Raw genomic sequence first — 110,432 nt, 5'->3', positions numbered from 1 at the left:
GCTGGTCAAAATTAAAGTTTAAAAAGATGAAACTGTTTAAAATTTAGTATATGAATGGCAAATTATGAGAAAAAATTAAAGATGAAACATTTAATCTACTATTATATTGCATCGACTTGACCCTTTATGAAGCAGCCCTTAGTATCTTAATTACTAATACCTTGAAAATTTTAAAATTAGTTTAATAGTTCATTTTCCAAAAGTTATGAAGCAGTCACTAACAATAATAAAAACATTGATAAAAACATCAAATATATTGGAGAAATGTAATTATACTACCTTTTTATGAATTGATCTGAAGATTAAAAAAAATGTATGTAAAGCCTATAAAGTAAGTAATTTATAACATGTAGAATGAAGTTATTTGTCCTCCAATGGGGGGGGGGGGGTAGTGCCCTGCTGCAGCTCATACAGACGGGACAGGTTTAGGGCGTTAGGTTTAAGAGGAGCACTGCTTAATCCCAAGTTTATTATTTAGGAAAGTAGGCTAAATGATGGGAAAAACGTGTATTAGCTGGTATTAGCTACAAGTTGCTAGGGTTAGCAATGTCAGATGCTAAGAAGCGCTACTCTCAGTGTGGGGGTGGAGGTCAGCAGTGAATAGTCTCTACTACTGGCCGACTGACACTGGGACACGCCCGAACACCGTTGCCAGGTAACCAGTGCTTCAGCCCTCGCGGGCTCGGTGTGACAGAGAAGCTGCAGAGAGTCAGACTGCAGCCGTCAGAGGAAGACGACCGTCAGCTAGTTTTCCGGTGACTACTGAACAAACTGAGCGGGCTCCATGGGTCACAACGACAGCTTCTTAGGGCTGAACCGAGCCGTTTTTAGAGTGTCGAAGAAGGCCAGGAGAATTCTTCCTAACAGCACGTTTGGGACATGTCAGAAAGGTAAGACGAAACCAGACGCCATATTGTTGTGTCACAGCGCGCTGCCAGTTAATTAAATTAACAGCATTAGTTAACTTTTTATACCCTCAGTCTGAAGCTGGCTTAAGTTAGCTGAGCTTTGACGAAATAACAGCCCTAAATGGTTATGTTATAGTCTACCTGACATTACAGCTACAACTTTTCAACACTAATTATATTTAAATAGGCCTGTTTTTAGGCATGTAAAACGGGCCAGATGTTGATAAACGGGCCTTTGAATCAGCTGTAGACTAGCTTAGGATTTTTGTAAATGGTCACAAGCCTTTTGGGTATGAAAAAGTTAAAAACTGTGGAAAATTAAGATCGTTTTTGAGGTATGAGAACTATAGAGTATGAACATGGGCCAGTAATAGTAAAACAGCCACGTGATTTTTGTAACTTTCCTAAAATTGTATCTCTAAAATTAAAACCCTAATGTGTCTCTGCTCTTCACTGTTCTCTTGGTACTCAATCATATAACCCCTCTGTCTGTGCTGTTGTGTTATTTTAATCTTCTTTCCTCTCTCTTTCTTGTTTTTCTCTCTTCCCATTCTCTCTCTGTCCACATGTTAAAACATACTCAATAAAAACAAATAAGGTGTTTAATTTGATCATAGTTAGAGACATAAACTTGTTTTTATGGGAGCAGAAAGTTATCAAAACTTGAATTACAAGTCTAATTTGAAAATTAAAACACAGTACCAGAAATGATTTTTGAATTTTTAAATAATGAATGCAGTTGTGACTCATGAAAAAAAAAGATATTCAGCCATTCAGTATTCATTTTAATTTCAGTCTTTAAATATGCAAATTTCTTGACAAACTTAACTGTCAAAGAAAGGGATTTTATTTTAAATTTTTAGAAATTGCTCTGCTTAATAGCTCCCATAACTTAAATGGTTTGGGTATTTTGAAAACTCAAATACATTGCTAGAAATGCTTTTTCTTTTTCAGAACGTGTTAGCATTTTTTAAATAAAAAATAATAACTAGTATAATTAGTTAATTATTCATCATCTTTAAATGGATTTTTGACATTTTTAAAATGAAAAAGAATGATATTAAATTTTGAATGTTCAGAAAATCCTCCATTAAAAAAGTTGTAGTTTTTAAAAAAAAAAACGGCTTTTTTTTTAAATTAATAGGCTAGGACATAATTGCTTTTTAATTATTGAAATGTGTGTGCATTTTTGGATTTTTGAACTCATAGATTACTTCTACACTTAGTGGTCACTTTATTAGGTACACCTGTTTAATTGCTTGTTAGCACAAACAGCTAATCAGCCAATCACATGGCAGCAGCTCAAAGCATTTAGGCAAGTAGAAGTGGTCATGACAACTTACTGAAGTTAAAACCGAGCATCAGAATGGGGAAGAAAGGGGATTCAGGTGACTTTGAACGTGGCATGGTATAGTTGGTGCCAGATGGGCTCGTGTGAGTTCTTCAAAAACTGCAGATCTACTGGGATATTCACCCACCTCTGGGGTTTACAGAGAACGGGAGAATATCCAGTGAGCAGCAGTTGTGAGGATGAAAATGCCTTGTTGATGTCAGAGGTCAGGGGAGAATGGGCAGACTGGTTTGAGATGAGGACCAGTCACTCAGCTGACCATGTCCATCCCTTTATGACCACAGTGCATCGTCTTCTGTTGGTTACTTCCAGCAGGATGGTGCACCACGCCACGAAGCTGAAATCATCTCAAACTGATTTCCTGAACAGGACGATGAGTTCACTGTGCTCTAATGACCTCCGCTGTTGCCAGATCTCAATCCAGTAGAGCGTCTTTGGGATGTGGTGGAACGGGAGATTTTCATGCTGCTGTCATGTCAACATGGATCAAAATCTCTGAGGAATGTTTCCAACATCTTGTTGAAAGTACGCTGTGAAGAATTAGGCAATAGGGGGTCCAACTCGGTACTAGCAAGGTATACCTGATAAAGTGGCTGGTGAGTTATATTCAGTTAGTCAGATAGCATTTTGAATTTCATCTTCACTTTGCACAATGTTTGACATTATTGAAATGAAAAAGAAAGAGACTTTTTTTTTTAATTTTCAGATAATGCTCTGTCGAATAACCTGCATTGTTTAAATGGAACAGCTATTTCTAAAATGCAAACACATTCTGAAAATTAGAAGGAAAAAAAAAAACATTTCTGTTACTGCATCTTAGTTTTCAAAATAGCCAAACCATTTTCGTTATGAAAGTTAGAGCATTTTCTGAAAATGACAAACAAAATGTCCTTTTCTTTGTCATTAGAATTCAAGGAGTATGCATATTTAAAGATGAAAGTTGAATAACTGAATAATTATTTTATTGAAGAGTAAAAAAAAATGAATCCATAATTTTGGAAATTAAAGATGAAAAAACCAGAAATTAAAATTAGACTGCTCGTGAGTTTTGATCCATGCACACTTTTGTAGGTTTTCACCTTAAATTTCTGTTTTAATCCTGCCTGAGTATTTCTGTGGCCTATTTAACCTAACTGGTTAAGCTGAAATGGGTCTGTGTTAAAAAAGGGCTGCTTCGATAAATACCAGACTTTTTTTAAGGTTGTAACTTATTTATGTAAAATAGCAAATCAGTTAATTTATCAGAAGTATTTTTGCTTTGTTGATCTAAAATTTTCTCTTTCCCTCTTGCTGTGTCTTCATACTGTCTCCATCCTGCCTACCTCAGGAACCTCAGACCTATAAAAACTGTTGTTAGCTGTCCCAAGGGGGTAAAGCAATAATAGAAGATCAGTCTTTGTGAGGTAAAAATTTAAAGAGCTATAACGCTCCTGCTGGCCCATTTCAGCCCACTTCTAAGGGGTATCAGTTGTATTGGCACCAGCATCCAGTTGTTCCCCCGCAAACAGCGACTATTATAAACTAACAGCACCTGCTCAGGTGTCTGCTGTTGCCGTAGTTACACAGTCAGGTCCAGTTCAAAGTAAGCCACACCACTCGGCCAGTGGTCAGGGTTTCAGCGCTCAGCAGGGCTTACATTACAAAACAGACAGCTTCTCTTCAGGCTCGGGGACAAAAGACGTGATGATGGTTTTTCTTCTCTTCTTCCTCCATTTATACCCGCAAGGCATTATGGGAGAACACACTAAACAACTGGGAGAAATATTCTCTCTTAGCGTATATATTTATTGATTCATTCTTGATTTTTCAGTCTAATTTATCACCTACAGTTTGGCCTTTTAGAAAAATATAAAGACAATAGCTGCATCCAGACTGCACACTTATTCCCTTCATAGGGAGCTGCTTAGAGGATGATATAATCAACTCACTGGGACAAATTAAGAAATATCTGACGCTCTGACCACTGACAAAGAGGTTTTGCCCTCACATGATTGAAACATGCTGCTATAATAATTGCCAGTTGTAATTAATGGTAGAATTCCTATGATAACTTATTATATGCTGATTTTTTAAAGCAAAAAATAAAGTTAATGCAAAAAAAAAACCAAATTCTTATTTTTGGGGGATTGTGGACAGGACAGGGGCACATGTTTTTGTTAAAAAAAAAAGCCTGAAAAAATGTATTGTGCATAATATGTGACCTTTAACCTCTTCTGTCCCTCCTCAGTTCTTCAGGTGTGAACACTCTCAGTGGCAGTTTTCCCAAATCCCACTCCTCCCAGTGCTCCGAGCTCAGAGTTACACGCACACCTCTGTCTGTGGACCAGAGTCCTGATTCTGGATTAGTATCTACACCTGTAAGTAGACCTCTCCAACACTCAACAAGACAATAAACAGAAATTGTTCAGTTGTTCTGTTCCAATGGTGGCTTTGTTTCAGTGGTGTCATACCTGGGGAGAACTCAGAACATTTTCCTATAAGGCATGGTTGCTTTGAACTAGTGGTGTGTGATGGGATGATCTTTGATCCGGTCCCAGGAGACGACATCCTAAACCAGTGATACTGAACCCCCAGCTCTCAAGCCACATGTGGCTCTTTAGTGACCAGTTGCGGCTCTTTTAAGGCTTACTTGGAAAAAAGAAAATCCTTAACTAAAAACATTTATGAAGGTAAACATTGTCATCAGTAAAGATTCATGGAAGGTCACATCAATACATCCGTTACCAACACAAAGAAGACAGGCTTTAACTTCCAAATTTAACCTAAACGTTTATCATTTTAAATCCGTACATTATTACCATTGGATGTGCTTGATGGAGAAGCGTGTGTGAAAGAAGAGCGCTGAGGAAATCCACTGGTGATGCGTCTTTTCAGTAAGCTCATTCATTGAGGTGTGCTGTCTTGTACTCATATTGAAGCTTCCCATTTCCTCGTTTTAACTTTTTCTCCAGCCACTTCCTGCCGATGCTCTCACAGCCATATCTTTTAACAATTATGCCAATGCGCATCATCAACGAGCATAACACACACGGATCACATGTGGAGATAACGTAATATCTAGCGAAAACACCCAAACGTGGGTGTTTTATTTGATCTCTAATGTACTAATGATCATAAATACTGTCAAAAAAAGCAGAAATATAAAACTAAAGCTCCAAAATGAGGCAGGGTGTTATGATGTGTCTGGGAGAGCTGCAGGTGTGAGGCAGGGCTGATTTTAGTCATTTGGAGGCCCAGGGCAAAGACCAATATGAGGCCCCTCCCCCTTTAACTAAAGGATTAATAGTCAATCGAAAAACATTAGAAAGCATCTCTGTTATGTTAATAAAGCCACAGAGCTCCAGTAGATGCCCCAATGAGAGATATAAATACCCAAATAGCCAACCATCATTCATCATTTTCTTTGAAAAGCATCTCAGAGCTCAAACTCAGCACATTCTGTCTTAAAAAAATCTTTAGGCCAGGTGGACTTTTATAACACTGGTGTTGGGCCAAAGACTGACATCTCCAAAATAATCACTTTTCAGGGAATGAAAAGTTTATAATTTATAAAAATGATATAAATATGATTTATGAAAACAAATTAAAATCACGAAAAATTGAGATACAAGGTTTTAGCCTGATTTCAGTGATAAATGAATATATGCTCATTATCAATGACATATTGGTTCTTCTGACTCTATACAGACATTTGTATCTCATTAACCTCATAATTATCCACAAGTCCACAGTTTTGTTTCATTTCAACTATAGATTAACTGATCTATTATCTACCTTACATTCCTGGTTTGCGTTGTGGCTCTCACTAAAGTATTTTTTAGACAATGTGGCTCTTTGGTAGAATAAGGTTGAGTACCACTGGTCTAACTGTTACAGTTACAGGGTGCAACTGTGAAATAGCCCTTTAAAGGGGCATTATGTAGTTTTGGGGAAGACATTTTTAATCAAACAAGAAAAATCTTAATTGGATGATTTTCACATATCGGCAGAATTTCTTCAGTTTCATGATAAATAAACCAAATGAAAACAGAAGAAAAGCACCATTTTATACTTGGTGCACCCCGCCACCTCTCTAGTGTCAGTGTTTTGCTGACCTCATTTTCCTCTGAGAATAGTTGGTTTCATCAGTTATGAAAAAAAATATTTCGAGTTTGTATTATTACCTTATTAGTATTGTAAATATGAAATTCCTGAGTTTGAATTTCTTCGGAAAACAACCTGGTGCAGCTTTCACATTACACTGATCTGTACAAAGTTAAATATAATTTTCAGTGGGCTAACACATAGCTAATAAATACAGTTTTCTTTAGAAAGAAGTGTTGTGTATTGCTCTCCACAGTCGACAGGCAATGGATTTTAGTTCTAAGTATGTTGTGAGCAAAACATATGCACTTGACAGCCAGGAAAAGTACCTCCTAGACAGGGCAAGTAGGAATTTAGATGGGGCAAGTAGATTTGGAAAGCACTTGCCCTGAAGGGCAAGTAGGCAAAAACCTTAACGTCGGACCCTGAAAGGTAGTCCTGAATGTAGCCTAGAATGGCTTTATAAATGAAGATGTACCAATGTCTAAGACGACGTGTGCTTAAAGAAGTCCAGTAAAGCTCAGTCCATCTGTGACAGATTAGCTTTCTATTTGAGAAGAATGTAAAAGCAGTCACTGCTTACAAGTTATGTTGAAACATTTGCCCCAGTGGGGCATAAGATAACTAATCAACTCAACTCTCGACATAGCAGTGAAAAAGAAGAAAGGTAAATTGTAAGGCTAAATTGTTAGGGTGTTATTTTTCAATAGCATTAGCATGTTGCCTGCTTAGGTTAGATATATGAATTTTGAGCTGCAGTAAGTACCTGACTTTTTTTCTTTTAAAGGAAGTTGGCAAAAGCCTGGTGTGTCAAGTAACTTCAAGTATGCTAATTAGTAAGACATTTGTGGGTATACTTCTGGGCCTGTCAGTTAGCTGTTTGTGGCTAATTAGTGACTTAAGATGGATGCTGGTATAGGCTACATGAAAACAAAACACTCAGGCAGGGATCAGGATCAGCACCTTTAATTTTCTGCAATGTAGCAAGAAAGGGCACATAAGTCACACACACACAAGCGTTGGCGCTGTCTCTCCCCAGCGCAGAAGCTGTCCCTCTGTTTTCCTGTGTGTACTTTATGCATTAACATTTTATACAGTAAAGTAAAACACGTTGAATAACATACACAGTGTTGTAACAAATACAGAATTATGACAATATTAAGTATAAGCTATTTCAAATTAGACTGAGGGTTCACTTTGTTTCACATTCTGAATCCACAACAAATATTTCTCATAAACAAAATTTGCTGGGAAAAAAGGTACATTTTATACTTTTAATGTCCTATTTAATGCAGTCCATTTTCATTTACAGTACAACAAAGTACACAAACATGTCATAATGCTCCTGCAATGTAGCAAGAGAGGGCACATAAGTCACACACAACTGGCATTGGCGTGGTCTCTCCCCTGCAGTGACTGAAACAATATGCAAATGAGGCAAAATCTCTGACGATTTTAACATAGTTTAGCATCTTTTTTAATAAACAAAACCAACTGTAAAAGTCATATACTCATGCATCTCAAAAATTAGAATAGCATGAAAAAGTTCAATACTTTTGTCTCTCTTTTCTGAAAGTGAAACCCATATATTATATAGACTTGTTACACATAGAGTGAAGTATTTCAGCCTTTATTTCTTGAAATGTTGATGATTATGGCTTACAGATAAGAAAACCCAAAATTCAGTGTCTCATAAAGTTAGAATATTACATAAGATCAATAAAAAAAAAAAAGATATTTCCAACAGAAATGTCAGGGTTCTGAAAATTATGTTCATTTCTATGCCCTCAATACTTGGTTGGGCCTCCTTTTGCATGAATTACTGCATCAGTGCGGCGTGGCATGGAGGCGATCAGCCTGTGGCACTGCTCAGGTGTAACAGAAGCCCAGGTTGCTCTGATAGAGGCCTTCAGGTCATCTGCATTGTTGGGTCTGGTGTCTCTCATCTTCCTCTTGACAATCCCCCGTAGATTCTCTACGGGGTTCAGGTCAGGCCAGTTTGCTGGCCAATCAAGCACAGTAACACCATGGTCTTTGAACCAACTTTTGGTACCTTTGGCAGTGTGGGAAGGTGCCAAGTCCTGCTGGAAAATGAAATCAGCATCTCCATAAAGCTTGTCAGCAGAAGGAAGCATGAAGGTCTCTAAAATGTCCTGGTAGATGGCTGCGTTGACTGTGGACTTCAGAAAACACAGTGGACCAACACCAGCAGATGCTATGGCAGCCCAAATCATCACTGACTGTGGAAACTTCACACTGGACTTCAAGCAATGTGGATTCTGTGCCTCTTCACTCTTCCTCCTGACTCTGGGACCTTGATTTCCAAATGACATGCAAAATGTACTTTCATTGTCTCTGGTTCAGGAGCGTCTTGACACGAGGAATGCCACATTTGTAGCCCATGTCTATTGGTCTGTGCCTCAGTCCAGCCGCAGTCCACTCTTTTCAAATTCTGGAATGGATTTTTCTTGACAGTCCTCTCAAGGCTGCAGTTCTCCCTCATGCTGGTGCACCTTTTCCTACCACACTTTTTCCTTCCACTCAACTTTCTATGAATATGCTTGGATACAGTACTCTGTGAACAACCAGCTTCTTTAACAGTGACCTTTTGTGGCTTACCCTCCTTGTGTCAACGAGTGTCTTCTGGATATCTGTCAAGTCTGCAGTCTTCCCCATGATTGTGTAGCTGCTAACCCAGACTGAGAGACCATTTAAAGGCTCAGGAAACCTTTGCCGGTGTTTGGAGTTCATTAGCTGATTAGGGTGTGACACCATGACTTTCCAATATTGAACTTTTTCACAATATTCTAATTTTCTGACACTGAATTTTGGGTTTTCTTATCTGTATGTTTAAAATTTCAAGAAATAAAGTCTTGAAATTTTTCACTCTATGTGTAACAAGTCTACATAATATATGGGTTTCACTTTCAGAAGAGACAAAAAATATTGAACTTTTTCATGATATTCTAATTTTTTGAGATGCACTAGTACATGTTTACAATAAATTCACGCTGCTTTTTAATTCACTTTAAAACAGGTTTAGCAACTTTTACACTCGCTAGCTTAAAACAGTGGTAGAAAGCATCACAACATGTCTTGCCAGCATAGAAGCTATCCCTCGAGTGAAATGCTCATAACATGTTAGGTTTAGGGATGCACAATAATTATCGATACCGATAAATTATCGGCCGATATTGCATATATTTTACTTTTTTTTTAAATTCCGATAATAAAATATTAACCAACAAAATCAACTGATAATAAAGGCATTTGTTTTCTTTCTCATGAGACTACACATTCCGAAACAGCAGGTGACGTCGTAGTACACGACCCACTGGTTAAGCACCAGAGAAGAAGAGGAAACAGCCCCTGTGCTAAAATGCTAACAACACGGTGGCGTTGTTCAGTATTTATGGGGAGGATAACACGACCGTGTGTGTAGAATTTGACCTGCAAAGGTCCCAAAGAGTAGAAAGAAGTCGTCGACAGATCTTATAAGTCACTTAAGAGTCATCATCCTAATGAGGTTAAAACGAAGCGGCAGCAGCCACTAGCCTCAGCCGCGGGCATTAGGACCAAGTCAACAGCTAATACTAGGCAGAGCGCTGATTGTAAGCAGGCATTGAAAACTGCAGAACGTTTGCCAGAGCCAAAAGGCGCAACGTTATAATAAAATCAGTCTGACAGTCTCCTGATCCATTGCTACTTTCATAGACGTGTACCTGCCTGCTCTGTTTGACGTGGTTTCATTCAGTCTGATCGACGTTAGGAACAGAAGTTTAGCCACAGACCACGGTGGACGTTACATTCTTAACCTATCTCTGATATGACTTATGTCAGTGCGTATTTTTAATCTTTATGTAAAACATCAGCAGCTTGCTTTAATTCTGGCTTAAGCAGCAAAAAAAAAACAAAAAACAGACCCCCAAGTATCTTCATTTGTTAAGCATAACAGCCTGTTATCATTTGGTTTTATGTCAGTTGTTTGTGTCTGCCGTACTTGGTACACAAATGTTTAACTAAAGAAGTTAACTATAATAACAGTTCTAAAGTCAGAATAGTTCTTTGGTTTTTGAAAAACATGAGTGATATTAGGTAAAATTAGTTATAAATATCTTTGCTCACTACACATTAACCCCTTCCTACCCCTAGATGTGCGTAAACACATCAAATGCACTTATTTTGTTAAATCAACAATTGAAAAAAATATACCGGTTATTATCGGTTATCGGCCATCAGGAGTAGGAAATTATTAGTTATTGGTATCGGTTTAAAAAAATACTTAGGTACTAGGTAGGTTGTTAGCGGATGCTAACGTTAGCTAGCGCTCTAGCTTGCTAACAGTACCATAGCTGCTATGTCAACATTTGGCGTTCACTGAGGGTGTGAAGTGTCCATTGGTCCACTCTCAATTCTTGAGCATTTTTAAGGATGCCAGTAGTAGCATTTGAGTATACTCATAAGTGTGAATGCACTATGTGCACTTATGAACTCAAACTGTTAAGTACTGGGTACAGAGGTATGCGATTTAGGACACTTAGGCTTGTTAGCTAGCTGTTTTTAACGCTAATTAGCAGGCTGTTTGTACATGTAGGACGACAACTACAAAATGTTTACTTAAATAGCAGAAAAGAAGAGCATGTAAATCACACTTTTAGTCAGTAAATTTCCTGCTCTATGTTAGGTCAGTAGATTTCCAGACCCCATGAAGCTAATGAATCAGCTGTTAGTGTACAAGTTTGGTTTGAGGGAGGTGTCACCATCATCTTACAACGCTTCAACACCAAGATTATAACAGTTTTGGATTCTTCATTTTTTATTTTGTTTGCACTTTCTGTTTTCAATTTCAGTTCAGTTTTAATTAGTTTTTACTTCTGGTTTGTTAGTTTAGTTTTTATTTTGCAAAATTGCTTTGTTTTAGTTCAGTTTTTATTAGTTTTAGTGTTTTTGTTTTTTTCTGTATATATGCCAGGGCTGAGTGAACATCATACATTTTTAAACCTATTCAAACAGGCTACTCTTCACTTATCATTTAATGTATTTAAAGGTGATGTTTGAATACAACTCCAGACATAAAACTACCACTGTGTGAAGTCTTAACCAATCAGTTCTAGTCATTTTACACTCCCCAGACTAGGGTGTAGTTCCCAGTCAGTATGGTTAAACTAAGGATATTTTGTCTATATTTTTAATGTCATTCAAGTTAGTTTCGTAAGCACACTATACAGTTAAAGTTAGTTTTTGTTTTTTGGTAAAGCATAGTTTTTATTTAGTCTCAGTTAACTAAAATGATTTTGAATTTTATTACTAGTTATTTAGTTAGTTTTAGCTAACTTTAATGATCTTCTTCAACACATCTATACATGCCCCCTAAGCGAGAATCGTATCTTCCAAGCACAAGCAAAAGGAAATCTCCCTCTATATAGTCCCAGGTTCCTGTTGGACAACTATGTCCATTGACTGGCTGTCAGATGAAGTGCACCTGTAGGTAGCATCCTCAGAGCTGCCTCTGTTAGCTATGTGTGAGGCTTTCACCAATGCATCGAAGGAGTGCTGGAGGTAGACGTAATAGAAAAAAAGGAGAAACCCCAGGAAGCAGCTAACACATAACAAGGCCCCAATCAGGATGGTGCTGACTGGTAAGTGCCCTGGCTCCCATGGGATGCGTGTATTGGTGGAGACTAAGGCCACTGTTGAAGCATTGAAACCATATGAAGAATTCCTTGTAGATAACTGTGGCATTAAGGAGGCCAAGGGGGTGACTTCTGCCATGGCGGAAAGGATAGGTCATCAGTAGCTTTGCTTTAAAAGAAAATATAGAAAGTTAAACACACGCACAGATATAAAAAATAACCTTCATGATATAGCCACAGAAGTGATTAAAACAAAGAAGGAGTTAAAGTCTATCTAGATAGCTGTTTCAGGCTACAAGAAACAAGGACATAAAGGTAATATCTTATATAGATTTTACATAATTATCACTATACATCTATTTACACTGATAACCATCTATTTCACATTTATCCCTTTCATTAATTTTAGGCCAACATTTCCATTACCTTCCTCGCAGAAATACAGATGCACCCTTTATTCTTGCCAGAGGTGTGTGGTTGCAGTGGTGTGGTCCAGCCTTTCTCAGCACGCTCTGTTTTGATGGTCACAGCTTTGGGGAAATGAAAGAAATGGAGGACAAGAGAAGGAAAGCTGAACTACAGCAGTGAGGTGGATGATGGACCACACATAACAGGCAGTGTTGCCGTGGCAACCCTTGCTGAAGGGCCACTAGCAGGGAGGAGCTCATATTGTGTCATGTTAAAGGAACCCTGCTGATATTTGTGTCTCTCAAATGTATATTGATTGCATTTTGAGTGAATTTGAGCATATAAACTCACCAGCTGTTGCTGCCATAACAGCTTTCATACCAGACACAAGTTTGCTGCGTGTTGTTTTTGTCAAAGCTCTGTAATTCCTTCTGCATTTCACCTCAATGAATTTCCTACAAGTGACTGGATTCAGTTTTTAGAGCTTTTCAAAATAAAAGCATAATATACAAATGAAGGGAGTTTCTCCAACAAAATGCTACAGTGGACTTTGAAAAGCGTAAACCAGAAGTGCTTTCGTACTGTGTTTACCTTTATCTGAACCGTGTGAAAACAGAAAGCTTCATAAAGACTAGACGTTTGGGGAACAACTTTATTAAACTGATGCATTTTAGCTCATGGCCTTCATCTGGTTCATCAAGAAACAGATTTCAAACATATTCTGCAGATGTGGACTTAAATATTTGCTACAAGAAGGTAAATATGGCTCTGTATTCATCGTTTTCCTGTCTAGATGGACAGATAGCTGCTCATGGTGCAAATAAAAAAATAGAAGAGACCTCAAATTTTAAAATTCTCCATGCGGGAGACATGCAGCATTTTTGAGATGCAGCCCTAACACTGGCTGCCAGTCTGAAACAGCAGTTACTGCAGAGGAACAATGAAAAACTCAAATGTACTCAAAATGCAAATATCTAGTGAGTTTTTTAATTCAATATACATACTACAGATACAAATATCTACCCTACAAGATGAACTTCCTTTCAAGATTTAAAAATGCAGAAGCTGAGCTGATATGGGAAAATACAAAATATAGAAATTATTGGAATCATTTGAAGGACTACAAAATCCAAAAATCCTTCTTAACAATCATTTTTTAAACAACCACAATGCAATGATTTGCAAATATTATAAACCCATATTTGGTACACCAGCCATCCCCAGATGGTTAAAAAGCTAAGCTAACTCAGTGCTAAACACAATACTTCCGTCAAGCTCTTCAAATTAAAGTCCACAGATGGTGTTTTTCTGAAACGCTTTTATTGTGAACGCCTTCACCAGGAAAAGTGTTCAAGTCATTAGCAGCTTAACACACCTCATCAGTTTAGAGATGAAATGCGAAACATGGAGTGCAGTTAGAAGTAAACCTAGAGAGACTTAAAAAAAATAAAACATGTTTTCTGTGTTCCTATACTTAGACATAAACTGAATATGCTATAAAAGGTTTGTTTTAAGGGGAGAAGGAGTTAATAACACTTGAATTCGGATTAAAAAGCATTATCTCTTCATCATTTGCCAAACTGAACTGAAATCATAAGCAGGATTTCATTTATCATGTTAAAGCATCTTCAAACACCGGCAGTGGTGCTACTGGTAGAGAGAGACGTGTTTTCAAGGCGTTTATTACAAACACAACATCTTCTGAATGACGGTAATTGATGCAGTACCGTGGCAATTTTTAATACCCCGGTATTGGGTATTACTGTACTACCGCCCATCCCTATTCACCGCTCCACACAAGTAATATTTGTCAGGATAACAGAATAACAGATGAAACATTCTGAAGCAGAGTCTTTCTTCTGAGGAAGGTGGTAATGTTCTTGACACTGTTACCCTGAATTTAATGCTGCAAGCACGAAAGCTGCTCCAAGCCTGCAGCTCTATCCCTCTCCTCCTGTTCTCAGAGCAGCAGACAGATGGGAGCATAACGTCACAACTTCATGTTCATAAATAAACATTTATCTTGACCCCCCTATGAATAAAAATCAAGATCACTTTAAGATTAAATAACGTCACTTCAAAAAAATCAATATATGTGATTTTAGACTGTTTTACAACTGTATAAAATTTTTATTAAACTTAAATGGCATAAATCAGTTTTCCTGTCTCCTGTGGGAGTAATAAAAACAGCAGTGGTACCTCCATCCTGAAGACAGTCATGTCTTTCTTCTAAACAAGATCAGAATCTAAAGACAACCTCACCATGTCTTGTACAATAAATATTTTGTGTATGTTAGTACTCAGTAGATGCTGTATGTGTTTATTTTACATCATTAGAATATTAATATGCATATACTTTAACTGTAGATAATTTGTTGATTTTCACCATAATATTGAAAAAAAATCGAAGAGTGACAATAGTGAAACTGTTGGGATGTCCACTCATAACCTTCTAGAGCTTACATTTTGAATTTCCAAGTATTTTTTAGTAAGTGCCCTATAAAAGAATAGCAACATCTGAGTTTTCAAACCTCGAGTGCAACGCCACAGCTTCCACCGTAGGAATATCGTCCATTCTGCTCTCTCTAAGGCGGTTTTTATACCCCTCCTTCAGGTCTGTGGCTTTTCCTCTTACACATTCTTACCTCATCTCCATCCTCCCCCTTTTCCCTCACCCTTTCAACCCCCAATCCCACCACCTCAGCCTTCCTCCCTCTCTGCTCCCTCACATTCAGAGGTTTACAGTAATCCCATTCTCATTTTTACCCTCAGGCCTCTGGCCTCTCGCCTGCTGCTGTGCTGAATGATTTTTTTACCCGCTTGAAAATTTGAATTAAGAATGAGGATAAATGCTCTACAACCGTATTCTCCATATGCTACATGCAGAGTCTGCGGTGAAATACATTACACATTCATGACTCTGCAGGATGCATTAAACCCTAAAGCAGTACGGCATTTGTAAAGACCTTTATTGTGAGATAGAAAATGCCTGCTGCTTTGCTGTCAGTGTTTGTGTCAGGGTTGCAAATTAACTTTCTAAATTAAATTAAGTAAAAAAAAACAAAAAACTGACAGCCTCTCACATTTTCTTAAAATTAATTTACCAGCGTTTGACTTTTTTACCAGCCACTGTATTTTTAAGGCTTGCATAATCTAATGAGGTAAAGTATAAGAGTCGAGGCATATAGCATTCAAGCTGTTGAATGAATAGAGATGTTTCATCTATATTAGCTGTCTGGTTCATAAACTCAAAAAACAAACTTTTTGTCACGTTGAAGCTGGTAAAGTGTTTTCATTGCAGTCAGATCCTCAAATACAAATTCAACTGCAACAAAACCCCGACTGAGAGGCAATATAACAAATTTATTGCCTTATATTTTGTCCTTCTTGCACATTCACTCAGTTTGTGAGGGCAGCCTGATCCCAGCAGATTTTCACATGTGCCATATTCCTTTTAGTTCTTGATGATAGGGATGGGTATCGAGAACTGGTTCCTGTTGAGAACCTGTTCCAATTGGTTCAAGCCATCAACATTATTTGCGTTTAATCTTCACATTTCCCTTATCAGTGCCGTACTTCCAAATGCCTTGAAGAACGTGGCCTTGTGAAGGGCAGCCAGTGAAGCGAGCGAGAATAGAGAAGTCGAGGAAGTAAACATGGCAGTCACAAAAAAGCGGTCAAAAGAATGGCTTCAATTGTCAGACAATGACATAAATTGTGCAAAGTGCAATGTCTGTCAGTGATTTCATGCAAGGCATGCATCTTTTTGCACAAAAACTGTTAATTTTGCAAGATTTCAGTTTATATTTATACATCCAGAGATCTAGGAGTTTTATATTTATTTTTATATTTTAAAGGGAATGAGCAGTTCTCCTCCCCAACACTCGATGTTTAACATTTGTAATTATCTAAACAGTTTATTATGGCCAGTAATTGAAGTGTGCTTGTCACTGGCTCTTAATCAAAGTGTCTTATATCTTGTTCAGTGTTCTCAGAGAAAGAGACTCAATACATTTGAGCTGTTAAGCGTCTACATTTTACTAGAAGAAAATTCACAGGAAGGAATTGATAAGGGAATCGATGGATAATTGAATCGACAAGACAAATTGATAATGGCATTGATATCAATAAAATCTCGTCGATCGATTTAACAGATCTCCAGGGGTTGTTCAGCACCTTGGAGTGTTCTTTATGGTGTAATGGCACCACCGTTTTTTACAAAAGCTTTATTCAAATTCAACAAAATGACGACATAATCTCCGTTAAGGAGAAAAGTGTGTAGCTGCTGATAAAAGTCCATCGTTGCCGTCATCTTCCCCGCATTTCCTTTCAAATGTCGCTATGTTCTTCTTCTTCTTTTAATTTGTTCGACCGCTGGCAACAACAAAAAAAAATGGTGACGTATATTTGCACATGCGTAGTACGGATCGGACAGCACCAACACTGCCCGATCAGTAACTGCCGTAAAATGCTTCAATAGGCTGCCGGGCGGATGTAGACGCATGTTTGCACATGCGCAGTACAAATCGGGACGGATCAGGTACCAACAACATCCATTAAGCCACATCCATTTCCTGAGAGGGGCGGAGTCAGACAGCTCAATAACATTTAAAGCCACAGACACAGAATTAGCTGGTTCTGAGCAGGGCTGAATCAGAGGGTTTTTTTTTTAACATGCAAAAATCCAATACTGGAGTTTTTTCAGCAACAGACATCACAGGCGTGTTTTGGGGACCTCTGAGACCAATATAAATTTGTCTTAAAAGGGTAAAATATGCGACCTTTAACCCCAGAGCAGTGTAGTATTTTAGACAACCTGAACTGTGAAATAAAAAACGCCCGCTGCCAGGGTCCATAACTAACACTCGCCAATTACAGGTAGATTTTGTCTCTGGCTGGTAAATTTTTATGACCACTTGCCACTCTGGCGAGTTATTTTTTTACCGGCGAAAAATTCATTTTTTGTTACTCAAGAACGATGCTGGTATCGGCTAGTCTCCTGGCAGAGTAGTGTGTATTTCAGGCCAAGACGATCTTTAGTCACGTAAGTGCGTCAGTCATGACGTCATTCACAGCGCACCGAGGTGGATACTGGTTGTTGCTGTACCCATGCTTCCTTGCAGTGTTGCCAACTTAGTGACTTTTTTGCTATATTTAGCGAGTTTTCAGATCCCTCTTGCGACTCTTTTCAAAAAAGTGACTAGTGACAAATGTAGTGACTTTTTCTGGTGTTACTGGAGATTTTTTAAGACTATGACATGAAAGCAAGTATCGTTGTAGCACCTCTTGAGCAGTGGATGCTGCCATGAGCCCCTCCCCGTCCCAAAGCACTGATAGACAGCCCACTCCTTGCGCAGCAGTCCCTCTCAGCTGTGGTCAGAGCAGGAGATGCTCACCCCTCCATGTCCAGACTACAGATTAACCATGCTGTGAAGGCGCCTTGATAGTTTTTTCTATTGTCTCTTTTTGGTCCATTTAAATTGTTAATGAAGACTGTATACTAAAAAAAAAAAAAAAAAAGATTTGTTGTAGGCTCTTAAGTGGATCATAAGGTTTAAAACTAAACCAAAAGTAAAAAAAACTAAACTTCTAACAAAAACAGAATAATAAATAAATGATAAACCAAAAATAAAATTTAAAGTAACTCTGCCAGAGTATCTCTATCTGGGTCATTTTGCCTAGCCCAGATAAAGGAGGGTTGGAATTGTGAAGTTATAAAAACGTGAATCGACAGAAGCAAGTTCATTTGTTGTTCTAATAAGGGTCTTTTTACTCATTTTTTGTCTCTTTTAGCATACATTACTGCTAGTATTAGTGCATACTATTAAGATATTGACTGAGAATCGCATACGAGACCCAACTGACATGTTAAATAATACTGATAGCAAATTACAACACTTAAAAGCAATTTTTATTTGGTTGGCTGGTAAAATATCTGCCTGGCTGGTAAAAAATTTCACTTACCAGCCAGGCTGGCTGGTAAGTGAAAAAGTTAGTTTTGGACCCTGTTGCTGCTCCATTGTTGCTGCTTCTGTATACTCTCTTGCATCTTTAAATGGTCCACGCATCGACCAGGATGTGTTGTATGAGTGTCCAGTCAATGAGGAACAGTGGTCGAGTTGAGCGGGGTCACTCTGACAGCTTGTCTAGAGTAACACACAGAGGTATAGAGTTACAAAGTAAGGCTGAATGAGATGAGGGTAAGAGAGTTGAAAAGGTCAAGTAGGGAGAAACTTTTAGTCTGGTACAATGCCCAGCTGAATGAAGAGAGACAGCGAACAGACAGTTGTTATGTTTCATTGTGTGTTACAGCAGCAGTTTAATGAATAAGCTATGAAGTCTCTAAAATCTCCATCTGGTTTGGGGAATCACTGGAACAAAAGAGGCGCACTCACACAAATGAAAATATAAAATGTTTGAATGTTTAACAAGACGAGCTCAGAGTATGATCACTTACTTTGTTTGCTATTTGAAAGGCAGATGGATTTCTTACAAATAGGGCAGATGGTTTAGATGGTAAGCAAAATATATCAGACCAGTGTAAAGGAGATGAAGAAAGTGGCTGGAATTAAAATTAGGAAGTTGTTAAACATTGGAGCTTCCTGTAGAAAAAGGTTTGAGTAATAACTGACTGCTTTCACCTTGTTAACACATGTAGCTGTATCGGTTAATGGGCCCAAAAATGGCCCATTGGCTTCGGCCACATACTAACTTCACAGTGAGGGAACAGAGTTTATATTGCGCTAATGGGAAGTTATGGTAGATTAAGTTGTAGTGTGTCTCCTTTTCTCCCTGACCATTTCCATTAGATCTTTTTTTCTTCTCCATTATAAAGTTTAATTTGTCTGTGGTGAATTTCATGAATCACTGAATTTGACTTTCAACAAGGGAAGTTTGATTAAAGTCACGCAAGATGAAATGATGTCTGCCTGGGCCTAATAACCTGAGTCACACTGTTGAGCTGTGAAAAACAGTATTAAGAGTCTGCAGAAACATCCTTATCTTGTCTAAAACTATCTTTTTTTCTTATTAGAATAACACAAGAAGATGAAACAAATCAACATCATCAACTATAGTTGAGGTGTTGCTTTCTGTTTCAAGTGGGAGTGTTGTATTTTGTATAGACTATTGTATGCAGTCTGTTTTATTATGTTCCAGACCACAGGAAGATTTGCTGTGGCCATGTGCCAAAGCTAAAAGGGGTGATAATATGCAAAAAAACTCAAACAAAAAATATCAGACTCAGCTTTACTGGCCTAATATGATTACACATAAAATAATGCAAATAGCAACAAAATGCAAGTAGCCACTGCATGAATGCAAACAGCCACAATATGTATTCCAACAGCTACAACACCAATGCAAGTAGTCACTGCAAAAATGCAAGAAATGGGACATGAATCAGAACAGTTGCACCATATAATTACAAAGCCACGACACAAATCCAGTGCAAACAGCAATGACACCAATGCAGTAGCCACAACATAGATTTCATCAGCCACAATACAAATGCACATAGCTACAATACAGATGACTTAAGTTCCAACATGAAGACATACACCAGCAATATAAATGTCAGCTTTAACACCAGTGCTATAGCCATTACACAAATGCAAGTACTGCAAAATTAATAAAACCAGTTGCCACATATAGATATGTACCACAAATCCAATACAAACAACTGCAACACAAATGCAAGTAGCCAAAACACAGAAGATATCAGCTGCAATATAAATGCGTGAATCCACAACACAGATGACGACAGCTGCAACATGAATGTAAGTAGCCAGATTGCCACAATACTGATGGCATTAGCTGCAAAACAAAGGCAAGTAGCCACAACACAAATGACAGTAGCCACATATAAATTGCAAGTAGCCACAATAAGAATGCCATCATCAGCAACATGGGTGTAAATAACTGCAACATTAACGCAAGTAAGGGCACATGAACTCAAACAGCTGCAATATTAATTGAAACAGCAGCTAAATAAATGCATGTAGCCACAACACAGATGACATCAGCTTCAACACCAGTGCAAGAAGCCACTTTGCAAATGCAAGTACTGAAATATTAATAAAACCAGTTTCACCACAATTACATACCGCAAATCCAGTACAAACAGCTGCAACACCATTGTACACAACCACAAATGGACTGCAAGTAGCCACACCATTACTGCAAACAGCCGCAACATGATTTTTAATGGCTGCACCACTAATACAAACACCAACACAAGCAGCCACTCTACAAATACCAGTCCTGAATCAGGAATAAAACCAGTTGCACCACATAATTAGGTAGCCACACCACAAATCCAATGCAAGTAGCCTGACCATAAATGCATGTAGCCATAAAGTGCAACGTGAATGTACATTGCCACAAATTGACTGGAAGTAGTCCAAAAACCATTGCAGGTAGCCACACCATGTCTGCTAACAGCTGCACCACTTATGCAAAGAGCCACAGCACAAATGCATGTTGCCACCAAATAGATGCTATTGGCCACGATATAAATGTACAGAGCCACAACATAGATGGCATTAGCTGCAACATGAATGCAAGTCGCCATAACATGAAGGCCATCAGCATGAATACAAATAGCCAAAAATCCACTGAAACTTGTCACAGGAAAAACGCAGTTTGCTACGACACAAACGCCATCAGTAGCAGCATGGGTGCAAATAGCCACATCATGACTGCAAGTAGCCGCAACAAAGCTGCATACAGCTGCAACAAAATGCCAGTAGTCACAACTTAAATGCAAGTCAGCACAATGCAAAGCAAAAAGCTGGAAACAAATGCAAACAGCCTCAACAGGAATGCAAGCATGGCAACACAAATGAAACTGGCTGCACCACAAAGAAACAGCTACAGCAATGCAGAGAGTCACAACATGTCTGCAAGCATCTGTGACGTTATTTCAAACTGCTGTAGCACCAATACACACAGGTTTAACATCAGCTGCAACACAAAGGAAGGTAGCCACAACAAGAATACAAGTAGTTGCAACATGGATGCAAATTTCATCATTTCTTCTGCTTAGGGCTGAACGATTTGCAAAAATAATCCAATTGAGATTTTTTTCCCAAATATTGTGATTGTGATTTAATATGCGATTATTCTTAGGTTCATCTTATGTATTTTTCAACAAATTTAAGCAATAAATAATTCCATGAATAAGTTCATGTGTATTGAAAACAATGGAATTATTTCCGAGGCATTTAATCCATTGTAGCATGAATCTGAATATGAGGGTGCAACAGGCTTTAAGCTATTAAGGAGGAGGCTGGGGTGGAGGAGGTGAGGCTGGCTACCAGCTGATCACAGCTGGGTTATGACTTTTGTGAAGTAACGCTAGGTTTCATCAGTTTTAGATAGAATGAGCTCACTATTTTTTACTCATATTGCAAATGTGATGTCATTTGCTTTAAGGGCATTATCATTTTTATGTTTGATTAAGAAAAACATACATAAAACACAAAAAGGAGGATTTTTGTAAAACATAACAAAAACTGACACTTGAAAGTTTGCGCAATGTGCATAAAATCTCTGTTGCTGCAAAAAGTTGATTTATTAAACTAGACAGTGTAACTGTCCTTGTCAAATTCAACTTCTGCCACTGTTAAACTGGTTTGACACATTTCAAGTTAAAAAAATATTGCAACCTCTGCAATTTGAAAATTGCAGCAGGCCAAATTGTGATTTCATCTAATTTACGATTAATTGCCCAGCCCTGCCTTTGCTAATGCAAAGCATTATGGACATGTATTTGTCTGATACCTCCAGGCCACGTGTTGTACGATGTTTGGCTTCAGTTATCCCTGTATTTTTGCAGAAGCATGCTTAGGTCATGAAAAAGCTATCCAGTAAGTGTAACTGTCCTCGTCAAATTCAACCTCTGCCACTGTTATCTAGGTTCATAGGCAGTTGGAGTGGAGTATCAACCATCATGATGCCTCTCACTGGTAGTTTTTATTATAAGCGTATAGTGTACTCATATTCTAATATTTTTCATCTCTCTTTTATTTTTATTTCCTGTCAGCTTCCATCCAGTCGTTTTCGGTTTGTGTCGTGGCATCGTCTGGAGCAGTGTGATGTCACAGGTGACCAGCTGACCTGCCCCAGGGTCAGAGAAGGTCTGGATTACTTTGGAAGAAAAATATAGTAACATTTGAATTTTATCAAATACCATTGCAGCCATAGAAGTGGAGAATGTTCTGTCAGGAAATTGTTTTTTGTATTTTCTGTTGGAGCACAGTCCTGTGTACTAGGCTGAATTTAGAATGAACCATTTAACAGACACAAATGTGATTTAAGGTCCTTAATTTTGCTTTAATTTCATGTCAGTTTTGTTAAACTCCATTTTAACTTCAAATATCATGAAAGGGCCAACGGCGGAGGAGCTGTTTGAGAGAGAGGGAGATGACATCTGTGTGGAGCGAGGGAGGAAGAGAAGAGAGGATGAAGGACAGAGGTGGGAGGAGAGGCTTCAGGAGAACTGGGAAAACTGTCTGGTAAGTCTGCAGGAATTTTGTTTGTATGATTAGCATGTAGACCACGAGAAAAGAGGCTCTTAACTGAGGAGGTATCAGCAGATTAAAGGTAATAAAATGATGGAGAACTTGACAGTTTGACTACCTGTACCACCCCAGGAGTTGAATCTGTCCTACCAGAACCTGGGAGACCCCTTCCAGCAGGAGAACTTCCTCAGAATCCTCCGTCGGTTGATCCGTGTGGAGAAATTACAACTGGTGGACAACTCACTCACCAACCTGAGTTCTGTACGCCTGCCAAGGTGAGAACCACACTTCCCACATCTTCCAGAAAGTTCTACTTTTGTCTGGTCAGTCCTCAGAATATTTCTCCAAAAGTCTTGGGGATCATCAAGATGTTTCTCAGGAAATGTGAGACGAGTCTTTGTGTTCTTTTTTGTCAGCAGTGGTTTTGGCCTTGGAACTCTCCCATGATGCCATTGTTGCCCAGTGTCTTTCTGATGGTTGAGTCATGAACTCTGACCTTAACTGAGGCCAGTGAGGCCTGCAGGTCTTTGGATGTTGTTCTGGGTTCTTTTTGACCTCCTGGATGAGTCGTCGTTGCTCTCTTGGAGTCATTTTGTTGGCCGACCACTCCTGAAAAGGTTCACCACTGTTCCCAGTTTTCTCCCTTCGTGGATAATGGCTCTAACCGTGGTTTGCTGGAGTCCCAAAGCTTTTAAATGGCTTAGTAACCTTTTCCAGACTGATAGATTTCAATCACTTTGTTTTTCATTTGTTCCTGAATTTCTTTGGATTGTGGCATGATGCGTTTCTTTCTGAGATCTTGTAGCCTACTTCACCTTGTCTGACAGCTTCTATTTAAGGAATTTCTTGATTCAACAAATCTGACAGTAATAAGGCCTGGGTGTGGCCAGTGACATTTAACTCAGCTTTCCAAGAACTGTGGTTATTCACGGTTAACTCATGATTTAACAAGGGGGGCAATTACTTTTTCACACAGGGCCAGATAGGTTTGGATGTTTTTACCCCCTTAAAAATTAAATAATCATTTTGAAACAGCATTTTATATTTACTTGGGTTGTCTTTGTGAAATAAAGAAATTGGTTTGATGATCTGAAACAATTAAGTCCGATAAATATGCAAAAACTTCAGGAATCACAAAGGGGGCAAATACTTTTTCACTGCACTGTATTTGTGAACTCAGTCTAGTCAACCCGGCCAGACTGTGAGACTACACACCTCTTGTTTGTAGTAATGATTTCACACACAAGTTCTCACAGAAACTTCTGTTAACCAAATTTGACTTAAGAGGAGTGAACAAGGACAGTCAATTTCCTCAGCTGACTGCCCTGGCATGCTGTCTACTTTGCAGTAAAACAAACCCAGAAAGACTAGAAGTGAGGTCTTGGCTGAGAAGACAGTACAGTTGTGTTTATGTTCACTGCAATTTTTGTGAGCTGTAAAAGTTCACAAAAATATTCGCACAAATGGTTGGCTCAGAGGTTAAACTCAGCATGAAATTGTTTCCAACCTAAGCCAGATGTATGCTTCCTCTGGACAGGTGCAGAATGCTAAACCTGCAGCGTAACCGCCTGGTTTGTCTGCGTCAGCTGCCAAAGCTCCCAGCCGTGGAGCACCTTTGTCTGTCTGAGAATGCCATCAGCTCCCTGGGGGGACTAGGAACTCTGGGAAACAGCCCACTCCGCTCACTCAACCTCACCCGCAACCCGGTGACCTTCACTCAGGACTACAGAGCACGGTGAGCTCACCGAGACGGTGAAGCAGCAGAGTGCATCAAAGCATGAAGAGAAATGTCAAACCGAGATCCTCTCTCATTCTGCTCTCCTTTCCTCACAGAGTTTTCCTCTGTTTGCCAAAGCTCGAGCTCCTGGATGGAATACCAAAACTGCCAGAAGATTCTCTGCCTGCCAGACTACATTTCCCAGAAACCACCAGGATGTGCAACATTTTATGACTGTCCTCCAGGGATAAATGGAGTTCTCTCTCCAGAACCTGTCCAAACATTAAAGGTGATGAGAGAACCTTCCTTCAAAGCTCTTCAGAGGAAATACAAAAACTTTACAGGCCACAGTGACACTGCAGTCACAGGAAGTGTGTTTGAAGGCAATGCAAATTGATTTTTATATGTTCTACCAAATGGATTATTATTTTTTTATTTCTCTATGCTTCTGATTTTTCACTCATATTTTTATAATAAATAGAAAATGGTAAAACCCTTTGAGATGTATTTCACTTTAGCTTATTTTTATGCTGATTGGTTCAAAGCTTTGAAATGAAACCTACAGTTTGAAAATTTAAGGTGCCATAACTTCCCTGCCTCCCATATCAATTTAAGTCTTCTACAACAATGATGCCAAACAAGTAGAGAGACTGTAAAATGTAAATAAAAACAGAATATAACATAAAAATCTAATGTTGAAACTGAGACATTTTACCATGTTATGACAAATATTACTTCTTTTTGAATTTGATGGCAGCAACACATCTTTAAAAAGTAGGGACGGTAGGTAAAAGGTCTCAGTTCAACATACAGTTGCAAGAAAAAGTATGTGAACCCTTTGGGATTTCTTGGATTCCTGCATAAATTGGTCATCAAATGTGTTCTGATCTTCATCTAAGTCACAACAATAGACAAACACAGTCTGTTTAAACTAATAACGCACAAAAAATGATATGTTTTCATGTTTTTATTGAACAAAACATGTCAACATTCACAGTGCAGGGTGGAAAAAGGATGTGAACCTTTGGATTTAATAACTGGTTGACCCTCCTATGGCAGCAATGACCTCAACCAAACGTTTCCTGTAGTTGCAGTTGCAGATCAGAATCAGGAGGAGTTTTGGACCATTCCTCTTTACAAAACTGTTTCAGTTCAGCAATATTATTGGGATGTCTGGTGTGAATCGCTCTCTTGAGGTCATGCCACAGCATCTCAATCGAGTTGAGGTCAGGACTCTGACTGGTCCACTCCAGAAGGCGTATTTTCTTCTGTTGAAGCCGTTCTGTTGTTGATTTACTTCTATGCTTTGGGTCGTTGTCCTGTTGCATCACCCATCCTCTGTTGAGCTTCAGTTGGTGGACAGATGGTCTTAAGTTTTCCTGCAGAATATCTTGATAAACTTGGGAATTCATTTTTCCGTCAATGACAGCAACCCGTCCAGGCCCTGAGGCAGCAAAGCAGCCCCAAACCATGATGGCCCCTCCACCATATTTCACAGTTGGGATGAGGTTTTGATGTTGGTGTGCTGTGCCTTTTTTTCTCCACACATAGCGTTGTGTGTTCCTTCCAAACAACTCAATTTTGGTTTCATCTATGGACAGAATATTTTGCCAGTAGTGCTGTGGAACATCCAGGTGCTCTTTTGCAAACTTCAAACCTGCAGCAATGTGTTTTTTGGACAGCAGTGGCTTCCTCTGTGGTGTCCTCCCATGAACTCCATTCTTGTTTAATGTTTTACTTATTGTAGATTTGTCAACACAAATGTTGGCATGTGCCAGAGATTTCTGTAAGTCTTTAGCTGACACTCTAGGATTCTTCTTCACCTCATTGAGCATTCTGCACTGTGCTCTTGCAGTCATCTTTACAGGATGACCACGCCTAGGGAGAGTAGCAACAGTGCTGAACTTTCTCCATTTGTAGACAGTCTGTCTTACTGTGGACACATGAACATCAAGACTTTTAGAGATACTTTTGTAACCCTTTCCAGCTTCAGGCAAGTCAACAATTCTTGATCGTAGGTCTTCTGAGAGCTCTTTTGTGCCAGGCATGGTTCACATCAGGCAATGCTTCTTGAGAACAGCAAATTCAACACTGGTGTGTGTTTTTTATAGGGCAGGGCAGCTTTAACCAACACATCCAATCTCATCACATTGATTGGACTCCAGGTTGGCTGACTCCTGGCTCCAATTAGCTCTTGGAGAAGTCATTAGCCTAGGGGTTCACATACTTTTTCCACCCTGCACTGTGAATGTTTACATGTTTTGTTCAATAAAAACATGAAAACATATCATTTTTTTGTGCAGTATTAGTTTAAGCAGACTGTGTTTGTCTATTGTTGTTAATTAGATGAAGATCAGAACACATTTATGACCAATTTATGCAGAAATCCAAGAAATCCCAAAGAGTTCACGTACTTTTTCTTGCAACTGTATATGTTGTTTATATTCTATTGTGAGTGTTTATGGGTTTATGAGATTTGAAAATGATTCCTCTTTGTTCTTATTTACATTTTACACAGCATCCCCAACTTTTTTTGTGATTGGGTTTGCAAATCTGTTATATCAGAGAAGAGAAACAGGCCTTCTGTAGTCCAGGCTTATCAAACATTTAGAGTCCTGACTCCCTGGGATAATTGCTCCTTCAGTCCTGTGACTGACTGGCTAATGACCCGTGCGTCTCATACAGCAGGTCACATATTCATAAACAGACTCACAGGCACACAAAGAGGAATCCTTGAGAAGCTGTCACACTTACAGGGTTTAAATAGCAACTAAAACCTGGACCACATTCCTACCTTGCATTTGCATTAGTTTTGTGTAGATGGATAACCATGTGGGAATCTTTGATGCTTTCTGAGAACGCGCCTCGATGCACACGGACAGCTTGTGGTCTGATAGCTCAGAGTGCAAACAAAGGGGGTCTGGGATGCCTTCATCTGGAAAGGTTTAGTGTACTGACAGCATAAAGACAGCCTCACCAGCTGATGTAATCTGTGGTAGTAACAAGCATGGTTTATTTACATCTGTCCAGCCTCACTTAAAGTGATGGGAATTCCAGGTCATTTTAAAGATATTGATCATTCAGCTCTGAATAGTAATGGGTGCAGATCTCCATTTGGTGCCATTTTGGCAACAACAAAAATGGAGAAAAAAAACCTCGAAACTGAATTTAAATGGGAGTCAGCGTCTGTTGTTGGTGTTACCTCTTACGCCCATTTCAGCCCTGTCATTATTCACTAGTTTTACCTCAATAAATCCACCTACAATTGACTTGATTCAGTATTTAGTGGAAGCGAATCTATGTGTCATTCATTCAGTTAATATTTGATATTTGATGAACGAATAAATGAAAAATGGCTCATTTTTCATTTATCTGTTTTACAAACAAAATCAATAATGAATAAATGGTTATTTGTCTTGTTCTCATTACTAAAACGAAATCAAACAAAGAAGAAATGATTCTTCTTTTTGACTTTTCCTGTTTATGTTGGGATCAAACAATGGAATGTGAATAAACAGCCATAAGCAGTCCATTTGGTTTCAATATTCATTTGTGTAAAGTGGTGCAGGTGTTGTGCTTGGAAAAGCATCCTGAGAATCACGTGCCCATCGCTGAGGAGCTCACGCTTCCTGTAATGATTTACAGAACACAGACGCCAGCACCGAGCTACACTGCTCCTTAGTGATGGGCACGTGATTCTCGGGAAGCTTTTCTGAGCACAACACCAACAGAGTTACACGAATGAATAATGTAATCAAAGTGACTGCTAGCTGCTGTTTTGTTGCATTCCATTCTTTGATCCCAACCTAAATAAAATCCAAAAAGCAAATTGAAAAAGAACAATCCATCCATCTATTTTCTATACCCCTTCTCCCATTGGGGGTTGTAGTGGGGCTGTCATTGGGTGAGAGGCAGGGTACACCCTGGACTGGTCGCCAGTCAATCACAGGAAAAACAATCATTTTTTCATTATTTGATTTGGTTTTGAAAACAGATAAAATAAAAAAAATTAGCCATTTTTGTTATTCAATTATCAGTCAAATATTAGCTGAACGAATGATACAGTGATTGAAGCGTGTCGGGAACCCTTCAAAATAAAGGAATTCTATACAAAATATTTCAAAGAAATGCTAAACAGGGCTTTTACTTTGAAAAGCACAAACCAGAAGTGCACTCATGCTGTGTTTATCTTTCCTATGACATGTTGTATCGGTTGGCCTTCATCAGGGCTGTCCAAAGACAGATTACAAATATATTCTACCAATGTGAACATACATAATTACTCCAACTTTCAAACTCTAAATTCTCTGGCATGAGATGCAGCACATGCAGGCAGTCTGAAAGCCCTGACTTGTTAGAATCCAAACAAACTGAAAATCAAGGCGTGTCGTGGTTGAAACTTGTGTCACGCCTCCAGTCCAAGGGCTTTAGAACAAAACATGCATCACAACCCACTGGCCACTCATTGTCTTGTGTTGTGCTGTCATTTCTTTTTAATCCATGCTAAATAGTGTAAGACCTTTTCCTTTAAAAGCATGTATATTACAACACGAGTGAAAAAATCTGTTAAGCCTTTACCTACTGAGTCTAAAAATGGAGATTTGGACATATTTGTTATTATGGCTGTAAAATAGTCAGGAAATGCCCTAAGTCTGAGAGCTTTGGTCCCTTTTCCCAGGAGTACTTGAACTTGACTTTTCAACATCTGGTTAATGATTATTACACATTACATGGAATTGTCAGCAGTTTAAAAGAAGAAAAACACTAAAAAAAACAGATTTGTTTTTGATGGCTTTTATGAAAAGAAATTTTGTTATTGCTCATGAAGTTTTGATTTGACATTTGAAAAGTGAACCTATACATGTTTAGAACAATCACCAGTCATTTTTGGAGTCTAGGACTCTGGCTGTGCAAAACACAGTGCAAAAGATAACTATATACATAGGCAATAAAGGTAGAAAAATGCATTCTTAACATTCTCAAGTAACATATTGTTATTGCACATGACAGACACGCACAAATGCCACTATCTAACGCTATTTTTTGAAAACAAAACACCACTCTCGCTCGCTCTCCTTTTACTCTCTTCCTTCACTCTCCTTTTCTCACTCGTCTTCTGCCAAAGCTGCCGTTTTCGCAGTGCTGTTCGACATTACCATACTATATACCACACATCATATATTGCAGAAAAGTGCAGATTCTCAGCTCTCTGTCAGCATTTTTAGATTGAGCAAACTTTCGAGGAGTTGCAGTGTTGAGAATCCGTGTAGTGGTCTCGCGATACTTCTGGTGTTTTGCTATGGTGTTTTGCTATGAATGCCCACATCATATGGTTGCGAGTACCGTAATGAACCATATATGTGCGCACGCCCACAATTCTTAGTTTTCCAACACGGTTGGAATTTTTCTGATCAGACAAACTTTGACAGAGTTAGGGTAATAATACTCCGGACATATAAAACACAGCGCTGGCGCCGGGTCAGTAGGTAAAGGGTTAAAGATGCACTGGCTAATATAACCCCATTAATCTGTGTAGGTTGTATGCAGTCATGTGATCTTGATGTCAGATGGGGGACATGAAGTGAGGAACTGTTGAGAATGAAGAGGACTGGAGGAAAGTAAGTACATCAACGCTCTAGGTCAGAAGTCATCAACTACTACTACTTCTCTGGGGGCCATACTTTCAAATAAACTCAACAGTTTTTTAAAATGGTTTAACATATTTTTGTTTGAATATTTTAGTTTCTTTTGAATGTACATAATTTTTAGGCAGTAACAGAGAGATCGGTCCCTATATCACAGCCAGCCACAAGGGGGCGACTGAGATATCTAGCTGAATATGTCTGTGGCTGTCATGTCCATCCCTGGTTTGACACTAATAGTGATATGTAAAAAAATCACAGTAGGGGCCATAGATCCCTTTCTGGGAATCACTGTCTTAAACAATGGCCAGCTTGTGACCAGCTTGGCTGATAGATTTAAATGAATCATGCATGATGAGCCTGTGAAACGTTGGAACAAAGCATGGGCTGCTATTTGCATGAAAATATGGGCAAATCATTGCATCTGGTTGCTGCAGGTAAGGATGCATGAGCTAATGTGTTGCCAATTTGGTATCCAAAAGCTCAAAATAGATGTTAAAACAAGCTACAAACAAGGTCTTTATGAGCCTTTCCTCCTATTTTTATAACTGGGGAAAAATCAGAACACCAAAAATGAGCTGCTGGTTACTGACAGCATCCCAAAAGCATCACTTTCTCCTCTTTTTGACGTGGATCCGCTTTGCATCTCACAAAGACTCCAGCGAGCTCATTATACCGTCTCGTTGCAGCATCTCTCATTGACCGGCTGCATGTCTGTCTCCAACACACATGCACAATGCACAAACAATCCAGCACACTCAAACAAACCCTAATGAGGCATGTAACTGGTAGTTCATGCCTGGCTGTGTGCTTGTTAGAGAAATATCATCTGCCTAAATATGTTTCTCTCTTACTGTGAGTAAAGAGAAGGAGAGCTCTGCTGTTGTGTGCCCCAGATCTGGCTTCAGACGGTGTTCAGTATTCATACTTGTGCTCTGCAGTATCAGATAACAAAGTGTGTTTATGTTCCAGGTGTAAGACTGAAAATGAAACCACTATTAAAGAATATGCTGCAGCAAGAATTATATGAAGACCCTGTTTAGGGGGACGTGAGGATGTTGTCAGTAATCTGCAGCTCATTTCTGGTGCTCTCATTTCTTCTTAGTTATAAAAATAGGAAATTTTTAGATGAATTTCCCAGAAAATGTGGGTGGAAATTTCACAGTTATATACTTTCCATAGCTTGGAGCTCCTGCTTTCAAGTAAATCTTGCACTGGGGTTAAAAGGAAGATTTGGTGGCAGTGGTGTGGGCATGCAACTTAAGATAAACGTCAGCTCCAGGCATCACATGCTGAAATTCTTCATGCCTGATAATTCACCAGTGAAATGATGACGGAGAGAGTGCAGGGATACGGGGAACAAGGAGTTTTCAACCCCGTGTGCGTGTCCCTGTAGCCTGCTATTAGCACGATAATGAGACACGTGTTGCTCTTGTACTCCTCCAGCATTCCTCCAGAGAGATCAACAATCTCACAGCAGCAGAGATGGATGATGACAGGAGGAAGGAGTGAGGAGGGGTGAAGAGGAAACAGGCACAGCGGGAGCCAGAGAGGGAGAGGAAGTGATGACAGAAAGTGAGAGGGAGAGAAGATACAGAGAGTGAGAGGAGGAGGGATGATTTGATTGAGACTGTGAGCTGGGGACAAATGTTGTTCATTAGAGGTAATTGCCTTTCTCTGTCAACCTCCTCTCGTTTGATTTTCATTTCAGTCTGATTTGTGGAGTCATTCCCATGTGAGCGTGTTCACACGCAATCTTCTCACCTCTTTGGTCTCATGAAAAAAGGGGGAAGGAACAGAGCCAGCAGGATTTTTACTCAGAGCAGCCCTGGCTTTAGAAGTGACGTGATTTAATAAGAATCAACATCAGTGACTTTTCGCCTTCGCGTCATCACTTACTTTGAACATTCTGAAGCTTAGATAGCGTGTTATTTTTCAGGAATATGGTGCTGTGAGAAAGTCATTGCCCCCTAATCTTAATAACTGGTTGATGAAATGTTGTAAGTTTTACTCCAGATGTAACAGGATGTCTGGTCAGTCCACAGAATATTTTTCCCAAAGTCTTGAGGATCATCAGGAGCAGTGGTTTTGGCCTTGGAACTCTCCCATGACGCCATTTTTGCCCAGTGTCTTTCTTATTGTTGAATCATGAACTCTGACCTTAACTGAGTCAGACCTGCAGGTTTTTAGATGTCGTTCTGGGTTCTTCTGGGACCTCCTGGATGAGTCATCATTGTGGTTGGCCAACCACTCCTGGGAAGGTTCACCACTGATCCAAGTTTTCTCCATTTGTGGCTAATGGCTCTCGCCGTGGTTTGCTGGAGTCCCAAAGCCTTCGAAATGGCTGTGCAGCTCTTTCCAGAGGGATAGACGTCAGTGACCTTGTTTCACATCTGTTTTTGAATTTCTGTTGATGGCGCTATGATGTAACCTGACACGCCAGATGGATTTGTTTCTCACATCCATTTGGTAAACCTGTCATAGACGGTGTTTGGAAAAGGGTAGAGCCTTTAAGAACAACTAAAGAGGGCTATTGGAAGAACGTTCTGTGTGTCACATCTTTATGCGCCAATCAGAGCAACAAAACACATAGCCGCTACCATAGAGTAAATCCATAGAGAACTGTATAACGCGAAACATGGCGACTGTAGACTGTCAGTACACGGCTTTTGTTGTTTTTGAGAAGAAAACAACTCACTGCTGTTCTTTGATCTTCTTTTAAAGAAGAAATAAAATCAAATTCTGATAAAACTGGCACTTTAGCAGCATCCACGCTAATGTCTTGCTGCTCACTTACGTAACAACTCCGCCAAGCCCTAAAGTACTGCCCCTCGTCACTGATTGGTCCTGTCACTTTCTAACCAGGCCCAAACGGTTCAAATGGGAGCTTTGCAAAATGGATTCACCAGTGAGAAACACAGAAACGGGCGTATCCATCTGCTTTGCAAGGTTAGCTATGATGTGGTCATCAAGATAAAAACAATGAATTCTCATAATATATTTCTTTGTATGAGATAAATCTAGAATATATAAATGATATTCAAATTTTTTTGAGCTGCATCTTTAAGTTAGGTAACATTACAGAACAGTATCATCGGTATTACATTAGGCTAGTGTTACTAACAGTAAAATGTTTGTAAGTTTCCTAATATTAAAGCTTTTATCATGATCAGAACTTCCCATAATGTCAGAGCATATTTAAGTATTCTTTGTGATTGTCTGTGGGTTGATTTGCCAATGTAATTGTCCAATGAGTCGAATCCAGAGGGGACATTTATTATAAGCAGCCTTCAGTTTGGAAAAGGGGGTCAAAAACTCCGGGATTACAGCATGGCTAGAGCTGGTAGACACCCAAACACACCTTTTAACCGTGTTGAAAAAATAAAATTGTTGAACACACCACTGGACTTCTGCTCTAATGGCGGGCCCTTTGATTGGTGAGTCAGTAAACCAATCAGAGAGCCAACAAAGTCAATCAGGGAACCAAAATCCTTCAACCTCTTTATTTGACATAAACACATACCTTTCAGGTGACAGACAGGGTTGGTTACCATCAAATCCCACTTTTGTATCAAATATAGTCACTGAAAAATGTACAAACTGCCATTGTTTATAAACTACACATTGTCCAACAGTATACCAAAGATTTTGCAGAAAGTTGCATAAGGTTTATGAACTTCAGCAGCTGAAGTGCCACAGCCCTCGGTAGCAGGCTGAGCTAGCTGCATGAGGTTCCTCACGTACTGGCACGCTCTTATCGCTCCTGTCCCACTGATATGCTTTTCTGAGTGACTAAGAGGTTTCTGAGAATGTAAAGGCACATGTCAGTGTAACAATTTTAGTACAGAAAGACTTTTCCAGAGATTTCTCTTCGACTGAAAGTGAAAGAACTTCTCTGTGTCGCTAAAAAAAAAATCAATCATGTAACAAACCAGCTCATTCAGGGAAGAAATCCGGCACCTTCTTACGATTGTCAGAGATGTTACAATCAACAATAAATAACATAACAACTTGATCAACTGGAATGACACAGTATCATTAAAATCTGAACACTAAAAGAATACATCTGTCTGCATTAGACAAACATTAAAACACGAAGAAAACAGAATAACATAACTTATTGTCTTTCTTTATACACATCCAAAGGCAGCACATGATAAAAATACATTCTCTGCCGACTCTGCCACTTAAAACAGAACCAAGCAGACATGCGAGAAGACAGAAGAGCAAATGCATTTAAAAAATACAGTAACACCTCATTTCCACACAGTATTTTCTGTCTGTTTCCACAGTGTAAGCCGCTCAGTTCCATCTCTACAGTTTTTGGAACAGCATCCCATCTCCAAGGCATGAGATCACTTCTTTTTTCCTATTTTGGCTTCTGAATAGATGGCTGGTTTAATTCCTTTGGGAACAAGTGGGGAAAAAAAGACCTGATATTCTCTACGGGCAGCCTCAGAGGCACCGCTGTTGGTCAAAGTCTGCCTTACATCTCCGCCCTTCGATTGGTTCTCTTGTCCTGAACAGCCACATCCTCCTCTGCTTCCTCCTCCTCCTCGTAATTCTCTTCCTCATTATTCTCTGCCTGTTTTCCATGAACGGCATCCTTTCTTGGGCCCTCCTCGTGTTTTACTTCATCCTAAAAGAAAAGCAAAACACAATGTTTTAATTTCAGACATTTTTCAGAGCTTTTAGTCATGTGACAGGTGGAGAGGCCTGGAGGACAAAATGACCTCAGGACAATAGCAGCTACTATTTGTGGCTGCAGTACCGGGTGTTTCAATTCACTACTGGCTCAAAATAATGCACCAAAAAAACCCACAGAAGAATTGAGGTACTATTTAACAGTACAGGGACTCTATTTAAACCACTAAAACCAGAAGAATTCCACCCAAAACTCTGCTCTGGTGATGTTAGAGGAGCACTTTCTCTACTTAAATCAGTAGATACGATGGTAGACCAGCCGTATGTTGTTTTCTACATTAACAGATGCAGTGACACCGGTGTAAAGGTTCAACTGAAACACCAACTATGGATGAATGAAGCTGAATGAAGTGAAAGCTCCACTGAGCTCAAATTACTGAGAAACATTAGAACGCTGACTCACCAGGTTACCGGCAGACTAAGAAGCAGAACGAGACGGGAATAAGGACCAAAAATATCAGGAACAGGAATGATTTTCTGAAATCCAAAATAGTCGTTAATTTCAGCCAGTATTCTAAATTTTTAAATCTTAATCCTTGGATTAACATGACTTAGCTTTAGCCTATGCGAGTCATTTTAAGCCTTCACAGTTTTGGTGTCTGGAAGATCCATTGGTTAATCATGATCCTGGCTACCATTACAGCATGAAGACAAAAGAACACTCCAAGCAACTCAGAGAAAAGATTAATGACAAGTCTAAGTAAGGGGGTGGGTACATAAGATTTCTAAGGCTCTGAAAATCCCCCAGAGTTCAGTTAAATCCATCAGGCCGTCCTCACAAACTGAGTAACTGTGCAAGAAGAAGAGAGTCCACCATGACACCTATGACTGCTCTGAAGGAGTTCCAAGCTTCAGCAGCTGAGATGGGAGAGACTCTGCAGTATGCTGAACGATTTGCAAAAATAATCTAATTGAGATTTTTTTTCCCAAATATTGCATTTGGGATTTAATATGTGATTGTTCTTAGGCCGTTTTATGTATTTTTTGACAAATTTATGCAATAAATAATTCCAAAAATAAGACCATGTGCACTCAAAACAATAAAAATATTTCTGAAGCAATTAATCCACAGTAGCATGAATCTGAGTATGGGTGCAACAAGCTTTAAGCTATAAAGGAGGCAGCTGGGGTGGGGGAGGTGAAGCTGGCCACCAGCTGGGGTATGACTTTCTTAAAGTAACCCTCGGCTTCATCAGTTTTATTAAGAATGAGCTAACTATTTTTGCTCATATTGCAAATGTGATGTCATTTTGATTAAGAAAAACATACATAAAACACAAAAAAGGAGGATTTTTGTCAACTATTATATAAAAAAGGACACTTTCATAATGTACATAAAAGCTCTGCAACAAAATAATTTATTAAACTGCTATTTTGACACATTTTAGGTTAAAGAAATATTGCAACTTCAGCAATTTGTTAATTGCAGCAGACCATATTGCGATTTAATCTAATTTGCGATTGATTACCCAGTTGTACTCTGTAGACAACAACTGTTGGCCAGGTTCTTCAGCAGTCAAAGCTTTATGGGAGAGTGGCACAGTGTTAATTTCATCGACTAAAACTATGACTAAAAATGTTCTTCGACAGCCTTTGTTTTCATGAGGAAAACTAGACTAAGACTAGCCAAAGATAGATCTGTGATGACTAAAACTGACAAAAAGTAAGTTGAGTTTTCATCAAGTAAACTAAAACTAGACTAAAATGTAATTTAGTTTTCAGTGGACATTAAAAATCCATTTTGTTTCTCCACTGTGGGTAAATCTGTCAAAGAACAATGCATCTGAATCTATTCTGCCTCTGAGCAGTAGAAAGCAGGGACCCTAGGTTTGGCAGGGTGCAGAGATCACACTAACATGACTTGGTACCAGAAAATAAATGCTTGGACTAAAAGTAAAGACTAAAATATGAGGATTTTTTATGGACTAAAACTAGACTAAAATGTTTTGGGAGTTTCTGTTGACTAAAACCAGACTAAAGCTAGAAAGGGTAGAAATGACTAAAATGTAACTAAAACTAAAAGACGTGTGATTAAAAGACTAAGGCTTAGACTAAAATTGAAAATAGCTGTCACTGGAGTGGTCAAGAGAAAGTCACTGCTAAAGAAATCTGATTAAATCTGGACTAGAGTTCACCAAAAGGCATGTAGGAGACTCCATGGTCAAGTGAGAGAAAGTTCTTTGGGCTGATGAGACCAAAATGGAGCTTTCTGACCATCAGACAAGATGCCAAACACTAACATCACCAAAAACACACCATCCCCACTGTGGTGGCAGCATCATGCTGAGGGGATGCTTCTCAGCAGCTCTGGAAGGCTTGTAAAGGTAGTGAAAGGTAGGTAGTGTGCATATTAAGAGAGTAGGGCTGCGTGGATGTACATTTGGACAGTAGTGTTTAAATAAATAAGTCAAATTAAGTCATTTTTGAACATAAGCAGGAATTACCTGAAAGAAAAGCAGTTACTGACCTGTGTGTCAAAACTTGGTTACAGTCTCCTATGAAGCTTCTATTTTAGATTTTGATCAGAAAAAGGAGCAGCAAGAGCCACCTAGAGGGTAAAAAACATTTCATTTGCACCCTAAATTTCATAGATGCCTATTCGCACAGGATTAGTATTACCTTTGGACTTCTGTGTGCGCGCTGGAATATTGTCGGTAATTTGCTCTGGCATTTTTACTTCACAAATGACAGACGTGGTCGAATCACATAGGATTAAAAAAACAGACGATCTTTGCTCAGAAAATTACTACATATAAACAGAGGTCCCTAGGTAATACAAATCCCATGCGAATAGGCAGTCTCATCTTTTTTTCTTTTTTTTTTTTTTGCGGAAATTAGGCAGTCAACCAACATTTTTAGACAAAGTTTTAGCTGAGCACAGTAACACTGTCTTCTTTTGCAACTGTGTGCAAATTCATAGGCCGTAAAGGAGGCGGGTTAATCATAGCTACAGCAGACGTGCTATGTATGATGATGTCGAAAAAAGAAAACAACGAAGAAGAAACGACTGTGGATTCGCCTATGTTAACAGAAGAGGACATTATAGAACTACATGGAGTAGGAACTTGACACCAGTCTTTTGAATCAAGCTTGTGGGGGAATTATTTCAGAGTAAAAGAGTGTTTTTCACTTCCACTGTTTATTTTTAATCCTGACATTTGACAACGGACTGCCATGAATCAGTCTAAATCTGGTTAAATCTGTGTAATCTGACCCAGACGTCTGTGTTTTTAAACTAATGAAGGTGAAAGAGGAGCCATCTCTTCTTAAAGAGCAAGAAACCTTTTGTGCTTAATTCAAACTGAATTATAAAATTACCAGGCACCTTTAAAACAAGAAGTGTTTGGAAAGACCACATTAAATTACTAGGTTTCTTGTTTCTTATTTAAATTTCACCCAAATCCAGACCATATTTTTTATATCTACAGTAGTGGGCTATAAGACTTCATAATTTAAAAATAGAATTTTACAAACACCAAAGGGGCTGATCATGACCAAATAGAAATGGGGGGTTATAAATAAATAAATATCACCCTCCATGAGGTCAGGAGTCAGGGTCAGTTACTCAACAGAGAGTAGTACGGAGTCAAATGTCTGAAAGGACACTGAAGCCACCCACGCTCCTGGTTATCATTACTCAACTTTAGAGATCATATCACTTCCTAAAACTAATCCTTTACACATCGAGTCCATCCCAGCAGGCTTTCCCCCTAATGTAACATCTAAATAAATGTAATAAATATACAAGATTAGCTTTGACAATCAGAGAACGGCAGAAGCTTCTTCATTTAACCAGATTTCCTCTCAGGACAGATGAAATAACGCCAGCCTCTGTGGTAAGCAGACACCCAACAGAGCAAACGTGATCCTCTTCATTTATCGGAACACGCTGAGGAACGGTTCAAATTACAGACACGGACACACGCGTGGCGACACCACTTCATGCCTGTGTGCATCAAATACAGCTGATACCTTTGTGGTGGAAGTATCACTTTCAGGATATGAAGACAGACCATTCAACACATAGGCTAAACATGCAGGGGAGATTTATCAGCAGTCATTCTCCGTCGTCTCAGACACTTTGACAGTTTATATTCACGTTTGTTTTGGGCATTCAGATACTAAGTTTACTGCACTAAAGTACGTAGATCCTCACCTACAATACATTGTCAGTGACGACCTGCAGTCATAACTTGCTTGACTCTTATGCAAACATCTGCCTATACGTCCTGATGTACCGTAAGTATCCCAGCCTGCTGTCTGCAGTGAAGCAGCTGGCATACAAGTGAATTTATACTGTGGTTAGAGGAACCTAGAACTCACCTGTTCTATGTTCTCCTCGTTATATGGATCCTCTCCTTCCTCCTCCACCTCCTCCTCTCTCTTCTGCCCACCAGCGATGTCCTCCTGGGCCTTCAGGACACCAAAAAAAAAAAAAAAAAAAAAGAGTAAATTTATCAAATAAATGATTAATTCATTTGGTTTGGGTCCTGTTGTGTATAGACGCCCATTTCTGGCACTTTAAAAAACACGACACTTAGGTGTCCAAAAAAAATCTTAGGTTGAAATAATGAGAAGGCGAATCATAATTATGAAATAAAAAGACACCGTTATGACATAGAAAGTTAAAAACATGAGACAATTCAAAACTAACCTTGTATCACATAGCTAATAATTTTGACTTACTAGATCATAATTGCTACCTTTAATCATATTTTTCAACTTTCTCTTTCATAATTTTGACTTTATCTCATAGTGGTGACTTTTAATTTTATACTTTTGACCTTAATCTCAAAATGTAGACATTTGATCTCATAATATGAAGCTTACTTTCAATTTTTAATCTCAACATTATAAGTTCTTTTTATAATTATGATAATTTTTCCATTTTCATAATTTTAGCTTTATCTCATAATTTCATTTAAAATTTCTAATTTCAATTCTCATTATCTAGACTTTGTAGCTCATAACTCTAATAATAATAATAATAATAATAAATTTATTTATAAAGCGCTTTCAGTCAAAGTGCTGTACATAGAGATAAAATCAACTTGACAATAAAAACATCAGAGAATCCACATATACAAACATACTGAGACAATACAAACGGACATCAGTAAAACAAACGATTTAAGACTCATATGTAACAGTAAACAAGTGGGTCTTCAGCTTTGCTTTAAATACATCGATAGAAGATGCCTGCCTGATTTCAACAGGTAGACTGTTCCATAATGTCGGTGCACGGAAAGAAAAAGCCCGTTCCCCAACCGTCTTTTTACGGACCTTTGGGACGCTAAGAAGCCCAGTACCCTGAGAACGCAAGGCATGAGTAGGGACATATGGGTTTACCAAATTTGATAGGATAATTTTCCGACCATCTATCTCAAAATTTAGACTTAAATCTAATAATTTCAAATTTTTAATTCGTTATTTCAGGTTTTAATCTCATAATTACACCATTCTAATAATTTTGAATTTTTAATCTCATAATAAGAGTTCTTTCTTGTAATTCTGACTTTTGTTCTCATAATTGTGCAACTCTCATAATTGTAATGTATAATTTCAGCTCTAATAATTTAGACTTTGTATCACATAATTATTTTCTCATTATTTCAGTTTTTAATACCATATTAATGCCATTCTAATAATTTGATTTTTAATCTCATTATTCTGCAACTCCACAATTGATTTTCTTTTATAATTTTGACTTTTTCATCTCAAAATTTCAACTTTATATCTAGAAATTTAGACCTTATCTCATAAATAAAAATATATAATATATATTTTTCATCTCATGATCATGACTTTTTATCTCATTATTATTAGTTATTTCAGATAATTTTGGACTTTTTATCTTATACTTTCAATTTTAATCTCATTATTCTTTATTTAATCTCATAATTATGCAAATCTCATAATTTTGGCTTTATTTATAATTTCTTCTTCTTTATCTCATAATTTAAATTTTATATGTCAAAATTTAGATTGTTTTAAGTCATAGCTTTATCTTGTACTTTGGACTTTTTAGTCTCATAATCACGCCTTTTTTATGACTTTCTCCTCTCATTATTTTGACATTTTATCCCATCATTTTGAATTTAAATTATATTTTTTCTAATTACCTCTTTCATATTCTGACTTTTTAAAGATGCAGACATGAGACTGTAATGACATGAGAAAGACTGTCATTTTTGAAGTGCCTGTTTGAGTTTAACACACCTCATCCTCCTCCTGGTACTGGTCGTCCAGTGTGTCTTCCTGTTGGTCTGGGTTTCCAGCCATCTAAAAGCACACAAAGAGCACCAAAACATTAACATCGCTCCAGTATCTAAACTTCCACACGAAGCTGAGGTCAGACTACTCTATCTTTTTGTCTGTTATGATGGTCAGAGAAGGATGAATTCATGCTGTGACTGTACTGACAGGACAGAATACACACTGCGCCCTGACCAGTCATCATATACTGTTATTTGTCGTCTATCCAAACACTACAATAAATGACCTACTAGCTTGATTCTGATGCATCTTTTGCTTACATTAGGTTTATTAACATCTGTGATTTAAATTCACGCAGCGCTCTCATCAGACAACATCATCATAGGAGGCAGAAAGAGAAATAAAACATGCTACAGTTTCTGTTTAGAGATTGTGAGGTGGCCTTGAATGGCCTTGAAAATCAGTGCCTCCAAACCCTACGACTGTCAGATCAGCATATAATTGCTTAAAAAGCGTAGTCTGACCTCATCTTTAGTCAGTAAACTGTTCTCTTTTCTCTGTGACTTCTTGTTTAATCAAAGCTCAGTGATCCGTCCTCTCTGTTACTCACCACCAGTTCCTCCTCTACAGCAGGTTGTTCAGCTCCTTTATGCGTGTTGATGTGCTGGGCGGGTGCTGCAGGCTCCTCTTCCTCATCTCCTACCTCCTCTTCCTCCACTGCCACCCTGTGCTGAGGCTGCTCATCCTCAGCCTCCTCAAACTCGTCCTCTCCCTGGTTGTTGGGGTCATCCTCAGGGTCTAGTTCTCCCTCTGCAGCGGCCTGATTAGAGAAAGATGAGATAAATGGTAAATAATAGGGTCGGTCTGTTCAGTCATTGTGTAAATATCACTGACAATTCATTCAAAAACAATCTTTATTGCTTCATATGCTCACTGACAGAGAGCCTTTTTACCTGTATTAGCCTTTAAAACAGTAGATGGTGATAAAAGACCATGATCCAGAGTGTTTTAAACATAGATGATCCAAAAAGTTTAATTTTGATTGGAGAGATTTGATTGGAAGAGCTGTTAAAATGCACAGTTAAGTCCAGGGGTGTCAAACTCAATCGCAGCAGGGGCCAGATTCTGAATTTAGGTCTAAACTGAGACTCTAACGGGGTCAACACTAACCATGAACTGTCAACCACATTTTCATCAGTGATGAATTATGGGGGCAAAAATAAAACTTAGCCCTGATGATAAATGATTCTGAGATTTTAAAAAAGTCAAAATGATTAAAATCAAAGGCTTAACCTGGGATTAAAAAGTCATATTCATTAGTACAGAAGGTCAAAACACAAAATTAAAAGTCAAAATAATGTTTTTAAAAGGCAAATATATTAGTTGTGAAATCATGATTTTTTTAGATCAATATGAGACAATTTTAAAGTCATAAGTTTTCAAGGTCAAAATCTGAGTTAAAATGTTAAATTGTGAGGCTACAAAGTAGACAAAGTAACAAAGTATGGGATTAAAAATCAAAGTTAGGAGTCAAATGTGATGCAAAATTCGATGATTTTAGAATATCAAAATATAACTTCAAATGACAGTAATTTAATCTAAAAGTTCAAATATGAAATAAAAAGACAGCATTATGAATCGAAATGGTCAAACATAAATAAAAAGCCAAACTAATAAATCATAAGTTTAATTATGAGACGCAAACTTGAAAATATGAAATGAAACCACAAAATTTTCTCAAAAAATTTTTAGGACTTAATGAGAGTATTTTAAATCATCGGGTTAAGTTGACATTTTTATACTGGAGGACATCTGCAGACCTCAAACTGATGGGCCAGTTATGATAAAAATCTGATATGATGTTGCAGGCCGGGTATAACTGCACCACGGGCCAGATTTGGCCCCCAGGCCCTGAGTTTGACACCCTGGTTTAGTCAGAGATAGATAAGACAAACTGTGAATAAGCACTGATAGCCAAGAGGATGTGTTTGAACATTTCTGAACAGACCTGAATTGCTTTGCATTTGTGACTTTTAGCTGTATAAAACACACATTTTGTCCTCATGTACTTTGTTCCCAGATTTAAAAAATAGAGTAACATCTTGTCTCATCTTGTGAGATAAGAGTCTTGTCACACCTCTAGTAATATTCGAAGGATGGTCAGGTTGTTTTCTTGATTTCTGAACTAGATTTGAGACATCCATAAATGTTCTAATATCTAAAATGTAATTTAAATTTAAGTGACCTTTATCAGCTCCCGTCTGACATTGTAATCCAACTATCTCTGCTGCTGTCACAGTCAGCAGGGGGCAGCACACACCACTGAAATTTCTGTAAGCAGAGGATGAAAGTCAAGCTGTTTCTAAAAGCCGAGGAAGGATCCTTTTGAAGGACACTCCGTCATCGACTGCCTCCGGAGGACTGTTCCAATCACGAGGATCGTCGAAATCTCCTTCAAACAGAGAATTTCAAAGGATGCTTATGTGTATCTTCTGCTTGCAGGAGTTGCCCACAATCCAATGTGCATTGTTTTCCTTCTCTTAAAAATAAATAAATAAATAAAAAGCATAGCCAGGTCCTGGCACACTCAATACAATTTTAAATGTCCCTTTTCCACCGTGAATATGTTGCCACGATCTTTTCTTATCATCAAAGTAAAGCTGGATGGGTAAAAGTAGGGCCATGTAATATGATTATATTATATAATTATATTGAATGGTTATATTAAATAATCAATATGATTATATGATCAATGGGCTGCACGGTGGCGCAGGTGTTAGTGCTGTTAGCTCACAGCAAGAAGGTTGCTGATTCAATTCCTGTTCAGGGCCTTTCAGTGCAGAGTTTGCACATTCTCCCTGTGCACGCGTGGGTTCTCTCTGGGTACTCCGGCTTCCTCCCACCACCAAAGACATTAGGTTTATTGATGACTCTATATTAGCCGTAGGTGTGTATGTGAGCATGCCTGGTTGTCTGTCTGTATTTGTCAGCCCTGAAATTGACTGGTGACCAGTCCAGGGTGTACCCCGCCTCTCACCCAATGACTGCTGGGATAGACTCAAGCTCCCCTGAGACCCCCAATGGGATAAGCGGTATAGAAAATGGATGGATGGATGGATTATATGATCATATTATTATATATATTATGATTATATGATGATGTGATAGCTTATTAGATTGCACTGGGTAAAACTTGTGAAAGTTGTTGTTAGTACCCCTCCAGTTTTGATTTCTGCCACGCCGTGTATACGAGCGTGACCCTCCTTAATCACACACACTCGCTAGCCTGTTCCAAATGTGTGTTCAAGAGTTGTCAGGGAGGAGTCTGGCCTTGCCTCCGGGGGTCCTGACTCAGGAGGATCCTTCCCACAGAGGAAGGATCCTGGACTTAGAGAAACAGCTTTAGTCCCAGTGACCTTGGCCTTTGACCTGTAAAATCCAATCAGTTCATCCCTGAGTCAGAGTGAACATTCGCGCTAAGTCTGAATAAAATCTTTTGAAACATTCTTGAGATAACATTCCCAGAAATGGACCAGACAGACTAACAGATCCCACCTTTGGTCTGTGCTGTCGCTGATACAGAGGAATAACGAGAATGGAGTATTTTAGGACAACACTGGGACAATAGGCTGTTCATATTTATACATTATAATGAGAGCAGGAGATATGATAGGCCTGGTGTAATGAAGCTACAGTGCAGAGGATAATCAAAACTGATTGTAGCTGTTAGCGTTCTTTAATTCTGTATTAACGGCCTTGTTGCTGTTCAGCAGATTTAAAAGTTCAGTGGGCTGACAGACGAGCAGAAGATGAATGTGGGAGTGGGTGAAAACGGACAGGGAGGATGGAAGAATCGATCTGTGAATGGATGGCTGAATGAATGAATAACACACGATACACCGGCATGGATGTCAGAGAGACTAAACCTGCTGATAGAAGAGACAGCTGATGAGGATGAATGCGTTCAGTCACCTGATGTGGAGGCACTCTGTGATCCGCTTCCTGTCGCTCCTCTTCCTCATGTAACATGTGAACATCTCTCTCTATAATCATACAGGACAGAAAGCTTTTTAAACAGCTGGAATTACTCTGTAATCTGACGGTTTCATCATCTGTTGTGATCTCTCTGTCACCTTCATCATCTTCAGTGTGATGGTCCTCTTCTCCCTGAACAATGTCGTTGTCCATGTTCTCGTATTCTGCCCTTTTCCTAAAAACAGCAGCGACAGAACGGGGCAGTCAGAAGAGAATCAGCCCAGTAAAACTAACAGCCTTATTCACCAACATCCCCCTAATATTTGGGTGTTAATTTGGTCTTTACAGGATCCAAATAAAACTCTTAAGCTGGATGAACACTGGGTGAATCACTTATTTTCCACTACATATTTTTATTTAATTGACATTATTTTTCAGAAGTCTGTTTTCACTTTGACATTAAAAATCGTTTTAGCAGTAAAATCAGTCAAAAGCCATTTCACTACTTTTATTCCTTGCATTACCTCCATGTTTTGTGATTTGTGCATTTTTTAACTTATGTTAGATTTGTATTCTGACCTTTGCTGCTCCTCTCTCAGCAGCTGCTCCTGTCTATCAGCCTCTCTGTGGTGCTGCTTCTCTCTCTCCTGTTCCTCCTTCAGCCTCTGCTCCCTCTCCTTCAGCACCCGGTCTCTCTGGGCCTGCAGGGCCTCCTGACGCAGCTGCATCTGCCTGCGCTCCTCGGCCCTCTGAGCGTCCAGACGCTGCTGCTCCTGCTGCTGCTCATACGCCGACTTCACGCGTTCTACCTGGGCGTGGGCCTCATGCTGCAGCTGGACCTCAGGATGGCCACCCTGAGGAGAGGATGAATAGATTTAACAGAACAGAAAGAGCGAAGAAGGACAAATTACTCATTCATTAATTAAAGGTGCTTTATGTTGTTTAAGACCGTAATTGTGAAGTATCTTTACAGAACTTTCTAAAGTCATTGGTGTAAAACAGTTCTGACCAGCTGGCGTCTCTGCAGGTCCAGGGCGTTCTCGTCTGGCTGTTCTGGTTCTGGCTCCTCCTCTTCCTCTTGCTGCTCGTCTTGAGGTTGATCGGGGTCCTCCTCCAGCTTCTGAGGCTGCCCAGCCTGAGCCATCTCCTCCTCAGCCAGCTCCCTCCTCCTCTCTGCCTCTCCCTCACCATCTTCTTCTTTGTCTGGCAATGCATGCTGGGAGTGAGCATGCACCTCCTCTTCTTGGTGGTTCAACTGAGAGAAACCAAAAACAGGTGTTCATTATTTATCTATTTTTGTGATGCATTTTGCCTTGGTAGCCAGTTGATCCTAAAGAGAAGGGCACAATCCAGTGGTCCATGTTGGTGCATTTTTTTCTCACTTCCATACAACTGTGCAAAAGTATCATGCCATACATTGCTTCACATTATTATGGTTTTAACCATTTCTAGATCCAACCAAGACTGCAGCCACAATCTATGCATCCTTACACCCACTAACAAACTATTTTAGTTTTACAACAAAATCTACAGCACTCCAGAGCTCTCTCATGGACATTTAAATGCTGACATAACATGATAAAATGTTTAATTTTGCAGAGTCTTACCCTAGACTCAGTGTCCTGATGATCTTCGACATGGGCTGGTTCCTCGTTGTGTGGCTGATCCTGTATTTTGGCCTGCTGCACTTCATGAATGTGGGACTCTGGTACGATGGCGGCTGCTTGTGCTTGTTGCGGTGCAGGGTTTCTTTCAGGCTCTTTCTGATTAGGCATCCTGTTCAGGGTCTCTTTCAGCTGCTTGTATTCATCTACCTGCACCTAAATGAAAACAAAACAACATTCAAATCCACATGGAGACTCAGAGGTAATCCCAGGGGACTTGTGTGATGTTGTTGAACTGTTGTGAATGCATCAAAGCGCTCACAGTATATGCTCTTCGCTTTAGCCTTTTTCTTTATACAATAGTGTGATTATTATTCTTTTGCTCACTTTTAGGCTCACTTCTACGGTGGCCGAGAAGTCTCACATGAATGCAAACTCAAAACGCTTTGCAAAAAGAAAAAACACGACGACATTTGAGAAAAACACAAATACAAAAACTTACTGCAGCGCATGAATACAAACACTCAGCGCCGCGCAAGGATACATAAACTTGGCACAGCACGGAGGCAAACAGATTCCACAACAGCACAAAAATACAACGACTCAGCAAATAGAATCATAAGGTACAGCATCTCTGTGAGCCTAAAGTTGTTTTTCTGTTGATTTCGAGTTTTACTACTAAATATTAAAATAAGAATAATACAGGGACTGCCAGCCAGTTGACTGCAACTGGCTGGCAGTCCCTCACGAGTACACAATATGGCGGTTAGCATTCACGTTAGCATTCAAGCTAGTAGTAATAAAACAATCATAATTTGACTAAATGGATGAAAAAGAAGTTCAATGTCGCGTTTACTGGTGTGGATCTAATAATTAAAATCCCCAAAAGTCACACGAGCTCCAGGCTTGCTGAAAATGCTGCCGCAAGGATTCAGAGGCATCAATGGGACAGCACAACGGCTATCCTCAAGAGATAAAACAAGTAAGAGGCAACGATTTATGGTTCAAAAGTTATTTCACTTTTGATAAACTGTGTCACTTCTTGTTGTTTACGACAGCGCCGGTCTGGAAGGCATTTAAAAGATCAAATCCAGAGAAAAACTAACAAGCAGCCACCACTCTTTGCTGCTGCAGTGGATCCTTTGCTTCTTCGCTGCTCTAAAATGACTTTAGCCCATGCACGTAGTGCTTTCCAAGAGTGAAGAAGAATTGATTTCTGGTTTATAGCGCTGACAGTTAGCACGGCTAAACGTAGCAAAATATAAAGCTAAACCAAGCAGTATCAGATCAGTGCATAAACTTGTGTACCCGCCGATACCAATACCTGCATTTTAAGCAGTATCGGACGTATTTCCGGTATCGGAATCGGAACAACCCTAAAAACAAACTTTGACCCACAAGTCTTAGTTCAGATGGAGCTGCATGATGCTGGAGGATGGAGTTGTAATGTTCTTTCGTCATGATACCCTGTGGCTTCTGATTAGGGCACCACATACTCTAGCAGAAATTTCAGGAGAATGCCAGAAAAGAGGATTTTTGGTTGATATATCACTGCCCTGGCCACATCTCTTGCACTAATAACATGAAATTAAACTGTTTCACCAGCGCCTTGTGATGTTCACTGCACAGTCTGTTTGATGATAGCAGTTACAGGCTTGGTACACCGAGAGAAGTTTTAGAGGGAGTCTTCACTGAATATCCCAATGAAATCAGTATTAGCAATTTAGCACAAGCATTGACAGCAAAATTATTCAGAAACTGCATTCTGTAGTTACCAGTTTAGTTATTTTTGTAGGTAATAGCCTTCTTTAACTGTGACAGAGCAGGCTGGATATCAACTGAAATGTTTTTGTGCTAATGCTGATGTTAAAGTTGTGCGGGTAATATTACACTTAAGCTTTGACAGGCATACACATCCAGAGGGGAGCTCTTCAGTAAGATTCAAATGGCATGTAAGCATCAAAATTTGCCATTGTGGCAGATGTTTAACGCCAGCTGCATGAAGTTTTATGTCCTCTGAATGAATTCAGCGTCGTAATCTACACATGCACAAGCTCTAAAACAAAGCCAGGGGGCTAAATTCTCAAAATTCCTGCCAAATTTCTCACTCGTCTCTTTGTCTCGCTCCACTCCCTCCATTATGTCTTTCTGGCTGATTGGCTGGAACGTGATTAGATGCACTGCTCAGACAGCCCTGACTAAACCAAACCCCCCGGAGAGACGGAGCCAGTTTTAGTGAATGTGTGAGAGAAAGCATGCCCATCAAACCAGAAGCACTCATGGAAAACAGGAGAGGTTTTAAAATAAATTACTGAGTGCAGTCCGTGATGGATACGAGGGGAATGTTTCAAACATTTCTGAGTGCTGGTCATTCAGAAAACCTTTCAGGCATTTCAAAGGTCAGTCTCAGGAAGAAGCAGCATCATCTGATCTTATTAGGCCAAAACTGAGGCTTTTCTTCTTCTCTACTGGGGCTTTCACATCTACGGAAACAAGCATTTTATCTTCTTTGTTGAGAGCAAATGTTACAGTAAGGCTGACAGAAAGAGCACAGCGTCAAACACGGTACCTCCTGGATGAAGACAGCAGTAGTCGTCGCAGTAATGCAACCTTTTTAATATGCACCCATGACTTGGAAAATAATGTGACTGAAGCACTTGTGATGCAGCAGCTTGACATCAATCAGCTGTTGTGTTCCTGACAGGAGTGAACAATGAGACTACATGTGTGTACCTGTGCTGCAGCCAGCGCACTCTTGTGGTCTTCCAGTGTCAGTGCAAGCTGGTCATGGGCTGCCTTCAGGTCCTGATGTCGAACCTGAAACATCAAGCATGCAAACAAGAGGGTCAGTAAACTTCAGGCAATGCTTTGCTGTCAGGTCCACAGAACATCATGAATTCATGCATAAATGTAAATGTTTTAATGGTATCTCATGCCTGACTTCATACATTAATCAATGCATGCAAGGCGATTGATTAAATGATTACGACACTTGGAATTCAGCAGATGTGTTGGCTTCTTGTATTGTCCCTTCAACTGCAGATTTGCCTTTGAAAGCATAAACAACACTAATAACTCCTCAGATAAAGCATTAGTAAATGTATGAAGCCAGGCATGAGAAATAGGTACATTACTGATAATGCTGGTAAAGAACAACCAAGATTTTGGAAAAGTGCTTTTATTTAATGTTCAGATGTTTTTAGTGTTACCTGTGCGTCCTGTAGCTGTGTGTGGATTTCATGGTGAGCCTTCCTCAGCTGTTTATTTTCCTCTCTGAGGTTATATACACTATCTGCAAGCACAGGGAAAACACAAATATAGACAAGCATCAGTTCAGATCAGGATCACATCTCTGCCAGCCTCCCATGCAGCTGAAGTAGCTAAGGCTAAAGCTAGCAAAAGTACATATTATGTACATAACAGCTACATAGATAACATATCTGCAAAGCCGACATGCCTAGATCTAAAGCTACATAAGCTACGAAGATAACATAGCTATGTAGCTAAATGTAAAGCTAGAGAAGCTATGTTGGCTACTTAAACTGTTTAGGTAACATTGCAAAAAAACTAACTAGCTAAGGCTAGAGCTAACAAAGCCACATATGTAAAATAGCTACATAGCTAATACAGTACAAGTTAAAACGAACAAAGCTTCATATGCTATGAAGATAACAGCTACATATCTAAATTTAGGTCTAAAAAAAAAATACCTTAGCTAAGAAGATAAAATAGGGACCATGGCTACAAAGCTAATGTAGCTGAGGCTATGTTAACTTAGCTATCAAGCTAAAATTAAAGCTTAAGAAGCTACTTTAGCTACCAAGAACACATAGCTATGTGGCTAAATTTGAAGCTGCACAAGCTACGTAAGCCATGTAAACTACAAAGGCATCATAGTTGCATAACTAAGGTAGCTAGGGCTAACACTGACAAAGCTACATTAGTTATGTAGATTACATAGCTATGTAATTAACTATGTAACTGGGTTTTTTTGTTCGTTTTGTTTTTGTCTGCGTTTGTTTTGTTTTTTTCCCGTTCTTTCTATAATTCCTTTTCAAACTCTCTGTTTTTCCCATTTTTTCTCTTTTGCTTTCTAAGTTATTAGCACTTTTTTTAACTGCCTGTTTTATATTGGCTGCTTGCTAATTGTCAGTGGGTATGTTTAATTGCTTGATACTTTGCTTTGTAAAACCTAATAAACATACATACATACAAAAAAGCTGTGTAATTAACATAGCTAAGGCTCTAACAAATGAAGGTATGTTACAAAGATAACACTTATGTAGCTTAAGCTAAAGAAGCTACGTTAGCTATGACAATATAGGTAACGTAGCTACAAAGCTAATGTAGCTGAAGCTAAAGAAAAAGAAGCTACGTTATCGAGAAACACAATACAGCTATGTAGCTATAACTAAAGCCTAAGAAGCTAATTTAGATAAGAAAAAGACATAGCTATGTGGCTAAATTTCAAGCTACAGAAGCTACATTAGCAATGTAAACTATGAAGGCATCATAGCTTCATAACTAAGGTAGCTAGGGCTAAAGCTGACAAAACTACAATAGTTATGTAGATGGCATAGCTATCTAAATAACATAGCTAAAACTATAGCAAACAAATCTCTGTTAGTTGCAAAGATAACAGTTATGTAGCTTAAGCTAAAGAAGCTACGTAAGCTACATAAACTATATAAGTAACATAGTTATATAACTAACATAGCTAAAGGTAAGGAAATCATAGCTATGTCAGCTATGTTACATGTCGCTACTTTTGCTAGAGCCAGACCCATTTTAAAAGTAGTTTTCTGACTGGTGGCTTTCTTTAGCTACGTGAGCTTTGGTTAAAGCTCACGTAGCTACTTTGGCTTTTGTCTTTTCTCTTAACGCTAACTATGCAGTTAACAAAGGTCCACATCAGGGCCATGTAAGCTTTAGATAGGGCTAACAAAGCTGAAGCGAGACACTGATCACAGAACTACTTCTTAAACAGGTCCATGCATTATTGAATCCCAGATTAGACATTGGACCATTTTTTTTAAATTTTATTTATAAGACATTCATCAATGTTTGCTGTGTTGTTATTTCATGAGTGAAACTGACAGACTTTCTTGATGAATAGCTTTGAATAAAAACAAAAATTTAAAAACGAAATCTCTAAACATTATACCGGCAAATTACATCCCTTTCTTCTGACAGATGCAGCGTCTCACAGTTGTGGTCTGTGTCTGAAAAATGTGGCCTGCAGCCAGATTCTCTCAAAACCCCCACTGAGGCTGAAGCTCTCATCTGCATGAGGTAAATGCTCAGGCTCATCCCTTCAACAGCCTTTTTCATGAGCATGCCCATTGTTGCAAGCTCAAAACTGTATGAAACTACAGATTTCAGCTGTTTCTCTCCTTTGATAACCTGAATGAGTGCGTCTACTGCCTCTATTTTGAGGTGATTAACATAGAAAAAAAAATAAAAAATGCATCTTATGTGAATGCAAAATGCTGCTGTACCTTTGCACATTGGTTTTAATCATTTGTTTTTTATCATTATATTCCACCACTTCAGTTTCTCTCTGTTCTAAGCTCTGGCTACAGGTAATGTTTTATATAAAACAGAAAATATAAAGTATTAAGCCACGTAAAGTAATCTTAAAGTAAAGTAATAGGCTTTCAGTAAAGGCAAACACAATAAAAGAAGCAAACAGCCAACACACAGACCACTTAAACTTCAGACATGCAATCCTGTATTACGCCAGCAGGTGGAGACAAAGTAAGACTAGTAAATGATGACCCCATACAGACAGCTAAACTGCATGTGAGCATCACTACCTTTGAGTTGGGAGATTTCCCCCTCTTTGGATTGCTGCAGTTTCTCGTAGCGCTCTTTGTAATCGCCGAGTAGCCGGCTGTGGTCCTCGCCCTGGAGCTGGTGCTGATCCTGAAGCTCGTAGTACTGCTTCTTAAGGTCTTCATGTTGATTCTGATGACATAAAGAAAACAGTATGGCCATGAGGGGATCATCATGAAAGCAGAAGTGATACCCTTCCTTCAGACTTTAACAGAACACCACAGACAGGAAGGACGTAGTAAGGTGAGAGAAAGTGTGTGCGGTTGTGAGAAACAGGAAGAGGATTACATGAGGGCGACTAGAGCTGATGTCAAGGGGAACACATAGAATATGTCGCATCTGTTTTCTACTGAGGGGGAAACAAACCATTAACCAGTGCTAAAGCGCTGCTGTGTGGCCTTCTGCACTACAAATAAGACTTTATTATCATTTAATTTCTTATCTTTATTATAAGACTATTGTCTCTTATCAGGTAGTAAACATATCGAATGAAACATCAGGCTGTTGAGTGGAAATATTCGTCTCATCTCATTTATAATGTACGGACATCAATCTGATCCCTCCCCATGAAGTGATAGACTGCAGCTATGTCAGCGCTGAAGGAAAGATTGAAGCATCTGAGAGAGCAGATGTCTGTGAATGGAAAGATCAAAAACGATCCGTACCTTCAGCATCTGATGCTGGACTTGAAGAGAATTGAACCTGCTGCTGGAGTCTTGCTGTTTGAACATAAAAACAAGAAGTAATAAATAAAACTGATGGACTAGATCGGTTTTCATGGTGCTGTTACAGTTGATAATGGTGAATAAATTATTAATAATACCGGTGTGGAATATAGCAACAGTATTAAAAAAATACACTGTTAATATTTCACAGCAATACAGTCAGACTGAGATAAAGACTCAGAGATAAGTGAGAAATCAATAAAGAAGTGCACAATAATACTCAGTAAGGCTGGCAGATAGATCTCTAACTCAGAGCTTCCCAACCCTTTTTCCTCGGATTCTCCCCAAAGAGCAACATGAATTAAAGTCAACACACTGTTGTCAAAAATCAATATTGATGATAAAACCAGAATGCTGATGCATGTTCATCCTATTAAAACACCAGTATAAACTATTTAATAAGCTCTTTATGGTGATTTTAGTTAACTAGGAATGGATATATAGATTATACACACGGATATGGTGATACTGTATCCAGCTTTAATGCTTTCAAAGTGATAAAAGAACTCCTGTCAATGATGTTGGATTAATCTGGTAAATGATGAACATTCACATTTATACCAGTGCATAGAAACTTCTACGCCATGACCTTGCACGAGCACTGACGCAGAGCTGCATGGGCTTCTTTAAAGCCGACCTGTTAGACACTCTGGGTCCTGCAGCAGCAAGGTCAGGCACAATTAAAACCATCAAAGGTTTTAAAAGCATTCTAACTTTTTTTTACTCCGTTTTAGGGTTAAATACATGAAGGTAATCAGTGCTTGTTGGTTATTTAAGCTTTCTATAAAGTTAAACAGAGAACAGAGCTTGAGGCTAATCTTTATCTGTTAAAAAGCTCATTGAACATTACTTATAATAGTTGAAAATAGTTGATTATAAGTTCTTATACCATGGTCTGATGAATACTGCATTCTGATTGGCATTATTACACTGTCATTACACCATTCCAAATTAATGCACAGCAGCTGTTAGATAGGAGTAACCATAGCAACCTGAGGCAGCCATATTTTTTCTAAGCATCGCCAGCCTAAGGAGCCTGCAGACCGGCATCAGCCGTCACTTAACTGACATAAATATAATAACAGACTCCGGGTTTAAGATCAGTGACACAAGACGGTCTTATCTCCTACAACTCATATCGTGGCTCACCTTAATACTTCAGGCTCAGACTACATGATTTTTTTGGTCGTTCACAATGGCACCATGCCAGACTATGCGACCGAATCTTGTCCTGTCTTGGCCGACAGCCTGGCCACACTACAAGAGTGATCCCGACCGCTCACTGCATGCTAACGTCACCATTGTCTCCGTGACTGAGTGTGAGATCACAGGTTGTCGGGGGGGTGGGCCAAAGAGTGTCAATCACTCAACAACAGAAGCGCTCCATGTGATTGTAGCAGTCTTTTGCTCAAAAAAAGTAAAATAAGAAACAACTATGGACTGGATTATGGATAACAGTTATGGATGCATCAAAAGGAGGACAATATGGGCTGGCTCTCCTTCAGGTAGAACTTAAGGTATGCATGTGAGAAGGTAAATAAAATAAAATAAAATTTACACATTAGTTTTAGGGAATAAAAGGGGATAAAAATGGGAAATCTTGTAAATGGTGATGCAAAGGTAATGAGCAAATGTTTTCCTGTTGTGAGACGTCAGGATTCACATCATTAACGTCAGGTCAGGGTGTCAAACAAGACGACGATGTACAAGAAATTCTGACATGCTAATGTCTGCTATTATTTATCACAAGACTGTTTGTCGTTCCCGACACTCTTAATTGGGCCTGAGTTTTGATGATGAGCTGCAATGTTGCAGCCGGGCTGAAATCTGGCTGAATTTGTGTTGTCTGAGCTGGCTTTTAGAGGTGAGTGTCGCAAAAAAAAAAAAAAAAAAAAAAAAAAAATAATCACTTCCCTCTTGTTGTAACTTCTACAAACTATTGTCAGAAGATTAAAATAACATGAAACAAAAGAAAAGAAGCCATCATTTATCTGAAGGACCAAAGGAAACGTTTCTGATGAAACGGCATGATAATATCTGATAAATATTGACGTGTCTCTATCAGAGAATCAGCACCTGCGGGGTGTGGACAGCTCCATCTCACCTCTGTGACCTTGTAGTGCAGAAGGATGTCTGAGCTGGTCTGCTAAAACAAAGCTTTCTATCAGACGACTGCCCATGTTAGCTTACAGGTTTATAGTCTGATCACTGATGACTCTCAGTCTTCCTCATCTTCATGCCTTTTCATCAATAAATCCATTAAGATTTCAGTTGCGACTTAGTATCTATGGCCCATACTATATCCTGAGGTACTGAACTCAGTTTACATTCCTTACGATTATTATGGGATTGAAATGACTATTCCAGGTATTAGTCAAGCCCTCAGGGGTTGCTAAGAAAAAGGGAGTGTTGTTTTCGTAAAACTTTAGGTTTTGATTATAAAACATACAAAATGATAAATTAGTGGATTTATTAATTCTTTTTTTGGCCTTGGCATCGGCAGGTTAATGCCTGACAAGGTGTCCAATTATCACGGGTTGATGGACAACGCGGAGGCCTGAACTGTTGCCTCCATTAATCCCTGATAATTGGACACCTTGTCGGGCATTAACCCTTACTCATATCAGCTCCGGGAGGAGGGGAGAGAAGAGAGAGGAAAAAGAGCACATATGCATCATAGATGTAGAGGAAAAAGAGAAGCTCTGGTTGCACCTCTGTCCTGATAAAACTACTGATATGTGTGAAAACCATTCTTTAACTGTAAATCACTTCCAGCTCTCCTGTAAACATCACCTTGGACACATTGTTTTTTTGAGCTGCAGTATTTTGATAAAGGATTTAATGAAGTGCCAGTAGAGGCGCGCTCTGCTTGCAATGCTTGCACATGCATGCCAATGAGTGCTTGTACGATGTGTTTTATTAACACCTGGCGTAAAACCGTTTACCCTGGTAAAATCTGGGGAGGGTATGATGGTATTAAAAAAGGAATACTGCCTAATCCTACTACAGACATGATGGTTCGGTTTAGTCAACTAGTGTTAAGATAAAAAATCACTCAGTAAACAGTTACAACTAATCACTATTTATCTAAGAAGGCTCACAGTGGGGGGGGGGGGGTGATGTAAAGATGGTTTGCAGGATAAGAACAGTTTAGACGACTCTGAACTGATCAATGATATGAAGAACTATGTTACGTGACTACTATTCTGGTGCTGACTACAGGGACAAGCATCCTTACTGTTTTTATTCTATTATGGAGCATTTATGTAATCACTAAAAATCAAAGGATACTGAAGCCTGTTTAATATCACAACACAGTAATACATAGTAATGGCAGAGGTGATCATTTTGTGGAAACTTACCTTCTCCTTGTTGAGGGACTGTTGTGCTTCCAGTTTATAAACCAGATAATCTGAAAAACCAGATGTAAAATGGCATATTTAATGTGATTTATCATAAAGCAACTGAAGAGAAAACACTTTGCAGGTCTGAGGTAGACTACAATCATGGTGTAGAAACATCTCAGCAAAGATCAGAGAAATGAGAGGCACCTAACACATTCTTAAAAAGTCAATGGGGTATAGTTTCTGAATGCACGATAACATCTAATCTATTGGATATTTCTTTAACCTGAAATTTGTGTCTAAATACCAGTTTAAAACACTTTTTTACAGCAGAGATGTTATGCATTATATATCATCCAATCATTCTAGTGGCATATTTTTAGAATAGTGTGCAAAAAATCCAATTTTCTCTGTCTTTGTATGTTTTTCTTGTTATATATTAAAATTATATTACAACTATCATTCCCTCTAATACAAAAGTTCATATCCAATTTGCAAAATGAGTCAAAATCATCACAATCAGATATTTTTTCAAAATTGTCCAGCCCCAGTAAGTATTGTCAGAATATTCTGCAGGTCTCCTGAACAAAAATAACATTATAGCACCATAATCAAACATTTTGGATTTAATAGTATTCATCACTTAAGTCTAATATTTGTTCAGAATGAGATCTGAAATCCCAAGAGCCTAGCAAAGAAGTCAGAATTGAGTGCATGTGTTACTTTTCTCACCTTCTTTGGCCTTTTTGTGCTCCAGTCTCTCCTTCTGAAGTGACTTCTCTAACCTGGAGCGATGCTCGTACACCACTGAATGATTAAAACAGAGACAGAGAGGAGAGAGAGGGAGAAACAGAGAGAAGAAACACAACAGGATCAGTGAGTGGCCTCAGCTCGGTTTGAAGGACGAATAACTAACGAGTAAAACTCAAACAGGGTGAGAGTCTGTGGCAGAAAACTGTGGTATTCCTCACAACACTGCTGGACTATATTTGTAGTTCCTTTAGTGCTCACTGGGTGGCGCCAGCTACAACCAACAGAACATTATTTCACTCCTTGCCTTTTAACTCATACTGACAGTGTGGCACACACTTTTATCTGAGTTTGAAATGTCTCCACATCATTAAAAAAGCTCATCTGTTCCTCCTTCTATGAAACAAAATAGTACTGCAGTTCTTAGATTTGCTTCTGATCTCTCCAGATCAGGGATTTTTACAGAGTGAGAGAGATTAACTCTCCTTTAAAAGGACATGATGCATGCTTTCCCTGACTCCTTCCATTTTATGTGATATATGACCTTTTTGTCTGCAAAATAATTACAAAAACAGCAATGGTTGGGCACAAAATAAACATGATTGTGTACTGGCCACATCACCTTTGTCTCATTACTTTCTTACATCATGCATGAATCATTAACATGTATAGTTTATAAATGATGATAAGGGATAATTCAGTGGAAACTTTGAGTCATGCAGCTTTCATTTGCATATGCAGCTGGATCAAGGGTTGCACTGTGAAAAGGAACAAGCGCAGATAATCCTCTGCCTACAGCCCTGTCCAGTACTTGCTTTATATCACTGACCTTGCAGAAAACCTGAACTGAGACAGGATGCCTCTGTATCTGCAGTGCCAAATGTCTCTAAAGCCTTTTTTCCAGTGACAACAATATTTTTGCTTCCTGTCCAATAAAACCCTGCAGCTTGGTCTCCAAACTCAGTTCCTTTGTTTCAGTATGACCCCTGATGTGGCCATAGGGCATTATCAGGACCAGTGCATGACAATCAAAGCTTTAGGAAGTCATGATTGTACACTATAGGACAAAAGTATTAGTTCGGCTGACCATTATACTAGCAGGGGTTGTAAACCATGTCAAAGCATGTCTTCACAGTCCTTCTATGTTCACTGAAGCACAGCCATGCTGGAACAGAAAAAGGCCTTCTCCAAACTGCTGTCACTCTTGCATTAAGATCTTGAGAACTTAACACGTCATCATGGAAACGCTAGCTTTGTTACCTCAAGATAAAGAGATAAACAAGTCAACATCATGAGGAAACAACCAAAACTGACATGCTACTACAGTTAAACTGAGGATAATTAAATATACATAGATGTATGTCCTCTTACAGCTTCCATACATTAAAGTTTGCCACTTTTGTTTTTCCAGGCACACCTCCTTTTTTGGTCCCAACCACCCAGTTGAGAGCCACCTTTGGGAGACTCCATAAAACAGACTGCAGTTTATATACAGGGCAACTTGTGCAGAACTTTTAGGCATGTCAGGGCCAAAAATGGAAGCTGCAGTAAGGCACAGATGTAGCGGCCCCATCAGGCAGGAAGGAGGATTGACACAGCCTCAGTAGTGCTGTGGATGTCCTTGCACATTACCAGGGGAACGGGAAAATAATCTACTGACAAAATGACAAAGTTCACACCTTTAGGGTGGAGTAAGGGGTGTATCTGGCAAGTACCAGACCCCAGATTGGCACCTCAGGTTCCCAACTTGGAGTCCTGGCACCCCTATGGGGGCACCAAAGATGTCAGGACAGGTGTGGGACCCTGTCAACTCTGACTTTGTTAGATTAGATGTGCATACACAGTGCTTAAATTATTATTACACCACCCTAACCCTAACCCTAACCAAAGTAAGGTTTGTGCCACAGCTGCCCTGAATTAACAGCATTGGTAATTACCAAAATCATTTTTTATGTTTCTGCAATGGTTAATACACCAATATGTAGAAGCTCTTCAACCCAAATGATATTTTTAATGCTAAAATAGAATTATTATTGTTATCCATGAATTTTCACATTTACTGATTTACAAAAAACTGAAAAAATAGTAAAGCACATTATTATTTCTTGATTAATATGTCAAATTATAGTTATTTACTTGCATTCCTGAAGAGAAAAATGAGTTTTAGTGGTTGAATGTTATGCTTGTTTCATTTCTGACTTCTCAGAGAAGCCCAGTGAGCCGGCTCAAATTTGGGTATAAAAGGTGAATTCAGTTTGAAATTCCTCATTCCTGTTCAAAATGGTAAAACGTGGAGAGCTATCTGAGACAACTATGACAGGTGGTCTAATACATTTGTTAAAAACTCTATATACATTGTTTTAAAACCATGATTAGAAAATGTACTAGGGCCAACCTACAAGATTGAAAAATGAGGGACATCTGATCAATTTTGTGCAAAAACATTAACATTTTCAGAAAAACACCCAAACTTTAAAGGTTATAAAGTCATTTACAAGTAATCAAACTCAGAATTTCAGGGTTTAAAAAGTTGGAATTTTACTAGAAAAAATCTAAAATTCCCAAGTTTAAAAAGTCTCAAATTTTGACACTAGAAACTCAAAATGTCAAGTTTTTAAAATGTTAAATTAACAATATTGTGAGGTAAAAAAAAAAACTCCTTACAAAAAACTTACAAACCCCCCCCCTGAAAACAGTGTTTGGATTTTCGACATTATAGTCTAAGAAATTCAACATTTTGGTTCACATACAGTTACAACTTTTAAAGTTTAATTTTTTTTCTCTTGTAATAAGAACCTTTTAGACTAGTGAATTTTGAGTTTCTCCTTAAAAATTAATGAATCCTCTTTATTATACACCGTCATAATAACGGATAGTTCAAACACAGAAATTTTGTTAAGAGCACACATACATAGGCTTATTAAATTGGAATTTTTTTCAATGGAAAAATTAAAATGATGTTTAATTTTTCCAGGTGGGTCCTGGGGGGCTTAGTTTGGCCTAGGGTACTGTCCGAGGGAGTAGTGGGACTGCCACAATCACCTGGTTGTGCTGTGGATGGCCCAAAAACATGAGGCGGTCTCCAGGCGTATTACCAGGGGTGAAAAGGCGCAGACAAAAGAGATGCTGTTGAGCTTGACCCCCCATGACCACCTCTCTAGCCCAAGGGTGTGGCACGTTGGGCCCAATGATGAATCTTTAGCACTGTACATGCCTAAAACATAGGCACATGACTGTAGAGTCTAAGCTCACAAAGACAATCTTAAGGATCATAAGGTCCCCATAATGAGACTAAATGAATGAGAAAAGGATCGATGAGTTCTATCATAGTGTAAACTGGTTTCTCAGGTCTAAAGGACTATTAATTTTATTACATGGTTCTTCTTACATTGAAAATGAAAATATGGATCAAGGAGTGACACAAAGTAATGAATAAATAAATAATAAATTATTTAAAACCACATTCAATGATGTGTCAACTACAGGAGAAATCAGAACAGTTAATTCCACAAATCTGCCTAGTTAGTGGGCTTGTGTGTGTGGTTGTGTGTATCCGTACTCAAACAGAAAGGAAATTGGGGCGAGTATGAACCAGCAGAAGAAACAGAACAGGAAGGAAGCATAACGGATATGAAAGGAGAAAGAAAAAAACATTTCAATATGACTGTGACATGAGAAACACATTTGAAAACTTTGTGGATAGGAATACATTTAAAAGGAATACAGTTGTTCCTCTGCATTTTTCTTCAGTTTTTGTCAGTTTCTTTGGAGTTTAAAGTACATTCTTTTTAACACAAGGACCATTCTTCCCCAAAAATTGAATTTTCATACACTGCTTTTCCCTCTCAATTAACCCTTTGTTTGCTCTCTGACTGTTACGTCAACCAACCAATTAGGGAGCTTCTTCTCAGAGCAGATGTTACTGGGCTACTGTCAGTTAGGCAAACTTTTGCCTAGTAGTCTCACAGTTAGTGAAACCTGGATCATCTGAGTGCAGTGAATGTGTCACAAGTGATTGTATTATAAAGTCACCTGTCTCTGAAAGGTCCAGTCACTGGTTAATCAATATTCATGGCTACCATTACACCATGAAGACAAAAGAACACTCCAAGCAACTCAGAGAAAGGGTTATTGAAAAGTCTAAGCCAGGGGATGGATACAAAAAAATATCCAAGGCTCTGAATATCCCCCAGAGTTCAGTCAAAGCCTTCATGAAGAAATGAAGGAATATGTCACATGTGTAAATCTGCCGTGATCAGACCGTCCTCACAAACTGAGTGAGCGTGCAAGAAGGAGACTAGTGAGAGAGGACACAAAGACACCTATGACTTCTCTGAAGGAGTTACAAGCTTCAGCAGCTGAGATGGAGAGACTCTGCAGACAACAACTGTTGGCTGGGTTCTTCACCAGTCAGAGCTTTATGGGAGAGTGGCAAAGAGAAAGACACTGTTGAAGAAAACTCAGATTCAATCTGGACTAGAGTTCACCAGAAGGCATGTGGGAGACTCCATGGTCAAGTGGAAAAAAGTTCTTTGGTCTGATGTGACCAAAATGGGCCATCAGGCAAGACAGTATGTTTAGCAAACACACCATCCCCACTGTGAAGCATGGTGGCTGCAGCATCATGCTGTGGGGATGCTTCTCAGCAGTCGGCCCTGGAAGACTTGTAAAGGTAGAGGGTAAAATGAATGCAGCAAAATATAGGAAAATCTGTCTTGAACCCCTACGGTACGCCCCTACGATAAAGAGAATCCTTAAAATTAAGATCTACATTTCTGGATACCATTTAACTGACGCATTTCCTGCAGGAAACGCCATGTTTCTATGCTACTGTTAAATATTTTAGCTGGTTAACGAGTGAAGAGTCATTCAGCTCTTTTACTTTATTTTGACTACACCTTACAGGAGCTTGTTTTGATCGTATCTTCCATAAAGAATGAACTCTTTTTACCCTATCTATAGAGACATGACTGCAGTATTTCAATCTCATGCTACAGGTCAGCCTTAGTTTACAACAAGTTATGCTGGTATTAATCCTTTGTTGTAATCCTCTGACTCTGCCTCACCCATCTCCACAACAATAACAACAACTCTGGCTGTGAGAGCAGCGTCATCTTCTAAATTCTTCCACCTTCTCTCTGACTCTGGGTTGGCGGGGGTGTGGGGTGAACTCACTGATGATGTGGCTGTTCCTTCTTCTGAGTGCCAACTCAACATGATTCAAGGATAAACGTTTAGAAAGACCGTCAATTAAACTAGAACTTCACGAGGAAACGAAAAAACAAGCAGATAGAAAGAGAGAACCAGAAGGAGGTCAAACAGGAACGGTTAAAGAGATGAGACAGCAGAAGAGCGCGAGCTTAGATAAACAGACAAACAGCTGACTGAGGGGAAAGACGAAGAAACCACACACATATACAGCTACACTGTGAGAGAGAATGACAAGTACAAATAGACATTTCAAATAAAGTTACTGAAAGTTTGAAGTTGGATGCAACTCTTCTAATGAAGACATTTTGGTTTAATGTGACTTTGATGAACCTTGACCTCACCTTTCCCCTCACAAGAACTGACGTGTGTTTTTGCACCAGTGGTGATAAAATGAAGTTACATCAGGGAACCAACCAGACTTAGAAGCAGTGTTAATGAGCTGAAATGTTGATTTTAAAGGCATAACGTCTGCACAGGACCAGCTTTCCGCCTCCATCCCTGTTTAGTGACGCTAAAGTGAAGCATTCTGAGCATGTGTGTGCTTCTGCAAAGAACAACATACACTATATGGACAAAAGTATTCAGCCACACCTGTTTATAATTGAATTCAGGTGTTTCAATCAGATTCGGTGCCACAGGTGTATCATATCATCACATAGCCATGCAGTCTACTGCAAACATCTGTGATCCTAAATGGGTCGTTCTGAAGCAACTTCATGTGTGGTACCATGATGGATGTCACCTCGCAATAAGACAGTCGATGAAATTTCATCCCTGCTGGATATTCCAGTCAACTGTAAGTGATGTTAGTAGAAAGTGGAAGAGTTTAGGAACAACAGTACTTCAGCCAAGAAAAGGAAGACCACGTAAAATCACAGCGTGCATGGTCCACAAAAGTTGCCCACACACTGATGATTTTATAGCTGAAGAGTTCTGAACTTCCTGGCATTAATGTAAACACAAATCTGTGCACTGGGATCTAAGCAGCTGCACACAAGCCTCACATCAGCAAGTCCAATGCCAAGAATGGAGTGGTGTAAAGCACACCAACACTGGACTGTGGAGCAGAGGAAACGTGTTCTGTGGAGTGACCAATCAGATGCAGTCAGATGGGGGAGTCTGGGTTTGGCAGATTGTAGGAGATTTCTCTCTGTCTGATTGCACTGTGCCAATAGTAGAGTCTGGTGGAGGAGGGATAATGATATGGGACTGTTTTTCAGGGTCTGGTCTAGACCCTTTATCTTCAGTGAAGGCCAGTCTTAATGCTTCAGCATTCAGCTTCCAACTGTGTGGCAACAGCTTTTTTATTCCAACACGACTGCGCCCCAGTGCTCAAAGCAAGGACTATAAAGACATGGTTTGATGAGTTTGGTGTGGGAGAACTTGAACTGACCCGTACAGAGCCTTGACCTCGCCCCCGTCAAGCACCTTTGGGATGAACTGGAACAGAGATTGAAAGCCAGGCTTTCTGGTCCAGCATTAGTGTCTGACCTCACAAATGTTCTGCAGAATGAATGGGCACAAATTCCCACAAAAACAAAAATCCAAAATCTTGTGGAAAGCTTCCCAAGGAGAGTGGAGGCTGTTAGAGCTGCAGGAGAGGGGCAACTCCATTTATAACCCCTTAAAGCCTGAAAACACAAATTATAGCCAGACAATTCTAATTTTTTGGAACTAAAATGTTTATTTCACTTTCTACTGAAAAAAAATTTCAAATTTCCATAAAATTTAACATATACATCTTTTTGTATCTCATTTGATACATTAGGTGTTTTTGGTAACTAATATTCCACTTCAGGGCATTTTTATCATTTTTCAGATTGTATTCAGAAGTTTTTTTAGTAATTTATGATCATATTGATTAGATAGAGGTATCATAAAAGTATGTATCAAATATGATACAACAGCCTTATAAGGGGTTAAAGTACATGAATTTCATGTCATTACAGTCCCTGTTGCTATAATGGTCAGGTGGCTGAATACTTTTGTCCATATAGTTTAGATGTGTGATGTACTCTCACTTTACTGACATAAACTGCGATAGCTGCTCATAGTTATTTTGTTGAGTTCTGTCAGAGTTGCAGGCCGATGTAATTCACCTGAAATCAGAGCATTGTGATGTTTGGTATCTACTGTTCCTGGTCATAAAAGTTATTTATGTGCCCTTTGGCCATCAGTGCGCTTTTATAGAGCAGTGGTTCTCAACCTTATCAGCCCACAACCCCCAAAAGAAGGTGGCAGAGACCGGACCCCCCCTGTACCTGAAGGTGGTTCAACACATCCATGCACATTCAAGAATAGTCATGTGACATGTGTCTGCTCAGGTTATATCTAACCTGAAAAAATAACCATCTTTATCAAAGAAAAAAATAGTTTTTTGTGTAATAAAGAGCCTTCTTAAAAATGTACATCCCCTTTGTTAAAAAAAAGAATAAATATTGGTTTAAAAATTGCTAAAATAAGTTAATAATGGCAAAAAATAGTGGAAAAGGTGGTGAAATTGGATTTTAAAGGCAGCCGAAATGGGTCAGAAGTGGCAAAAATTAGACAGAAATTGAAAAAAAAAAAGGCAAAAACTGGTTAAAGTGGCAAAAATGGGCATAAATAGAGGGGAAAGGGAGTTAAATAGTAGCTGAAAAGGCTTAAAAATTGGCAAAAATGGGTGGAAATTTGGTGAAATGAGATGAAAAATTGATAAAAAAAAATAGCAATAAGGGTTATCTGATAAAGAAAAATACGGCACATATTGGCATACTTTGGTTTAAATAGCAAAAATGGGTGGAAATTTGGAGAAATGAGATGAAAAATTGATTAGAAAAAACTGGTAGTAAGGGTTATCTGATAAAGAAAAATTGTCAGATATTGGCATAACTTGGTTAAACTAGCAAAAATGGGCATATCAAATGGTAAAATGTGGTTAAAATGGGAAAAATGGGCATAAAAAGTTGTAAAAAGGGGTTAATAGTAGCAATAATGGGTCAACAGAGGCAACATTAAGCTTGAGTGGCAAGAATTGGTTTAGAAGTGGCAAAAAAAGGCAGAAAAAAGTGTCGGAAAGAGTTTAAACATGACAAAAATCGGTGTTAAATGACAAAAAAATTGTTAAAATTGTTGGGAAAAATAATGAAAATGGCTCAAAATTTGATAAAACTGGTGTAAAGTGGCAGTGGTGTCATTTAAAAAACATTCTTAGTTTTTTAGGGCAGCTGGAGACCCCCTCTCAGTGTCTCGCAACCCCCAAGGGGGTCCCGACCCCAAGGTTGAGAACCACTGTTATAGTGTATAATGTTGCAAACAAAGTGGCATCACAGAATGAACTATTCGGGCTGTTTTTGTGGACAGTTGCTGCTTTTTGGACAGTTTTTAGGCTGGAAACTATGAAAACACTGCAGTTAAGACCAGCTTAATACAAAGTCAATGATCCCTAAGTTCACTTCATATGACTGTTTAAGAGCTAGCATGTGACCTCCAGGTTTAACGACTGTAATAAAGAAATTCATTTGTGTGACATTTAATCAGACGGTGTGATTTGCTTCATTTTGAGTCTGATCAGATGGCTGTTACATGGGATTAGTAAGGTTTTACTCTGCTTCACTCTGTATGCTCTCAGCTATGAGAATAGCGAGGAGTGGCTGAGATGAGGCCGTGTTACTTTTAGCTCAGCTCAGTCACTCCCTCTCTCTAGAGGATATCATAGACAAACAGCTACAAAGCTGCTATAGTATAAAGAGATGGGGTTTAATGTGCTCCTGAATAATTCAAATCTGCTGATAAGTCCAAGAAGGAAAAGTCATTCTTTGCACCATCTATTTCACATCAAACTGAATGTGCTCTGCATAAACAAGTAAAGGGTAATCCCACAAGGTCAACACAGGAAAATGTCTCAAAAATGCTTCCAAATCATAAAATATACAATGCTGAACAGACTCCTAACCCTGACATGAAAAATCCTGCTAACATGAGCAGCATATGGCTGCCTTTAACTAACATTACAGACCCAGAACACTGACCGACAGCTGACAGTGATCCTCAGAAAATTTAATAATGTAAACCAGCTAATGTTAGCTTCCAGCAGGTACTGTGCAGATACAAAGCAGAGTACTTGTACTCATAAAATACTGCAGTTATTTTACTCAGTGTCATTTTAAAGCAGGATGTAAGCCTCTAATTATGTGAGTATGTAGTCAAATGTGGAGCCATGTTTGCTCTCTGGTGAAATTTAACAGACACGTGGACAAAACTGTTGGCACCTTTCCGTTAGAGAAAGAAAAACTCATAATGGTCACTGAAATAACTTAAAAGTGACAAAAGTAATTAGAAAGTCAGACATTGCTTTTGAATTGTGTCACTCTAAAAAACTAATGAAACCAGCCTGGACAAAATGATGGTATGTCTAGAAAAGATGCAAAATAATGTGACCGTAGGGACGTGTTAAACTCAGGTGCATCCTGTAATTAGCACCACATGTGTCTGTCTGCCTATTTAAAGGGTGAAAAGCCATCACTGTGCTGTTTGGTATCATGGTGTGAAGTCAGCCCTGATCTAAATCCTAGTGAACATCTGAGTAAGGGGCTGGAACATGCAGTCAGTTGAGGCCGCCTTCAAACCTGAGACAGCTGAAGTAGTTTGATCATGAGGAGTGGGCCAAAATACCTGGGACAGTTGCAGAGGTCTCACTGAGAGTTACAGAAATCACTTGATTGCAGCGATTGCCTCTTCTATTTATCATGAATTTTCCTCTTGCGGCCACATCCAGGGAGGTTGGCTGCAGTCCTGTGGACCTTAAACTTCTGAATATCTTCAACTATCGTCACAGGAACATCAGGCTGTTTGGAGATGGTCTTATAGCTTTTACCTTTAAAATGCTTGTCTATAGGTTTCTTTCTAATCTCCTGGGACAACTGTCTCCTTAGCTTTCTGTGGTCCATTTTCAGTATGGTACACACCATGATACCAAACAGCACAGAAACTACTTTTCAGCCATTAACCCTTAGGGGTCACGCCAGCATGATTTCATCTGTTTCTTTGTCAGATGACGGACAAAGCTACATTTTACACTGCAATCACCTAGTGTGGAGAGTGTGATTTTTAAGCTTTCTTTCAGTGTTTGTTTGATGTCAATAGGCAAAGTAAAACAGGAAACAGGATGATTGGAATTGGATTTGAAAATTCATTTTACACATACTGCACAGGACTGGCACTGGTAATTTTGCATCATTTCAGTGATTTTTATATTGTTTTAAATAGCAATTTTTAAAAATCCAATTTTTTGGCGGGGTTTTTGTTTTTTGGTAGTACTAAATTGAATACAGTAAATTAAATCAACTAATTATTTCATAAAGTTGAGGTAGAGCAGAAAAAATGATAAAAATGATGAGCTTGGTATAATTTTCTGAGTGGTTTAGAGATTTCAGGGGGGATGCCAGGGTCTGTCTGCTCTGAGATCGTGAGTATTAGGTTCACTCAAACTACCTAAAATCATGATAAAACACACATGAATGGTTCATACAAGGGTTAATAAATCAAAACAAAATTAAAACAACTTAAACTCTGTGTATTTCTGACAGCAATATGTCACATTTTTGTGGGTATGGGAGGCCACAGTTATTCTTAGATATGTGAAGGGGGGTCAGTGGAAAAAAGGTTTGGAACCACTGGACTAACCACTCAGTAGTGTAGGCTGGTCTTAAATAATGAAGAATGTCTTTCCTTTCACTACCCAAACAGCAGCATCACTGACCCAAACACATCATAAATACATCAAACTGTCTGCGCTGAAGCAAAGTGGCTTTAACCTTTCTGGTTTAAGGGATTTCAGTAGTGTGCACGTGCTGTAGAAGGGTCCAATGTGACAAGAGCTTTGTTATAATATCTCGGTTTTTCAGCAGTTGCCAGGTGATGAGACCTTGTCTTTTTCTGAAAGATATGAATTTAAAAATGTTTGGTGCCACAGCTCTGTGCAGAGGTCAGTGATTGCTGCTTCGAGTCCATCAGTCTGTTGAATATTTCTCATTTAAAAAAATAATAACAGTGCCAACCAACAGTCCTAAACAAAGACCAGTATCCTCTAGATCTCAGAAACAAACACCTGCACTGTGACAGATTTTACACCATCCATTATCACATTAAAAACCTGAATGAGCATTCACTGTTTGATGTTTCCCTCAGACCGATGTAACATTTCCTTCACGGTGTGGTGAAAGTTCATGGGCAGAGCAGGAACAAGGCGGCTCTTTATCCCAGAGACCTTTAATGGCCGACTGGTGGAGGTATAGACACCATCAGCTAAAGCTGCTCAGGGGTGTGGACTGTGAATACTATCAGTCTCAGAGGGAAATGAGCACCAAGAACTTTGTTTAAAGGAGTGTGTAGGAGTGTTTACATTACCACCCTGTGTGTGTACACACACACACTTTAAACATAAAACCAAGGCTCTAGTTACTTTACATGTGAATGCAATCTAATAAAGACCTTTAAAGAGGTAAGTGCTGAATGATTGGGTCCTGAATGAATGTATTTTTGTCTGAGAAACATTACAGAGCACTCGCTCAGTGCAAGCTGCAGGGACTGTACTGTCTGAAAGGTAACCTGACCCATGCAGGTCAACCCTCTCTTTAAGCCGAACACATCCCTGACGAGGTCAGAACTTAGAAAGCCTGTACAGAGACAAGAACGAAAACAAGATCACATTACAGACCACAAACTCACAGCATGTACTAGGGAGGGGGCGCGGTTTTACAGTACCACGTTTTGATATTAAAGTCATTTATCTATGAAAATTTTGAATATTTCATGCAACTTCTGTCCCAATCTACAAAAACATCTCTTTTCCACTATATTCACCAGTGCAGGGGTGTAATATGGTTCAGACAGTGGCTGTTGTGAATCAAAACAACAAAAAAGGAAAAGCAGAGATGCTAAGACTCACGTTCACCAGCTTTTAACCTGTACAGCCCTACAAGCTGTGAAATAAAACACCTTCTAAAACTCAAGGGTCGTTTGAAAACATTTTCTAAAACCCAAAGGATTTTCTTGAAAAATGTACAGAAATTTAACGTTTACTAAAATCTTTATTTCACAGCCTCAGTGGCAGATAAAGAGAGGAAATAAAAAGCATTTCAAAGCTTAAACCTTCTACTTAAACTGTAAATCACTGCCTCTACTCCAACATTTATTAAGATTTTTAAAATCATCAGTGAATCCCATCAGAATCATCAGAATCATCCTCTATAACCTCCTGATACCTGAGCTTCTGTTTGGAATGCTTTTTTAGTTTCTCCCACTTATTTAGGATCTGATAAGTTTAAATCTCAGCCTTGGCTTTGATCAGGAATTAATTATGATCAAAAATGTCTGATATCAACACAAATTCCCCCAAATTTCAAAGAAACTACCAAAAATTTCTGTGAAAAATTCTTAAGCATATTTTTTTGAGTTCCCCTTAAAATTTCCTCAAATATTCCTCATATGTCTCAGTGAAACTTTACCTTAAAAATGTTTACAAAAATTTCACCAAAAATTGAAAGTAAATTTTACTTTTTCAATACCCCAAAATCTCAAAGCAAACTCCCCAATTTGTAAAAATATTTTCCTCGTGATTCCAGATAGAGGATAGAAGATTCCCCGAACATCCTAACAAATTCTCTGAGATTTTCATAAAACTCTCAAGGTTTAAAAGGATAACCCACCTTCTAATTCCCAATCAAATTACAAAAAATAAAACAATAATTTCCCAAGTTTCCTTGAGAAAACCTACACTTCTTGAAGTCCCCCGCCCCCAAAAATTAAAAAAAAAAATCCAAAAATTTACAGATTTCCAGACATTACACAAAAATAACAAAATATTTCCCCAAAAGATTCCCCCCCAAAATGCAAAAAACTTCCAAAGAAATGTCCCTAAACATCCATGAATATTCCTGAAAATTTCATGGCAAAATCTTCCCAGTATTTCAAGTGAACCACTTAAACTTTAATGGACATTCCAGACATTTATCTCAAAAGTTCTTATAGTAAAATTATTACTAGGTTGTAGGAAAGCCAGATTGTAATGTCATATGTGCAGGCAGGGTCTCAGGAAGTTAAACATGTCCCTGACCCACTAAGCCTTAGCTAGCAGACCTGCAGTCACATCATAACCTGGGTTATTCCCACTTTTGTTCTTGTCATCTCAAACAGCCTTTCTCAGCTGGGGTGCCTTCAACATACTTTAAATTCTACCAAGAATTATAACGCATACACAGAAGTTATCCTGGAATAAATAATTAACAGTCTCATTGCCTGTTTCCTGAAATCCTGTCAATACTGGGCTAATAAAGTGGTCCCATTTGGTTCAGAACAGTCTTGCCACGGTTAGCTTATTAAACTCTGATTCCACATGGGGTTTCGGCTGATGTCTGCCCAGCCTTGCTCGACCGTTGTGACAGTAAAACCGTCTCTTTTTAGAGATCAGAACATTTTGGCTCAGTTCAACAGAGCTGGTTGGCTCCCAGACGACTCTTCAAAAGTCTGGCTTTTAAAAGGCCTGGCCTGTCCACAATCCCCTCAAATACCAGAAAAATCAATTCCCTCTCTCCCTCTCTTTCTCCACCTTTCAGAAAATGTGTGCTGAAACAAGCCGTTCTCAGATTTTACATCTAGTGACCTCACCAGGGGCCTAAGCACTACGGTCTGGGAGATGGCTCGAATCCCTGTCTAAACTTTGGAAAAAATGAAGTGTCTGTAATATCATGAGTGCTGCATCCATTTCCTGAGAGGGGTGTGGTCAGGGGCGGAGTCAGATAGCTAATTACCATTCAAAGGCTGAAACAGAGGTGTTTTTAGACATGCAAAAATCCAATACTGAAGTGTTTTTCAGCAATAAACTTCACAGGCATGTTTTGGGGACCTCTGAGAACAATATAAACTTGTCTTAAAAGGGTAAAATATGTCCCCTTTAATGTGGATTAAATTACAACAAAGGATGGAGGAAAGGAAACTGGCACTCAAACAGGAATTAGCTAACAGGGTTCACATTTGAGACGCTTCATAGAACAGGCTTGTCCGTGAACAAAATCATTACTCAGCCACTCACCACAAGGTTAATTCAGTTGATAGTACATCTCTGTTCCAACTAAATGAGGAATTTTCTTATGTTAAAGGGGCTCAACTAGCCTCTTAGCGTTCCTCTATCTTAGGATACCTTAAGATACGCCTGAGTAAGATGTGACCAAAACCATTATTTAAAGAATTTCATTTTTTAATTCAAGAGAAAAAAAAATATTTCTAATACTTTAGGTTATGTTGAAATACAGCTCTGTTGTCGTGTTTCTAAGCATTTTTTTATGTGCTTTAGTCATGTTGCCAAATTTAAAAGGGGAAATATGAATAAAAAGTGCATATTTTTCATCAAGTTGATCTGTTTTGGTTCCAAATTTGACATTTCCAGCTGCTTAATAGGCACCAAACACGTTCGACACAGCAACATTTCTTGATTTTAAAATCCAGCCCAGTTGAATTTGTAATTGAACAGCCCTGTTCTAGACTCTTGTCTCCCTTCATCTGGCTTGACGATGCCACTAGGAGGTCTGCAGGACTGAGAAATATGCAATATCAATCACCTCCAGGCCAGGTAAATCTGTCAAACTGTGGTAAAAAGTACTTTTTTAAAATCTAAGGTTTGTACTCAATGTAAGCAGAAATCTTCTGAGGACAGTTGCAGCAGGTCTATTTAGAGCTGTAAAGTACTAACGCTCCTCTGTTGCCATTCATTCCTAAATGGCTGTCTGCTGTTAGCTACAGGGTTCACTGGTTTACTCACTATACTCACTAATGTTTTTACCACCAGAGTATACCCAACTGAAAATTAAGAGTATATCCAATACTGCTCACACTAATACACCACTGGCTGTCCTTTATCAACACCACCCAGTAAAAAATGAGGATATCAGTGTGTTCCTCTATCTGCCTCACTGCTTTTAAAGGCTGACCAAGGCTCTGTGTGAGAAAGTGTGAAGGGGTGCAGCTATTCAAATTCTATTCAAGGAATTTGCAGTTATTTTTAAGTGCGCAAGTTCAACTATGTTCGTTCATTTTTCACTGTTTCTGAGAGCGCCATGGAGGTCAAACTTTCACAAAGCTGCCTCCAAACTAAAAGTGTCTGTCATGTAAATGTTTGGAAACCTCAGAGACCAGCATGCATCGTCATTCTGAAACTTCCTCTTCTTGTGGCATTTCCTGTTACTTCTTTTTCAACCTCCTCAAGTAAACACGACCCACACAGGTACACTCAGTAAATCCGAACACACTCATCCATCTAAGTGACGGTTCATTTACTCTCTTCATGTTTCTTTAAGAAGTATTGTTCCCTCTTTTCTCCTGATTAAGAATGAGAAAAAGCAGAAGTATTTTTGGATATCTTTATTCACCACAAACCCTCAAATAAAGACAGGGCCTTTATTTACAGGGCTGCAGACGTTACCAGGCCCTTATCTAAAAAAGTGTGTTTATTTCTACTCCTTTACATCTGAGGATACAGTGGTTTAGATTTTAGGACAAAGCAAATGCCATAATGTAACTCTTCAAAAGTCTAAAATGAACCATTTATGAAGCGGGGCTTCTCTGATAACTGCATCATATTAACATGATCAAAAATTTAAATACCATAAAATAAAAATATTTTTTCCAAGTAGGTTATGAGAGGATTTCTACTTAGTGAGAGAAACGATCTTCAGCTCATCCCGTTAATATTTTAAATCTGAGCTCCTGATTGAACTATGTTGAGCTAAAATAACTTTAAGGAACGTTGTTGGAATGTTGTTGGAATGTTGTTGGAATGTTGTTGGAATGTTGTTGGAATGTTGTTGACAGTGTGAGGATTCTAGGCCTGAATATCATATCAGGGTTTTTATTTGTCCTTATAAAATTCAAAGAGATAATACATTTAGATGCATATTCAAGGATTACAACCCGTTCTTCTCATAAAATAAGCCTATGATGGTATCCTAAAGTCATATCTGATTATAAAATCACAGGCCATTATAAATCTCTCTGTGTTCTCTTCATTAGAACTGAATCTGTAGTTTTCAGTTTTATTCTACTGCTACTGGAAAACACATTTCCTGATGTGGGCATTCACAATAAAAGCACTCAAGTTAATAAATCAACAGCTACAGACTTTTATTATGAAGGATTATTCAACCACACTACGTTTATCATTGGTTTAGCTTAGCTTTAGCAGTGACATTATGCAAACTTGGGTTTCACACTGTCATTATTGCAAACGGACTAACAGACTTTATATGAAGAACCTAGGTGATATCGTCATCAACTACATGGTTTGCGTGTCTCTGTAGTTTACATTGACTGGTCATTCGGTCGGCAGGCGTCTGACATCAACACGTTCAATAACACGAGTCTTGAATGTTGTAAAAAATGAATGCAATCAACATTCCTACCATTAGATTATTGTTGATTTTCAACTACCAAAAGCAACAGCTTGAAGAGCTGTACATAAGGCTGGTCCGAGTTCGTCTTATGAGTTTTATCATTAGACGACAACTTTATCATCGTCGACAGGAAAGGAGAAGAAAGTATTCAATCCTGCGAGCCATTGCAGCACCGACTTGGAAAGAAGGGATGTGTTGTAAAACTCTTGAAAAGATGAGCTGGTTAATTTCAGTCCGTGAGATTGTTGTGGGCTCTTCCGTGGCCCATTTTGTTTTGGTGATGGATTTCCTTTGCCGGTAGTCATGTCGTAACTTCCTGTCATTGATACGAAGGTCCAAACCTTTCAAAATAATGCTTTCACACTGGGCATGAACCAGACCCTGGTTTCATTTGGTCCGGACTGAGACCACCTCTTTTGGTCAGTCCAAGGTCTGGCTGTTTGGTCCGGACCACGGTCCAGGGGAGGTTTTACACCTATCATTTTGGTTCAGACCAAACAGAAAAGTCAGAAAGTCCAGACCAAACGATGTAGGTGTGAAAGCCCCCTTAGTCTTTGACAGCAACATAATGACTGACATGAACACCTCAGCGCAGAAAGAGTAAAACTGTCTGAACTGATTGGAGAAGAGTTGACACAATGGTCATTTTAGGTCTTGAGTTAAATACAAACATCTACATTAAACAAATAAAAGAAAAAGTGAAGAACCCTTTCAGAAAAAACTAAAACTAAACAAAAATAAAGTAGTTTTGCAAAATAAAACTAAACTAAACTACTATTATTTAGGTTACTCAGTTTATGTGTTGTTCTACAATCATAAGCAAGAAATCATTCTGTATTATAACAAGCACAATATTAGACGAGTAAACTAGAGTTCAACACTTAAGAAAAAAGATACCTTATTGTGATTTTGACTCGTATAGATAATTAGATATCAATTGCTATAATTGATGGGAATGATCATTTTTCATATTATTCTCATTTTGATAAAAAAAATCAAAATAAATACATGAGCAAGAAAAGTAGGATTTCTGTAAAAATAAAAAAAAATAAAAAAAAGACTCTTGAATGTTTGAATAATGTGTAAAGCATTAAAAAGAAAAAAGATCGTGTCAAACTGGTACTGTGAAACTTTTCTGCTTAAAGAAATATTGCACTGTCTGAGATCTGAAAATTGCAGCATGCCAAATTGCGATTTAATCTAATTAGCGATTAACTGCCCAGCCCTACTAACAAACAAGCACTAAAAATTAATCAAAACTAAACTGAAATTTAAAACAAAATACAAAAATAAATAAAAATAAAAACTAATAAAAAACCCAAACTATTGTAATCTTGGTCTACAGATGCTGGTTAGCTAAACTGGACCCATGCAGGACTCTGTGAGAACATCTACACTGGACTGTGGAGCAGTGGGAACTGTGGAGTGACCAATCACGCTTCTCTGTTCGGCAGTCAGATGGGAGGGTCCAGGTTTGGTGGATGAAAGAAGAACATTACCTGCCTGACTGCACTGTGCCAATAGTAAACTTTGACCGGAGGAGGGATAATGGTATGGTTTCAGGGTTTGGGCTAGGCCTCTTATCTCCAAGCAATCTCAAAGCAAGGACTATAAAGACATGGTTTGATGAGTTTGGTGTGGGAGAACTCAACTAGCCTGCACAGAGCCCTGACCTCAACACTGAGCACTCTTGAGAATTGGATTGGAGATAGTGAGCCAAGCCTTATCGTCCAACATCAGCGCCTGACCTCATCAAAGCACAACAGAATGAACGGACACAATTCCCAAAGAAACACTCCAAAATCTTGTGGAAAGCCTTCCATGAAGAATAAAGGTGTTTCAGCTGTAAAACAGGGGCCAACTCCAGAGTACATGGATATGAATAAAATGCCATTACAGTCAATGCTGGCGTAGAAGTCAGGCAGCCAAACACTTTTGTCCATATAGTGCATTTCATCATTGAAGCTGCAAACCTCTTGACAGGTTCCTGTCACACTTTCCTCACAAAAATAGGCCAAAAATCCCAGAGGCTGTGGTCGTAATCGTAATGATTTAAATCATCAGGTTACAGTGATATTTATTCATTTCATAAATATCACTTTTTCCACCTGTATGATTCTACAGCTTGTGTTTTGTTGTGTACTTTGATTTATTTTCAGTTTTTCACTGTTCTTTGTTCTCTGTGAAAATCTAAACTTTGCCATTCTTATAATTAAACAGTTCTGTTAAAAACCCCAGAGTGTTTTCATGTCTAATTTTCACAACAAAAGCATGCATTTCCTTTTGTTTTGTGGATAAAAACAACACAAATCTTTCTGGATAAGTGGGTTGATTATAGCAGCAACAACAATGTTGGCGTTGTATAAAAATACTACAATACTCATTTAGAGCTGGCTTTAATTATTCCACTTGATTTATTATAGCAGAGGACGTCCAAACAATGAGCCAGTGACGGGGTGTTAAATCACAGGGACACATTTGTCGGAGAGCACACCCGACCACAAGTGCCAGCTGATCCTTTTTAATGACAGACAACTGCCAGCTTGTGGTGACCATGGGCAGCAGCGAATCAATATGGTTGGCTCTCAGCCCACGGGCCAGAGCCCACCTCTAAATATAGGGCACAAAAAAGCAATCAGCACTCAGCCAGGGGTATCAGGTAGCCTGATTGGCTGAATGATCCATATATTCACAATGAAAGGAAGGGTGTGGTACTGAAGTTGAACTGTGCAATATAGTGTTAAGCCACGCCCACCGCTTTGAAAGAGTCACATTATACTGAAATAGGAGCCGTGTGTGTAAAGTTCACACATACCTGAGTCAAGACAGAGACATTCATGTTTCAGCAGCATGTGGGACAAATGCCAAACCTCACCCCGCTACCTTTGTTGAAGATAAACACACAAAGCCATCAGTTTACTGTGATTTATCACAGAACGACTCCTACCACGACTAGAGAGGCCTCACACCTACAGCTCTGTTTCTTCTTTACACTGTAGATGAAAAACTGAACTTTTGTCACATTTCTCCATTTTTCTGAGTTCAAACTATCACACAGTAAAACAGACCAAAGCACACACCAACGATGGGTCGTCTTTACATCTTTACACCACTGGCTGCTCTTCATACTGGAGAGGTTAACAAATACCAGGCGTGCGAGTCACACTGATGGGTTCTCAGGGGTTTACTGCAGGTTTGCATCAACCTAAGAAAAAAACTTGGTTCTTTGTTTCTTCAATAAGACGTGCCATGATGTTTGAACTAATTATGTAAATTCACATGAATTAACATGATTCATTGAAAGAGTAAAAATAATTGTGTTGAAAAAGCTATAAAATAAATCTCTTATATAATATTTATCTCTTAAATAAACAAATATTTCCTTTTGAACAAATGGCAGCCAAGAAACTAAACTAAATCTAAATAAAACAGCTTAATCAATTTTGAGTTGTAATTTGTAGATATATTTAGACGATTTTATCGGATATGCATTTTTCAGTTTATCTTATTTGAATTTAAGTATTTATACAGTGCTTAACAAATGTATTAGACCACCTTTCATATTAGTCTCAGAGACCATCCAGCATCATGAAGTGCTTTAATGCGGACTCTTTCATTTTCAGTCAGCTCTCTACATTTTACCATTTTGAACAAGAATGAGGGATTTCAAACTGAATTCACCCAAATTTGAGCCGGCTCACTGGGCTTCTCTGAGAAATCAGAAATGAATCAAGCATAACATTCAACCACTAAAACTCATTTTTCTCTTCGGGAATGCAAGTAAATAACTATAATTTGACATATTAATCAAGAAATAATAATGTGCTTTATTATTTTTTCAGTTTTTTTGTAAATCAGTAAATGTCAAAATTCATGGATAACAATAATAATTATATTTTAGCATTAAAAATATCATTTGGGTTAAAGAGCTTCTACACATTGGTGTATTAACCATTGCAGAAACATCAAAAATGATTTTGGTAATTACCAATGCTGTTAATGTAGGGCAGCTGTGGATAAACCTTAGTTTAGATGGTGGTCTAATAAATTTGTTAAGCTCTGTATATTTCTAATAAATTGTTGAATTGATTTAAATTTCTAAATATTCATAATCAAAAGAATGAATTCTGAATCAAAACCATTCATAATTTACATTAATGAGCAATTATATGTGCATTTAATTAAATATTTATTTACTCATACATTTAAGTTAAATTTAAGATAAGATAGACTTTTATGGATCCCCCATGGGGGAAATCTGGTCACTACAGACGCTCAACAAGAGTAGCGTGCAGATGGTATAGTGGTTTAAGGTGCACCTGGCAGGCGGCCCGGGTTCAAATCCGGCCTGTGGCCCTTTGCCGCATGACTCTCCCCACTCTGTCATCCTTGTTTCCAAGTCTATCTACTGTCCTCCTCTGTCTAATAAAGGCACAAAAGGCCCAAAATAAATAAATTTTAAAAAAGGCCAAACAAGAGACAGACACAAAATTAACAATGTATAACAAAAGTAAGAAATAAAATGTGCGAACAAGACTTAAATACAATAGAACCAAAATTAGCAATAATAATAACAATAAAAATATTAATAATACTTGAAAAACTAGGCTTAAAAATTGGAAAAAAATCAATTTAATTTAAGCCTCTGGGACAAAAACGAGTTGCAAGAGATTGTTAGTTTGATGTCAAACCATCATAGACATTGTTTAAGATACAAGATGTTATCAGCATGATATCCGTATCGCAGATATTAGCTCACAATGTTAAATATTGGTATCAGCAGATAGGAAAATTTCTGCTGATGCTGATATATCAGTCATACATAAAGGCAATAATCATATACCAGCCTTAAATATTGGCACAACGCACAGCTGTACTATCTGATAGTGCCAATGGGAAGTCATCAGCCTCTTGGATGTTTTACCCTTTTATTAATTTTAGAAATCAGTCATTGTCCATATAATTTGGCTTTTCTGACCAAAAAAAAAAGTGAAAACAGATTTCTACAAAGTAATGTCAAATAAAAATCCTATCCTATAGGTAAAATAAGTGACTCTATCAGCAGACAACAACTGTTGGCCGGGTTCTTCACCAGTCAGAGCTTTATGGGAGAGTGGCAAAGAGAAAGACACTGTTGAAGAAAACTCAGATGTAGTCTGGACTAGAGTTCACCAAAAGGACTGTGGCAGACTCCATGGTCAAGAGGAAGAAAGTTCTTTGGTCTGATGAGACCAAAACAGAGCGTTTGACCACCAAGACACCGAACACTGACATCACCACAAACACACCATCCTAACAGTGAAGCACAGTAATGGCAGCATCATGATATGGGGACGCTTCTCAGCAGCCAGCCCTGGAGGGCTTGTAAAATTAGGGGATAAAATGAATGCAGCAAAATATAGGAAAATCCTGGAGGACAATCTTATTTAGTCTCCAAGAAAACCACGGCTTGGGAGAAGATTTAATTTCCAGTAAGACAATGAGCCAAAGAACAGAGAAAGCTACACAGAAATGTTACAGTTCAGAGGAGCAGCTGATTGAGCCAGCAAGAGCTGTTTTGACTGAGACTGATAGAGACTGAAGGTTCTGAAGGCTCACCCTCTAATCTTCCTTCATGGTCCACCCTTTGATGAAGAAATGTCCTTGATAGCTGCAGTGATGTAGGAGTGTGCCTCACACCAAGCTGTTAATTTTAAACTCAGTAATGATGGCATGATCCAAAAACCTCACATCCTGTCCACACAGCGGTGACTGTCTCAGTGTTTACATGGAGGGAGCACATCAGAGAGGTTACTAGAGGTCAAGGCAGCTTCATCATCTGCAGGGGCGGAGTGCACAGGATCTTAATTGAAACATTCTGCTGGTGACATCCAGCGTACTGTACTTAAGGTCAGCTCATGTGATAGTGTCAGTATTTTAAAGCTGGAGTATTTTTCTTCTTGACTGTAGCTGAATAACTGATGACTCTTTTTACAGAAACTGGTAATACAGCTATCTTTTTACATTAAAGAGGGCAGCCAGGGACACAGAAGACAAATACTATTCTGATTCAAAGCAAAAACATTTAGTCAGCATTATTCAAGCTTTAGTGGGTTCATAGATAAGTACACTGACTGAGGATTGATCCTGAACTATGGCAGTGATTTATCATTTTTCAACAAGGGAAGCGTGTGAGTAGCTGGCTACATGGTTAAATCTGTCCATCACCAGTAGCTCCTGTAGTTTTTCTTAATGACTGCTGCCTTGCTGCCAAAGTGCACTTTAACTCTGTCAACAACGGTGAAGTCAAAGCAGCGATAGCATCTCAAAGGAACAGAGGGGTTTAGCACTTTTTAGATCTGGAAAACAGAGATGAAGTTATCCTGAGGCTGTGTCCGGCTATACTCACATATAATCACAGCAATGCAGTGTTAATTTTGGTAACCATTTTAAATTTTAGTCTTAGTTTTGGTCTTTAAATGAAATGCATTTTACTTTTAGTAACATTTTAGTCATTTCTACCCTTTTTAGTTTTAGTCCATAAAAAGTTCTCACATTTTAGTCTGAACTTTTAGTCCAAGCATTTATTCTCTTGCCTAAATCTGGTACCAAATCATGGTAGTGTGTTCTCTACACCCAGCCAAACCTGGGGTCCCAGATACCAAACTGTCTTTAGTACACGTTGAGCTTCAGTAACACCTGATAATTAGAGTTACTACTTGGTGTCCAACTGCCACAGAAGTTAATCTGTTTCAATAGGTTATAAACAGGTTCTTAGTTTGAGGCATGCTGGAACTAGGAACTACTAACAACAAATCCATAAAACTGATAAAAATCAATAATTAAATTTGTTGCGTCGCACGATTATGGCGTCATTTGGCGTAGCGCGGAGCTGTTTACGTCACACACAGATGGCTGATAAACTTTACTTTTGTTTAGTTTAGTACTTTGGTTATATTCTGATGATTAGATTGAGTAGATATATTCATCTTCAACCATGTATCATGATGGAAATAAGACACAAGCGATCTTAAAATAGCTTATTGCTGAATAACTCCACGTGAACTTTACAACGATACAAGACTGGACTAAAACAACATCACTGGACTGTCCAGTGTTCATCTAATCCATGATATTTGCCTCACTTTGTGTTCTAAATGTCTGCTAAAACAGGAGAGAGGAAGGAAAAGCATAACCTGCAGTCACAGGGCGAGGGGAGCAGTTGGGTGTGTGTCTGTGTATGTGTGATAGAGATAGTTTGTGTGTCTGTGAGTGCAGGTCGGTCTGACAACAAGCATTAACAAACTAACATTAGCTTGTTGAGGGACAAATGTTTATGTTATCATTATATCAATAACTTTAAGAGGCTGAGGCTGACTAATAAAAGCAGAGTCCCACTATAAGAGTCTTTCATTCACATCATATCCCCAGTCTGTTGTCATTAGTATGATCTTAAAGTGTTTATGTATGTTTGTAAGGAGGGAGGCAAGGTAGAAACATAAAAAACATATTATTCACATTTTTTTAAATCATTTATTATGTTTTTGTGTTTATTCTATGGCATGTTCAAATCAGTGCTCTGCTCCTACCTGAGAAAGTTGACATGTTGGTGCTGTTGAAAAAGAACTGCATGAGGAAAGAAGATGTGCATTACATGTAGGGGACATGTTGTGTTGCTGCCGCCGTTATCTTGACATCATCTTGCAGCATATTTTTTAATGATTATTGCATTTCGTTCAGCCTCTTCCTTTCTAAGTCTGCACCACTGCCAGATCACAGACCCAGCTCGGTTTCTCGTTGTCTGTCTCTGAACGCTGCTATCTTGCTGCTAACTTGCTGATAAATTGCCTCGCTGCTCTGTTTACTTCCATCTCTCTCCCATGCTTCTCTCCTCCGCTGATACAAAAACGCCCATGCACGCAGGAGGGTTTTTCTGGATGGGCCGGAGAGTGAGCTCTGCTGTAAGAGATGCGTTCAGGGACAATGGGAGAAGAAAAACTCCAGCCAGAAATGCACGCTGACGGCTCAAAACTTCCACATAATTTATACTCGATGTCCACTATATAAGCATTTTATACATCGAGCGTGGCAAGAGCCACGATACATTTAGTATACTCTATATTTTCCTTAGCCCTAGCTCAAATTTATCCATCTGGCACTTTTTCTACATAAAAGCTTGCAGTCTTAACCTTGAAACCCAGATGATTCGGGCATTTCCGTTTTTCTCACTGGCAAATCCATCTTGCAAAGCTCCCATCTGACCAGTTTGGGCCTGGATAGAAAGTGACAGGACCAATCAGCGATGAGGGGCAGTACTTTCGGGCGTGGCAGAGTCGTGACGTAAGCGAGCAGCAACAAGAGGCCAGTGCAATTATGGCTGAAGAGATTAGCTTAGATGCTGCTAAAGCGCCAGTTTTATCAGAACTTGATGACATTTCCTCATTAAAAGAAGAACAAAGAAAAGCAGTGAGTTGTTTTCTTTTCAAAAACAACAAAAGTCGTGTACTGACATGTCTAAAGATGCCATGGTTCACATTATGCACCCTATCTATGGAGTTTATTCATTGGTAGCTGCTATGACATCACGTGTTTTGTTGTTCTGATTGGCCTGTAAAGATGTGACGGACAGAACGTTCATCCAATCACCCTCCAAGTATTTTTTTTTTCTTTTCAAAGGCTCTGCCCTTTTCCAAACACCATCAATGGAAGGTTTTCCAGATGGGTGTGTTAAACACATCCATCTGGCGTGTCAGGTTAATGCAGTCTAAGGTGCATCAAAAAGAACAGATGGACAGGAAATAAAAACAGAAAATTATAATAGGTAAGATCCTGAAAGACTAAAACATGGAAGAAAAAATATCTTTAACTAAAATAAATGCAATAGTAGACTCTTGACAAAACAGGGCAAAATAAAAAATGTAAAAAAAAAACAACATATATTTAGGAGCTAATAAATTAAAATCTTTGAAAGGGGAAAAACCTGAACTCTAGAGTTGTTCACTAAGGTTGTAGAGTAACACCACATTAAAAACCAGAGTAACAAGTAGGTCTTGAGTTTGCTATAAAAGCTAAATTACTATTTTAAACACTCAAAGATTTTTGTTTGTGGAGTGTCAATCACATAGAACAAGCAGCATGAAGACCTGACTCTGGGTTTTAGGGATTTTTTCACTAACTTCAAAACTAATGGATGCAACTAAATAAGCAATTGCTGAGAGGGTAAGGGGATTCTTGGATAGTTGTCGAGGCTGTACACGTCTTTTACATATAAAACATAATGTATATTTCATACATTCAGTAATGAGCCTAGTAAGAACCTGTAAAGAATGACCCGCCCTGTCAGCAGTGAGACCCTGAAACGATCGTGACAGCAGCTCAGATAGTTTACATGACAAAGCAGGATATTTTCTTAAAGAAACACCCGCCACGCCTCCCTCACTCCCTCCTTCAACAACACTTGATGCCACATCGTACTTCTGGAACTTTCCCTGTAACTGAGGTGACGGTGGCCTGTTGGTCCAGCTGTGGCAGACAGAAGCAGATGTTCAGGCCGACCTCAGACTCCTGATGTATACTGTTAAGGTGAGCCTGGGGACACACTGACTACCACCAGGTGTGTGTTTATGTGTGTGTCTCCCAAAGCCTTTAGTCAGCAGTGAGAGGTCACATTTCAGAGAGACGCTAGGCCATGAGGAAGATCAGCCTCAGAAACTGTGTACTGACCTTTAAAGCCAAATCTGCTCAGACCATAACCTGCTTTATCACCAGATTATCAGGCCAACCGAGGTCGGGGGTGAACCACGGCTTCAGAAACGCTGCTGGGTTTATTCACAGATCAGTGGGGTCAGAGCAAACACTAACACGTTTGACTGGTCACTGTGGAGTCAATCTTCACTTTGACACATATCACACATGAATACACTGACCAGCAGATCAGAAAATAAATGACCAGAAACATGAGCAAAGGGAGCCTCAAGATGCCATCCTTACAGGTAGGGATGGGATACAGTAGATCACATTTTAACAGCAAGACAGTGCAGTTTGTAACTATCAAAAATCAGGCAAACTCCTGCACACAGTCTGGAGCAGTGGTTTCCAGTGTACCTACTTCCTTATTTTTGTGTATTTATATGTGTGCTAAAGACTCAACCTACAGATGAGGACCAAATTACTAGACCCCTTTAGAAATGCCTTTTCTGTTGAGCCACAGAACAAACCACTGTTGTTCAATGATGTTTTTTAACTTTGCAGTGCTCAAAGCTTGTAAAACCAAGCTAAAACTGAGGGCTATCTTCACGTATACACACGCATTAAAAACTTAAGTAAAGGTTTGCTGTCCCTGGAGAAAGCATCGTGACAGAAACCAAAGAAATCAGTTTAGACTGTGAGAAAAAGAATTGTTGATGCTCACAAAGCAGAAGGATCTACAAGTTATCACAGCATTTCCAAGAACTGGAGTGAGGAGGATCATCAAGATATTCAAAGAGAGCCAGACCAAGCCTGGCAGAGGAAGGCAGAGAAAGACTTTAGTGATGCACGATATTTTCGGTCTGGTATCGGTAGATATTAGCTTAGAAAGGCAAATATCGGTATCGGCCGATATCACAATTTCTGCCGATATTTACATCTGATATTTTGCCTGTGCATTTCAGCATATATCGACTGTAAATTTTGTCCATGTATAGTTACTAATAAATTAGTGGAGTTTTAGTCTGAACCAACAGACATATGTCAGGTGAGGTCTTTTTCTTTATTTATCCTCACTCTTTAAATTTGAAAGTGTTTTTTAAGGACTAATTATTATTATTAATTAATACGCTTAAATATGACCCACCACTGTCAGACAATGATAGAATGTACATAATATGTATGTTGTGTGTGTTCTTTTTTCAGTGATGCTCATATATGTTTTCCTTTACTTATTACAGCAAAATCAACACAGCTGAAGATCCATTTGAATGCATTACAAAGGTATGCCAGCTTTCATTAAAGTATAGGCATTAGATATACTGAATGAACTAAACACTTGACTTCCTTGGTTAAATAAATCTATATACTGAATGTGTTAGCATATAAATTTAATCACAAGGTGTAAAGCTTTAGAGCAGGTGGTTGCAAACTTTTCCACTTAAGGCCACATAGAGATAAATTTAAGATTGAGCAAGCCAGTTTAAAAGACCTTTACTCTTTTCCTGGTTTGATGTACCAAAACTGATGTTTGATTTTTTTTTTATCTTAAACAAGCTTTTATCACCAGTGAAAAGGTTTTCATTTAACGTCCTTTCAATGGAACATCAACTTTAAAGTCCTAATAAAATACTGGTAGTTAATTAACATTCTGTGGAAAAAAAACATCAAAATTTAACTTCATTTCATGATCTTCTCTAGTTTTAAGTCAAACCAGACAGGTTTTGTTGTCAGATCTTATTTTTCCTGAATTCTTGTGTATTTTTATGTCATAGCTTAATATATACATTGTATGTTTGTAAAGTAAGACAAACATATAAGATATATATTATATTACTTCTAATTTATTACATTTAGCTATACAATAGCTAAAATGAAAAATCAGTGTAATTTCTGTATGTATTAGGTTAATAGGGTATACTTGAGAGGATTTGCCAGTCACTGTTTAAGCCTGAGCCAGATGAAAATTTGCCATGCCAGTCCCTCATGGTCTACATGTGTTCTTAAAGGGTCACATTTCATAGTAAAAAAAAAACATTTTTTTTTTTCTCAGAAATTTACAGTTTTGTGAAGGGATAAAGTTTTTACTTGATAAGCTTATAAACTTATAACTTTGTGTATCCTTTCCCAAAAATTTACAACTTCATAAACTCAAAATTTTCAAATTTATTAGATCACAAATATTTTATTAACTTTAAATTTGAGATTACCTCCAAAATTGTAAAATTTCATAAACTCAAAAATGTGAACTTAAGTCTCAAAATTTACAAATTCATTTGATTCATAAAGTGCAATCAAGGGCATTTTAGCAAATAAATAGAAGGAAGTTATACATTTTCAAGGAAAAAACTCAATATTTTAAAATGTGTAAAGTCATGCATTTAGGAATGATAAACTGATGCGCTGTTAGACTTTCACAAACTAAGATTGTTCAGTTGTTCTATGTTGTAGCCAGTATGTATAACAGGGTCACTAGTGGGACCAGTAAGAAACTGAAGATGCAATGGAATTATGGAGAGGGTCTTAAAAGTATAAAATATAACTTCAGATTTTCTGTTAAAAGAACAATGTTAATATATTTGACCTAAAGTTTCTGTTTGTTGTTTCAATGGAGGCTGAAGATGGGGGCTACACAGATGAGACCATGAAGATTCTGGTGACCCACAGTCCCATGGTCAACAAAGATCCAGCAGTTGTTGCAATCGTGATTGAGGGAATCATGGTGCTGAATGGATGTGGAGACCTAACTACTGCATGCGTATGTTGATGGGACTGATCTATGCTTTCAACCTTGAATAGACTGAACTGAAATACACCTTGGAAGTATTTCAGAAACTTTTTCTGGAGCTTGATGAAACAGAGCTGCTCAAGAAGGTACAAAGCCGAAGAAAATAAGCACCTTGAAAGACCTTTGTCGCAGAATTCACAAAAATACAGACTTGCTGTCTTCATTCCTAGGACTTTATGAAATCATTTTTTCACATTTGCATTTGTGCAAAATTATGCATTCTGTGAGTTGAGATCATCAAAAGGGTTCCTCAAAAAAGTTGCAAAACTATTTTTTATAAGCAATGTTTCATAGACTATAAACTATGTCTTGCTTAGTTTTTATCCAGATATTGCTCAAGCAAGGTTGTACTGCTACCCAAGTTTGGTTTACATAGTACATAATTTATTATGTCTTTTCTTGTCCTTTATGTTAAATTTGATGAAAACTGAGTCAAATAAAACATTCGACAAGATGAATGATGTCTTATTTGTATGGCTAAGGTTTTTGGTTAAAACTCACCTTGATGGAAAAGTGACTTAATTTTGGTTAGTAATTATTAAACAATCCCCTATAATGTATACACTAGAATAGAGTTAATTGTACTCGTTTTTAGTAAGTAATTAATTGTAAAATCTATCTAGAATTTTTAAGAACATTCTACCCAATTTTTTCCCGTATAATGCAGTTAGTTTAATTAGGTAATCCTTACTCAAAATACAGGGGTATGATGTACACAGTTTTATTGAGTGCAAATTGTTACCTCAATTAAACTGAGTAGATTCTATAGGTTCCTTTTTATAGTGTACCTCCAGAAGACTAAAGTGAACCTTACTGACTGGCCTGACCAAAGCTCTGACTTGGATCTCATTGAAAATCTGTGAGGTGAACTGAAGACCAACGTCCATCCCAGAAGACCGTAAAGTCTGGAGGAGCTTGAGAGACTGGCCAAAGAGGCTAATGAGACTAAAGCTACAACAACGCCTGCAGGCTGTTACCCAGGAAAAAGGAGACACAGCTGTCTGTTGACATCAGGGGATCATTTTTTAGACCCTGCTAGGTTTTTTTTAAATAATGTTGTTACTGTGTGCAAAGCATCCAAAATAAAACGTGGATGTTTGGAAACACTGTTTCAAAAATTATTTTCTCTGTTTAACAGCACTTGGGAAAAACTGACATTTTCATAAGGAGGGTAGATCTGACCTCATCTGTCAGTCGACAGTTTCCAAGTCTACAGCTGCAGTATAATCAAGGACAAGATTCCTTTATATGACTTTATGTTTGCTGTAATGCCAGTTTCTCTACAATAAAACTCATTTCTGCAGAACTCCCAGCTCTTAAACAACATTAACATTTCAGTATACGGTAAATCTAGCTCACTGCAGCATGCTGGGATTTGGAGATATGAAGGGGACTTTTATTTATCTGTGGGCTTCTTATTTACATCCAAATACACTAGCCTATATTTGAGAACTGTTAATGCACATCTGCTATCAAACAGGCTAATGATCAGAGCTGTAGAAAGAGTTCGTCATTACTGCATTAGTAGGCCTACCTATTACAAAATTCACAAGGGTCATGTCTGCACCCTTTGCCTCATATCACCAGCGGATCTCTCTGCCTCTGTCTTCTTCTCCTGCTATCATCTGATGGCTGAGCTGTGTTTGTATGAAAGCATCCATTGAGCACAGAAGTTAGAAGAAAATACAAACAAACACTCTCCAAGTTATCCACCGCTGTGGGTGAGCAGCAGTGAGTGAGGCTGGGCTGAGAGTAGGAGAGAAGCACTGGAGCTGGTAACCTGTTACTGGTGCTTCATTCAAAATGTTCAGGGCTCACACTGGCGCCCCCTTCAGCAAGGGCCCTGAATCGTCTACCCATACCACCTATGCTCAGGACCGGCCCTGTGTGATAAGGGTGTATCTGTAGGCTCACAGAAAGCACTTAAGGACCGTAGATTCAGGAGCGTAGAACTAGGACCCTGCTTGCACACATGCGTGTTGCTTGTGAGTATTTTTTAAATACAGATTGCTAACATTTGCTATTGCTACCATTCACGACAGTGATGGACGATAATCAAAGCGTTTGTTCTTAAAGGGTAAAGTTCTTAAAGAGCAAATGTCATTAGAAATTAGCCAACATTACCTTAAATATTCTATTTGCGTATCTCCCTTCCTCAAATGTCCCTGAAGCCTTTGGCAAGCCCCGTCTCCCACTGATCCCCTGGTTCTATTGTTTATTTTTCTGTGTTGTATTTAGAGGAAAATAAAGAAAGTTTGGAAAAAAGTATGTGAATTTAATGGAGGTCAAAGACTTTTGGAGGAATTGGCTTAACATCAGTGTTAATTTTGGCAGCTATTTTTAATTTTAGTCTTAGTCTTTCAATGAAGTGTCTTTTAGTTTTAGTCATATTTAAGCCATTTCTACCCTTTTTTAACCTAACATGCCAGATGGACTTGTTTCACACATCTGGGAAAGCTTCAATAGGAAATGCAGAGGCTTTGAAAAAAACTGGGTGAATGTTCTGTCAGTCACATCTCTATGGACCAATCAGAGCAACAAAACACGTGACGTAGCCGCTATCAAGATGCGCGTGCATAGCTACTGAGGAATAACGCGAAACATGGCGACTTTAGACGTGTCAGTACTCGACTTTTGTCGTTTATGAAAAGAAAACAACTCACTGCTGTTCTTTGTTCTTCTTTTAACAAAGAAATGTGGTCAAGTTCTGATAAAACTGGCGCTTTAGCAGCATCCACGCTAATCTCTTCCTCCATAACTGCACCAGCTCTTGCTGCTGCTTGTTTACGTCACGGCTCTGCCACGCCTGAAAGTACTGCCCCTCGTCGCTGATTGGTCCTGTCACCTTCTAACTGAGCCCGAACAGTTCAGATGGGAGCTTTGCAAGATGGATTCACCAGTGAGAAACCAGGAAACGGGCGTATCCATCTGCTTTGCAAGGTTGACCCTTTTTAGTTTTAGGCTGAATCCCATTTCTCCCCTTAACCCTCAGTCTTAACCCTCAGTCTCAAAATGTGTGTTCCCACAAAGTGTGAGGGAATGCAGAGAAGAAATCGAGCTACAAATGTAAATTTCTTTGTTAATAGAGATCTAAAAATTACAAAAAACACTCCAATATCTTAGTTTAATGTTATTTTATGGATGATTTGCCTTTACTTTTATTTTCACGATCGTAAGCCAGTAACTGTGCCATCACGGACAAGCCTACCAGTTACAACTGGTGTTTGGCGTTAGCTAATGGTCATGTTATAAGGTGACTTTCAGCTGAATCTGTGGGTGTGGTGTTTATCATGTTATTTGGTTGAATATTAACATGTTCTCCTTCTTCTTCTTCTTCTTCTTCTTCCTCTGAATCGACAGTCTACACAGTTTTGACACATTACTGCCCTCTACAGTCTGAAATCGTAACTGTTATTAAGGGGTGTCCCATTTCTATTTCTCTGTCCGTTTCTAAGTCACCAGATGGCTCTTACACTTAGTTTTGAGGGGCGAGTTAAGACTGAGGGTTGAGCTTAAGGGTAAGATTGAGGGTTAAGGGGAGAATTGGGATTCAGCCTTAGTCTAGTTTCAGTCGACAAAAACGCAAAAACATTTCAGTCTAGTTTTAGTCCATAAAAAGTCCTCACATTTTAGTCTTTACTTTTAGTCCAAGCATTTACTGTCATGCCTAAATCTGGTACCAAATCATGAAAATGTGTTCTCTGCTCTCTGCCAAACCTGGGCTCCCTGCTTTCTACAGCTGAGAGGCAGAATAGATACAGATGCATTGTTTTTTGACAGATTTACCCACAGTGGAGAAATATCACAGATTTTGAAGATAAACTAAATTACATTTTAGTCTAGTTTTAGTCATCTTGACGAAGAATAGACTTAGTTTTAGTCATCACAGATCTATTTTTCAGTTTTAGTCTAGTTTTTGTCATGGAAAAAAGCTGTTGATGAATAGTTTTAGTTGATGAAATTAACACTGCTTTCTAGTTCTACAGTCCTGAATCTGTTTCCTGTGAATCTGTAGTTACATGCCATTACCCTGGGTTGCTTCAGGATATTTTTTCCACTTCTACGATGGTTCTCTCTATGATGGGGAGGGGCCTGATACTGGTCTTTGCCCAGGGCCTCACAATTACTGAAACCGCCCCTGACCAAATGCCGAAGAAAAGTGCGGATTGAATCCTAATAAATCCCAGTGTTGGTGTTTGTTACCACAGCCTTTCTCACACTGTTATGTCAGACTAAATCAGAGTCAATGTGAGCACACAGTCAAACATTCAATCGCATCACTCCTCCAGTGTTTACCTTGGAGCTGCGCCGACAGAGACTCCTGGTGTTGCTGGTACTTGAGCGCCATCGCCTCCGTCCTCTTCAGCTGTCTGTGCATCTCATAGGAGATCATCCCCCCGTACATCATCCCACAGACCACGGTGAGCAGGAGGAGAAACTGGAAGATCCTGCGCTGCCTGCGGGAGCACACCCCGTTCCCCATGTTGGACCCGCACCCCTCCCCGCTGTCTGCGCGAGGAAGCCCCGTCTCTGCTGCTGGAAACTTCCACACAACTTTTCACCTTCTGCTGTCGACTAGAGCAGCCCCCCCACCCCGCTCTCCCCGAGCATTTCTTACTGACAATCCGAGCTAAACTCCTCCAGAGTTCATTATTTTAGCGTAGCCACATCCACAGCTCTCCCCTGACTTCAAAGTAGCCGCTCAGATTGTGGCAGACTTCACGTCAAACTCCTGATATGCGCTCTCCTCTACCAAACAGCCGCAGGCTGACCACCACAGCGCTATTCCTCCTCTCTGTTTGCACTCCTGAACTTTTCCGGCGCAGTTCACGGACGGTTTTGGTAGAAGTAAATCCTCAAGTCCCCTACCAGGCCTCCATAGCACCTTTAACTTTAGTTACGTGTCAGCCCAGCAGCTGCCTGCCATCCAACTACTACCCTGGAGGAAGTCCCTCCCACCAAAAGTCACTAATTTCCCTATTCCCGCCCCAACAGGAACACTTTAAACAGCATTGGCCAACAGAGAGCTCGATCAAAAGTACCAGTACTTTAGGACAGTGGACACCCTTTAGTCTCCTTGACCAGGATAATCCTGCAGTGATCTAAAGCAGTGGTTCTCAACCTTGGGGCTCACGAGACACTAAGAGGGGGTCTCCAGATTCCCTTAAAAAACTTAGAATATTTTTTTAATTCCACTGTTGCCAGCTTAGACCAGTTTTGCCAAATGTTAACCCGTTTTCATCATTTTCCCCACAGATTTTGCCTTTTTAAACCTGTTCCACAACTTATTTCTGCCTTTTTTGCCACTTTTAAACCAATTTTGGCACATGAAGCCTATTGTTGCCTCTGTTGACCCATAATTGCCATTTGACCCCATTTTACCACTTTTTATACACATTTTTTTCTACTTTAACCATATTCTACTAGCTGATATGCCTTTTTTTGCCAGTTTGATCAACTTCTGCCAATATATGCCTATTTTTTTCTTTCTCAGTTAGCACTATTTTGCATGTTTATATTGATTTTTCTTCCCATTCACCAGATTTCCACCCATTTTTGCCGATTTAAACCCTTTTCAGCCACTTTTTAATTCCCCTTTACCTCTGTTTATTCCCATTTTTGCTTTTTTTCTCCTATTTTTGCCATTCTTACATAACTTTTACCACGTCTTACCCATTTCTGCTACTTACAAATTGACTGATATATGAAATGGTTTTTCTTAGCTTTTTTATTTTGAACATCAGATAACAAGGACAAATATTCTGTCTGAACAGTGTTGTATTTATTTACATTTGTTCAATAATGTAACAGTTATAATCTTACATATAGCAGTTTTCTGTATCGTACATATCAAAAGACAATTTCATCCTGCAAGAGACGTAAAAAATAAACTGCCCATCTTTCTAAATGACAGAAAATAAATACATTAAAAAGAATATATAGTCGCTATTCACAACTACAGCTTATAGATAAGTGTCCTAAAGTTTAGTTATAAAAGTGGCAAAACAAGTGCTGGTTTAGGGCTGAATTACAAATATCAGGATCATTTAAAGACTCAAAGTAAATATCATGCAATAAAAATAATTTCCAGAGACTCTATTGATGGGTAAAAACATTTTACACCAGTGCATACATTTTCAAATAAGAAATCCCCCCAAATATCAACATAAATCACTATCATTGCATCACAAGAGTAAAAAAGTTTAGAAGCTACAGCGTTGATTCAGCATGGGTTCGACTGATTTTTCCTTCAAGTGCAAACAGACAGCTTCAGGGCAGGAAGCATTGTGCTCACATAGATCTTTACACACGGGGAAAAGTTAATCATGTTTGTTAGGATGGTGAGCTAGGAGAATCTGCAGATCAGTGCAACAGCAGCATAGACATACTGGGTCACATTTGGCTCATCCCTGAAGTGCTGCAGTTTTTACTAATAACCTAAATGACTGGTTACTATAAGTGCTCACACAGCTCATCAATGGGACATCTCTGAAAACATCTACAGTGTCTGTCGTAATGAAGGGGATGAGGGGATGAAATATGTTAAACATATTTGACTTATGAGCATGTTCTGCTTGTCTGCACACCTAATGACAAAAAAACACTTTGACCATCATTTCTTTCATAAATGTCTTAGTAACACCCCAGTGGTGTTAATATTTTTGGATCAAACTTAAAATAAAATATTAAACTGTCATGTCTTCTTTCATAAACGTCTTTGGATGTCATGAAGGTTTTACACAGATTACAGGAAAATCACTGATGCCAGTTTTAGAGGAATATTAAAAAAGAAAAACATCTTAACGGTAAAGAAATAAAACTCTTATTTCAAATAGATTCAACTCTGACGATAAAGAGTGCATTTATACTGAGGCTGTGTTCAGTCTTAAAGGCACCAACAATTTGTTTTATATGAGCAGAGAGCAAAGACAGAAATTTAACATACGTTTGAGATAAAAAAGAGGCTGAAATACACCTGAAGATTAATGATTTTTTTTCAGGTAAAAAGAAAATCCTGCATGCAGAACAGCTGAAGGCCACTGCACACCTTTTTTTTGCCTAAATTGATGTACATTTTAAAAAGCAATCATGTTTGCACAGTGACTCACAATTGATTTTCTGTATTTTTCACATTGGTCCAAGACTTTTGGGCTACATTCACACTGCAGGCCCTTATTCTCAGTTCTGATCTTTTTTAGATCAGATTTTTTTGTTTGCCTGTTCACACTGCAGTGAACTTCCAAAGACCTGATTTAGAACCACATACAAAAGTGGCCTGAATCTGATTCAAAAAGGTCAGATTCAACTGTCAGAAAAAAATCTGATACAAGTCTTAGGATGTTTTTATTTTCAAATATTTTTTCTGAACATATATATTATGAGTTTTATAAAATTCGAACCCTGGCCAGGTGGGTAGGATTGGGCAATCCAAGGACTACAGCCTCAGTAAAAGAACTACAAAACCAATTTAACAGCACATGTTTCCAATACATAGTAAAATAAGACATGCAACAGACATGTTCAGTTTTAACAGAACATGGATCTGAAAAAAAAAAAAAAAAAAAAAAAACCAGAAAACAAACTCAGTGTGCAAAAGTCTAAACTCTGCTGTTTATGGCACTCAAAATCAAATCAGGTTAGAAAAATAAAACATGTAAATCCCAAAAAATTTGTTTTATAATCAAACTGCAATTCTTCATCGCGGTTTTTGCCCTGCCAAAAATAGAAAATAAAACAGGCACTTCATTCTTCTGTGACACTTTCATTTGTGGAAAGAAAGCTGGGATTGTACTTTCTTTTTTGGCTCACAAGGGAAGAAAAAGGACTCCTGGTGGAAGTGTTCATCATACCTGTCATCTCTGATCACATTTGTAGGCTTTGTCTGCCTGCTTACCCAAAGAAAGTCTTACATTTGCTTTGTGGTATTCCCTTCAGATCTTTTTTCATGGCGCTTTTTTGGTTGTTGTGTTTGCCCTTTACAGAGCAGAAAACTAGAGTCCAAAAGCAAACCAACAGCAGTAACCAGCTGCAGCCCTCTGCAGAGCTTCAACAAGCTCTGCGTTAAATCAATAATCAGTAAGAACCCACATTTGGATTGAAAACAAACCGCAGACCGATGGGTCCAGTCTTGACTAAGTGCTCCATAATGATGATGTGTCCTCCAACACTGACAGCTCCACTTCCTCGCACAGTAACGGCTCCACCTCTGGGATGCTGAGGTCTTCGCTGCTTTTAGCAGAGCTGTTCTTCTTGTACATGACAAACTGGACAGTTATCTGACCAGGTTAAGGCTCAATCCAAAACTTTTTTTAAAAATATAATCTCCTAGAGGGGCTTTCTGTGATGTGTGCTGTGCTTGTCACAGGGGCTTGGCATAGAGCAGAGCAGTAGTGTGCACATGTGCAACTATCGTCTGTCATCAGTGCATGTTGCTGGGCTAATGAAAAGACCTTGGCAGCTAGTGCTAGTGCAAAAATCTCTGTCAACATGGCAGAAGAAAGTGCTAAAATTTCTTCTGATCTGATCTTCCCTCCTACTGGATGCACCTAGGCAGCGTTAACTTTGTTGACTGATTATTTTCGTTTTAGTTTTCGTTAAAAGCCTTTTTTCCGCTGATGAAAACGAGACAGTAACTGATGAAAAAAAAAGTGCACATGGACAAAAACTAAAATGAAATTAATTGACACTTAAGTCAACAAATAAAAATGAGATGGAAATGTTTGCCAGAGACTTTATGCAGTCAGACCTGGTTTCGTCATGTAGAAAGTAGGGGCAAGTTAGGCATATATCCAATCACAGCTACTTTGGCTGCTTGGTGGTGGGGTAAGTTGGGGAGAGATCCAATCAGTACACTAAATTTATTTTAAACTGCTTGAATTTTAACTGCTTTTCACCATTTTCAACCACCCATTTTTGCCACTTTTTAACTGCTTTTCACTCCAAACCCATTATTGCTGCTTTATTCTTTTGTTGCCCATTTCAAGCTATTTTTGCACTCCTTAACTGTATTCACCACTTATTTCTGCCTATTTTGTCACTTTTGACCAATTTTTGCCACACTGTCTATTTTTGCCATTTTAAAGCCAAATTTTCATCACTCCATTTTTGCCCCTTTTCAACTGCTTTCACCATTTTTACTGCCCGTGTCTGCTGCTTTTGTCCTTTTGTAACCCATATTTGCTATTTAATAACTTTTTGTCCATTTAACCTATTTTAACCACTCTTTAACCAGTTTTTACCAATTATTTCTCCCAATTTTTGTCACTTTTGGCACATTTTTACCACATTTAAACTGCTTTTGGCCAATTTAAATGTCTAGTTTTGTCCATTTGCCAAAGTTTTGGCAATTCAAGCCATTTTTGCCACTTTTAACTGCTTTTCACCATTTTTGCTGCCCATTTTTTAACTTATTTCTTTTCTTAACTTTGATTGCTGATCTATCATTTTTTTGCCAGTTAACCTATTTCTGCTTCTCCTAAACCAGTTTTCACCACTAATTTCTGCCAATTTTTGCCACTTTTAGCTCCTTTTTGTCATTTTTAACCTTTTTTTAATTTTTAGCTCTTCTTTGTAATTATTTAATTATTTCTTACCCTTAAACTGTCTCAAATTTCTACTACTTTATTCTCTGGGATCCTGACCAGTGTTTCCCATACATTTATTTATTTGTGGCGGACCGCCACAAATAGATTCTGGCGCTACCTGTTCGTCCTCGCTCTATGAATGTAGCGTGACATTACAATGACTATATTGCAAATATCCGAGTATAAATAATGTGGAAGTTTTGAGCTGCCAGGGTGCATTTCTTGCTGGAGTTTTGCTTCTCCCATTGTCCCTGAATGCTTCTCTCACAGCAGAGAGCTGTCTTTTTCTCCTCCGCCCATCCAGAAAACTCCTGCACATGCGGCAGGGATTTTTTTTTTATCAGTAGCGAGAGAAGCAAGGGAGAAGAAGGTAAACAGAGCAGCGTGACGAGTTAGCAGCTAGCTAGATGCCTTTTAAGATGGACAACGAGAAACAGCGCTGGATCTGCAGCGTTGAGCAGTCATTCAGCTTTGAAAAGGAAGAGGCCTAACTCATGCGGTATTCCTTAAAATACTCCACAAGATGACTCCAAGATAACAGCGGCAGTAACACAACATGCCTCTAAAGACACGAGCCCAGTGTTGTTGAAAAGCCAGGATTTAAAAATCTCATAAAGACATTCAACCCAGAATACAAGATTTGCCTGGGTGCGAAAATTTTGCTGAAAACTCCCTGCCAGAGTCGTACATGTCAGAGAGAAGACGGCCCACCAGCGGACAAATGTGATCCACATCTCCACAACAACAGAGACTTATCTCACCCTTACAGTTCAAAACAACAACAAGTAGTTAAAATGTTCCCGCCTCGAGACAAGCTTTTCCCCCCCATGATCACACAGGAGGGTTTATTGAATAAGGTCTAAAGACGCTCTCATGTTATGAACTTGTCAGAAACTGGCCCAGCATTCATCAGCACAGATAACGGACTAATACAATCACAGCTGTGAGCCTGAATGGAGGACTAGACTGCAGGATTTTGGCCTCTGGCTGCATGTAGGATTGGTGAGTTTTGTGTAGGTTTGCTTCACTCTTAATGTGGGAAATAATCATTTTATAATAAGCAATAGTAAACATAACATGGAAAACATTTCAGGACTGTCCATACACTGTAAAAGACAGAGTACTTTCATGATTTATTTATGTTTGATTTATTAGTAAAAGACTGAATGAAGTCCTTTTCAAAATAAAACAGCTAAATTTGACTTTATAATGATTTTTACTTTCTGCAAACAATTTTATTAAAAATCCAATAGAGTCCAGTCTATTTTAATCACCAAACTATTGTCATTTGGGGCTGAATTACAGCTGCTTAGAGGCCATTTCAAAATATCACAATATATATCGTGTATCTATTTGTAGGGATGTATAACCCACCACCACAAATAGATTCCGGTCCTGTGGGAAACACTGCCAACGTTTGTGCACATCATGGCTTAGCTTTGAAGTCTGACATTACTTTCCAAATGGTTTGGTTCAGTGTGCCCATCCACACTGGTAAACTTGTTAAGAAAAAGGTAAATCTGTTTTAAGAAAATATGCTAACATTTTGAAAATAGCAGCACTGCACTCCAGTATAAATAAATAACATAATTTTTTGGATGCTTTGATAAGAGTGGTTATTATTCAGGTTAAATGTAAAGTGTGTTGTCCACAGATTGACCAGGATTTTCTGACCTCCATGGGCCCCAGAAAGCTCTCCCTTTCACCCCCCTCATGGGCGGGATGAAGGGGACAATCATTTGAAAAGTTTGCAGAGTTAGAGAGTTGTATTAGACCTACATGACTGAAAATGAGCTAGTTAAGTAACATCATGCTGTCAGTGCATCTTGAAAACTGCGTGTCAGATTACAACATGATGGCGTATCGGTGCTCAGGCCAAGGTGGGCTTGGAGCAATGTGAGAGCAGGACAGCAGGGGACCAGGAGGGGTGACAAGTGTGCTTCAGCACGATGTAGACAACTGGGCCCAGTGTGAGTGCACCCTGAAAGCCCCGTTAGGTATCCACTGATTTTCCTAAATTATTCTTTGACATAAAGTGATTAGATATGCTTTAAGGGTTAGTAGTTTTGATAAACTACACTGAACACAGGCAATGTCGTCTTTTAAAGGGACAGAAACTACATTTACAAACCAGTCCCCCTGGAGCTGCATCGTCTAAATATTATAGATTGGCTGTTAGAACCAACACAAAGGGACTCTGGTCGTTATGTCAAAATAAACTTACCAGATGCTGGCCGCAGCCATAAACATTTACTCCTGTTGTCATATCTTTCAGTTCTGTGATTTTTAAAACTCTGAATGAACCTAAACGAGCAGATATAGGACGTGTACAAATATGAACACAGCACATGTTGAAGGAATCAGAGCAGTGGTTTAACCTCAAAGCTGTTTCATGTTTTAAAATGTAGATAAGAGCTTCAGCAGCCTTTCCGCTTAAGTTGTGATTTTAAAGGATACAAAGAAGTCGAGTACGAGGACTCCCAGGCTGCTGATGAGCCAGGCTAGATGTTTGATAATGAAGGACCTCCTCGAGCCCCTTAGTGCAGGAAGGACCACAACGACGCTCAGCCCGTATGTCCCATTGCCCATCATAGCCAGGGCAAACAGCAGGTATGAGGTGCCCTCCGTGGACTGTCGCTGGAACTGGATGTGAGAGAGAAATCAGCTTTAAATTCATGAGGGACACAGCACAACGGAACCTAGTGAGTATTGTTTATGTTGTCAGGGAGTGTGACTTCTCCCTGCTGTCTGGAAACCGCAGTCAGAGAAAGGCTGGGCTGTTGGTCAACCACAAAAAAGGTTTCAGTTTCTTTCATTAACCATCTCCAAACAGAATCAGTTAACCAGAACAACATTTAAAGAAAGGTTTGTGGTTTCTGTGCTATCAACAAAACTCCTGAGGTGATCAAAATAACAGCTTCATTCTGCTAACATGTTCATGTCTGTCTGTAACCAGAGCTGGGCATACGCCTGCTAATCTGCTAGCTATTGACTACTGTTGTTACCTTTTACAGTTAATATTCTACCTGGACCTTAATTTCAAACCAATGACCCAAACCTTTAACTTCAGTTAATGTGGTTTCTGTTAAAGCCTTAGTCAAAACTTGAATTATTTTTCCTCCTACATGGTTAGACAGCTTGCAGACAAGGTAAGAAAGTCCATAAAGCCTCCTGTATTTTAGAGAGCTTACTGAATAACTGGCTAAATACCAGTCTCTGCCCTCGGGGCTGAAAGTGTGAAATGCTGCTCCACTTCCAGGAACTTAAGTCCTGGAAAGTAAGGGTGCTGAGGAAGTTCAAACCCCCCTGTTACTTTTAAAGAACATTTTTTAAGTCATTGAATATCCAGGGTTCTGACACTTTCAAAAATCAAACTTAAAACTTTTTAAGACCTGAACTGAGAAAAATTAATCCCACTTTTCATGGCAAATGGTTAAAAATGAAAGACATGAGTTTTCTCAGTGCACCAGACCAGGGCTGAAATTTCTGACTTAATGTGTTTATTAAATATAAAATGGTAAAGGACAAAGAAAGTTTGGGGCCATAAACACCATAATTTAATGATTTATGGCACATTTATATCTCTGTTCTATCAATAAACCATATGGTGATATTTATCCTAACATTATTTGAAAACTAGCTGTAGTTTACCAGAGTAAATATACTTTTACAGGAGTACTAGGCCCATGTACTTTTTCCACCTCTGTTGACTACACAGTAGCACACAGAGAGAGAATGATTACACATCACATCCTAAAACAGCAAAAACTGGAGTGTTGAAATGTCAGTGTTTAACATTTCAGAGTTGATTTTAACTCCTGAAGTGTAATTTTATCTCCATTTAGAGTAAAATGGTCTTCATTGTTGGAGTTATTTAACAGTGTTGCTCCACTAACAATTCAAATCTGGGGAATGTTTGAGCAGGCTTGCCATCATTCACTCGGGCACAGCGTTTTGATGTGTTTAGCTGTGATTAGCTGTGTTTGGATGTTGTACAGTGATCCCTGCTGGGGGGGTTGGTCACCAGTGGGTTATTGTTGTTTTAGTTGTTAGACACATTTGCACCCTGATTGAAGCTATCCACTGAGTTCCCATCCATGACTGTAGGTGCTCCTACAGCAGTGGTTCCCAACCTTTGTTCCCTAGAGTCCTCCTACTTGAATTTAACAGATAAAAAGCTAAGACCCCTAGGACCAATGTGAAAAATTAAAAATCTATTTTAATTGATGTCATTGACAAAATCCTGACATAATGGGTCTACTTACATAACAGGTTCTTGCCAATACATTTATGTATAAACTATCAATACTGAACTATTATCATTACCCACAACGGTGTATTAGTGCCACTTTAAAAGATAGAATGATAAAGACAATCTACTAAATTTGGAAGGGAAAAAATCTACATTTTCAAGTCTGAACAGTTTATATTTACAAGAAAAGAAAATGTTCTTTCTTTTTTATTAGTTGTATATTTATGTGAACCGAAACTAGTATTTTTGAGATTATAGTGTCAAAAACTGGTCGACTGCATGGAAGAAAATGAGACAAGATGAAACTATTTTCCTTGAATTAGTATTGCAGTTTAGAGCCTAATTAAACTATACGTCCTATTAGGACTGAAAATAATTGTAATATTAGTTTAGAATGATCACTTTTTCATTATTAGCAGAGTTTTCATTCTCCTTTCATGTAAATTTATAATTTTATAATATTGTAATTTCAAAAATCTTGACATTTTCAAAGTTAAGTCAAAATTGTATTACCATTTAAACTTAAAAAATAAGATTTTTTTTCTTATACATTTCTGATTCTTAAACTCTGAAATACTTAGTTCCTTTACTTTATAATACCTAAAAATAACTCCTTAACTTTATAACTTTATAATCTCAAAAATTTATTTTTTTCCTAATAAATTTGGACTTTTCTCTTCTTAAAAAATGTAAATGGATCCCCTGTTTCTTTAAGGTTCTGGTGGTTCTGTACACTGCTGCACATTATTTCTAGTCATGGTTTTAAATGAACACATGCACGTCTTTTTTTGACAGTGTCCGAGAGGACAGAGCCCCAGGCACTCTTGAGATCTTTGGCGTCCCTCCAGGAATGTCCAGACCCCAGGCTGGGAACTAATGTCCTAAAGGATGCATAAAGGGTATTTATCATTGGTATACACTCCCTTGCTATGAGGCTGACTTTTAAGAGTTACAGCAGCTCTGTCATACTGTAAAATACAGTATTTTTAACACTTTAAAGGTGTAGTTTAACTGTATGTACAGGGGACCAATACAGACACTTTGTAATATTTCATACTCTGATGTTTCCACTGAGACTGATGAGAGAAATGCCGCCTGGCATCACAATGACAACAACCTCTGCATTTACAAACTAAAGCAGAAAACCTCCAGGTCTTTGCCATAGTATTACTGAGGTTGATCACAAACGATGACAGAAACTGGATAAGTAACTTAGGAGTAAGATAAGATGAGGTGAAAGTGTTTTTGCTACAAGGGACTTGCCTGAACTTGTGAAAATATCAACAGGCCTGATCTGACTTTTACATAAGTGGGGTAGTGGAGTGGAGTTTCTCCAGCGTGGTCTGCACACTGAGACGATCCCCTCTTGTGATTAATAGCTGCAGTCAAGCCTTTCTCCACCACAACAGCACCATTGTCTTTAACTTCTGCTTTTCATTTACACACATACAAACAAACATTTCCCTCCTCCTGTGTCAACAAACACAAACAGAGTCTCTGTTTATGACTGGCAAACAAATAACAGGAACAGTTTTCCATGGACCCCCTCGGATTAAACCCAGAGAACGGCTTCCAAACTCTCCCATCAGGATAGCATTTCTCACATGAAGGACCACATTACAAAACAAACTCCACATCTGACTTACATTTTTATAGAGCTGGGGGAAACGGGAGCAGAGGTAGAAAACAGAGGCAAGGTATCCACATATGTAACCAGTGATTTCCACTGATTGAGAGGTAGAAGGACCCTGCACAGATGAGGAGGAGGAGAGAGAGCAACCATTATTTTGAGTAAGTGATTTAAATGTGCATTCAATAAACATGAAGAGAAATTAAATATATAAAGCACATACCGGACACAATCGTCTTACCTGGGCGTCTAAAGTTGTACTACTGTCTATGATGAGTTTGGGTAAAGCCAGAAGAACTAATGAAGCAGCGCCACACCACAGGAAGCACAGCCACTTTAACATCGGACTCTCTGAGATAAAAACACAAAGACAAACAGTGGAGGTGTGAAAATAATACAACAAATCCATACAAAGGCTTTTAACACACACTCAGCATCCACTTCATTAGGTACACCCGTTCAGCTGCTCATTAATACAATCATCTAATCAGCCAATCACATGGCAGCAAGACAATTGTTTAGGCATGCAGACATGGTGAAAACAATGGGCTGAGACTCAAACTGAGCATCAGAATGGGGAAGAAAGATGATTTAAGTGACTCTGAGTGTGCAACACTTGTTAGTGCCAATATCAGTGTTAATTTTGTTGACTAAAACTATGACTAAAAATGTTTGTCAACAGCCTTTTTTCCATGATGAAAAGTAGACTAACAAAAATAGATCTGTGATGACTAAAACTGAAAAAAAGTAAGTTTCGTTTTTGTCAAGATGACTAAAACTAGACTAAAATGTAATGTACTTTTCGTCGGACATTCAAAACCCATGTTATCTGTAACCTGACACACCAGATGGATGTGTTTCCCATGTCCATCTGGAAAACCTTCAATACTAAGCGTTTGGGAAAGGGCAGAAGATTTGAAAAAAACTCGGAGTGTGATCGGATGAACGTTCTGTCTGTCACATCTTTATGGGCCAATCAAAGCAATAAAACGTGATGTAGCTGCAACCGAGATGCGCGTGCGCAGCTACCGAGGAATGACGCAAACCAAGGTGACTACAGACATGTCATTTTTGTCGTTTTTGAAAAGAAAACAACTCACTGCTGTTCTTTGTTCTTCTTTAAACAAAGAAATGTCATCAAGTTCTGATAAAATTGGCGCTTTGGCAGCATCCATGCTTATCTCTTCCACCATAATTGCACCGGCCTCTTGTTGCTGCTTGCTTACGTCACGGCTCTGCCGCGCCTGAAAGTACTGCCCCTCGACGCTGATTGGTCCTGTCACTTTGCAAGCTTTGCAAGATGGATTCGATGAGAAACAGACGTATCCATCTGCTTTGAAAGGTTTTGTTATTTCTCCACTGTGGGTAAATCTGTCAAAAACTAACACGCTTAGTAATTCTGCCTCTCAGCTGTAGAAAGCAGGGACCCCAGGTTTAGCAGGGTGTAGAGAACACACTACCATGATTGGGTACCAGATTTAGGCAAGAAAATAAATGCTTGGAATAAAAGTTAAGGCTAAAATGTGAGAACTTTTTATGGACTAAAACTAGACTAAAATTTCATCTCAAGACTAAGACTAAAATTAAAAATAGCTGTCAAAATAAACACTGGCCAGTATTTAACAAATTTTGATCTACTGTAACCTTTAAAGCTGATGATAAGAATCAATAGAGAATTTTAATCAATATAACCTCAGCATCTTGGAAGGTGGATGTCTGTATTCAATAACTTCAAATGACAACTGAACAATGAATCACTCCTTGTGAAATCTGCATCACTATTACCATGTAACAAGTTTATTAACATCATATTAATATTGTTAATGATGTCAGATTTGCATTTTCATATTCCTTGTGTGTACAGTGTAAACATCTTATATAAGCAGTCAGTAACTGGAGTATCATATTAATGTCGCTTATCGAGTAGATTCTCTGACATCCAACAAGGCAAAGCCTCCACACACATCTATACAACTAAAATCCTCAAGGCTAGGACAATGTTAGGGCTTACTTTTGCTAGAGCTGTTCTTGATCTTATAGTAGACAAACTGGGAGATGAGGATCAGATCTGTGAAGATGTAGAACACCACTGTGACGACCTGACAGAGAGACAATCAACACACAGAAGAGTTATTCAAATCGCTGGATTTTTTTTTCAGCATCACTCATAACATGTGCTGAGGGGGGTTACCACATAGCAAGCTCAGATAATGGGGTACAGCAAAGCTGGTTATGAGCTTTATCTGTTAGCCAAGGCTTTCTGCTTCAAGCTGTGTGTATGATGACATAAAAGGAGGTTAGAGCCACATTATTGCTTCTTCTGCACACAAAGGAACAACCACCAGCTGTCTGCTTCTGTCAGATTAAGATTATGAGATGAAGAATAAGCCACTTCTGCTGCACAGAGGGACAGAAACACTGCAAGATTAGAGTTTATTCTTTATATCTATCAAGTTTTCATGATTAGGTAAACTGTTGATGCTTCTAGTTTAATGCAACAATAACACCCAGGACAACTCTTCACCTCAATAATGATAAAGCATGACATCAGCAGAATGAATCATCTGATAGTTGTTTACACCATAAATCCCAATTCCAAAGAAGTGTTGGCACTGCGTAAAACATCAATAAAAAAAGTAAATAATGATTTGCAAATTTCATTAACCTTAACTCTTCTGTTGTGAAGCCATGCTGTTGTGATGGATGTGGTATGTGGTTTAGCATTGTCTTGATTAAATAGTCAAGGCCTGCCCTGACAGAGATGTAGTCTGAATGGGAGCATATGTTGCTGTAAAACCTCTCTCCACTTTTCAGCATTGATAGTTCCTTTCCAGATGTGTAAGCCGACCACGCCATTGGCACTGATGCAACCTCGATAACAAGCTGGGTGGTCTCTCTCCTCTTTAGTCTGCAGGACACGGTGTCTGTGGTTTCCAATTTTAATTTTAATTTTAATGAGTTTTTGATGCAGTGCTGCCTGTGGACCTGATGATCACGAGCAGCTAGTACTGACCTTTGGCCTTGTCCCTTGCAGGCATAGATTTCTTTAGACTCTCTGAATCTTTTGATGATATTATGGACTGTCAGAGCATGCACAGAAAATCTGACATTAAATTTAATACTGTTCAAGACCCTCTTGAAGACCATCTCAATATAAATTATATTAAGAACCCACTGCATCTTTATTTTTAACCGTTAGAAGACAGTGCTAGTACTTCCCTGGGCAAAGCTTCACTGCAAAGCTGCTTTACTTCTGTAAAATATTAGCAAGTATCGACCCCAGCCTCAGCTCCTACACCCTCTCAGACTACTTGTATTTACCTTTTTTTACATGCACACATCAATCGATCACTTAGCTAACTTACTAGCTAGGGGCACAGTGGAGCTTTAAGGATGCACTGATGGCCGACCAAAACATAAACAATTGTGCAGACTGACATTGGATCTGGTGGAAGTCCATCAGAGTCTCACTTGTGCTTGAAACTAAATGAATAAACAAAGCAGAAAACATACCCTACACCTCTTTTGACTAATCTGAAAATTGAAACCACCTAAAGAATTTAAGACATTATGGTCTTGCATTTATTTGATATGTTGTTTATGTTCTATTATGAATAAAATATGGGTTTATGAGATTTGACAATCATTGCATTCTGTTTTTATTTACATCTTACACAGCGCCCCAACTATTTTGGAATTGAGGTTAATACCCACAGAACATTGCCAGGTAATAATTCATTTTCAAAACAGTCCAGGTAATGAGCTAAGAGTCAGTTACCATGACAATCTAGCCAGGTTAAAAGACAATCGCTTTGTGATACCCAAAGCTTGGCCTTCAGGCTCATTAGGCCGAGTTCACCCTCTAATCCTACTTCATGGAAATGAAAAGATAAAGTTATAAAGTCCAGTTGTTTGTTGAGACACACAGGGCTTTAAAGTAAAGGGAAAAATGGACTGAGTGGCAATAAGAAGCTTAACATGATTGGATTTGATTGGTTAACTTCCTAAGTAGGTATGTGCATGCGTGTGTGCTCACCTGAATGGGGAGCTGGCTGGTGAGGTAGCAGCCTGCAAAGCTGGTCAGGTCTCCACTGAAGAGGAAGATTAGAAAGCCAAAAGACATGGCCTCCTCAACTTTACCATTCCTATAGGCCTCGTAGACTTGCCTAGGGACATAAACACGCTTGAATAAGATCACAACCACTTTTGTTATGACTGAGCACTAAGTTCTACTTCAAATTAAAACTTTATTAAGGTGAATGGAATCACAAACTTACGGGAAAGTGGACAGCAGAAAACAGAACATGGATACCAGTCCAATTATAACACTGCAGTATTCCCACACATTCTCCACACACTCCTCCAGCAAGTAGAGGATCCATGGCGTCCCGTTGACACACACAGGCCGGCCCACAGCTGGGACTGTCAGGTTAGCCCGAGCAACATCCACAGTCTTCCCGGGGAAACGAGCAGTGGCCATGGCAAGGTACCGCTTTTCTGCTTGGCCCTTAGCTGACGTCCTTTTGATGGCACTAACTCCAAATTGTATATAGATATATATTTATACTGTCAACAAGAACCAAACCTGGTAAAAGCAGGTCTGGCACACCAACCGTCCTCATAAAATACATGTGTAGAGGTTTGTTCTGTCATTTGTCGAGTCTGCAAGATAATGAATAAAAAAATCATACACAGGCTCTGTTGCATAAATATCATGCATAGATATCTACATGTAAACACCGCTTTTAGGTATTTGACGTGTCTTCTCATGCGCCATTGTGGAGAGGGGTAGCCAAGGCTAAAAGACAGTATAAAAAGAAAGATATAAAAAAGGAAATAAAGAGCAGGATTCATATCCAATTCTCTATAAAACAAACAGATATTTGTACTACAGATGTTGTATCTTCTTGTGCCCCCTATCCTGTGGAGTTCTCCAAGGTTCTTCTTGGCCCCATTCTTTTCTCCCCATACCTCCTTCTTCTTGGATTGACTTCTAAAAAGCATGCACTTCATACCACCTCTATGCAGGTAGCACACAAATTTACTGACCACTAAAAAGGAAATGATGGCAGCTCTACTAAACGTCTGCTAGACTGTCTTAAAGACACTGAAGACTGGATGGCCCTGAGCTTTTTAAACTGTAATGAAAAGAAAGCTGAACTGATAGTTTTTTTTGCCCCAGTGGAACCCAGGATGCACCTCTCAGGGACCTGGACCCCCTGTTACCTTATGATACACCCACATTTTAAATCGTGGTGTAAAGGTCAACAATGGTTTTGAATTAGATCAACAAATGAACGCTGTTGTTAAATCCAGTGTTATCAACTGAAGCCTTATCAAAGATTTTATCTTTCAGTAACTTTAAGTAAGTTATTTGTGCTTTTATTTCTACACATTTTGACAATGCGCTTTACATGGGAGTTAACCAGGCTTCTCTTGCACATTTACAGTTAGTCCAAGATGCCTCTCCTTGACTTTTAAGAGGTATTCAACATATGAACATAACACCCCGATCCTGGCCTCCCTGTTCATTTTAGAATTCCTTTTTGTTATTGTTTGTTTTTAAATCTTAAATGGATCAGCACACCAGTACATTGATCTTTATCCCATTATGTCCTTTATTTCCTGAATCCTTGCGTTTTTATGGCTTTTATTTGTTTTATTGGCCTATATTTCTTATTTCCTTTTATTGACTATATGGTCTTCTTATTGGCTTTTATAGATTCCCCCTAATGTTTTTAGTTCTGCCCTGTGTATGATCTACTTTCGCGTTTTTTTTATTGTGCAGCACTTTGGTAAACAATGTTTTTAAAATGTGCTGTATAAATAAAGAGGATTAGGGGTTATCAATGTACTGTAAAGGAGGTTTTAAATGTGCAGAAGCATACTCAGTCACTTTAATTAACTCAGTTCTTTAATTAACCACATTGTAAACATGGAATAAGGCTACAGACATATAAGAACAGAAGAAAAATAAATTGTATTTTACATTTAGAAATAAAACTGTCCTGCTTTTTGATAATCCATTATACTTTATTGAATTAAAAATGCAGGAAAAACTCACTAAAAGTGTTGTAGACAAGCTGGTTTTTATACTAAATGCTTGAATGGTGATCAGTAATCCAGTGAAGTGCACTGTGATTCATTGTATACTTCACATTTATAATCCAGAGGCTAAAGCAACTGAAAAACTGCTTACTGCTCTGATATGCATTGTCAGTTACACACGTGGGCAAAATTGTTGGTACCCCACTGTTAATGAAATAAAAACCCACAATGGTCACAGAAATAACTTGAATCTGACAAAAGTAATAATAAATAAAAATTCAATGAAAATTAACCAATGAAAATCAGACATTGCTTTTAAATTGTTGTTCAACAGAAATATTTTAAAAAATGAAACAGGCTTGGACAAAAATGATGGTACTTCTAGAAAAGATTGAAAATAATGTGACCATAGGGACATGTTCAACCAAGGTGTGTCCTCTAATTAGCATCACAGGTGTCTACAAACTTGTAATCAGTCAGTCGGCCTATTTAAAGGGTGACAAGTGTGCTGTTTGGTGACATGGTGTGTACCACACTAAACGTGGACCAGAGGAAGCGAAGGAGAGAGTTGTCTCAGGAGATTAGAAAGAAAATGATAGACAAGCATGTTAAAGGTAAAGACTATAAGACCATCTCCAAGCAGCTTGATGTTCCTGTGACTACAGTTGAACATATTATTCAGAAATTTACGATCCACAGGACTGTAGCCAACCTCCCTGGATGTGGCCGCAGGAGGAAAATTGATGACAAATTGAAGAGACGGATAATACGAATGGTAACAAAAGAGCCCAGAACAACCTCCAAAGACATTAAAGGTGAACTCCAAGGTCAAGGTACATCAGTGTCAGATCGCATCATCCGTCCTTGTTTGAGCCAAAGTGGACTTCATGGGAGATGACCAAGGAGGACACCACTGTTGAAAACAAATCATAAAAAAGCCAGACTGGAATTTGCCAAACTGCATGTTGACAAGCCACAAAGCTTCTGGGAGAATGTCCTATGGTCAGACAAGACAAAACTGGAACTTTTTGGCAAGGCACATCAGCTCTATGTTCACAGATGCAAAAATGAAGCATACCAAGAAAAGAACACTGTCCCTACTGTGAAACATGGAGGAGGCTCTGTTATGTTCTGGGGCTGCTTTGCTGCATCTGGCACAGGGTGTCTTGAATCTGTGCAGGGTACAATGAAATCTCAAGACTATCAAGGTACTCTAGAGAGAAATGTGCAGCCCAGTGTCAGAAAGCTTGGTCTCAGTTGCAGGTCATGGGTCTTGCAACAGGATAATGACCCAAAACACACAGCTAAAAACACCAAAGAACGGCTAAGAGCAAAACATTGGGCTATTCTGAAGCGGCCTTCTATGAGCCCTGATCTAAATCCTCTTGAACATCTGTGGAAGGAGCTGAAACATGGCATCTGGAGAAGGCACCCTTCAAACCTGAGACAACTGGAGCAGTTTGCTCATGAGGAGTGGGCCAAAATACCTGCTGAGAGGAGCAGAAGTCTCGCTGAAAATTACAGAAATCGTTTGATTGCAGTGATTGCCTCAAAAGGTTGTGCAAGAAAATGTTAAGGGTACCATCATTTTTGTCCAGGCCTGTTTCCTGAGTTTGTTTTTTTAAAATAATTCTGTTAAACCACAGTTCAAAAGCAATTTCTGATTTTCATTGGTTAATTTTCATTGAGTTTTTATTTATTATTACTTTTGTCAGATTCAAGCTATTTCTGTGACCACTGTGGGTTTTTCTTTCATTAACAGAGGGGTACCAACAATTTTGTCCACGTGTGTATGAGGCCTTTCTCTAGAGAGGTGTGCATCTTTCCAAATCATGTCCAACCAATTCAATTTACCACAGCTGGACGCCAGTCAAGGTGCAGAAACATCTCAGAAAAGATCCAGACATATGGGAGGAACCTGAGCTAAATTCCACGTGTTTTTCAAGGGTCTGAATACTTACGTAGATGTGATAGTTCAGGGATTCTTTCAATAAATGTCTAAAATTCTGCAACGATGGGGTACTAAGTGTAAATTCATGAGTAAAAAATGAATTTTAACCACGGTAGCATCTATGTACATAACCACCGCTGCCATGGACGTACATTCATTTAGAGCCGGGTTACCCCTCTCCAATATGGCCGCCGAGTAGACGTATCGCTCCTATAAACAGACGCGGCATACCTACGGGTAGATGTATAGGTAGCCTATAACGAGCACTTTACAAGCAAAAGAGAGCTGATATGATTATTTAGAGCGTACCTCAGATTGATTATTACGCCTAAATTCCTGAAACCACTAAATATTCGTGTTGGGTATGCATTAGACGGGATGATGAGATGCTAACTAACAAAGACAGATAAAAACAGCTTCCAGTAAACACTCACCAGACATAAAGGACCCGACACACACAT

The 110,432-nt window shown here is 38.8% G+C and overlaps 3 protein-coding genes across 5 annotated transcripts; 1 reads left to right on the top strand and 2 right to left on the bottom strand.

The window, feature by feature from the left end:
• Positions 1 to 641: 641 nt before the first annotated feature.
• LOC121524866 lies at positions 642 to 25,121 on the top strand. The gene is made up of 7 exons (XM_041810406.1): positions 642 to 890; positions 4,487 to 4,616; positions 22,429 to 22,522; positions 22,773 to 22,900; positions 23,039 to 23,181; positions 24,444 to 24,641; positions 24,740 to 25,121. The coding sequence occupies exons 1-7, from the start codon at positions 880 to 882 to the stop codon at positions 24,855 to 24,857; spliced, it is 822 nt and encodes a 273-aa protein (XP_041666340.1). The 5' UTR covers positions 642 to 879; the 3' UTR covers positions 24,858 to 25,121.
• An 8,632-nt stretch (positions 25,122 to 33,753) lies between these two features.
• Positions 33,754 to 91,426, bottom strand: golim4a (golgi integral membrane protein 4a). 3 transcript variants are annotated; one of them, XM_041811739.1, is made up of 17 exons: positions 90,803 to 91,426; positions 57,401 to 57,475; positions 56,687 to 56,736; positions 53,265 to 53,318; positions 52,581 to 52,731; positions 49,974 to 50,056; positions 49,498 to 49,581; positions 46,768 to 46,980; positions 46,170 to 46,415; positions 45,740 to 46,014; positions 45,319 to 45,395; positions 45,158 to 45,228; positions 41,796 to 42,005; positions 41,189 to 41,251; positions 39,293 to 39,382; positions 37,437 to 37,517; positions 34,768 to 34,904 (listed from the first exon to the last, which is right to left on the bottom strand). In XM_041811739.1, the coding sequence occupies exons 1-16, from the start codon at positions 90,987 to 90,989 to the stop codon at positions 37,476 to 37,478; spliced, it is 1,971 nt and encodes a 656-aa protein (XP_041667673.1). In that variant the 5' UTR covers positions 90,990 to 91,426; the 3' UTR covers positions 34,768 to 34,904; positions 37,437 to 37,475. The 3 variants fall into 3 exon arrangements, with proteins under 3 accessions (XP_041667661.1, XP_041667667.1, XP_041667673.1); XM_041811727.1 differs by lacking the exon at positions 37,437 to 37,517 and having other exon boundaries at positions 33,754 to 34,904; XM_041811733.1 differs by lacking the exons at positions 37,437 to 37,517; positions 53,265 to 53,318 and having other exon boundaries at positions 33,754 to 34,904.
• A 2,664-nt stretch (positions 91,427 to 94,090) lies between these two features.
• LOC121525630 (lysosomal amino acid transporter 1 homolog) lies at positions 94,091 to 106,595 on the bottom strand. The gene is made up of 7 exons (XM_041811715.1): positions 106,250 to 106,595; positions 106,009 to 106,138; positions 103,984 to 104,071; positions 102,214 to 102,323; positions 101,989 to 102,090; positions 98,548 to 98,733; positions 94,091 to 94,782 (listed from the first exon to the last, which is right to left on the bottom strand). The coding sequence occupies exons 1-7, from the start codon at positions 106,450 to 106,452 to the stop codon at positions 94,639 to 94,641; spliced, it is 963 nt and encodes a 320-aa protein (XP_041667649.1). The 5' UTR covers positions 106,453 to 106,595; the 3' UTR covers positions 94,091 to 94,638.
• Positions 106,596 to 110,432: the final 3,837 nt, after the last annotated feature.

Source organism: Cheilinus undulatus, linkage group 2, assembly GCF_018320785.1.
Source record: "Cheilinus undulatus linkage group 2, ASM1832078v1, whole genome shotgun sequence".
In the NCBI taxonomy this organism is placed as follows: Eukaryota; Metazoa; Chordata; class Actinopteri; order Labriformes; family Labridae; genus Cheilinus; species Cheilinus undulatus.
This window is presented reverse-complemented; position numbering and strand designations above follow the sequence as displayed.

Coding starts and splice junctions, on each gene's coding strand:
- LOC121524866 (XM_041810406.1), top strand. Junction 22,523..22,772: donor CTGCCCCAGGGTCAGAGAAG/GTCTGGATTACT, acceptor ATATCATGAAAG/GGCCAACGGCGGAGGAGCTG. Junction 22,901..23,038: donor AGAACTGGGAAAACTGTCTG/GTAAGTCTGCAG, acceptor GTACCACCCCAG/GAGTTGAATCTGTCCTACCA.
- golim4a (XM_041811727.1), bottom strand. CDS start 90,989: ATGGGGAACGGGGTGTGCTCCCGCAGGCAGCGCAGGATCTTCCAGTTT. Junction 50,057..52,580: donor GGAAATCTCCCAACTCAAAG/GTAGTGATGCTC, acceptor CTGTGCTTGCAG/ATAGTGTATATAACCTCAGA. Junction 34,905..39,292: donor ACGAGGAGAACATAGAACAG/GTGAGTTCTAGG, acceptor CTTTTCTTTTAG/GATGAAGTAAAACACGAGGA.
- LOC121525630 (XM_041811715.1), bottom strand. CDS start 106,452: ATGGCCACTGCTCGTTTCCCCGGGAAGACTGTGGATGTTGCTCGGGCT. Junction 102,091..102,213: donor GTACAACTTTAGACGCCCAG/GTAAGACGATTG, acceptor TCATCTGTGCAG/GGTCCTTCTACCTCTCAATC. Junction 94,783..98,547: donor TCCTCGTACTCGACTTCTTT/GTATCCTTTAAA, acceptor TAACCTGGTCAG/ATAACTGTCCAGTTTGTCAT.